The sequence below is a fragment of the Mauremys mutica genome, chromosome 7, assembly GCF_020497125.1.
Source record: "Mauremys mutica isolate MM-2020 ecotype Southern chromosome 7, ASM2049712v1, whole genome shotgun sequence".
Lineage (NCBI taxonomy): Eukaryota > Metazoa > Chordata > Testudines > Geoemydidae > Mauremys > Mauremys mutica.
This window is the reverse complement of record NC_059078.1, coordinates 111,556,297-111,700,475: the sequence shown is the minus strand read 5'-3', so window position 1 is coordinate 111,700,475 and position 144,179 is coordinate 111,556,297. Positions and strand designations below refer to the sequence as shown.

At 40.0% G+C, this 144,179-nt stretch overlaps 1 protein-coding gene across 11 annotated transcripts; it reads right to left on the bottom strand.

The window, feature by feature from the left end:
• Positions 1-26,543: 26,543 nt before the first annotated feature.
• Positions 26,544-120,591, bottom strand: FGFR2 (fibroblast growth factor receptor 2). Of its 11 annotated transcripts, none has more exons than XM_045023894.1 (18): positions 120,153-120,591; positions 114,977-115,234; positions 100,523-100,783; positions 99,731-99,805; positions 91,721-91,890; positions 82,514-82,637; positions 64,367-64,557; positions 63,365-63,503; positions 58,851-59,053; positions 43,891-44,042; positions 40,090-40,211; positions 39,325-39,435; positions 38,327-38,517; positions 37,188-37,310; positions 35,571-35,641; positions 32,966-33,103; positions 31,000-31,105; positions 26,544-28,307 (listed from the first exon to the last, which is right to left on the bottom strand). In XM_045023894.1, exons 2-18 carry the CDS (start codon positions 115,149-115,151, stop codon positions 28,143-28,145), a joined length of 2,517 nt encoding a protein of 838 aa, XP_044879829.1. In that variant the 5' UTR covers positions 115,152-115,234; positions 120,153-120,591; the 3' UTR covers positions 26,544-28,142. The 11 variants fall into 11 exon arrangements, with proteins under 11 accessions (XP_044879829.1, XP_044879830.1, XP_044879827.1 ...); XM_045023895.1 differs by having other exon boundaries at positions 58,857-59,053; XM_045023892.1 differs by lacking the exon at positions 63,365-63,503 and adding an exon at positions 61,641-61,785.
• Between the last annotated feature and the right edge of the window lie 23,588 nt (positions 120,592-144,179).

Sequence of the window (144,179 nt, the reverse complement as noted above, 5' to 3'; positions counted from 1 at the left end):
AGGGGCTAAGCTGTCTCAGTGCACCGTCGAAATGAGAGTGCAAAAGAGAGTGATTTAAGCTCTTAGGCACCGATCCTGCAATAAGCTCTGTATGAGCATTGATTTCAGTGGAGTTCTCCACAGGAACAAGGACGTGGTTGGCCATGTAGAATTCATTGCAGGTTCTGGCCTTAGTTACTGGGCAGCATTTAGGGAAGAGAAAACCTAATCATAAGGAGCTAAAATTTTGACACAGAAAATGTATAGATTGGGCCTGGATTATTTAAAGCAGGAGTTGGGAAAAAGCAACATGTGTTGAGATGCAACTCAGATCGGACTAAGGGCTTGTTTACACAGAAATTCAGCATGCAGCAAGCCAGATTGTCAACGTACAGTGCTAAGACTGATGTGCACTAAGTAATGACACGATATCGTGCACTAACAGTTCTATAGTACGTGTTGACGTACTGCTGTTTCAAATCCATTAGGGAACTTTTAGCGCATGGTAGCAGGGTCCACACAGCAAGCTAGTGGACTTTAGATTTACACCTTGCAAGCCCCAAGATCTGTAGGTGGCCAAGAAAAAGGAATTGGTAAGAGATTTGTGATATCCAGGGTACAGTTGAGACTAGAGGGCTGTGTCACCCCTGTCCTGCTACCTTGGGTGCCTTACAATGCCTTTCTGAAATAGGTCCCAGGTGGGCCACTCACAAACAGCATTCCAGCATGCAAGCCACACCCTCAGTATCTGTGTATAACTGCAGCCTGCCAGTCATTCTGGGTTACACTCTGGCTCTCATTAGCCTTGGTTATACTGCAGGGTGACCCCAACACACCCCCAGCCTCCCATTGTGTTTAAGAGGAATCTTAAAACTTCATATACAATGTTGCCACACATTTTACCAGAATACTGACCCGCAAATTATGCGTTTTCAGATGACATTTTACAAGGTATACTGTGCACAAAGATTATTACAATAGCATGTAGGGTATGAATACTGGTGCGTATTCTGTCACAAGAGTATTAGTGTGTATTCCTGTCTCCAGCCTCCTTGCTTTTAGGGAATACCATACCATCAATCTGAAAAAAATATAGGCAAGCATTTATTGCAGTATTTTATATTGGAATCACATTCACTTTGGTGGATTTGAAACAATACCATGAAAATCAGAGGTACTCAGGATTTACACTGGTGTCAATGAAATCAGACTCCAACCCACTATCTTTCTAGGCTGGGTTTTCAAAGGAGTCTCCATGGAATTCGGTGACCCTATCCCAACATACTTGTGTATTAACCGTAAAATATGGCTGTGATGAGTTATATCACAGAAACCCCCTTGGGAACTGCCAATGATGTGCCAAGACTACTTCTGCCCCTGCTTTCCCTGCCAGCTTGGGACCCCAGCACCCTGTCTTGCTGAGCCAGACATGCCTGTCTGATCCAACACAGACCCAGGGTCTGAATTACTTGCAGACTTGACTGAAAGCAGCTAACAGAAGTGTTCTTATCTTTAACACTCAGATGCCCAACTCCCAATGGGGTCTAAACCCAAATAAATCCGGATTTATAAAGCTTATACAGAGTAAACTCATAAATTGTTCACCCTCTATAACACTGATAGAGAGATATGCACAGCTGTTTGCCCCTCCCCAGGTATTAATACATATTCTGGGTTAATTAATAAGTAAAAAGTAGCAAAGAATCCTGTGGCACCTTATAGACTAACAGACGTTTTGTAGCATGAGCTTTCATGGGTGAATGCCCACTTCTTCGGATGCAAGTCACCCACGAAAGCTCATGCTGCAAAACGTCTGTTAGTCTATAAGGTGCCACAGGATTCTTTGCTGCTTTTACAGAACCAGACTAACACGGCTACCCCTCTGATAAGTAAAAAGTGATTTTATTAAATACAGAAAGTAGGATTTAAGTGGTTACAAGTAGTAACAGACAGAACAAAGTGAATTACCAAGCAAAATAAAATAAAATGCGCAAATCTATGTCTAATACATTAAGAAACTAAATACAGATAAGATCCTCACCAGTTCCAGAATGCTCCTTTTTACAGACTAATCTCCTTTTAGTCTGGGTCCAGCAATCACTCACACCCCTTGCAGTCATTGTCCTTTGTTCCAGTTTCTTTCAGGTATCTTTGAGGGTGGAGAGGCCTTCTCTTTAGCCAGCTGAAGACAAAATGGAGGGGTCTCCCACGGGCTTAAATAGACTTTCTCTTGTGGGTGGAGACCCCCTCCTCTCTTCTATGCAAAGTCCAGCTACAAAATGTAGTTTTGGAGTCACCTGGGCAAGTTACATGTCCATGCATGACTGAGTTCCTTACCAGCCAAGCCACATTCCTGGGAAGGCACAGATGTAAATTAGTGTCTCCAAGTTCATTGTTGGCTAAAGTGTTTCTTGACTGGACACTTACTGAGACTAGTCTTTTCTCAGGCTTTGGCAACACTTACACTTACTTTGAAGCGCTAAGTGTAGTCAAAGCACCAGCGCTGGGAGAAAGCTCTCCCAGCGCTGTCCGTACTCCACCTCCCTGTGGGGAATAACGTACAGCGCTGGGAGCTGCGCTCCCAGCGCTGAGGCTTTGACCACACTGGCGCTTTGCAGCGCCGCAATTTGCAGCGCTGGAGAGGGTGTGTTTTCACACCCTGCTGCAGCGCTGCAAATTTGTAAGTGTAGCCAAGCCCTCAGGAAGCTGACCAACTGCTTCACTACAGCCTACTTAGAATCAAACAAGTATGCAGCCAATATTCATAGCGTTGAATACAAAAATGATACATGCATACAAATAGGATTAATAGATTCAGTAGATCATGACCTTTACAGAGACATGTTACATGGCATATGTAGCATAAAACACATTCTAGTTATGTTATATATATATATATATATATTCATAAGCATATTTCCATAAAGCCTTATGGGTGGCACCGTCACAGTGACGAGACACTGAATTTGTATGCTGTGGAATATTAATCTCAATCATCAGCCAAGCAATACCTAAAATGTCTCATTTACTCATTCTCAGGGATGATAGGATTTATTGTCATAAATGTAACTGTTCTGCCAGGTGCTGATGGCAGCAAAAAAGGGCGGGTTCAATTTTCTAAGGGTTTCCTTAAAGGTTTAGTTTACACCGGCATGACCCTCCACCCAGAAACCTGGGAAATTATATCTACCACCCTGGGCACCCCGATGAGCAATACATTCCCACTTGCAAGCAATGAACACGGGTTTAAAACAGTTAGTACTTTATGGAGGTGGGAGGGGGCCACAACAGAATAAACTGGGAAAACAATCGATTAACAATCCAATAAATTCTATGAGGCAAGTCTCCCACCCCAAGGTGCTTTAACCACAGTCCCAACTTCAGTCCTCCTGGCAATTAATAGTGACTGGTACATTCTAGTTCCTCTCCTCCCCAGCACCTCATTTAGCTAGCCATCCTAGCTTGGAGAAGTCCAAACATACTGGCAGGCCAGTACTGCCTCCTGGGCTGCTCTAATGCCTGACCCAACTGGGGTGATTTTAATTGCTGGGTAGAGAAGCCTGCATCGGAGTCCCTTAGGCAGGCTACTTCTTTCTCTGTGGCTTCAACCCAAGCTGCCTCATCTCTGCTTTGGCCACCACTGCTTTGCGCCACCTATCACCTTGAAGCTCCTGCCACTCTGTGCCAGCCTCTGTTCTCCAGCAGTCAGAGCTCAGCTTTTAGGGAGGGATCCGTAACATTTAGGGCACTTAGAGTCTCTATCAGCAATAACAGACTCACAGCAAATGGTAGAAATCTCTTTCCCATCTCTCGTCCTTCTTAAGCTCTATCAAGGCTCCCTTACCCACCTGTGCCAGACAGAAATCTCATTCATCAGGACCCCAAGCACATTTGATGTTGGTGTTTTATCCTTGCATTTCCCAACAATGTCAATAGCATTCTATTGCCCCCCAAATGTAACTATATTTTAACCAAAATACCCCAAATTGTCACCTACCTAAAACGCAAATGAGGCCTGGCCCATTCAGTGAATGACCCTTGCTCTCCAAGAGATGTTGTCACAGAGCACCTTCCCCAATGGAGTCACTCTTCTCCCATTTCACCAACAGGTGACCACTGAGAGTTCTAAGGCTTCAGGCCACAGGGTTTACATAAACAATGCTCATGTTTTAATAAAAATAATATAACTGTCTTTGAGACAAGGTGCATTCACTCCTACTGGAACAGTTCCTCGAGTGCCAGCACTCTCTCTGAACATTCACTGTAACTGAGTCTCATTCTGCGAGCACACAGACTAAAGTAAAAACAAAAAATTAACTGAATGCAGATTTGTATAAAAGAAATCATTGAAGGATACAATTCCCTGAATGCAGATGTGAGGACAGAAGGTCACACACATGCTCTTTACCCCATCCCCAGTTATATACTGTAGTGTATATTAGCCAATTACACAGTGAAAAAAACTTACTCATAGGATTGGTTTATTATGGTCAATTGCACATTTCACCAAAGCTGGTAGGTTTGCTCAAATAAAGATATGATTTTAGAGAAGCTGGGAGACTTGGCCAGGGTCTCTCTGTAGAACACATGTTGAAACGTGGGGTGGAATCTAGATAGCATAGTGAGTTCATGCATCAGCCTTACCCACGGCAGTCCACAGCTGATATTTTTGCTTAATTCTTGAGTGAAAATAAATTTATCATTCCCATTTTGATTCCCCATTTGTAATAGCAATGAATACCCAGTACTCTAATCAGCATAGTTAGAACCCCGAAGAAGTTCAGATTTGAATCAGAGAGGGGTTTCCAGGTTATGATTCAGGTTATATTAGGCTGGCTGCAGCAAGACCAATTTCGTGATCTCTACATTCAGTTGGAAATGTCAGAGTAAATACAATTTGTGACAAAGATCCACTACAAAACAAGATGTTATAAGTTACGAACCTCTTTAATGTTACTAATCTGCATTTCATAATGCAGCACTTCAGATGGGAGTAACAAAAGGCAGGATCAAAACCAGATTTGGGACCGAGCTAAATATGGGTTTGTAATGAGGACAACCCTTGCAGTCAGCTGCGGCTGAATGGAACATTTGGAGGGGATGGCTGGGGTACTCAAAAAGCTTTTTGCATAATGGATTATAATATTAAAGACACATTTTGGCTCCGCTTCAGTTGGAATCTTGGAGATCAGAGTCAGACTTTGCAGGGTTTGCTTACCCTTAATCTTCATTTCAGCAGGTTCAGTGATACTCAGCCCTAATTATATTTAACATACAAATATAAGGGGGTGGTGGAAAAGAGCTTTTAATGACCATACGTGAGCTTTCTGTTGGCAGGTTTCCCCTTTAATGTTCTGGAGCGAGGGGGCCAATCTCAGCAAAGCTTTCAAAAGTGGCAAACTGTGTTGGCTGCACTTTCACTGTTCTTGTCTAGTCTTATATGGCTCCCATCATCACAGACATCAACCTGTCCCCTAAACCTGTGCTTTCACCCCTCTGACTTCTCAGGAGATGCTGGTTTTGAAAATATTGTTACCCCTTTTTGACTTAAGTGTCTTGTCAAAGGCTGAGGTGCTGGAGATGTTCCACTTGGCACTAGCAATTGCTAATCGAGTCTGGTATTTTCTTTGATGCTGTCTGTGAATTGCTTGCAAGTAAACAAGAGTCATGCTTCTACAAACGCAGGAGGAACCAAAAACAAAGGAATAGTTTCTTAACTTACAGGCCCAAGCTGCTTTCAGCCAGCAATCGCAACCCACAATCTTTCTCTAGGCTTCTCTCAAGGTTACACCATGGTTTCAAGGCTGCTGCTTGGCTTTCTTGCCCCATCTAAGTGTCTCTGTTCATGTCCTCCCTCCCAAACTCCCCCCCAAAGCTTGTCTCTCTCTCACACACACACACACACACACACACTCACTCTCTCTCTCTCTCTCTCCTGTGCAGAACAATACCCAGTGAAACCCTCTGCCCACCCGGTGTTAATTCCTGGAGAGATTCTTTTAGCCCTTGTTTTGGGTGTGGCCCCTTAACGGTCCCTTCCAGCAATCTAAAATGAAGGGTAAATTCACACATCAGTCTCACTGAGGTTTTAACTCAACCCATAACAATGTTTAACCCTGCTCACAACAGTATCTTCAGAGTGTCAGGAGCTCATTTGGGTCCCGTATCCATCAGATAGTATTACCCATTAAGTGGTAGAAGTGTCTGCTTTGAGTACTGGAACCTGTGGGCAGTACATGTCTCTGCTGTCACCTAATATGGGGCCCAGGGCAGGTTTGTGGAAAGCCTTAATTTTAATGACTATGCGGTCATTCTTCTGAAGCCCCAGAGTATGGCATTGTACATGGCATGGAGGGAATGAGAGTTCATTTGAATTCCCTCAGCTTGGGAATACTCACTCACTCACTCTCAGTACCTCTATTGCCATTTTAGATAGAAGGCTGCAGACACCTCACACAGGAGGGAGAGGTATGATAAAAGTTGGCCACTGGTGCAAAAACTCTACCACTGTGCGTAGGAGGGATAGAGAGTATAGGGAAGGCCAGGGACAGGAAAGAGAGGAGCGTGGAAAGCAATGATGGGTGAAAAGAATCTTATATAAGCTAGGACACCCCACAACCTCATCCCCATTAAGGAGGCTCTGCCAGAGTTGGGGTGAAAGTGACCCACCTTCTGCCCTTATTGAGATAGGGAGACAAGAGGGTCATACAGGTCTGCCCTTCCTTATGGCAGTAAAGATATGAGGACTGGACCAAACTGTACTGGTGGCAGTAGTTCAGGATGCAAGGCTTGCCAGCGAGTGCCAGTTTGTCTCCTTTTCCTTTGGTTACTATATTTTCTCCTAAAGCTCAGCCCTCTCAGCTTTGCTTTACTTTACACTGGCCATTGGATTCTTTCACTTTGCTCCTTTTGTTCATTGGGAAAAAAGTTAAAATTCTTATCCATTGAAATTTATCCCTCTGGCTCAGCACCATGCTAAGCCAGTGAGGACTACTGAACCCAGCAGGGAGGCAACATCACTGAGCACTCCATAAAAGCTCGGCCAATGGAGGTGGAAGCAGACATACACTGATTCAGTGTATCCCCCAAACCAGCTTAGTCTCCATAGCTTTAGGTGGGTTTTATTTATAAAAAAAAAAAAAAAAAAAAAAAAAGCCTTTGGCTATGAACCACAGTCTGATTTATACCTTTGGCCGTTTTGAGCCCCCAGAAGCGAACAGTTACTTTTCTTGCCCAGAAAGCAAGGGCACAGTGTCAGGTATAAACTTGTGAAAACCTCCAGCCATTATGAAAAGAAAAGATGGTTTAAATTTGAGACAACAAGGCAGGGCATCCAAGTGAATTCTGTTTAATAATGAATTGGTGTTTAGTCAACATTTAATAGCTATTTTAATGAAATCTAAATTAAATCCATACTTGGAAAACCCTAACATGTACAACCTCGTCCTTTAGAAATGGAACAAATACATTAGTCTGAAAAACTGGTTGTTGTCCATGTATTCTTTGCTGATATTACTTATTCTAGAACCAAACTGCAGCTATGTTTGCTGGAGGGTTTATATTGCTTGGTTACAAAACTACAGAAGCCTCTGCTAGTGACTGCAGTTGGCTACCAGAGTTTAAATAAATAAATAAATAAATAAATTTTCCTGGGCCATCAGTGGATTTGCATAGGTGTAAACTGACAAACCTAGTAAACAAATGTGTTGATGCACAAGAAGAAGGTTCTTAAGATATATTGGTTCTGCCTCCCACCCCCACTGTTTTTTTTTGGTACTTAATTAGTCCAATACATATAGATACAACTAGCAGATCGTTTCAGACAGAGATATTTACATACTGGAAAATGAATACTCTGAAAAATGTGTATCTTACCTCTTGAAAGGGGCCATACCTTATGCATCATGATAGGTGAACTCCCTCACCTAATGCACCTAGTTATTTCTGTAATGCTAAACACGAAAGTGTGTTTGGAGAGACAAATGCTTGCTTGATACCTGTTGTCATCAACTTATATTCTGGAGCATGAGCTCTAACTACCCTCATTTTGCCATATATATTTAGAAAAGTTATTAGTCACTACATTACCAGTCCTGTTATCTATTTTCTATATAAAATGGGAGGCCATTTATTTGATTGTCCACTAGTATGTTGAATTTATACATACATATATACATATATATATACATATACATATGAAAGCTCTGTAGAATAAACCCCCAGAAAAGAATTAGGTTTGAATGCGCAGTTGACAAGGACTGAAAGTGAAAATGGTATAAACTTAACAGCACTCCTAAAAGTTTGATCAGAAGTCCCTCTAACAGTATTTAGGGCTGAGATCATCAAAATGTGAGAGACATGGTGAGAAATAAAGCATGGAGCACATAAAAATTATGCTTAAAAGGGACCTGGCATGGGGTTGTTCCCTAAGCTTAGAATATTTGCTGTGCAACAGTGTTCTAGCTATGCCCCCTTCTCTCAAGCCATGTTCCTACATGGCCCCTATGCCAGAAGCCATCAGGAGATGAGGTAGAGCATCCGCACCTGCTCTATAGCTTTCAAGGAATATTTCTTGTTGGCCAGATCTGCTGACGTTTCAGTTGTTAATCACTAGAAAGGCACAAAGAGGCCATATGTAGTAGAGAATCTGGCCCAGTTTATGTGGATCCTTCTGTTTTGGAGAGACTGAAAGATTAAAAAGTCTCAAAAGAACCACCATTGACACATCACTACTGCTGCTGTGCTACTATCTGGCCTGAATGATTCTTGCTTTAGCAGGACCCAACTGCACTGGCCCAGGGAGCCATTAGGTAAGTACAAAAGAAAAAGCTCCTCCTTCCATTTGGTTCCCAAACCCTGTTGTCCCTGATCCTAGGATAAACAATGTGAAAGGTTCCTCCCCAGCCCAACAAGAAGTGCTAATAGTCTACCTTCCCTCCTTCCCCCCTCTCCTCCAACTCCTGAAATCTGAAGCTACAGTGCCCTGCTTTCAGCAAATGCTTTTGGGATTTGCATTTCTTTATGGAGCAGCATGCAGTCCAGGTGTTTCTCATTTGCTACAAGAGTAATTAAGGTAGCAATCGCTTTTGTGAGGAAAAGATGTTCAAATGGGGAAAAAATCTAATAATAAGAGGAAATAAAAGGGTGTGGCAAGCAGTTCACAGAGTCACTTGTAACACTGTTGTGAAACTCATACGGGGAACATTATTAAACATCCCAACATGGCAACTTCAACTCCTGCATCTATAGTTTTCTTCTGAGGTCATCTGTCCCACGTTGACATATGGTCTAGAGAGCTCTGAATCCATCACTTGAAAGACATCAATATGCTGACAGTTTCTTCCAATGAGCCAGTTCCAACAAGGGTGTCTCAGGACATTATACTGTTCACAGAATCATAGATGCAAAGAGACTTATGAGGTAGTCTGGTCCTATACCTTACTGATGCAGAATTGCTCCCCAAAGTCCATGCTTTTCAAAGCTTTGTTCATGACCCTTATAAAATGATTCAAACAATGGTGAACTCAGCGCTTCCTCAGTGGTGACAGTCTCTCTAATAGATCTCAGTTAGGAAATGTTTAATTAGCAGAATGTGAACCCAATAAATCAAATTTTAAAACCCACAATGCTCAACTGGTTAAATATCCCACAAAATATATTTGTCCACCCCTAGATCTTATTATTATAAAAACTTTTCCTCCGCATGGAAATCCTGAACTGAGTATCCCATTTTGCGTTTGGAAACAACCTGTCCAGAATGTAATTAATTTTAATCAAGTAGCCACAACTAATTGCCATAATAACAGCCTAATCCTGGTCCTCCTTTACAGCATTTGGACCTCCCTACCTCATATGTCTAAAGTAGAGGAATTATGGGTCAGATCCTCAGCTGGTGTAAAATTTCCAAGGAGCGACACTGATTTACACCAGCAGAGAATTTGGTCCATTTTATTATTCCAAAATTTTGTTTTAAAATGTCCCATGCACAATCTCAGAGAGCAATCTGCACCAATCTGACAGACTCCCAAATGATTAACTGCCACATTTGTCTCTTGAAATCTTTAAACCTAAAAAAGTTCTATTTTTATCTCAGCATTGTAAATGATTACAAGGAAGGGTTACAACATTACCAATTAAACAGGTCAGCTAATATTTAAAAAAGAACTCAGATTGGTGAGGGACATAAGTGCCAAAAAAGATTCAAAAGACATACAGCAGTTTGTCCAAAATAATGATTTGTCTGTTGGTTCAGGTTCATACACTTAACTAGAAATGTAATAAACTCCCCTGGAGGGGAGACCTGGTCAGCTGATGCCTTTGTATCTGTAATTGAGCTGAGTGAATAATAAATTATTTTACAAATTTAGCCTTTTTACTGATCCTGGAACATCTATGAACAGATTGCAATCCCCTTGATTAGAAATCATTCCATGATTTGATTTGTGACATTGTTTTGTTTACATATTTGCAAGTGTTCATTTTTTGCCGTTTGAGCTGTAGTTGTGATCAGTCAGATATGTCACATGATACTGTTTCTGTTCCCCTTCTTGTAGAGGCACACAAGCACTTCAGATGAGAACCCTCGCAGTCGGTAATATAAAATTTGGTTTCTGCAAATACCGTGGCACGGGACTGTAAATTTGCCTTCCTCAGCCATAAGTGCCAGTGAAACTTGATCACTTGAATGTTCTTAGAGAGTGAACTCAAAAGCGATGGGTACATGGCCAAAGCGAATTCATTTCAAAATTCAAATAAAAACCAGTAGAACCTTTTGGGAATTATTCAGCCAGATTGAATCTATAGTACATTTCTAATCTTGACCATGTCACCCTGAAAAACCGGTGAGACATTCCTGCTGTGTACAATGCTATACACAAAGTCATGTATATGACACATAATTTGGATTATGGTTCAATATACAATTAAAAGCTCTTGAGAGTTAGAAGTCTACCAAGGTTAAAGTGTGCCATACAACTATTCCTAGGAACTAGCAAACATAATTGGTTTGCACTGGAACAGTCTTCAACAGGAGAACTTTAGTGTTAGCAGTATTTTGTCAACATGAGGGCAGGGCCAGATTAAAGCAATCTAGGATTTCTGGCACACCTCATTTATGGAATCCCCAGGCACCAACTCCTGCACTGTGGCCCATGTCCATGCTCTCCACCTTACGTGTCACAACAGCAATATAGGCACCAACAAGGGTTCTCCACGTGCAGAGGCCCCAGTGCAGGAAAGCACTTAAGCACATGCTTTAAATTCAGTTGGACTTCAATGATAATTAAGGACGTGCATACTTAGAGCATGTGTTCAGGTGCTTTCCTGAATCAGGATCAGAGTCCTCTGTAGGGGTGGTGTCAGTGGTATCCTTTAGAGGAGTGGGTTTCAGTTAACCCATTAAGATGAAGGGAGCAGTTCACACCTCATGAAGCCATTATTTCAGGCTGTTTGCAGACTCAGATGGACATTGCTCAATTTACATTTCTGAATTTTTCTTTGCAACTGAGAGGCTCAGAAACTTTTTTTTTTAAATGAAAACTAAGATTCTGACCTGATAACTTGAGTCCAGAAGTCAGGGCCATAGGCCTGTCCATAGTACCTATGCACTAACCTATGAGGAGTCTAAAGAGCAACTAACAAATGGCCGAGATGTATCTTAAAAAGCAGCTCACTTCATCAGAATCACTGAAAATACTGCTTGCAACCAGTGAAAGCATCATTACCTAATAAAGAGTAAACTAAAAGCACATATGGTGCATGCTACATTCTCTGATACTTTACAGATTGACCAGGGTGGGGTGAATTACCACAAGATAATCTTCTCCTTTGTGCATTAAAACTGGCTCTGCCTCCTATTTCATCATCGCCCTAAAAGAGATTATCTTGTGATAATCAGCTGGATGTATTTTAGTAATTAAAACAATTAAACTGAAAGCCAGTTGAACCTGACTTATACCCTTAAAACTTCAGTTTATGCTACTTTAGTCAGCTGAAATGAGTCTCTCATTTATTTTAATTGTTAATGCTCTCAGATTTTAATTTCCTTCCTTGAAGCATTTTTTTTTAAAGGTGCCAACATTTTAAATGGACTGAAATAATACCTAAATCACTTTGGATGCCTGTTTAAACTTCAAAGATTGCACTAGAGTTATTGCACTATTGCTGGCATAATTCATAATATTCTTCTCGCAGAAAAGAAATCTTGTTAATGCCATGAACATGTTGTAATAACCCAAAGCTGCTATGTCTTTAATTGATACAATTACCAAGAGCATGGGCATAGATAGGGCAAGATGGTACATGACACTTTGTCTAAGACCAACATAACAACATGCTCACACTTTTTAGATCCACAAGAGGACTAAGATTGCTGGTGATATTTCCATTGTATCTTGATTTCAGTTTTAATACTAAAATTTCTCCAATGCTGACTTCAAATTCACGACACAGGCATCCTGATACCATATCCATAATTCAAACTAACAGTCCAAGGGCCACATTTATCCCTTATGAATTCCATTCATCTCCTCTTTGGTATAGACGCACCTGCCCTACTCTTGAAATTAATGTCTTTTAAGCCTTTCTTTTTATTTGAAGCAAAAGGTGTTAGGTTGACCAAGCTGGAGTCTGAAGCCCAATTTATTTTGGATACAGCACAGGAAGCTGCTGTGCATAGTGCCAGCTACTAGAGCTGGGCGAATAATGAATTTTTCGGTTCGGTGGCAGTTCTGAAAAAAACAAGGAAAAATTGGTTTTCATCAAACCAAATCAGAATTTTTTAAGAATTTTCAGTGAAGCAAAAAATGTCCATTTTGAGTCTGTTCCAGAGCAGGGAGTTGAAACTGGTTCTCTCTCACATCCCAGATGAGTCCCCTAGCCACTGGGCTAATGGTTATTAAGGGACGGGGGGCAGGGGTGGCAGCAGCACCGTCACTGTCACCTCCTCCTAGGGCCATTTTGTGAATGGCTGAAAATATTCATGTCAAATTCACTAACACTTTTCCATTGACCCAAACTGCATTTTTCATTTTTTATCTTTTGGAAAAATTTCACTCAGCTTTACCGGCTACTCTGATACAGGTGACTGCTTCTAGAATAAAAGGATAATTTCTTCTCCATGCAGATTCCATCTCTGGTCTCTCTGCTGAGACTGCCAACAATGATACCCATTAATTTCTATTGTGATGAAGGATATTCTGATATTGGCATTTATCAAGGACGAACTTGACTGAGAACTTTATCACATTTCACATAGCCAATGACCTATCAATCATCACATGGTAATTTGTTCCATAGTAGTGACATGGAAGTAAAAGTCTCCACACTCCTCCTGACCAAGTTCCCTTTATATCATCTCCAACCAAATCTAAATAAAAATAAAACTTCCATGAGATTAGTAGATGGATCATTATTATTATTATTTAATTTGATACCTGGCTGAGAATACAGACTAAGGGTCAAATTCAGCCCGGGTGAAGGAGCAGGTGCAACACCTTGTGATCAGTGGAGCAACGTAACGTATTTTGTTCCATCAGATGGTTTTGTAAAAATCATTACAAAAAGTAAAGTGAATGTAGATTCTCTATTGAACTGCGTCCTTTTGTTCAGAGAAGAGATGAATGGAACACTTTATACATTATGTACATTATGTTCCATCGGCGCCACTGATAAAACTTTTAACAGAAGTGTTCACACAAATTTTAGAGGTCTGCAAATCTCAGTGAGAAATATAGCATCAGCATGTAAATAGGTCAGACAAAGCTGACATCAAATGGGTCCTTCCCATGCCTACTTTGTTTGCCAAAATATAGAAGCCTGGAAACCTTCCAGTATTGTCAATAACAATAATCATTTTAAGACTTGATTACTACTTTGCACTAGGGCAAAAATTCCTTAACTCTCCTAATGGACTACATGGACCTTGGGTTCTGGTGCACAGCAGTAGGAGGAACTATTCACCCACTTCCTCTCTACAAAGAAGAGAAGGAGTTGCAGGAATGGGCAATGGAATGGGCTGAGTGTTAGTTCCATCCACACTTCTTGATGGACAGTAGCTGAGCCAGTGGTATGGGCCAGCAGTAAATTATTACCTCCATAAGCAAGGATGAAGCACAGGAAGCACTGAACCTTGTGTGTCTCAATCACAATGTCTCCTAACACTACACCTAGGTTGGTGTAGTTTACACACCATCCATTACTCAGGCCTGTGCCTCAAATCACAATCCACCATTTGATATTTCTTTGTCACAAATATTTTTTAGAAAATAATGTGCTTTTCACAGAGCAACTATTAAGTGATTTCATCATGATTTGGTGTGATCCAACAATGCTTGCTGGATTAATGAAACTGGTTTAAAAGGTAGAGAGACGTATATGTATAAAGATTACAAAAACTAGCATTATTTAACATGGAAAGCAGAAGTTTTAGTGGGAACTTTAACTCAGATATTTCAAGGTAATGAAAGCTATTGTGGGCACTAATCCATTCCTCCTTTGTATGCTGTCCCTTAATAAGGAACATGAGGATCACTTAACAAAATTAATGGTTAGTAAATGTGAACAAGTCCAAGAAAATAATTCTTTTACACAGCAGGGGAAATTCACTGCTGTAGGAGGTCAGAAAGTCAAATACTGTAACTGGAGTTGGGAAAAAGCTGGATAATTTCACAGTTATAATAGCATTTGTAGTTGTGAATTCTGAGATAAAATTATTAAAAGCTCATGCTTTGGGGGTAAAATGATTGCCACTGGTCAAGAAGAAAAACTCCCCACCATCCAAGGTACAGCATTGCACACTTGATCAGTGGAAACTGGGGAGTTTTAAGGCCTTCCTCTGAAGTGAAGTGTTGACCACTGCTAGAAACAAGATGCTGGAATTGATGGAACAATGATTTGATTGACTACGGCACTTATTAAGAAGTTTCCTTTGACTCTAACATTAAGACACATGGCATGTGAACACTTAACATTCTGTACCAGTTGCCCCAAGTATCCCAAACAGATATGGACCAAAAAAAAGCATGTCTGCCTATCATGTAGCAATCAGCCAGGTAGCTGCTTTGTTATCATATGAGTGGGTGAATAGTTAAGGTTCAAAACATGGCTTTTGTCTGAAATTCAGCCAAAACTACTTTATATATCCATATGATCTAATACATGAGAGGTAAATATGTGATAATAAAGACCCTGCAGATTAATGATTTTGGCATTTGAGAGGCTTCTTGTGTTATCTAAATACGTTCAGGAGGAGAGTCTGCATTCTAACTTCTTGAGCTAATTTTGTGCTTTAGAATGTACATAGTGTAGAAACTTTCACTGTTACACATTCACAGAAATGTTATATGTAACGTTTCTGGTGTACTTGATACACATTTTAAAATTTATTTACTAAAAATATGAAATTCCATATTTAAAATGTTGTCTGCTTTTCAAAAGGAAAAAACAATAGAAAACATAGTGATAGATAGTTATTAAAATGGACTTTACAGTACTGCAATGTATACCATTACCGTGCTTTTTATGGTACTGCCTGTCATGCTGTCTGGAGCAGCTCACAACTGAGAGTGCCTATCTCAGGGCAGACTGTCCCAAGCTGGTGGTGGGTTCTGTAATTAGGTTTCACTATACCAGTAACAAATGTGAGCTCCTGGATTACTATACCAGCCTTACCATGGAGTCACAGACAGTCCCAATAGCCTCTCCAGTCTATCTTGCCACCCAGACAAACTGAACTTTGTGATAAAAGGTTATTTAAACCAAAAAATCACACATCAGATTGTTCCCAGTCCCAAGGAACCAGCCACTTACCCCAGATTAATTGGTACTCCAGATCCTACACCAAAGACAACACAGGCAGCCAACTCTGTAGTAAACTAACTATAGGTTTATTAGCTAAGGAAAGGAAATGAGAGTTATTGAGAAGTTAAATCAGCTAAAATATATGCACAGGTAAGTCACAATTTATAATTCCAAATGGTGGCAGTGATGTAATAAATTGCCAGTTTCCCAAAAGTCTTTCGGGGTACCCAGATTGTCTCTCAGGATCTCTGCTTTGCATCTTGTACAGTCGCTTGTAAGAGTCCAAATGGTTTAGAGATAAAGGATCTTTCTTTGAATCCGTATGTATAGTTTCTTGACAAAGAAGACAAGCTGAGAGTGTCTCTACCCTTGTGGGCTTTTTCTTTGATGACAGTGAGGGAGACATGCACTTAAGTCTTTTGTCCTCTGACCATCATATATATTGGCCACTTGCTTTGAAATTAGCTTGTTCTGGTAAAGTTCTTAAGTCCTTCATTAGCATTTCACAAGATTTCTTTGACGGGTGATTTACTTACAGGTTTAAACACAATGTAAATGTTTGCCACTACATTATAACAGGAACCGATAAGTGAAGACAATACAAGTAACATTCCACCAGTATTCATGCAGTTTAAATGTATGAATATACCCTTATACACGTATTCTGAGCTGTACTAATGCACAAGTGTATTGGCCTGTGGCCCTGGATTGACCTTGTCTGCTAGTATCACACTGCCTATACTTAGTATGGGAACTATTACAAATGCTATGGCAACTGTAACTATGGCAAGTGGTAAATATCTTGTTTTTAATGGGGTCCACTATATACACACCCTTTTAAGCCCATCCAGGCCCATACATCTGTGGCCTCCTGAGCTGGGCAGCTCCAAAACAGCAAAGGTTTCATATCCATGCTGACTCCTTCACTATTCAACATCTATATGAGTGATTTACCCTGACACGATTTTGTGCAAGTTCATTTATGCTGATGACATCACTCTTGCAGTTCAAGGCAAAGCCCTCACCACTATCAGCAACACCTTCTCCGTTAATCTCAAGATAATGGCAGAATCCTTCCAATACTGGAAGCTTCACCCTAAAACTTCCAAAATCTTGGTAATAGCCTTTCACCTAAACAACAAAGCCTCCAAGGAACCAAGCAATGTCACCTTCTGTGGTCAACTGCTCCAAAATGATCCCTATCTGTCCAAGGTTACACCCAAGTACTTTGGATAGGGCTCATTTCGGACCAATGCTTGACTTTTAAAACTCATCTGGAAAAGACACTTGGAAAGGTAAAAGAGAGGACTTGCCTTGTCCAAAAACTTGTGGGCACAACATGGGGTGCTAATGCGCACACACACTTCAAACAGTGACTCTAGCATTAATATACTTGACTGCTTACTACAGTGCACCTCTCTGGGTGGACTGCTCACATTCCAGATCTCTGGACAAGCAGCTTAATATTATGATGAGAATCACAGCTGGAACATTAACATCAACACCCAGCCAACGGTTGCTCCACCAGAGACATACATACATACACACAGCATATGAATACAATCAAAGAATGAGGACTTCCAGAACCTTCTGAAGACACACCTGAAATCTCACATGCCTTTTTGGGTCCAGTCTAAGGCTCTTAAAAAATCCTCATTCAATCCTGAGGCACATTGCACTGGAAAGAATTCTGGAGCAATGCTAATATCCCAAACATGCACTTCATTGCCGACCACACAAAAGAACTTCCAGGCGTTAAACAACTCTGGAAACAATGGTCCATCTTGAACTGTTTCAGAACATCACAGGGCACATGCTGTCATCTCTTACATCTCCGGAAGATGAGAGACAACACACAATGTTATTGTAGACATCACTTGCAAATGAGGGACCACATTGCAAATCAAAGCCCGCTGCGATATTTTGCCATTGGCATTTCAGACTTGCATCACTTCCAAAGCCAATTACTGCTCACTTGGTTGGACTTGGTTATTTGAACATTAATAATCACTTCTGTTTCTGTACTTGATATGTAGGAATATCTAGGATGGGAGGCGAGGTGTTTGAGCAAAGTTTATGCAAATAAGTTTTCAATTTATTCTCAAGCTCTCAGGGCTGTCTTCCCTTGCTCCTGAACACAGAATCAGGATTCATGGAGAGTTGCCACTGACCTAACCCAGGGAGCATGAGCTCCACCTTCTCTCATCAATATTAGTAGAGTAGCCAGGAGTTTTCCATTGTGTTATCAAGGACCTGGGGCATCCTCAGTCCTAATCTGTAGAGGAGTGCCTCCTTGATCTTTCCTTAGTCACTTCAATAGGTAAAGATAAGGAACACAGGATTTTTCTAGAGTAACTTCAATTTTTCCCTAACTTGTTCCATGAAGTAAAGACTCTGAATATTTGCTGTAGATATAACAGTGATAATATTGACACTGCTTTCATTATACTGTGTCACCTCAAAGAATAATGAGGATTTCTCCTCCAAAGATAAATGTGCAAGAAGGGCAAAAAATGTAGGATTTTATTCTATTATTGTAATCCTTTAAGAAATAATATAGCATTCAATAGTACTACTTGGGTAGGTTTTTTGGAAGTTGTTTATATTTCAGGATGGGGGAGGGAGAAACTCTGAAAATCAAAACAATTAAAGGTGTTTAAAAAGACCAAATTGTTTACAAATTTAGCATGTGGCTTTACAGGGTTTACATATGACCATTTCTCTGGTATGTATTAAGAAAGTAACCTACTATTCATGATTGCACTGAAAAGAGAAGGGACAGCCATTATGCCCACACAAACCACTGAGAATTTATTTCTTTTTTAATTTCAAGCTCTCCCCACCTCCCCTGGGTTGAAACAAAGTAATATACTTGAAACAGCAAAGAGATTCCATTGCCCTTTTCCTGAAGTTGTTGTGGGTTTTTTTAGATCTCTTTCTTAGTGATTGAAAACAGCATTTAAAGTTAAAGTATTTTCTTTGTTTCCCTCATTCTTTCTCAAAGCCCCACTCTAACCAAACCATAGTGATGTTTGAAACGGATTCAGTGAGCAGTATCTGGAAACTTCAGTTGAGTTGATTGATTGTGTTTAATTGCATTCTGTGTTTCATAAACGCAGTATCGTAAATCTACCAATTGTCAAACAGAACAAGGTGATTAATGGAGCAACGGCTGTCTGTCATTAGCCTTACAAAGAAATCTCGAAAAATATGAAGGTCTTTAACAGTGCATGTTTCTGAACTACTGATGTGTTGTATGCTCTGGTGGCAGATCGGGGAGTGGGAGGAGGAGAAGGGCCCCAGCCAGAAAGACAGCAACTAACCACGTTGCCTCTTCACTCTTTGTCTATCTGCAACAAGCCAGACAGAGCATGAGGGAAACAACAGCAGATTTTGTCTTTATGTATACTGCAACATTAAAAAGACAGCTCAGTACGTATTCACAATTTGACTTCACACATATGCAGTATATATGGCAAATAAAGTTTATTGACTTTTAGAAGGTCAAGGAATTGGATGATTTCACTAGGGCTTGGTTTGGATCTGAGTGACATCCTTCACATTTAATGCAAACACTCAAAAGGAGGTTGGATATGATATTCTGGGGTGATTTTAAGACTTATCAGAACTAGCCTGGGCTATAAATGCTGTTTCCTGATCATCCAACCAGCCAAGGATAAACACAGTATCCATGAACACTGGAGCACAGAATCAAACAAGAACAACAAACAAAATGTTGCCAAATGTGACAGAAAAGCCTTTTAATTCACAAATGAAAACATTTCTATTTCTTTTTTTTCCCTCCAACCAGTTATATATATATTGAAACTTTAAAAAAAAATTGTTCATTATGTCTATTGAGTAGTTAAACTGTGTTTTATGTCTATTGTATGTCTATCAAGTATTTAGCCTCATGGTTAGCAATCAGCAGAAGGGAAAGGGGCCAATATTAATTTTGTTTTCCTTCTGAAAGCTAGTCAGAATGCACTGCTGTGCACTCAAAAAAATTAGAACCTGCTTTATGGGAAAAATCCAGAACTAGAGTAAAGCAACATAGCTCCATTCAAGACAAAGAAACCAGGCTGATTTACACCAGCTAAGGAGCTAGCCCTAACAAATGTCATAAAATAAGCACCTGAAAATTTTCACGAAAAGTAAAATCAATTTTTACAAATAAGCAAGCAACATTTTGCTAATTAGCAAACATAAATTTGCCCCCCCATGTCTATATTTTTAAATGGAAATACATTCATTTTTAATTGTTTCTAATATTTTAAAATAAAAAATGAAAGCTGGCATGAACAATAAAGAGAAAACCCTTGGAAAAGTTGCCTATAGGCAATTTTCATATTTACCAGCACTTTCACAACAGACAATCCAGACATTTATGTTGGCATCTTCACAGGGTGAGGGGAGAACGAGAACCAACCTTACACTGAGAGCTAACACCAGTTGTGCAGGTTTTCATCTATCACCTTTCTTTTCTAAAGATGTCCATTTTATGGTCAAAACTTATTCTTTAAGATGACGTCCTTGGATCTCTCTTCTTGCAGAATACCCAGGTGAGATGGATCTTCTTCACTTTTATATTCATCAGTTTCCTCTTGTAGATTCTAGTGCCAAAGCTAATAGCAGAGCTGACTCGTCTTCTAGTATAGGGGCTTTGTCATTTGTTCTCTGAAACTATTATTTTCTTTTTGTTCCAGAGCATGTCAAGAGGAACGCAGGCTGTATGTGACCATTGAGGCCGTGTCAACCAGAGTAGATTGCACTTGGGATGTTTTCCATCTCTGAACGAGTATTTACAGAGTCAATAGCAATGTGCTATGAACTTGATCTTATTGCCATTGAGCTCAAGGGAAAAACTCCTTTTAACTTGGGTGGGAGAAGGAACAAATTGTATTATGCTCTTTGTGGACGAATCCAGTGTAAATTGTTCAATGCATATTGTACCAAATTTGTGTGTGTTGGAACTTCAGTTACACCAGGGAATCATTACTCATCACAAGGGACGAGTTTCTACTATTAAGACTCATACAACCCATCTACATAGACAATATACATGCCACTGAGTGTGACATCTGTGGCACAGTACAAGTGTTATCTTGTAAAGTGAATGGATAGATGAAAAGAAGGGTGGAAGGGTATTTCCAATTCTGCAATTAACTCATTGTGTCACATTTCCTTTTACCTTCAGCATTACTACCACCGGAAACTCTCAAGTACAGTTCATGATGAAAATAATGGGTAAAAATCTTGGCTTTGTTGAAGTCAATTGCTAGACTTCAGTGGGGCCAAGACTCACCTAATATCACAGGAAGCGGAGAGATGCAATTTATAATTCTGCTGGATAGGTCAGCATAGAAAGGCATCCTTCTTCCATTGCAGTTTGATTCTTTTCCCAGTAAAGATCATCATATGCAAACCTCAAGCATGAATGGTTAGAGCTTTCTTCAGAACCATTGGCATTAACTCATTTTTCCAGAACCTCAAATGTTATGAATGTCTTATGGTTTAAAAGACAATGTGCCAAATTCAGCTGTGGTACAAGAAGGTACAACTCCATTCTTGTCAATGGCGTTGGTCCCACTTATTCCAGGATTGGATTTAACCCAGTATTGTGAACTGCCAAACAATAATTAAGATCCCTCACTGTCTTCAGTTCAGCAGTTAGCATTATGTAGTTTTGTTTGTACCACTCTGTGGCAACATAATATTGGAAGAGAAAGTACTGCATACTGCTGAATAGACCTAAAAAATCATAGCCGTGCCAGGGAAACATGTCTAGACAAAATAGTGCACCTTGGCTACCTTCTTCTCTCAAATGTCTGTAAAAATACAGTCTTTGGCACTTCAGATTTTTCCATCAATTTTCATTTTCTCTTGCTCAGATATAATATGCCATGGACTTCTCCAAATGGCAGGGGCATCGGAAGCAGACTTTGGTCTCCTTTCCTATTCCTCCATCCACTCCCTATTGCATCAGAACAGCTTCAAGGCACTGCACCACTTTAGAAGCAGCACAGAGTCTCTGCTCCAAGGAAAGCACTAGACCTCTTCCCAGACTTCCTCAGAGTATAGGCAAGTCTGTTCAATAATAGACCTTTTCAGAGGATACTGCATACTCTTTCAGCACAATCTCCTGGCTGATGAAAAGGGGGTATGGCCTTGCCTCCTCCCCACTGACTCACATATGAAGTGGTGTTCCAGGAAATGCATGGAGGAATTGAATTTACACCTTCACAACACGTTCAGGCAGCATCTGTCTTGTGTTCCTTAATGACTGGTGCATTACCACAGTCACACATCAGAAATGCCCTCTCCCTCTCCCCCCTTTTTTTTTAGGAGCTCTGTGAAATATAAAAATTATTAGAGCTGGTTGAAACTCAAATTTCAAAATGTTGGAAATTCCTGCAGAATAGAAATTCTGTTTTAATTCCCAATTGGAAAATATATATATTTTTTAATTTTCCCACACAATGAAATTAAAAAATCCAAAACAAACAAACTCATTGGGCCAAAGCATACAGTTTCAATAAAACAAAATGTGTCTTGCTTTAATTTTTACTTTTTAAAATGTTACATAAGTTATAAAATAAAATAAATTTTAAAAGGAAAAGTCATTTTGAAACAAGAATTAAAAATGCTCCATTATGATAAGGTTGAAACTCTTCATTAAAAAAAAAAATTCTAAACAAAATTTCATCAAAATCAACACTGTCCAAAGTTTCAATTTCGACTGAATTATTTTTCCAACAGAAAGTGCTGCCAGAAAATTGCCAGCCACTTCTAAACATTAGAAATGAAGCCAAACCCGAATCTCGAACTTGGAACTCCTTAGATGTATAGGGGGCTGGGAATAAGAGGTGGTGGGAGAGAATCAGATTCAAATCCCCCCCACATTCAACCATGTCCCCTGTGTTCTAGGTCAGGTCCAGTGGCCTATTTCCTGGCTCTGTTTCAGATGCATCCAAAACACCTTGAGAACAGCTCACAACATTCTGATGTCATCACATTCAAAATCTGATTCAACCTGAACTCCTAACCTTGTACAGTCAATTAAGTCTAACTTGGATCCATCAACCACCTATTTTGCCAACTGCAATAAAAATATGTTCTGGGTGATTTCAATATTTAAATTTCTTATTATGTTTGCATTTGGTGTTTTACCTTCTCCGTTTCCTTACTAGTAGCACTAGCAGGAAATTAATTTTCAGTTATTCATTTCGGTGATCAGACCTTTTTTGTTAAACCTAAAGCTTAAACTGCAATGTGTAGTGCATCCTACAGATGAATACAAGAAGGAAAAGAGTAGCTTTCCAGACTTTCTCTCCAAAACTGAGGTCATATTATGCAAGAACCATGCTAGGAGTTATATGGAAAACACAGTTAACCAAGGATTTTGCAACTGTAAAAGAAGAGGAAAGAAAGCTCACTTTCTCCACAAACAAAACCAATTGACTTCTTAACCTGCATTTCATTTCCAGATATGACTATTACGTAAACTCATAACCAATGCTCTGTATCCATATTTATAGGTGAGGCAGGGTTAACAACCAACCTTCTTAATGTGAACTGTTAGCTGTAACTGCATGTCATATTTTTAGGAGAACAAATTTATTTCATGAGGAATATTTTCCATATAAAAATTATTCATAGCAATCAGCTCATTAGAGTTATATAACTTCCATTTTATAAGAAGTTTCTTTATATTAAAAATGTTGGTTACGATTTTTTCTTCTGATACTAGTAACCTAATCAGTTTTACATTTGTGTCTAGATTTTTTTTTTAAGTTTCCATACATAGTTCATAAAACACAGCAAAAACAAAAAATAAAACAAAAAAAACCAGAAAAACCAACACCAAGAAAGTTCCTGGAACTTCTTCCTCAGAGATCTGTGTCTCAGTAAGTTTTTTCAACAGTTTCAATATGTAATGTACAAAATTTTGCAATAAAGCTGCCCATTTGATGAGATGCTTGATATTCACTTGCAATTACTTGAGCAACTGAAAAATATCTAGCTTTGCAATTTGGTTTCTTCATGACAGGGATTTTTCCTTTCATAGAAAGAGCAATTGTGATCATCTAGTCTGACCTCCTACATAACGTAGGCCTTAGAACCTCACCCAGCAGCTTATGCACCAAGCTCATAACTTCTATTTCAGCTATGACATATCCTTTAGCAATCAATCCAGTCTTGATTTAAAGACTTCAAGTGATGGCAAATCCACCACATCCCAAAGAAAATTGTTCCAAAGATTAATGACCCTCACTGTTAAAAAGGTGTGCGTTGTGTCTCATCTGAATTTGTCTAGCTTCAGCTTTCAGCCATTGATTTTGTTATGTCCTTTTCTGTTAGGTTAAAGAGCCCTTTACTCTCAGAAATTTCTTCCATGTGTAGGTAATAGTAGACCACAATCAAGTCATCTCTTAACCTTCTCTTGTATAAACTAACCATCTTGAGGTTCTTTTGCCTCTTCCATTATAGAGCATGTTCTCCAGTACTTTAATCATTCCTGTGGCTCTTTTCTGAAATATTTCCTATTTTTTCAAATTTCTTTCTGAAGTATGGATGCAAGAACCCATAAGATCTCCAGAACAAGTGCTCATATTATTTTAAAGAAGAAACCACACTTTTCCCCATCTTTGACCTTCATTCATAATTTTGAGTATTCAGTGTCTTAAATTAGGTTTTGACCAGTATGAAGTGTAACATCCTAACAAAGGATGTGAGGTAAAAACAAGACAAGAAGTAAAAATGAAAACAAGTGAAGGAAACCTCCTTATAGACTGCAGCTATATTATCCTGTGCCATAATCCTGTCTTCTCACATGCTAAGCGGGGTTGGGCTAAATCAATATTTGGATGGGAGACAATCTAAAGGTAATAATTGGAGATATACCAATCTCCTAAAACTGGAAGGGACCTTGAAAGGTCATTGAGTCCAACCCCCTGCCTTCACTAGCAGGACCAATTTTTGCCCCAGATCCCTAAGTGGCCCCCTCAAGGATTGAACTCACAACCCTGGGTTTAGCAGGCCAATGCTCAAACCACTGAGCTATCCCTCCCCCCAGAAATAATTAGATGCTACAGCAAGTGGTAATGGATATTCAGTACATGAAACTTTTCCATCTGAGTCACTTCTTGAGTCATGCTCTAGTCTATTGTGAGGACATTGTAGCGGTGGTGGCCCCATGGTTCAGGTGAGATGTAAAACCAAATTTCTGACCTGCTCATGAAAGAGCCATGGCACTTTTTTCAAGATTAAAAGGTGCTTTCCCTTGTGTCCTGGCCAAATTCTAACTTGAATATTTATATTCTACCTGCCTAAACTGCCCCTGCAATTCCAACTAAATATGCTATTCTTCACCTCTTATGTAGGAGTTGCGATTGTTTCTGTGCTGCTGCATTCTGTTTCAGAAATGTCTGCCTCCAAGGACAGTAATTACCTCCAAGGGATGGAGAAGAAATAGGGTAGCACAAAGACTGTAAATAGAAGTCATGAAATGAAATTAGGTAAAGGGAAGAATGTATTCCATACATCGGGAAAAGTCCTGCCAGTGAGATTTACGAAACTGTAGAAAATTTCACATAGTAAGAGGTGGAAGCCTAAAACCTTGGGTCATTTTAAGCAAGAATGAACAAAGCAGCAGCAAATATAGGAAACAATCCTGTACTGACCTAATAGATCTTTTCCATTCAATTTCTATGAGTCTATGAATGGTTTAATTTCAAAGATGGCCTGAAAGTGGGGAAGAGTCTTTTAAAAAAAAATAGATTCTTCTTATAGCCTCTAAGAAGAGCCTCTCCAAAACAGAACTGAGGTGCCACAACTAGATATTTACTGGACGTTTTATGAATTCTTTGGGTCTGGAGCAAGCATAGCAGTGGATGACAACAGATGCCTCATGGATCTAAATAGCTCTTTAGGGCACTGAACATCTATTGGTTATACAATACAAATGTTTGAAGCTTTATACATAAACATTAACTTGCTTTGTGATGTGTAAGATAACTTGCTTTGTGATGTGCGTAAGAGGCTATGAAAAAACAGCATCTATGGTAAACTCCCCTCCTAGCGCACAAAAACTTCTTGTTAAATTGAAGCATCAGAACTTGTTTAGCTCTTACGCTTTGTATATGAATCTAGGGTTGATAGGTAGCATATAAAAGTCTAACTAATAAAGGGGGAAAATAATTTGCCATGGAAATAATTCAAAATTCTAATTTAGACAGACCTTCTTTCCATCTGCTACGTTTGTTAGAAAGAAGCTCCGATTATTCCTAAAATTGTGTATAAGGTATCAAAGCAGGAATGTAGGGCAAAAATGAAAGACTTATGGCAATTTCCTTTCCTTTCGCAACAACCTTTGACACAAAGGATAGTACCATTCAAATATTAATATAAATGCTTACTACCAATGGATATATGCTGGCTGGAACAAACAAAGATATTTTCAGAAACCAAACATTTTCTTGGCATCAATTTGTTACCCGGGCAAATCACACAACATTTTCAGCTCAAACTAACATTCTGCAAACACCAAAACCTATATACATATATATATATATATATATCTTTACTCAGGTAAGTAAAGTGACTCATGCTTACATGTGTGAAAGACTGTGTACAAACCCCTGCACTAAAAGAATGTTTTGCTAGTATGAGATCTAATGTAAAGCCAATAAGAAGAATTACTGGATATGCCCCATCATTTTAAGTACAGGAAACCATTTTGTAAGACACACAGGATTAAAAAAATAAGCTGCATGACATTTATTTTATAATGTAACATTAATATCTGTAGAAACATTTTATTGTCAGTACAAAAGTTAACAGATGTTAATACTTTCCCCCAAAATTTTAATAAGTAAATCAGTGTAATTTGCATTTGTATTGCATGGCTGTATCAGTGTGAATGGGTGTTTTGAAAGTAAAAACACAATACTTAAAAAAATATATAAATGAAAGAAATGCGGTAATATTTTGTCTGACACCAGCAGTATGCCTGATATTAAGGAATAGTTTGGAAAAATATACTGGAGCCAGCATGAACTAATCCCTTAAAAAGATGGTAGTATTCCTATGGCAAATTGTCATTATAAAAATCTCTCTCTTTTTAACTTATGTTACAATATAGGAACAGCCTGAAAGGCTACTATCAGGCCAGAAGATCTGGAACCCATTATCAAGTCAATGAAGACAATACTAGTTAATTTGATGCATGAGCAAGGCAGAGTGGAAACTCAGCTCTCTTTAGAGCAGTACATTCTGCTATGGTTATAGACAAGTTAATGTCTTTCCTTACTTTAGGAACCCATTAAAGACTCTCCTTTTTTCTCTCCATAGAACGATTGTGTTATTTTGGCCTTAGAAAATATTGTTCAAGTGTCACACATGCTTTAGTGATAGCTACAAAACCAGACAGACAGACAGAAAACAGAATACCTTCTTATTAAAGGATTTTTTAAAAAATAGGGGAATTTTGATATTGATAAGAACAATCATCTGGCACTGAAGTTTAAAACACAAATAAATCAAAAGCGTAATTCTCCCCAAATTAGTTATATACTGTAAATATTTCTTTTTTTAAAGATCTGACAACTACTAAAGTCTGAGCAATATATCTACTAGATCTCTGTGCTGCCTGCTTAGAAATGCCATTTAAATTACAAAAAACAACCCTCTAAACGATTAATTGTTTTGTACATTACCAATTAGTTAATAAATTAATGATATACCATTTTCCCTGAAAGCAAAGTATTTTCCACCTTTGAATGGTGAAAATTAAGAAATTCTGTGTAAGAACAGCATTTAGCAAATAGCTGTTAAAAAAAAAAGAACTAATTTGCTAGGTGGATTGGAACATCCATTTTTAAATCAATACAAAAAATAATTCATTGTAAATATATAATATATATTTATACATATTTTGAATATATTTACATACATCCAGCACCTATATACTGCATTTGTGCTCTGTAAGTGTGTGCCAACATATATTTTCTCCAAATATTACAAAATAAACAAAAAAGGCAGACCCAGAGTTTGCCTTAAGTCCAACTGGTCCATGGTACAAAGTCCATTGCAGCTTACAGTGAGCCAGAAAATTGACGTGGTGAGGTACGTCCATACGTGGCCCATAAACATTCTCCTTCTTTTGGAATTGCTTAAGAGTTCCAAACTATATAATTCTTTACACATGTTCTGACCATCTTCCTCCAAGATATTTTTTCTTCTTCTTATATTTCATATGTACAAACAGAAACATTAGGGTCCTGGAGAAAAGAGCTCTTTACTTGTGGTAGGTGGGTTGGCATTCTTGTTTCTTTATTCCTCTGAGGAATAAGAATGCTTTCCTTTCATGTTTTAACACTACCATTTATGTGCTGGTACTTGGGAAGACAGGGTTCATAAGGCATTGGATCAGGAGAAAACACAGAGTCATCACCTGAAGAACACGAACTCCTAGTGTCAGGATAACTGGGTGAATACTGTTCAAGAGGTCCACTGAGGTCCAGGTATTCCTGAAATGGAAGAGAGAAATAATATTATTTATAAAAAGGACAAAAGCACATAGCCACATGATTTGGCTTTGTCATGCAGTACGTATATTTCACAGACAAAAAAATGTTCAGGCAATTCTATGCTAAGAAAGATCAGCTACATTCAAAATTGACTGGTGCCTATACATCAGAGAGAGAGAGAGAGAGAGAGAGAGAGAGAAAAGAGTCCGTCAGTCTAAGGCAGACGTGTCATTTCCAACAACACGAGCATTAACCGCATCAGTAGAAATAAACACACTCACCACATCAAAAGAGGACTTTTTGCTTATAATGATAAAAATGAAATTTTCATCCTAAATAGAACCATTTTTCTCTAGCATATGGTAATGATTTGGAGAAAAAGATACTTCCATTTTTATATTCCTTTGGTCAGTTTGACTATCTGGTTTTAAATTTAGACTTAAACATGTACTGCACTAGCATACTTATGAGAACTGAAATGAAAAATAACAAAACCAGATTCATTGAAATTGGGTTCTCTACACTAAATATTCTGCCACTTTTTTTTTCTTTTCTTTGTTGTTGCCTCCTAGAGCAGAGGTTCTGTGTACCATTGGGGGTATGAAGAGGTCTTCCAGGGGGTACATCAAATCATCTAGATATTTGCCTAGTTTTACAACGGGCTACATAAAAGCACAAGCAAAGTCAGTACAAACTAAAATTTCATACACACAAAATTAGTGTGCTGTGACATTTTTGTAAGCAAGTAGTTTTTAAGTGAGGTGAAACTTGGGGATACGCAAGACAAATGCGACTCCTGAAAGGGGTACAGCAGTCTGGAAAGGTTCATAACCACTGTCCTAGAGTAGCCATGACCAAATCAGTATAACAAAAAGGAAATAATTTCAGTTTAATCCAAGGTTTGGGTTAAGCAACTTTTGCTAGAAACGACAATTTTGGCAGGAGAATAAAGTTATTTTTTCCCTTGAAACGTTCCTTCTCTTTCAACTTCTGAAAGGCAGCTGTATTCATTTAATGCTATCTCTTCATTTGCTAAACCACAAGTTATGATCATGCTGATGAGACAAATCTTATCAGTCAGTATTTTATACTGCAGTGGATACTTTCATTTAATTATTTGATTAAAATTATTTTTCAAAATCATATCTTAAAGTGTCAGGACTTTATGGTTATAGCTTTAAAATGAGAGCAACAATGGAGGTTTTAAAACACACACACACATAGCAGGCAACAAAATGGTTCCTAGACTGCTGTTTTGATCTAATATAACTTCATATTTCACAAGCAATTTTTTTTTAAACTGGCCTCTGTGGCTGTCTGAAGACAGGATACACATGTATGTTAGGGAAACAGCTCTAGGGCACCAGAATGATCTGGAAATTTCTGACACAAATGGAAGCAGGAAGTACTAGAACATGAGAGAGAGAGAGAGAGAGAGAGAAACTCATTCTCATGAGATTTCTAGCCCAATTTCGCAGATCCAAGAGTTTCACATAATTCAATTAATCATCTGGGCTGAGATCTTCACCCCCTAGTCCAGCCTCTTTACACCACATATCAGAGTCAAAGTGGTGTAAACGGACCTAAAAGCCTCATATCAAGCTGGAGGAAGATTACTGGTGCTGGCCTGGTGGAATACAGTGATAAGATTGCTCCCAAAGACCCCTTGGCAAGCCCCAGTGCAGGTGGTGTGCAGGGGAGGGAGGGGAGAGGGACATGGCCGTAGCATTGTGGAGATTATGGGCAGCTCAGCAGCCCATAGGTTAGCAGGCAAATAGGCCTCTGTAGGCTCTGTGGCCCCTAGAGCAGCATAGAATCGGGAAGGTGCAAAGATGGCTTTAAGCCCCCTCTCTTCCTCTTAGGGATGCAGCATTTATCCAAACCAAACCACCAAACTTTTTGGTAGCTTTACAGTGGTAAAAGAACTGAAATGATCCCTATCTGTATATCTTAATGCATTGCTTGCTACAACTAATAGATTTTCAGACCTCTGAAAATAAGGTTTAAGAATAAAATAGCATCATGTATATTGCTAACAGGAACGGTGCTCGATGTTGCCCTTGTAGAATTGGATGGTTTCTCCATATTCCCCTCTGGGTTCTTGTTTTCCCAGCAGAACTATTTCAATGATCCAAATTAACTCCTAGACAGATCATTTGAAATCTGCCATTTACCTCGGCTGCTTTTTCTGACCTAACTACTATAACTGAGAATCAAACTAAGTTGATAAATTCAGAATAGCATAAACTCTAAATCTCTCCCGCACAGAAAACTGTAACGTTGAAATATAAATATCCTCCCCGACACACACACATTTTCCTGGATGATATGCTGAAAATATTATGAGATATGCAGAGGGACAAGTGAAAACGCTTGTGTGTGTGTGTGTGTGTGTGTGTGTGTGTGTGTGTGTGTGTGTGTGTGTGTGTGTGTGTGTGTGTGTGTGTGTGTGTGTGTGTGTGTGTGTGTGTGTGTGTGTGTGTGTGTGTGTTGCTACATAAATCAAATCCTCTAGAAGAAAAAACATGATTTCATTAAGCCATATAGTTTAACTATGTGAGACCCCAGTGGAAAACTGATAAATAGAATAATAATAAACTATGAAACTCTGCTCTATTTCTAATACATTACATTTATCTCGTGAACCTTATGTTCTGATCTGCTGGTTAGGAAGTGAATACATTTTACTTACCTCATTAGTTGTGAGAGTGAGAATTCGATCCAAGTCTTCTACCAACTGCTTAAAAGTTGGTCTCTGAGAAGGCACTGCATGCCAGCAATCTCTCATCATCATATAGCTGTATAAATATTTCACTGGGTTAATTAACCTTATATATCCTTGTTGCCTGTCCATTTAATCCACAATTATTATTATTTGTATTACTGCAGTGCCTAGGAGCACTGGTGATGGACCTCAGTGTGGTCATTGTACAACACTTCACTTCTGTTAAATTAGGGCTTAGCAATGAGCTTGCATTTCTAGTTTTATACCACTGCACATAACTGAGAAAACCCAACATCTAGATCACAGCATTTAGGCCCAGATTCAGGGAAGCACTTAAATTCCATCAGTTTCAATGGAGCCAAATCAGATGCTTAAAGTTAAGCACATGGTTAAGTACGATGCTGAATTAGGGAGTTTAGTCTTTGTGAATAGTAATTATTGCTCTCCCCTACTAGAAGTACAATTTAATGCAGTGGTGCCCCAACTTTTTACCTTGTGCCCCCTCCCTTAGCCCTTTCTGTGCCCCTCCCCCTCCCCCGCTCTGAGTTGAGGCCAGGAACAGGGCCACGGCTCTGGGCGGGGGACTCAGACAAGGGTAAGGGGGCTGAGGCTGGGGCCACAGCTGTGGGGGGGACCGGGAGCAGAGCTCCAGGCGCGGGATCAGCAGCTGGGGCCAGCAGGTGGGGCCTTGGGCCGGCAGTCAATGCCAGGAGCGGAGCCAGGTGGTGCTCCCCCTCCCGTTGGGGTTGGCCCAGGCCCCAGCCGTGGCCCCCGAATTTTCCGCCATGTCCCCCTGCACGGGGGACGCCCCACAGTTTGTGGACCTCTGATTTAATGCCTACCTTTGGACATTCGCCGGGGTATAGCTTGGAGGGCAGATCTACTCATTTCAACAAAACAGCATGCAAGCAGAGCATGACATTTGCCATGACACGTACGGATTCTGGTCATAAGCCTGACAATTCATTTGACATATACAGCCCCACTTTCACAGGTGAGGAGCACCCACATCGCCAGTTGAAGCCAATGGAATTGCAGGTGCTCAGCACTTCTGAAAACCTGGTCTATTTCATATCCAGACTGGACCAATCATGTTAAATTATTATAGAACTATATACTTAACAAACGGCTCTGCACTTTGTACTGCACCCTATCAGATATAGGACATTTGTACAGCATTCTGCAGATACACAAAAACACAGCCAGAACTAGTTAATTCAATGCTTGGCTTTGCTTAGACTGGGGAGCTAAAGTTCTATGGTGCAGGTATGTACCATTAACTTTGCATTCTGATATCTTTCATCTGAATAAAATATTTTGAGGGGCCACAGGGTGACCTTGTGTCTATGCTGTGCACTCCCACAAGTCTCTGGCTTCCTAGGAGGCCAAAGGGTAGGTGTACCTCCTAGTGACCCACTGGGCTCTTGACAACAGGAAAGTGGCTTGTAGAATTCTATCCTGCTGGGTGATTAATAAGTGGTGCAAACAGACTCTTGCACCTCCTCCTCTTTGGCTGGAGGAATGATGGATACTACAAAGGATCTTGAGGGTGGAGAGAACAAAATAGGGGGAAATGTGTAGCAAAGACAGTCAAGGGTCTATTCATACCTCTGTCACCAAATGCAGAGAATGGTTTGCCAATAGATTTTAATATGCTAGGACTGAGTATACCAAACAAATATACCAAAGATTGACTCGCTGAGATTTTTTTTTTTAATTGTTTTTCAACAGTACCAAAGTTAAGTGAGTCAATGTCTATCCTGTGTCAGACATTTCCTGGAAACATGTTGAAACAATTTCTTTTTTATATGCAATGCTACCATTTATAGAGTTAAGTAGGTTAGAAAATGTTGGATTCTGAATGGGATTCAAATCAGTATTAGTTGTGCGACTATGCTAGTGTTGTATTACTTTGGTAAATAATGGTCCTTACAGTTCATTGGTGCAGTTGGCAGGCTTATCCATTCTGTGCCCTTCTTTAAGCAGCTTAAAAAGTTCCTCCACTGGAATTCCTGGATAGGGTGAACCTCCCAAAGTGAAGATCTCCCACATCAACACACCAAATGACCAACTACAGAATAAAAGGGATCATAATTAAAAGGGAGCATAATTAAATTAATCTTACCTATAAAAGCATAGGCATATCCCTGAAAGAGACAGAGAACAGTGATTCCTTGTTACTTTCTACAGTAGTTCTGTGTTTAAGGGCCAGATTCCACCAGCCTTACCGTGTAGAACCTGACTCCTCGAATACTTCCCATTTCACTGAGATGATTCATCAGATAAGGAACTACTCAATGTGAGAAACAATGGCAGAATCTGGTCCTAAATTTGGCCATAATTCAGCAGTCCTTCCTTATTCAGAAAAATAGCTAAGCATGAAATTAACTTTATCTATTTGCCACTTTTTGCATCTGCTGATTTGAATGAGACATAAGCACATATTTAGAGTAAATCCTGTGCATAAGGGCTTTGCTGAATAGGGATTTTCTTAAGCACATTCTTAAATGTTTCCCTGAATTGAGGCCTCTGTTCGATGTTCTCCAAACTCCCAAGTTGTCAGTTTCCAGGGCTATTGTAAATAAAACTGAAATTGTAATTTACAGTATAATTATTTATAAAATACATATATGGTAGAGCGGGTTGGAAATGTTATGACAGAACATTTCTCAGTCAGAAAATGCCAATTCATTAAAAACAAAATGTTCCACAAGAATGTGTCACTTTTGGCCAATCTTTGTAGGAAACCAGGCAGGAAACCCCGAGGAGCTATGGAGCTGGGCTTTTAGGGTCCCAGAACCTTGGCAAACTTGAAGACTACTAAAAATATACACAGATAAAATATATTTGTCAAGGTAAGGACTATATGTAGACATATGGCAACTTTTATTGCAAGTTTGCTCAAAAAAGTTGATAAAATTTAATTCTATTTTAAATACGAACTCTCTCTCAAAAAAATTAAATCAGCGACACCTCTACCCCGATATAATGTGACCCAATTCAACACGAATTCAGATATAACGCAGTAAAGCAGCGCTCCGGGGGGACAGGGCTGCACACTCCGGCAGATCAAAGCAAGTTTGATATAATGCGGTTTCACCTATAATGCGGTAAGATTTTTTGGCTCCCGAGGACAGCCTTATATCGGGGTAGAGGTGTACCATGAACTTGTGTTAATGGTGTTGTTTACAAATAATGAAAAAAACCTGCCTGAAAAGCAAACGTACATAATACATTATTAACATTTTTAAAATGAGTACACATTGACTAGGTTATTCAAAATTGACAAGCGATTTTGGGAGCCCAGCCTGCCACACATTAAAGGTGGCCCAATTTTCACAGGGCGAGTGCTCAGCACTCTCTGCAGATCAGATGCCTCAAAAGTCAAGGCACCCAAAAATCACTACCTATGTTTGAAAATCTTGGCTCTTGGTCTTAATCCTTCAGTTCCTCATAGGTGCATATGGTTGTTGCACTTCTGTGTAAGTGCAAGTGGAGGTTATCTACAGATGCAAGTGCTCTGACTAGTGCAGGATCAGACTCCTCCCATCCTGCCTTTTTTTTTTTTTTAAACTTTGTGCTTATATGCTCAATTCCTCATGTCTGTGCTGTGCAGCATGAAGCCCTTTGGGGGTTAATAGCTCTTCATATAAAAATAAAGAAATGTGCAATTTCCATCAGCACTGTATAAAGACTATGCAACAAAAGCAATGCTTAAATCTTTATGAGTAGTGTCAATTAGTGCTGTGATTCTGAGACCCAAAGTGACAGAAAAAGAGTTCTTCTGCTTAAATCAAACGAAAGTATAGGAACCAAAGAAACTGGAAAACAGTAAACATGTACACCATAAAAGAGTTAATTTTGTTTCAAATTGTAATCCCAGAATTATAAGGAGTGCTACAATTATCCTAGAAAACTTCCACAGAAAGTAGAGCAAACCCCAAGAGGTTATGCCAGCTAGATACAGTGGGGAAACTTAAAAAGTTTGTTCCAGTTTTAGCGGTATTAGTGATTCCAGTTATTCCCCATACTTAAAATAGGGAATGCTTCTGGAAGCAGTAATACCTCTAAAGCAGAATGAACTTTTCAACTAAGCCCACTGTATGTTTTACCTAAATCAAAGCCATTTTTAGCACAAATTTCAAAAAGTGAAAATTTCAGGATTATTTCCTTTTTTTTAAAAAAAAACTGAAGGAAGTTCCAAATATTCCCAAAGCCAAGCAAATTAGATACATGCTTTGTAGCTGTAGATCCGTAAGTAAGTTCAAGGGGGGGGAACTTCCACACTGACAGAAGGAGGTTAGCATTCTCCACCATTCATGTGCTTTGAAGCCAGGCAGATTAGTAACAGAGCATTGGTTAGCAGTCTACCATAAAATCCTCACTTTCTAAGGGCGGCTCCTGCTCCTTCTATTAATGTGTGCAACAGAGAAAGCAAGCAGTTAAGATTTAAGGAAAGCAGGAAAAGATATCAAGATTCCCAAAACTGTAACTAAAAAATAAAATAAAAAAAGGCTACAGAAAATGAAGTTACTTACACATCACTTTGATGTGTGTAAACTCTGTCAAACAGGGCTTCTGGAGCCATCCACTTTACCGGCAGCCGGCCCTGGAAACATGAGGGGGAAGTGGGTGAGAAATAAGAAACACTGAATTAAAATTGTAGTTATTCACAAGGCAAATTCAGCAATGGGATTTCTAAAATATTCAATACTGCACTATAAAAAAAACAGAGGTTAATGGCATGAAAAAAACAAAACAACACACTGTTTACCTCGGTATTCTCAGAGAAAACAAAGACCGATATTCTCCAGACCCCGGGCTCATATAAATAGATGTAAAATTTTCAGACAAAATTAGCTAAGACACAGAGGATCCACAGAAAGAACCCTTACATGCCACGTATCCCCCAGATTGCCTGTCAGTGGGAGGAAGAGGTGAAGAGAGTCAATAGCCTCATATGGGAGGGCCTTGCCCCTGGGACCCTCTGCAAACAGATGAATTTCAGCAAATCATAGAATCTCAGGGTTGGAAGGGACCTCAGGAGGTCATCTAGTCCAACCCCCTGCTCAAAGCAGGACCAATCCCCAGACAGATTTTTGCCCCAGATCCCTACATGGCCTCCTCAAGGATTGAACTCACAGCCCTGGGTTTAGCAGGCCAATGCTCAAACCATTGAGCTTTGGGACTAGTTGGCAGGTGAAGTTAGGGCTACTGGATTCACATTTATCCTGCTCCAGTGGCCCAAACCCAAGCATGGTGGGCACAGTGGAGCTGCAGAGGAGTAGAGACTGGGCATTTCCAATGACGACTCTGCAGAGGGGCTATGTCTTGCCCCAAGATTGATGATGGATTCTATTCCCTCCATGATAAAGAGCATGGAGTTGCCCACACAAAGCCCTTAAAAGTGCAATGGATGGTAGCTTAGAAACTCATTTTTATGAATTAACAATTTAACATAATACATTATATTAATATTTTGCACTAATATAGCAACTTGAATCAGAGGATCTCAAAGCACTTTGCAAAGCTCCCATTGACTTCAAATGGAATTGTGGTTGCTCAGGGCCTCTGAAAACTAGGCACAAGGCATCTCAAATTAGGTATCCCAAACCAGTGACCACTGTTTTGACCTAACTGCCTTGCTCAAGATCACACTGCAGATCTCCCATTCTCCTGACTCCAGTCCCACTTTGCTACCACCAAAGTAAAGTGTTTACAAACCTAAATACAATGCAAGTATAACCCAAAATATGTACAGTAATGTACATTATTCAGGTACCAGAAAAGGAAACATTTTACTGTTTACTAAAAGTTTTCAGATGCCCCAGGGTCTGAGCTAATGCCCATTGAGGACAATGGGATTCTTTCCATTGATTCCATGGACTTTGGATCAGGCCCTATAAAAAGCAATACTGAATTTTATCAATCATAATTAATCATGTAATATATATTCTCTCAGGTTGTGTAAACAGATAACATTCATCGCTTAGTAAAAGTGGTTAGAGATGCTTTATGCCTTTGATTACTATTTTATTTTCTGTGATTAAAAGTTAGGCTGGTGTACAAGAAGTCCATTAGGATTATAATCGCACTACTTTAATGACCCACTGAAAGAAATACTGGTTCCAGAGATAAGACTGCAATCCACTTACATTAGTAGTCTTTTTATAATAATCTATATTGTTGATGTCTCTGGCCAAACCAAAGTCTGCTATTTTCATTACATTATTTTCAGTTACCAAAACATTTCTTGCTGCTAAATCCCGATGAATGCACTGAAAAAGAAAAAAGAAAAATTAAATTGCTTCAATATATGACTTCATTTTCCCTTAAGATTTTCTTGAAGCAGAAGGTGCATTCAGCATATGATAATTACTCTACTATAATAAAAAACGACACAGAGTACAATTTTAATGTCTATTTTTTCAGTGTATCCAGTTTGAAGAATTGCTCCAGAAATCTTTTTGAAAAGCCATTTTTTTTAATAAGATTTTCAGCTCAATTTTGCCATATCCAAAGACTTGGATGCTTACCTTAACTGAACCAAACCTTCTGTGATTCACCCATCACATTATATCAGAGCCAGTTACAGGTATAGGTCTTCCAGCTTTTTAAATATAAATTCTGATAATGAGTGTTTAATTATTTTGGCTCTTTCATATTACACTGGATTGACAAAGCTTCAACCTGACACATTGGATCAGTGTGTTAGCCTATGCATTTATGTCAGGCATAGTGCACACCACACTAATGGGTATTATATGCACGTGTTGTGAGGTTACGTTAACTGAATATATTGAGCTCTCCCCATAATTCTCTTCACCCATGTCAACTATCCCCAACACTTTGCAAGGCTGAAGTCAGCTTTGGCATTAGAAAATAGAAAGCCTGTCAAAGCCAAGACATGTGAATGGTGTGACCTAGCACAGGTTGGGATGTACCTCTCTTACAATCAGGTGAATGCCTGTGCTTATGAATTCAATAGTTCATTTCAGGGAAATATTCTCCAGTATTTACTTAAAATGGAATGTTCCCCAGCCCTGATTTAGCCAGGTACTTAAACATGAGCATAACTTTAAGCATGAGTCGAGTACCATTGACATCAATGGGACTTACCATGTGCATAAAGTCATGCACCTGCTGGAACAAGGCCTCCATTAACATTTCTGCTGGTAAATACATTCTCTAGCTAACACAAAAGGGGTCAGACTAAAACTTAAGTGAATTAGTTTAAAGCACCAGACAAATATTCCCAGAAAGGTTTGTGCAGCATTTGCCTATTTCTACCTACTTTCTGTGAAGCCAAGTACTCCATGCCCCTTGCCAGTTGGTATGTGCATGATACTAAGTCTTTGAATGTCATCTGCTCTTCTGGTACTCTGTTGATATCAAATGAATATTCCATTCCAGGGGGTCGCCGTGCTCGCAGATACTCCCGCAGATTCCCTTTAGAAGCATATTCAACTATCACATACAACGGACCTTTAGATAAACAGAACAGGCAGCATGAGAGTTGAAACAGGGACAAAGTGTAAAATGATTTTTAACAGAATCTTATATAGTGCTTTCCATCTTCACAGCACTGTACACACATACATTCACCAACTAAGCTTCACAGCAGCCCTGCAAAATTGGCAAATACCATTTTAAAGATAGGGAAAAAGAGGCAGTAACATTGTTAGGTGATTTGCCCAAGGCCACACCACAAGTCAGTGGCGGAGCCAGCATTAGCACTCCAGAGTTCCTAAATCCCAACCTTGAGTTTATTCCTTTCAGACCATGCTGTCTCCTGCACTTTAAACATTTGAAAAACAAAAATTGCACGAAACCCCCAAAAGATAACACTGCTTTAAAAAAAAGTTAGTTTTCCTGTCAACTTTACACAGTTCTGGACTCCCTTATACCTCAAAATTAGCTTGTAATAACAAAGTGGTAAAACATTCACAGAGTAAAGTGATCCCTTCCAAATTACATTAAAAGTTTCACTAAAACAGGACTGACAGTGTCAGAATAAAGTGTGTAAAACTGCTGTAAAAAACACTTTTCCCTATAGCAGAAATAAGTTATGAAGGTTTCACACTATATATTATCCCTCTTAACATTACAGCTGCAAAGCCTGTTTATAATCAGATATGGAAGTTAAAATATTGCTGCTAAGCTAAAGAAATATCTGCAAATCCCATCACAGCATGACTGTTTCCTTAAAAACTATTGAAAAATGATGACAAATGAGACACTTCAAGACCTGTTTGAATGAGAGCAGTGGCTAGCTTTCTGCTTTTTACTCACCATCCTGTGTACAGGCTCCAAGAAGATTGATGATATTTTTGTGCTTCCCAATCATTTTCATCATCTCCATCTCTGACACCAGGTCAGATAGGTCTTTTTCTGTAGCATCATCTGCACAAGAGAAAACAAGTTCATCTCACATTTTCTGGCATGCCAGCTTAACTTGGGTTGTCAGCCATTTGTCAGCTCATGTGACATCATCTAAAGGACACAGGTTTAGATGTGAGCTGCTAGGATTCATGTCATGTGACAAAGCCATGTGACCTGAAAAGCAGTAGTTTCAGTCTCTTGAAACAGGCTGGCCAGTCGCCTCCTCCCCCACCTCCCTTCAATAATATTCTATGTTTAGAGGAAAAAGCAAAAAATATGGGGAGATTGCCAAGACACTGCAAAACCTGAACTGGACTCTCAAGCAATTAACAGTTAAATCTTTTCTGAGAGCTAATCTTATAGCTCAGTTTATAACAAACATGTACCTGTCTACTTGGAAATGGAAAATGATGGGTATATCTAAATATATATCGTCTCTCCTGTGAATGAAACCAACAGACAAGAAAACTGAACCGTTCTAACAAGACTTTGATTTGCTTGTAAATACACATTGCTGAAGATAAATAGGCTGTCAAAGGCACGGATTTATACTGAAAACTGCTGACGGCTGAGGTCAACTATGTGAACTCTGACCCCCAATAATGCTAGAGTTCAGATGCCACAAAAGAACTTTCTTGATAAAAATTACTACCTTCCCCTCCCCCCACCCTTTACCTTTCAGCATCTTCACTGCCACAGTAACCGCCTCTTTGGGTCTGTCCTTGTCGATTCCCATTGCTTCTGCCATGACAACTTGCCCAAAGCAACCTTCTCCCAGGGGTTTACCCAGTGTCAGCCTAGAGGTATAAACAGAGGATTAGCACACAGCATCTGGTTAAGGGATGTAGCCAGTGAAATTCCAGAGCAAAATATAAAAAGCTTGCAACAACTTGCTATGGCATGAATCATTTATCAAAAAGAACAAATGAGACTCCTGGTGCATACCAGTTTTCATGCACACTGTAGCATGTTTTTTTTTAGTGACACCACGGTGAGCATCCAAGACTACCCGAACAGTTACTAAACCAGTTTTTGAAATCTCCCTTTACGTAGAACAACAAACTATATCTGATGGCTAGCTGGTCAGATCTACAGGGCTCGCAAGCTGTAGTCCTTAAAAATTGCTCAACTAAAATGCAATGTTTCAGATTGGCCAACAGCGGCTGAACTTTTCACATCACTCTAATATGGTCGTTTTCTTCTTTTCCAGCCAGAGTGCCGGGTGATGAGAAAGGGTTTATTTGTGTTTGTGGCTCTGTGTTTGGTTTCAGCTCTACTTGTTAACTTGGAGTTGGAATGATTCTTGTGCTAATGGGTGATATCAACACTTTGGGGATCTTTTAAATATCAGTGACTCATGTGGTATAAACCCACCGTCTGGAGACAATAGAAACAAGTTTCTCTCTAATGACATCTTGAGCTGAAGGGAGTAGGCAGCACAGAGACAGTGCCCCACAGGCACCATACTGGGTCACAACCCCCATTTCTCCCACTAAAGGGTCCAGGGTTGGGGACAATGAGGTGGCCAGACAACTTTCTGCTTATAGGAAAAGAGAAGGAAGACATAGGCAAGAGGGTATGGAAAGGGGAAATTGCCAGTGACGACCAAGCAGCTAGTCCAGAGAGAGTGGGGGTTGGGAGGAGCTGCTTCTGTAAAGCAGCTGTGAGAGCATACAGAAAGCTTCTCTCTAAATGCCTCCAAGTCTTGAACCACTGCCAGGAGCTGCCAGTGCTGATGGCTCTCCCTGATCTGCTCTTCCCTTATGAGTGCTGGCACCACTTACACAGAAGCAGCCTCTGTCGTTGGCTGGCCGGTTACTGGTGTAAGTGCTCTCAGGAGCAGCACCTCCTCTTCCCAAAGTGCTCCCCTGCAATCTGCCCTCTCCAATCAGCAGTAGGATGCCTGCTCCCACTCCTTCAGCCCCTCTCACTAGGGGAAGAGATCGGGATGTTACCTAGAGCTGTGTCCCAATATGGTCTCTGTGGGGACAATTTCCGTGCTGTATGCTCTCTCCTGCCCCAGATGTCATATGAGGGGGCTGGGGAAAGGAATGTTTGATCATAATACTTTGACCACAAAAGATTTTACCAAGAACATTCAGTACCCAGGTCACCAGCATGTGTAAAATGCAGTGTGGGTAGGACACCCGGGAGGCAGTACCCACTAAACTGTAACAGAGAAATTTCATTCTCAAATTGGGGGGGTGGGGGAGAGAGATAAATAAATAAATAAAAACAATTGCAAAACTAGGAGATTTGAGAGAGTTCGCTGCCAATATCAGTGTTTACCCAAAGCTGCAGAACTACAAAACCAGTGCTTAAGAGCCATGTTCTGCTCTCTTTACTCACATGGAGCAGTATTTTATTCCACAAGTAGCCCCACTGGCAACAATGAGACGACTTGAGGAGTTTGCTGCTGCTATTCAGTGTGAATAAAGGGATCCAAATCACAGCTGCCAACTTTCACGCGGTAAATAAGCAGCCCGACTTTCACAATAAGCCAAAAATCAAGCTAATCCCATTTCAGAACAAGGCCAAAACAAGCCAGTCCCTAAGAACTCCAACACTCTACGTGACTAGATCCCCCCCGGGTGTAGTCTGGGACTGTAGTGGGCCCGCTGTGCACCCCTGACTCTCTCCCCCACTTGCCTCTGCTTGCCTCTTGCCCCTGCTTGCTGGGAGCCGATCAAAAAAAAAAAAAAAAAAAAAAAGAAGCAACAAGCTACAAGCCAAAAACTAGCCAACAAGCAACTCACAGGCCAATTAAGCCAAAAACAAGCCCAATGTCTGCGTTTTTTTCATGGCTTTGGCATGTCTGACCCAAATATGGCCCTCGACATACAGGGCCATAAAACCTGCTATTGAAGCTGCGTGTGTCCACTTTTGGAAGCAACATCTATTTCATATTAATAGATATATAGGATGGGCTATTCAGAAGAAAGCACTGATCATTGGTTTCTATCTGTTACCACTGAAGTAAAAGGGGTTTTTAGCACAGTGGTGAACAGGAATACATTAGACCAGTGCTAAATGATTTTAAAATCTCACCTATTTCCTTGGATATAACAGGGAAAGCAATAGAAAGATATTTCCAGCTGGGGCAATTTGATGGACTTTCTTCAAATATTGTTTTTTAATTGAACCTTAATACTAGCGAAAATTTATCAACCTGCTTTGGATCTGTTTTTAGTGTGCACGCTAGCTTGAAAAGGTACAAAGACTGAAAGGCAAGGTATGCTACGCTGAGGTCATTCTGCGTTTTATCCAGAACTATAATTGAATTTAAGGTCTTGGCAGAGAACAAACATTTGCATTGGAAAATGGTTAATTTATGTGTTATTGCACTGCTAGCACCAGCATAACAATCCTGTTATTGTGTGCTTGCTGCCCCCCAACCTAATAAAATGCCTCTAAATAGCCTCCTTTCATTGCAAACCAGCTCCACCTCTATTTGTGCTGAAAACTGTTTTTAAATGTTTAGCACTCTAAAATGTTCCACATTTAGTGAATTCCCCCAGGGTGAGGGCTGACAAAATTATGCATACAGACCCTCACTGTTGACCAGAACATTGCAGGTGGCAATTACAGTGTATTGCACCAGGTTTTGGCTACATAATTCAAATAATTTCCATAACTGTTCTCAAAACATACATGATTACAACTCCTCTATCCAACAGTTATTAGCCTGATCTTACGAAGAAAACTGTTCATGGTAAAAACAAGTAGTTTTCTCAAACAAACCTAATGATTTTTTTTAATTAATACTAACTTTACTCTATGTTTTTGGTTTTACCTGTGTTAATATTTCATCGTTCTCACACATACAAATTAAACCCTGGATGATATTTATGGTAAAGATTATGCTCCAGCTCATCTTGCAGATACTCAGCTTTATTGCACTCTTAAGAATAGATTTTTCAGAATAGCTTTATTCAAAAAAAGAAAAAGTTCCAGATAGGCCAAAACTGATTATCTCCATTAGCGCTGTACTACATTTTCTATTTATTAATTACCCAAATTGATTAGGAGACATGGTTTAATGGAAAGGATTTCCATGGGTCTGATTGCCCATTAACTTTAACTACTGCTAACAAGATATTACCTATTACTGATCCAGATTGTATAAACTCTTGGCTCATTGCTAACTCACAATTAAGATTTACTCCTTTGCTACTAACAAGTCATAGTTATATGGATTTACTAAAGTTTTCTACAGAGTGGACTACCGTTATCTAAATGTCTCTGAGGGACATCTGAAAATTTTAGAATAAATCAGAACTATAAATATGGGATTCATAAAACAGAACTGACATTTAGAAAGGGTTCAGATATTTGGGATTTTTATTTAACCATATTAGGGAAAATACATACAACTAAAGTAATCCTTGAAGAGATTTGGAAAGAAAACTGCTTCAAAGTACCATGTTGTGATTTTCAGATGTCTGTAAGTGGTGTTAATGGAAATAGCCTACTTACTTATCTCTGGGGAACTCCCATTTTGGATCCTCTGGCAGTTCATACTCTGAGACACCTGCCAGCATTGGGGCATCAGCATTTGACGAGAGACGAGTGGTTATCCTCACCAGAGGTGTGTTGGAGTTCATGGAGGAGCTAGAATCTGCAGACACCTGTTATTGGAATACAAGATGCAAAAGGAGGAGATGTAATATTGGCCCGACTATTGGACAATGGCAATACATTGTAACCAAACCAGCTGATATTCAAGAAAATGAAGAGTGGATGAAACCACACACTTCATTTGGACATATTTATCTTCCCTTCTAACTAAAGCACTGACTCTAATTCAATTGCCAATAAAGTTGGCATCAGTTTTCCTCTTCCATTTCCTAGATGATGAATTATTGAACCATTGACATTCATTTTAGTTGTCCTTTTTATTATTTTTACTCTTTGTACACCTGACTACATTTTTATTTTCTAAGAATTTCTATTTACTTGGTGCTCAACTGGATCACTAAGCAAGTGTAGTTTGGGAGCTCAACAGAATAGAGAGAAATCCTATTGTGAGGACAGAGCCATACCCCAGCTGATTAAATTAATAATTATATTTATAACACATCCCACATAAGATCGCATAGGGATGCATGCAACAAAATAAAAAATAAATAAATGTGAAGTTAAAAAATACCAATCCCCTTCCATACAAACACAACCAAAAGAGAGGTGAATTTCTGACCTCACAGAAGTCAATGGAATTACTGCCATTGATTTCAGTGGGCCTTTTCACAAAAACCAACTTGTCAGCATTGATTAAATGTTTCATTTTGGGGGACAATGGAAAATGTAATGAGTTTTATTGTTAGGGCTTTTTTTGTTTTTGTTTTTTTCCCTAAACTATCATCAAAAATATCAAAGAGGATATCAATATTTTTGGTTTACTAAAAAACAAGTTTTTGGATAATGAAAAATTTCAATATGCATATTGATAATATTTTTATTTTAAAAATATTGAAAACAATTCATTAAACTTTTTTGGGGGGGGAATGAAAAATGACTCAATTTCAAACACTGCAAAATTAAAGGAACTCTGGCATTTTGATTTTTTTTTTTTAATGAAAACAGGTTTTAATTCACCCCCCTCCCCAGCTCTATGGCTAGATTCACAGCTCCTCAGTTGGTGCATACAAACATCCATGACAGACATTCAGGAATTCACAACATAATGTTAGAGGCCTTTAATGCTAAACTCTAAGCAAAAATAGCACCAGCAATGCCACAGGTTACATTTGTGAGATAAAAATAGTTTCTGCACAAAATAAAGAGAAGATGCCACCTTACATATGGCGTTTCCCTTGCATGCATCCCACTGCTGTTCAATCTCACTGTTGCAAGATAATTTAAAAACAAAATAGCGATTTTTCTCCCCCAGACCTCCTCACGTCTCAGGCATCTCTAGTGTTGTTGCCACCCTGTCTGTCTTTAGTTTTGAGTCCACCTTTTTCCTCCAGGTATTGACAGTCTTTCTGGAAACCGAGTATCTTGCTGGTAGGGTTAGATGGAGGATTCTCTTTCAATGCTGCCATCAATACCGATCCTCACAAATCAGCTGGCAGGAGGTCCTCGAGGATGGCATGGCTTGCTCCCATCCCAAGCCAGAGATTGAACACATCAGTATGACTAACACACCTGATCTTTATCATAGTAGGGAGCAGGAGTCTTGAGATCAATCCTCAGCCCACGGTTCACATGTGGCTGAATGACATGTGGCAGGCGTACAGTATTAGCAGGCCACATATTTCACATTTGTTCCAGATATTCAGCAACACAGTTAAATGAAAACATTATTATAAATAAAGCAGCTCCCAACCATAATGACTGATCCAGAGCGAGAAAAACATTCTCCTGTGAATGCCACTGAAAAACACACAGCATCCTTGCTGCCTCTGTGACATCAGGCTACAGCACTTTGGTTCCCACCTATATTAAACCCCAGTATAGTTACAATGCCACAGCTCACTAAATTGCTCAGTGCCCAGGAATAGAGTTCTAAGATGGGTGGAGGATATGGTGGGGGTAATGATGCTCTCAACATGGTATATTTTGATATGACTAAGAGTCTCAGAAATACATTTCTAATCATGACTTTGGGTCTCCTAAGGGGGACATTCTCTTTTGTTTTATTTTTCAGAGGAAGATCCCCAAGATTGTGATGTGACATCAGGTGGATTTGGCCTCTTGGTGCAGCTCCCTGGGGGCTGCCTATGTCTAGAAACGGAGTGAGAGGTGCTGTGGTTTGCTTTCAACAAATTAACATATTAGGAAACCATTCCATTTTACAGCTGATTGACAAACTTGCCTTCAAAAGAAATCTGGTTGCCATGGATCAACTCCAACTTCTGCATCTGTGGCATGTGTATATGGGTACAGGTGACTCTGACAACTCAAATTAAAAAGTCGTCTTTTTTTGTGAAGTTGCGGAACTATTAACTAAGGTTTGTAACCTTGTCCTTTAAATCGGCTTCGGTACCCAATGACTGGAAGTTAGCTAATGTAACGCCAATATTTAAAAAGGGCTCTAGGGGTGATCCCGGCAATTACAGACCGGTAAGTCTAACGTCGGTACCGGGCAAATTAGTTGAAACAATAGTAAAGAATAAAATTGTCAGACACATAGAAAAACAAACTCTTGAGCAATAGTCAACATGGTTTCTGTAAAGGGAAATCGTGTCTCACTAATCTATTAGAGTTCTTTGAAGGGGTCAACAAACATGTGGACAAGGGGGATCCGGTGGACTTAGTGTACTTAGATTTCCAGAAAGCCTTTGACAAGGTCCCTCACCAAAGGCTCTTACGTAAATTAAGCTGTCATGGGATAAAAGGAACGGTCCTTTCATGGATTGAGAACTGGTTAAAGGACAGGGAACAAAGGGTAGGAATTAATGGTAAATTCTCAGAATGGAGAGGGGTAACTAGTGGTGTTCCCCAAGGGTCAGTCCTCGGACCAATCCTATTCAATTTATTCATAAAAGATCTGGAGAAAGGGGTAAACAGTGAGGTGGCAAAGTTTGCAGATGATACTAAACTACTCAAGATAGTTAAGACCAAAGTAGATTGTGAAGAACTTCAAAAAGATCTCACAAAACTAAGTGATTGGGCAACAAAATGGCAAATGAAATTTAATGTGGATAAATGTAAAGTAATGCACATTGGAAGAAATAACCCCAACTATACATACAACATGATGGGGGCTAATTTAGCTACAACGAGTCAGGAAAAAGATCTTGGCGTCATCGTGGATAGTTCTCTGAAGATGTCCACGCAGTGTGCAGAGGCAGTCAAAAAAGCAAACAGGATGTTAGGAATCATTAAAAAGGGGATAGAGAATAAGACTGAGAATATATTATTGCCCTTATATAAATCCATGGTACGCCCACATCTCGAATACTGTGTACAGATGTGGTCTCCTCACCTCAAAAAAGATATTCTAGCACTAGAAAAGGTTCAGAAAAGAGCAACTAAAATGATTAGGGGTTTAGAGAGGGTCCCCTACGAGGAAAGATTAAAGAGGCTAGGACTCTTCAGCTTGGAAAAGAGAAGACTAAGGGGGGGACATGATAGAGGTATATAAAATCATGAGTGATGTTGAGAAAGTGGATAAGGAAAAGTTATTTACTTATTCCCATAATACAAGAACTAGTGGTCATCAAATGAAATTAACAGGCAGCAGGTTTAAAACAAATAAAAGGAAGTTCTTCTTCACGCAGCGCACAGTCAACTTGTGGAACTCCTTACCTGAGGAGGTTGTGAAGGCTAGGACTATAACAATGTTTAAAAGGGGACTGGATAATTTCATGGTGGCTAAGTCCATAAATGGCTATTAGCCAGGATGGGTAAGAATGGTGTCCCTAGCCTCTGTTCGTCAGAGGATGGAGATGGATGGCAGGAGAGAGATCACTTGATCATTGCCTGTTAGGTTCACTCCCTCTGGGGAACCTGGCATTGGCCACTGTCGGTAGACAGATACTGGGCTAGATGGACCTTGGTCTGACCCGGTACGGCCTTTCTTATGTTCTTATGTCTTTTTACACACAAATGAGTCTCTCTTCCTCAACATCATTAAAGTCACTATCCATTTACAGAAGATATAAATACATGGCACAGAGGACTCTGCACTAAGGAATAATAAATACCTTGCCCACTTGCTTTATGAATAGGCCATTATTAATACTGCTTACACAGCTATACTAAACAGTGAATGCACTTTAACCAAAGAGTCCCCACAACACTACAGTGAGCTAAGGATAATTATCCCCATTTTGCAGATGGAAACAAGCACAGTGAGGTTAAAGAACTTGCCCAGAGCCACAAAGCAAGTCAGTATAAGACCCAGGATTAGAATTTGAGTTCCACTTTTCCTTATCTATTTCCCTTCACAAGTGCCTTTTAAAAATTATACTTCATAAAATGAACTGATAGCACAACTAGAAATATACAGAGCAATCTGAGAAAACAGCAACTCCGCTATCCCATATGTCCTTCAGGCTCATAACTTCAGTGTTATCCTTGATTCCCCTTTTTCCTTCTTCTCTCACACTTCTGTCAGTATTTCCATATATCTCCAGAATCCACCCACGTCTCTACATCCCTACTGCCAAGACCCTTGCCCAGGCCACTATTATTTTCCATTTCATCCCTTCCTGTTATGCTTTCCATACTCTCAGCTCGGGCTTCTTCAACCTGCCCAAAATGTTCTCTCTCAAGGCATCTACCTTGCCTGCCACATCCAGTCCCTCTTCAAATCACGTTTACAGGCTTCCCACATCAAAGGCAAACCTCCTTGTGCTCACCTTCAATCACCTGCGCAATCTAGCTCTTGGCCCCTCTGTTCTCAACTCCTTTCATTCCTCCCTTGCCTAGCCCTTTAATTTCCTTCATTCTGGCTTCTAGACCTCCTGAAAATTCCTCCCTGATCCAATCTATCATCCTCTATGCCTTTCCCTCTTTAAAGCACACTTCTTCCTAGGCCCTATAAACCCTAGTCCTTTCAGCAGAAGTGCCTGATTCACTGAGGATACAATTCTGTATACAACTCCCAGATCAGAAAATTAGACCTTTAACTCAAGTTGTAGAGGCTGATGCTTTTAGCTCTAGAAGTCTCCTGTTCAATCCCTGGTCATAACCAAAATGCCAAATCATCAAGCTAACGAAAGATAAACACCAAACATAAATTGAAAGAAACAAAAACTGTGAAACTCACAAGACACTAGTCCCTCTTCATCATTTAGTCACACTGCTCTTTGTTCCTCTTACTTTGTTTAGACATTGTTTATTTTAGACTGAAAGATCTTTGGGGCAGGTATTCTGTCTTTATACTTGTCTAGCACTCTATCAGTGCAACAGAAATTAATTTTTTTCTATACTTCTACAACAAGGAGTAGATGCCTTAGGTGAGATCCTTGCCCCACTGAAGTCTATGGCAAAACTATCATTGACTTTAATGGTGTCAGGATTTCACCCTTTATATCCATACCCTATATCACTTACTATTTACAAATGCCTGTCTGCCCTTCTGTGTTAACTGAGACACTCTTAACTGATACAAAGCAATGAAATGACATGCAAGTGAACAGCATACTTCACAAAATCAGGCATAATTTTCCACAACCACAAATAGGTAGAACTCAGGGTGGCAAGCAGTTACTGAGAGAAGTAGTTTAAAAGCATAAATGGAATTTGGAATATTCCATTCAAATTTGCTTGGGCACCAGTAAGTCCTCAGTGTTTTGGTAAATGCAGCAAGAGTGACGTTCTTGATGCATGGCAGGTAGAATTATTCATAGGCGATGATCAGGCTCACCTTTAGTAGCAACTTAACAATCAAAAACAGTCCACATTAAAAACACCAATTTGCAGAACTCTGAGTAAAGGCTATTGTGATCTGACAGATATTTTACTTAATCATCATAGCCACTGCTGTTTTCAATGGACACTGCACCATGAAGGTGTGAATAAAATGGTGCGTTACTTAGTTAATACCTCATGCACATCAAAGAATGATCTGAAATGGGTTTTCAGAACTTTATTTCATTGATAGGATGCCATTAGTACAAACAACTGTCTCTTAACTTTGATCATTTGCTTGTCAACTTAAAAGAGGATTGTAGTCAGTGGTTTTACTCGGTTAAAAACATGTTTACATTTAAACTTGGAAGAAACTGTAAACCTGTAAGTGTATTTTGAATCAGAAAACTGCAATAATGTTGCAGAAAAACAGATGAAATTATTTGCCAATTTCCATTTCGATATAACTGAACCTGTTTAATTCATACTGTAACTATGTAATTGACTAACCTCTATATGATGGATGAGTGAAATCTAGAGGGATTCCCCAGTATTAGTCATAAGGAAAGGAATAGACCAGGCTCGCAGGGAATATAATTTTGATTGATTAATTGGAGCCCTGCAAGAAGTTATGGGAGCTGAAGGGCTATAAAAGTCTTGCTTGAGAAAAGAGGAAGGCAGAGTGAGTTGGCCCTTGGTCAGAGGAGGCCCTTTGAGGTTAGACAACTATTTTAAAATGGTCTTTCCTTCCTTCTGTAATAGCAAAAATAAGCCTTTGAAATCTACATCAAGTGTTTTTTGTTTATCAGGCACTATATAACAGTGAAGAATATTCCACCTAGGGGAAGGTCAATGACATATTACTGCAGCTTTAACCTACTTGAATATTTTTAAGGAGTAGTATGTAGGAAACACACATTTTCTTGCATATTATATACCCCTTTTTAAGTAGATCACTGCTACCCCATGCTTCTGGGGACATGGGCAACCTCATCCCAGAGCTTGCTGCTTTGCTGAGATATGCCCCAAAGTTCAGAATGGAGAATTCATTTCAGCAATGGGAGACAGCAGGTTTTGGTTTCAACTGTGTAATGATCTGAGAGATTTATGGTGTAAATATTAAAGGCTAGACTGTGCCTTTAAGGCAAAGCCCAGTGTTAAGGAGATGTAGAGAAACTGCACTGTAGTGAAAACCCAAGGCAGAATTTTGGCTTACTCAGTCACAATTCATGATGCAATAGATCCATCTGCACCAACCTTTAAATGGGCTAGTGTGGTGCACATTCTCCCCACTCCTTCTTGAGCAGGTTCACTGAATACTACACAGGGGATTGCAGTTATGACCCTGCTCTTACTCCATCTCTTCTCTTTGCAGGATCATTCTAGAACCATATCTAGAACTATATCAAACTTGTATAGTCCCTTAACTCCCTAGACTCTGTGGATAGCCCCCCTGAGCAAGCTTAAAATGGGGAGCAAGGAGTCTTCCACTCATTCTACCCCTTATGCATCTACCCAAGTGAGTCTTTATAATGAAGTAATTGTCCTTGGGTTGAATGCACTGAATTTAACCAGTTCAGAAAAAAAATAATTTATATACTGTATGTGGTATCAAAATATAAATCAATCTTGGATGGTAATTCAAGTTTAATGTGATGAAATTAGCTGTGGAAGAGCATGTAATTTTCAGTAATTGATTATGAAGGGATGTTTTCCTGCATTTATGATTTATGCAGCTCTAAAGCCTAGATCTGTCAGTTCTGCAATGCAGGCTGTGAGGGTATAGCAGTGAATGTCTACTTTCTGTCTCTTTGAAGGCTTCATTCTAAAAGCTAATCTGAAGTCACACGCATAATTAGTAAGTAAGCAATGCAATCAGCTATTGACAGAAATCCTGATAATACTTCCCATCTGAATGACTGCACCTAAGAAAATACAAAGCAAATTCATTAAGTGAGGAGTCTTACTGTAGTTATAAGCATTCAAGCCATTTACAAAAACTGAACGGCCATACAACTTTCAGAAAGAGTTTCTGCTCAATGAAATAACAAAGAAGAACCTGAACAGCATTACCAGGCAAGGCAGCTTTCACTGCAGAGAGCCAATGATATAAAAGAAAGACCAAAATAATATATACTTTTACGATAAAAGTATATATTAAGACAACCCCGTGGGTCCGGAGACAGAATAGACCCACTGCACCTCCTGCATGCCGTAAGAGGCGACTAAAAGGGGGCTGCATGGAAAGGGATGGGCTCCGCCAGGTTAGAAATTTGCCCAAGACACACCATATGATGAGCAAGTCAATGTTGTCTATACCGGATTGATCGCAGCCTGGGTTAATAATGACCACGCCATCCGTCTCCCACCAGGGCATACGTGACAAATACACTACTGCTGCAACCCAACAAAGAGGATCTGTGGAAGAAATAACATCACCATAGTCACATGGAATGTAAGGATATTGAGACAAATAGGGAGATTGGAAGAACTCGCATACGAAAGGGAACAATACACCTGGTACCTCCTAGGAATCTCTGAGGTCAGATGGAAGAACTTTGGAGAGGCAGTAACAGGAAAAGGCCATGTACACTATTACAGTGGAGAGAACAAACATGTCAATGGCGTAGGATTTCTTGTGCATAAAAATATCAAGAATTCAGTATTAGAATGCCACCCAATGTCCACCAGGCTTATTTCCATCCATCTATAGGTAGTACTGTTTAATATCACAGTGGTACAAGTCTACGCCCCTAAAAAAGACTATGATGATGAGCAAATTGAAGATTTTTACAATAAGCTCCAAGACATCATTGATAAGGTACACAAGAAAGATATCCTGATTGTACAAGGAGATTGGAATCCTGAAGTGGGTAGTGACACACAGGCAGATTGATGAGATTATTGTGGCCCTTTCTGTAATGCGGTAACCAATGAGAAAGGATTGAGACTTTTGGAGTTTGCCAGCTATTACAATCTGATTCTTGAAAACACATTAGAAGCACATAAAGCATCCAGATGATCAACATGGCATGTACCTAATGGTCTACATCACAGCCAGGTTGATTACATCATAGTGCAAAACCGATTTCGTTCTGGGATTAACAGCTAAAACAAGGAGCTTCCACAGGGCTGATATTGGAAGTGATCACGACCTTGTGATGCTAAATTTTTGGCTGCCAAAGTTCACCAGAACCAAATTTGGTTTAGAAATTCTCAGAGACTGAAACATTGCAGAGTCATTCCAAGCAATGATCGGCGGAAAATCTGCCCCGCTGCTTGCTCTAGAGGAAAATGTAGAAACAATGATCAACAATTTCAATGAATGTAATGTATATAATGTGCTGTAATGAATGAGGCAGCAATGGACATCCTTGGGAAACATCGTAAGAAGACAGAACCATGGGTCACAAATGAAATACTGCCAATGTGTGACATTAGAAGAGAACTTAAGAGAGACAAGAATGGCACTGAGGGAGTTAATAAATACAGAGCAATTGGCACAAAGATCAAGAAAGGAATGAAGGTGGCCAAGGAGATATGGATTGAAAAACAATGCTCTAAAATTGAAGTGTGTATCAATAATAAAAATAGCAAATGAGCCTTCCAGGTTGTAAAAGATCTGACGAAGGAAAGATGGACCAAAGCTAACACAATTCAAGACAAAGGAGGGAACCGTCTTACAGAAGAAAGGAGCATCATCAATAAGTAGATAAACTACGGCACTGATCTGTACAACCACCAGACAAATGGAGATCCCAGTGTCTTAGACAGCCCAGATTCAACAGAGGAGGATGACTTTCCAATACTACGTGAAGAAGTGGAGACAGCTGTGAAATCACTCAAGAACAGAAAGGCTACAGGTATTGACAACATCCCAGCCGAACTGATGAATTTGGAGGAGAAATAGTAATAGTTGTACTCACCAAGATCTGCAACAAGATCTAGCAGACCGGTGAGTGGCCCTCCACGTGGACACAGACACTAATCATCACTCTGCCAAAGAAGGCAACCTGCAATTGTATCAAAATTACCGGACCATAAGCTTATTTATCCATCCCAGCAAAGTGATGTTGAAAGTCAAATTGAACAGATTGAAGTCACAAGTGGAGAATATCATTGCTGAAGAACAGGCTGGCTTTCATGCTGGAAGAAGTACCACAGAACAGATTTTCAACCTTCATGTGAGAAGTAAAGATGGACCAACACCAGCAGGACATCTACCATCTCTTTGTTGACTTCAAGAAGGTGTTTGACAGAGTATGGCACGAAGCAATCTGGGCAACCATGAAGAAGCACAATGTTGGTTGTAAGCTTATTCTGACCATTAAACAACTGTATGCCAAGGACAGCAGTGCAGTTCTTGTCAATGACACAATAGGAGAGTGGTTTCACGCCACTTTGGAGTCCGGCAAGGCTGCCTTCTTTCGCCCACACTGTTCAACATCTACTTGGAGTGCATAATGACTGAAGCCCTAGAAGATCACATATGCACAGTCTGCATTGTGGGGCGAACTATCTCAAATCTTTGGTTCGCTGATGACTTTGATGGCCTGGCAGGCAGCGAAGATGAACTTGCCAACCTTGTGAAACGACTGGATGAAACCTCCAAAAATATGGCATGGAAATCAGTGCAGAGAAAACCAAGCTAATGACAAACAAACGTGATGGGATCAGCTCACATATCACTGTCAGTGGACAAGAGCTGGAGACAGTGAAACAGTTCAAGTATTTGGGAGCAATCATCACTGATGAAGGATCCAAGACCGAAATTTGGGCAAGAACTGTGCAAACAGCAGCAGCAGTGCCAAAGCGAAGAGGTAGACAGAAGAAGAGATGGATTGACAACATAAAAGAGTGGACAGGAATGGACTTCGCGAAGACTCAAGCACTGACACACAATCATCAGGAGTGGAGACAATTGGCTGATTGCTCATCAGTGATGGTGCCCCAGTGACCAATGCCGTTATGGGAATGATGATGATGACTGATGATATATTAAGACAAACATTTTGGGCCATATCCTATCCAGAACTGTTTGTGTGCGTATTTGTGGGCTGAAGACCAAACTCATAAATCAATACTACATGAAATATTATAGATTCATAGAAACGTAGGGCTGGAAGAGACCTTGAGAGTACAGGACCCTGTGCTGAGTCAGGACCAAGTCAACCTACACCATCTCTGACAGATGTTTGTCCAACCTGTTCTTAAAAACCTCCAAGGATGGGGGCATTCCACAACCTCCCTTGGAAGCCTATTCCAGAGCTTAACTAACCTTAGCGTTAGAAAGGTTTTTCTTAATATCCAACCTAAATCTTCCCTGCTGCAGATTAAGCCCATTACTTCTTGTCCTACCTTCAGTGGACATGGAGAAGAATTGATCACCACCCTCTTTATAACAGCCTTTCACATATTTGAAGATTGTTATGAAGTTCCCCCAGAGTCTTATTTTCTCAGGACTAAACGTGCCCAGTTTTTTTAACCTTTCCTCATAGGTCAGGTTTTCTAAACCTTTTATCATTTTGATTGCTTGCCTCTGGACTCTCTTCAGTTTATCCTCATCTTTCCTAAAGGGTAGTACCCAGAATTGGACACAGTTCTCCTGCTGAGGCTTCACCAGTGTCAAGCAGAATTACCTCCGTATCTTACATATGACACTTCTGTTATAAACCCCAGAATGATATTAGCCTTTTTTGCAACTGCATCACATTGCTGACTCATATTCACTTTGTGATCACCATAACTCCCAGATCCTTTTCAGCAGTACCACTACCTAGCCAGTTAGTCCCCATTTTGTAGTCATGCCTTTGATCTTTCCTCCCTAAGTGCAGTACTTTGCACTTGTCTTCATTGAATTTCATCTTCTTGATTTTAGACCCAGTTCCCCAATTTGTCAAGTTTATTTTGAATTCTAAACCTGTCCTATGAGGTTCTTGTTCTAGTGTCTTTCCAGGTATTGCAGTTAGGCTGACTGATCTATAATTCTCCAGGTTTTCTTTGGTACCCTTTTCAAAAACAGATACTATGTTTGACCTTCTCTACTCCTCAGCTATTCTCCATTATGCTTAATCTTAACTTCCTAAATCTGAACTATTTCTTTCTCTCTCTTCTTTTTTAATCCTATCAAATGGCATTGTTCTGAATGATGTTATTTCATTTGGTGAACTCAGTCTTTAGACCGGTAAGTCTAACGTCTAGTGAATATGGAAGCCATGCAGGCCAAGGAACTTACTAGCTGCCGCTTCCAGCAGCTCCCATTGGCCTGCAGCAGCGAACTGCGGCCAGTGGGAACCGCAATCGGCTGGACCTGATTTAAAATATGTCTCTCTGTAAAATACCTTCCTTTCTCACAACACACAAAGGAGAAGGGATTGAAAATATTTCCTTCTGATGCATTACTGTAGTCAATACTTGGAAAATTTGCTAGGCATGAGAGCGTTCCTACTTATCCATTAGTATGTTTGTAACCCTGGCAAGTCACAAGCTATGGGACCCGAACGTCCAGAACATTAAAGTACAGAGTCATCTATTTTATTAAAAAGGCATAAAATTGTTCCACAAAACAAGTGAAAGTTCTTACTGATGTTCAACCTTCCACTTTGGTTCTTCTGCCCAACAAAGTGACTATTTGAGATCTATGCTCTGACTGGTGTCATAATACCCAATCCCATAGGCAGTTCACCTCCCAAACTAGTGAGTAGTTACTCCCACACAGAATGCCAAAGACACACACCAGTGTAGGCCCAATTTGCTGTAACTAATTAACAGCATTGGGCTCATAGGCAGTTCCTGTTCAAAAAGAAGGTACCAGAGCACAGTGAGGTCAGGGCAAAGAGTGGGGAAAAGATTTTTTTCTGATTAACTTCATTGTGACCCTATAACTTCTCTGGAATGTGGAAACAACTGAATTTTGGTAGGAAAAAAAATCTTACATGTTAGAAGGATAAAATGTAGTGGAAATTCACTAAATAATACCGAGCAGTATGGTACTCAGCAGTACAGCTCTTCCCACCTAGAGAAGATGCGATTCACTAATTCCTCCTCTTTGCCAGTTTCATTCCCATGCTTAAATCAGCCCCTTGGGAATTTGACCCATCAGCAGAGAATGTATAACACATGAAGAATTAATGACAAATGATTAAACTGAGGGCAATTATTGGCACAGGATGTCACACACATACCAAAAGGACACCTAACAAACCACCAGTCCAAAAGTATTTTCCATCAGAAAAAAATGAGTTCACAATGAGCCTTAAGCCTGGCTGGTGACCGTGAAGGCACGCAGAGGATTCTATGGCATTTTCTCTGTCATCAACATTTTAGTACAATTCTTGTCATTCAGGCCACAGTCCAATACATGTCTTTTATTGTAGGAGCTGATACACATCTCCTTCTCTGGATAAGGGGCTACATTTAAAAGGCCTTCTTTGTGAAGAACAATTGACATAGAATTTTTAATATATATCTGTGTGGTGAAGAGAGATATGTCGTGACTCTTTCTGATCAATCAATCACGTTCCACAGGCTTAATTGGCAGTGCTTTAGGGGGTCACACCAAACTTTCTCTCTCCTCATTTGCAATCAAATGCAAATGCAAGCAAGTTTAGAAACAGAATTACAATGATTAGGGATGAGCAAAGAGATTCAAACAAAATCAGAACTGACACACATCTTTGACCATAAGAGGAAACCAAAAATATTTAAGGTTTAAAAAAGTTTGGGCATTTTCCCTCCCTATTCAAATTCTATGAACCTCTGAACTTCCTGTATTCAAGATCGGAGGACTAAAATATTGCAATAAAGGTTCCTCTCACAGTGTTTGTAACCCAGAAGAACTAGAAATCCAGCGAAAACTAAACAAAACAGAAAAGCGTAGCTTACTAAATTAAGACTCATTCCCACAATAAGAATCTAAACTTCTATATGCTTATCCACATTGAAAAACCAAACTTTCTGAGGGACACACATTATTACAAATGATATAATATTCTGAACAGGCTGCAAAAACAATGGGAATTTTGTACAAACTATTAATCTTATAGCTGGGCCAGATCCAAACACCTTTGAACATTAGAAAGCAGAATCTGAATCTAAATTTTGCTGATGGCCCCTATGTTTTTTATAATGAAGCAAACCCCCAAATCCAGACACCTCTGAACCCTGAGGCATTGGAAATCTGGGAGTGAATTTTTGTAGCTTAGGCCCATTTCTTCTGAAGACTTATAGCAAGAAAATCAAAACTTATTAAACTACAACCTCAAAAGAAACAAGTCTTTTAAAAGCGTGTGGGAATCTTGCTAGTTTGGCAAGTGATGGGCTTATGACAAAGCTAAAAAGCCTATTACTTGCTCGACTGGTTTGTAGTTCCTGGTAGTGCTCTCTCCAGAGTCTTTTATTGCCAATGATGAGTCAAAGTTGCTTTAATAGATTCAATGAATGTTTCACGTGACTTTTTTTTTGTGATGTATGTTTCAAATTTGGTATTAGTTTTTCCCTACGGCCAGGCTCCAAATGCATCCGCAGCTTAATCAAATTGCCTTTGAGGATTTGTTTAATCTCTCCCCTACTATTTGATTATGCTCTTGTGTATTTCTGAAGCTGTTTCTGGGTCTTTGGTTAGCATTATGATGTACTGAAATTCCTTCCCGCTCAGTCTCTGGAAATGCTTCCTAAAAATGTCCTCTTTCTGTCTGGTATGCACTTACTACAATGATAGGTACCTTAGAAACAAAATTATAAATAAAATTAAATAAGGATCTGTTGTGACGCCCATTTTTGAAGCCAGCTGGAAATCTTCAACGAGCATTGGATCAGGCCGTAATTGCATCAAGTGCATTTTCCCCTGTGGATTGCTAATATAGAACATGCTTCATTTTTAATGTCCCTTCCCCTGCCACCCACCCTGCTTTCTTCTTCCCTTGAGGCATATACTCTACATTTAGGATGAGGCTCTCCATATTCTGGCTTCCTAGGGTTTTAGGCACTGAAACCAACTCTTTTATGGCAATTTTGCGTACAACTGATTTGAATCTACATCAAAACTCTGATCTTACAAATCGATTTCATGGCTATCTCGCTCTCTTTTCTTTTGGGGAGGGGGTAAAAGTTTTTTAAACTCTTTATCTACTTTCTGTTACCTGTCTGCGCAGTGGAATGCGCTTAGTCAGCTTGTGCACGGCAGGCTGGCTGCTGAAGTCCGGCTTCTTGGTAGTGTTCTTCATGCGACACAGGATGACTGTCAGCACCATGCAGGCAATTAAGAAGACCCCTATGCAGTAAATGGCTATCTCCAGGTAGTCTGGGGATGACGGATACTCTTTTTTTTCATCAGGAGCTAGGTTGCAAGTTTGGAGGAGGAACAATCATGCCACAGAGTTAGCACACGGCACAAACATGTATCAGTACAGTAATTGGAACAACATAAAATTACATGGGGACTTCATGCAGTGACTTCATGAAATACAGAATACTGTCAATCTCCAAAGAATCTGTTTAAAACATCTCATAACCAGTACACTGGTCTCTCTCTCCAGATTGCTGGTTCAAGACAATTTTGAAGTGTGTGTGTGTCTGTCTGTCGGTCTGTGTGTGTCTACACATATATATAGTTGCTGGGATTACTCATTTTGCTTCATTGTGAATTTAGTGCTAAAAATTAAAACTACACCTAGGTTTGTTTTCCAGTTCTGACTTTTAAGCCAAGCTCTCGAGGAGGCACATAATTCACTCCAGATGAATAAATAGTTAAGCCAATTTTCTGATAGCAACAAATGACAGATTTAAGTCAAAATAATTCACAGGAGCACTGTATTTAAAACTTTGCTAACCAGCTGAATGCACATTTGCAGACAAACATATTCATTTAGCTAGGCTAAAAGAAAGGCTTATAAACAGGGGCGGCTCCAGGCACCAGCACGCCAAGCCATGCAGCAGGCAGCAGGCAGGTTGCCTTCAGCGGCATGCCTGCGGAGGGTCCGCTGGTCCCGTGGCTTTGGTGGACCTCCCGCAGGCATGCCGCCGAATCCGCGGGACCGGGGACCTCCCCCGTGCAAGCCGCCGAAGGCAGCCTGCCTGCCGTGCTTGGGGCGGCAAAATACCTGGAGCCGCCCCTGCTTATAAACTCCTAAACAGAACGTACTTTGGGCATGAGCCTGCGTTGCTTGTGTATCCAAGATTTCCACCTGGAAAGAAGTGCACAAGGAATGCAGAGTCCATCAGCCCCTTACAATAAGTGTGCTTCTTAACTCAAGCTGGGATGCTTAAATGAATTGAAGGAAATTAGCTGCCCAACTGCTTAATTTCTATTTCAGTTGGGTGCCTGATTCCCTTAGGCTCTTTTGAAGAGCCCAGCCTCAGACTAAAAAGAATAAATAAACAAACATGGTGACTGAATTGCTTTCTATACACTTTAATGATTCTCCTTCAGTCAGAGCTACATAATAGTTTTCATACTAACACAGCACTTTTTCTTTTAACCTCATCAATGGTTACAGGTCAATAAGATTAGTCCTTATTTTGGTGGGTGGGTGGGTGGGTGTGTGTGTGGGGGGGTCTTTTTGTAAGCAATTCTTACTGAAACCATTTTGAAGTTATCCTCAAGACTGTTATATATGCAAATACTCTAAGTTCATCTTTACCTAAGCCTTTATCTGGAATATGCCTCCAAAAAGGCGGCATTCCATAGCAATCAGTGGTCACTCTGCAAGCAGTGCACATCCAAGTTTTCATTTTCTTGTACCTCGTCTTCAGTTAACGTCATATTTCATTCAAGCAAATTGGTTAAAAGATGCTAATCAGTCACTTGCAAAATGCAAACACTGCTAGCAGAAGCAAGCTAAGCATAAGCACTGTCTGACTGCTTAGTGATGAATGAACCATGCAGGAGTCAGTTCACTAGGCAAGAGGCGAGTGAGATATAATGGAACTGTTTTGTCCAGTACATTTTAATAATAAAGACAAAATGGCCAGTAGATATTAAGAACATTTCACTTGTGTAGCACAAACCATAACTACACAATTATGCAAGACACACATGCAGATAACTGCACCTTTTTCTTAGGATTAAGAATTAATTAATGCTCAAGTACATAATGGCCCAGCAAACCTCAGATAGTTCAAGTTATCTCAAAGGTAACATCAAGGCAGTTACATTATAGCTAACAGTTATACATAAGAAAGTTTGACTAGCATAGAAATAAACTAAAAGGTTACATTTTCGGACAGCTAACAATTGTCGAGCAATAAAGCGCATTGATGTTTGTTTCTCCTAAGAAAAAACATCAATCCCCGCATTCCAGGACATGCTTTGCAGTAAAAAGCAAATTAACTATTCATTCTCTTAAAACATGCAATGTTGAAAGATGCACAGAACCGATTCCCAAGGTATATAATACACTGCTTCTGTATACATTCTGCTGGCTTTAAAATTAGACCCAATGATTCTCACAAGAGACTTAGGTTATACGTAAAAGTGAACCCAATCATATTAAATGGCTTAGAGATTTTGCTGAATCATACTTTATAATGGCCAAATTTGTTTCAAAATTACCAACGTAATTTTGAATTTCATCTCATGGGAAAAGTTTGTGGTGATCAATGTGTTGATTCTCAGTATATCATTAAGCACTAAGAAGATGTATTTCCTTCAAATTTCTGATTAATGTTTGATGAATGCAAAGATGTTTAAATTAAGCCTGATAGTGGTTCAATTTGTCCTTTACATTTTTTTTATAGCTGCAGACTAAGTGCAGGTCTGTAAGACATTCACAGACTTATCAAGGAAACTTTCTTTAAAAATAACAATAATTAAGAACTTTGAGGATAATAAAAGCCCCAGTTCTGAGACAGAAGCTGTGCTAATTCTGCAGCAATCAACAAAGAAAATAAAAGAGGAAAAACCACTGAAAGAGAGAAGGGTATACCTGGCAGAACTGTCAACCATGCAGTGTGAAAGGATATCCCAATAGAATTACCCGCCAAGCATGTATACTCCCCAGCATCCTCAAAAGTTACATTCCGTATATAGAGAACCTCAATCTCTTTGTCCGTGGTGTTAACACCGGCGGCCTAGAAAAAAAAAGGGAAGCAAGAGAAAAGCTAGACATTGTGGGAATTCTTGTGGACAGGGCTACGGAACTACAGGGCTTTGCACTTTGTGAAGTCAGTGGTGTGCAGATCCAAAGTTCCTTCCCCATCCACAAATCCCTCATCCAAAAGGCATTTACCGACAGGTCCCAGCTCACCTCAGAGAGTAATCAACACCCTTCACCAGACCTAAACTCACCACCTAAACATGCATGCAATCAAATGACATGGAAAAATTAACCCACAACACTTAGTTTTCTTTCCTCTTTTTTTAGAATAAAAGTAGATTGAAAGAAAAACACAGAGAAAACAAAGTAGGACAGTATCTGGTACCACTCAGCTACCAGAGAGAACAATGCCAAACAAAAATATACACTGAACAGATGAAACCTAAGAGGCAAATTCTGACCTCAGCTACACAAACAACTTGTTCGCTAACTTGAGCGGAATATGGCCCTAAGAATTCCTTTTCCATTGTATTGTATTTAAATATGGCACATTATGCTGTGCTGCCAAGTCTCACCATTTTCAATTATCTAGCCTCATGATGTGCTTTTCTTAAAACCCCATCTCCTAGAATCATTTATGTGAGAATCTCAGCTGCTGCTTCTTCTTTTCCCCTCATGTTACCAGCCCATGATTGTGGAGAAAAGCTAGAAAGCCCTAAAGGTTAAAAAAAAATCAAACAAAATAGAACCCAAGTATATATATAAAAATCTCAGCACATGTAAACAAATCTCATGATCTTTGATGCCTGAACAATGTTGTTTGAAAGTTTCGTGTTGATAACACTGATCACGTCACATGTCATTTTTTGTATAATTGATTATCCAAATGTTTACAGCTAGAATTAATTCAGGAAGAGACTTTTAGCCCTTGATCCTGCAAACTGTTCAACAGGGGTAAAGCGCTGCACTGACTTCTAGGAGGAACTAGGCCAGACATATAGAGAACACAATTTTAAAACAAAAATAGAAACTAAATTGAAGTAAATGAAGGAGAGACTGAGCAAAATTTTATCCATCATTTTTTCCAGTCATTTCAGGTATAAATTGTCAATATGATGCTGCAAGCCTTTGTGTTTTAAATTATAGTTATTTTGTAACAAAGTAATGGGGGGGGGAAATCAATCACATGCAATTTATATGCATGTAATGTAGAAATGTCCGAAATGACTAAATATTGTGCTAACTTATGTCTTAAGTTAAATATTATATATTTGCTGCAGCAAAAATTAGACCTTAATATTATGTAATACCACCCTGTATTTTTTCTGATGAAATATACAGCATTAACAACAAACCTGAATGCAGAGACAGACATCAAATACAAGAGAGAATAAAATTGTTTAAGACAGATCAACTTCAGAAAACACAGAGCACAGACAGAGACTATTGTGAGAATTTTTCCATGGCTGCTGGTGTAATACCAGTTGCATCACCAAAGGAGGATTATAAATATACCAAGGCCAAAGAGTTATCCTACAAGCTGCCTGCAGTCTCCCAAAGCACCATTTTTTTCAGCTTCTACACATCCAGCTTTCTTTAAAAAACATTGTTACCTTTTGTAACAGTGAGCCAGGCAGACTGGTTGGCCTCCCCTATATAATTGGAGACCTTACAAATATATTCTCCAGCGTCCGCCTCTGTCACATTGTACAGCGTCAGCACTTCAGCATTGGAACTATTTATCCCCGAATGCTAGAATAGACCAATAACATAGGAGAACAATGTAACTGCTGCCCAATATGGACATTACTCTGTTTATGGTCCCACCACCAACACTTCATGAGAACATACCTTCCATTTAGTGTAAACACCAGTGTCAAAACATTTTTTTGTTGTTCTTTGGGTTTTTTAATTAGAAGTAACTAAGAGGAGTTGTTAATAGAAGCAGGGGAGGGGAAAAGGAAGAGCACCAGAGCTGGTATACTAGTTCAATGGAATAACATGGTATATAGCTGACCAGTCTGCACGCCAACTGGTTGGATTCTTGGCATCGCCAACCAGTTTGGAAAACTTCACAACAGAGAATTTCCTTAAACGAACTTCCTTAGAATGCCTGCCAAGAAGAATAACCTTGTGCCATTGATATGCCCCATCAAGTTGGTGAAAAATGGACATCTCTGCAGGCTCCACATCCAGAGAACCCAGCACTGCCAACAGTCATTGGCAGCAGATCTCACCATTACTAAGGGGCCTTTGAAAGGAAGAGGCTCAAGAAATGTGAGAGACAGAGTAGATTCTCTTTGGTTTGCTTTGGATGCTCTCTACAAATAAATAGCATTGAAGTTCTTTTAGTGGCTTTTCACTTCTTTGAATAAAACATGCATAAATTATTTTAGAGATGGATTTAAGAAACCATGGAAGAACAATAGACTTTCCATAAGCTAGCGCAATTAGCATTTAAACTGCAAATTTCAGCATAATATTGCATTTGTAAGATATGTTCTTTTTTTAAGCTTATCAGCTTGAAAACAGAAGACCTGATCTCAAAACTCTTGGGTTCACACAACATATATTCCATGCGCCAAATAGCTACTTCATGTGCCGAAAAGCCTCACCTTTAAAACTTGAAGATACGGTAATCCATCTGGCCCGTATTTACTGCCATTCTTCTCTACATGTTTTATCCACTGAATATGAGGCTGAGCATCACTGTACACTTTACAGACAAACTCCACATCACCCCCGACCACTGCAGAGGCATTTGCTGGAAGGCCAGCTTGGAGAATAGGCCTGTGTGGTGATCGTTCTGTTGGGATGGGGAGTGGGAGCGAGAGAGAGAAAAAATAAAGATGCATAAATAAATAAGCGGTGCTGCCAAGAACACTGTTATGAACTCAAGCCAAAAAGCCCTGTAAGCCTGTTGGCTGACTCCTCTGAAATAACATTGCAGCCAAAATGTATAACAACAATTACACTTCAAAGGAGATCACTTGAGTACTACACTTGTAGTACAAAGAATACTCATTTAGAAGGGTGGGAGGGGAAGGGGGACGGGAAAGAGGCCACATAACAAAATTTAAATTTTTTCAAGGTTGGGCCACCATAGAATAAGGAAAATCAATTTTACTTTACAGTTCAGCAAAACAAATGCTTTTGAATTTTTAATTTATTCTACTTAATATAAAACCAGGAAAAAAACCCAAAGTTTTATCACTTTTTAAAATTAAATAATCATTGCTCTAAAATGACTGAAGTTATTATAGGCATCGCTAAAAGAGCTGCATAGGCATCAAACTCTTGGTATAAGATGAACAAAAATTAAGTAGGCTTTTGAAACACAGTGAACAAAAGTCAGCTTTTATCAACTACAGCATCAGAAATACCAAAGTTGCTTCCTATTTTAAGTATAGCTATGGGCAGTGGCGGCTCCAGGCACCAGCGCTCTAAGCACATGCCTGGAGTGGCAAGCCGCGGGGGGCAGCCCGCCGGTCCCTGCGAGGGAGGCAGTCAGGCTGCCTTCAGCGACTTGCCTGTGTGAGGTCCACCGGTCCCGCGGATTCGACAGCAATTCGGCGGGGGGTACGCCGAATCCATGGGACCAGGGACCTCCCGCAGGCGCCATGCTTGGGGCAGCAAAAAAGCTAGAGCCACCCCTGGCTATGGGGAATATGGAATTATCTTCAATACCACGATGGGTTTACTGTCAGTTAACTATTACTTCTACAGTCTGTGAACCTACAAGAGGAGTCAATATACTACTGTCACTAGCAGAAAGTTGTTAAAGTATGTAAAGATTTGGGATGAAATCCTCGTTCCATTGATGTCAATGGATGTTTTGCCATTGAGTGCCACAAAGGCAGGATTTCACTCTTGGAGCCTGCTTCTACATTCTTTGTGTGCACAGAGCCTGATCTTGTACTTACTGGAGTCAATGACAAACTTCTCATTGACTTCTGTGACAGGAACAGCCTCCCAAAGCTTCCATTGGCTACACTGGGTGGACAAGGAACTCTGGCAAAGCTTAAAACCATTCCACCTGAATATGGTGTCTATTAGAGTGACCAGATGTCCCAATCTTATAGGGACAGTCCCGATTTTTGGGTCTTTCTTATATAGGCTTCTATTACCCCCCATCCCCTCTCCTGATTTTTCACATTTGCTGTCTGGTCACCCTAGTGTCAATTAAAGTTTTCTTAATGACAGCCCTGCACATTCAAATCTCCTAATTATCCACACATCATAATTGACAGGAGCAGTGAAAACTTCCTCAACTCTGAGCAGTCTAGAAGTGAATGCAGTATACGCTCCATACCCATCCACCCTTTGCCCTTTCTTCTGAGATGAACAGGGGTTCCAAGTGGTACTAATTGTGAGGGACATTTCTTGCAACCTGGATACCTATTAGAAATGAGACTAAGACCAGTAACTCACTTCATTTAAGTCATTAAATAGCTGTTGGATGGTAAATATTTACAGCTAATACTGATCTAGATCAAATTTGAACTCATGAATTAGAAGAGAAAGTCACATTGCCAAATCTCCTGAGCCATCCAGAGCCCCTTCCAAACATTTTATTTAAAAGATAAGAAAAGAGTAATGGACCTAAATATTTATAGAGGGAATGCATTATAAGAGCTTAAATGTTATAAGTCAAATCAACTGAATTTCAAATCAAGTGTTCTTTCTTAAACATACTAGTTTCCAATAAATTGTTTCACAAGCAAACATTGTGAGTGTAATAGCAAATAATGATGCCCATTGAACAATGGGATCTTTCATACAGTCCAATATATTTGGCATGCTGCAAGCATCTACTGGGAATTTATTCACTGACGCAACACTGGCAGTGTACTACAAAGCAGCAGTCTTGTTTTACTTTTGGAAAAAGTGCATTTGTGTTGCAGTTATTAAATTATTCCATGGCTATCTGTGTTATTTTCTAAGGCCTAGGAACATCTTAATATTTAATTTGTAAATTACAGTAGAATGTATAAATTACTATTTTATAGTCCAGGAGAGAACTTATAAAGTTTCTCACCTTATGCTAAATAGAGTCTAATTCCATGTTGCCCTGCTCCTTCTTCTGGGTACAGAAACAGCAAGCATGGTCTCCCTTTAATAGAAACCTTACACCATCTTCCAAAACTTATTACAGCTGCCTTCAGTATAAAATGAAACCTTAGAGAATGTTATTTAAAATGTTTTTTAAAAGTCAGTAGGCCTCATGTTTCATTTCTCCACATCAGGGTTTGATTTCCTTTGTGACCTTACTCTCTGCCCTTAAACAAACCAGAGAATGAGGCCTGAAACATCTTGGAAAAGTTCCTACTACGCCAGCATCAACACACAAAACACGTTTGGTTTATCTCAATAGCCATCAACAATTTAATTTTTTATTGATGACTGTCAACCCCCCACCCCTCCAAAAAAAGGCCAAGTAAAGAAGTAAAAGCAATGTTTATATTCCTGCTCCTAAATTACTAAAAGAGGTCAAATGGGGGTAAGGATTTGTGAAATTTCCTCTTGCTATGTCCTTAAATGCATTTCAGTTAAATGAATTAGAAGCAAATTAAAGTTTGCACACTGGGATATAAACTGCTGATGAGTGTTTGTTCAACTCCTATTCATCTACTTCCACTGGACAGGCAGACTACACAGATTTAGAACTGATCTCTATGATTCAGACCTTTTGCAGTTTATGCTTAATCCCTGATCCTGCCACTTGTTTCACACTATGCATGGAGCCTCGCTGAAGTCAAGCTACATGATATGAAGTCACGGGGGCTCTGTGTAAATCCTAGAGTCTGTGTTCATTAAATAAGGTGCAAGATCAGGGAATTAGATAATTACTTCATGTGAAACAGTATTTATTAATGTAGGGAAAAAGAAAACTATGGAAAAATTAGTAAAATTGTGACATGTTGCTGACTATATTTCTGTGTAAGATATTTTTGGGAAAGTCTCCATCAGAGCGCTAAAATTTCATATGCTGTTTCTGTGCAATGTGCAAAAACTAATCAAAGAGACTGTGCATCTTTATATGCTATCTCAGATCTTGTTTATGAATTCCAGGTCAATATGTGCATTTAAAACATAAGCCTTACATTAGTACGCAGCTATCCCCATGTTGACACTTGGCTGCTCAAATATCACGAGGCTATGAAATCTGCTCAATACAGATAGACAAAAGAGTTGACAGTTCTCTCTCAAAAATATCCCTCAAAGTTAACAGGAACTAATTATGAAATAAAGAGCTTGTCTGATGGATACTTAAAAATGTAGATTTATTTTTATCATTAACAATTGTAACTAAGCATTGTAGATAAACTAAATTATGGAGAATATATACGGTTTTGATCATTTCACTCAAAATAGTAAATATTTTGATAACAACTTGGTCCCAACTGTCCTCTCAATTATATCAGCTTTACACTGCTGTAATTCCATTGATTTCAGTATACTTCCTCCTTTTACACCAATGTGATAGAGAGGTGAATCAGGCCTTTGGGAAATAAATCTTTGCTAATTAACCATTTAAATTTTATAGCATTCCATTCCCAGTGCTAACATAACATGTTTGCAAAAAAATCAGTCAACATCATCTGCTATAACATGGGGGAAAGCCCTAGAGAGTAGAAAGATGTCCTAATGTTTTCAGGCATACTAAACACTGCATTTCTAGCACCATAAAAATTACTAGGCACTTGTTTTATTCCAACACATTAACTCAAACCCTCAGATATTTAATTACTGAACAAAATTCAGGTCTACGGGGTATTTCAAAGATCAATTCTGCTTTCTTAAAGTGTTTTTTACTAACTCACATTACATCGCTTTGAAATAATAAAATATATTTTTCTCTAAAATGATCTGGAACTAGCGAAGTCCAATGCTAGAAAAATATAAATTTGAGCAAGAGCATGTTAAATTTTACTTTCCTTCTAATTCCTCTTGAAGTCAAACACTGTAATATTTTACAAACAGAAAACATGGCTCATTCTCAGTAACTAAAGAGAATGTGGCAATAAGTAACTCAGAGTTTAAAAAAAAAAAAAAAGAAAGAAAGAAAGAACAGCCTATTCCCCCTTCCAAAGAAGTAGGTTTCTGGTCAACATCTAAAGAGTCAATCATTCACTAGAGTTCAATCGCTTCCTTTACAAGAGGCAGAGCCACAATGATCATCAGTGTAGGTAATGCCTTATTTCAAAGTTAAGATATCTAAATTACATACCAATATATAAATATGTTCAGGGTTTGTTTTCCCCTGTCCAGTTTTTTGGATTGTCTAAATAGAAGTGAATAATAGAATTGACATCTGAAATGACGGAGGTTGTAAACAATTTGCAAACAAACAAAAATACCCACCAATTTATAAGAAAGAGTCATATTTTAACAGATGCATTACTGAACCTATTCACATTAAAGCATCAGACCAGATGGCCTTCCTCCAGCAGAGAAATCTGCAGAAGGGAGCCAGGAAGTTCAGAAAAGTCCATGAGATTTACCTCATGGAGTTTCCTGCAGAGCATCACTTTGGAAGGTAGTTGGTTAGGAAATGAGACCTCCCAGACCCAGGAGAACCTGAGGCTCTGGGTGTGGGGTTGGAGGTGGGTGGAAGGACACGGGACCTCTTCCCTCTACAGAGCAACAGATACAGGATCTGTCCCGCAGATAGTTGCCCCTTCAGATGACTGTGCTTAGGGTGACCAGATATCTTGATTTTATAGGGACAGTCCCAATTTTGGGGTCTTTTTCTTGTATAGGCTCCTATTACCCCCCATCCCAATTTTTCACATTTGCTGTCTGGTCACCCTAACTGTGCTGGAGCCTCTTCCTTTCCTGGACATGCAATCGAGTGAGTGCCTCTGCAGCTTCTCAGCAGCAGCTATTGAGATGACTCTGCAAGAGTGAGTGACACTCAAAGCTCCCGCCATTATCAGCACTATTATGTAAGCACCTTTATTTTCAGTAAGATCAGTCACCTGCTAAATGTGCCTTGCTAATTACAAGTTGCAGAAGAGCATTAGTTCATTGCCTTTTCAAGGATCTCACTAAACTCATGTTTGGTCTTGAATTCATTAGTCGTCTTTCATTTTCCAACCTTGTAACAAACATGCTATTTATTGCCAACTTTGACAGAGTTTTTGTGATGTGGACACTTGTTTCGTCTGATCGTTTTAATTCTCTATTGCTATAGTTTATAATATTAATTCTGATTAACAGTTCATTTTCAGAAGCTAGTTGCCTATCTTCTGCACTCAAAACTGACATTAGAAAGCTTCATTTAAAGAGTCCCTAAGATACATGACTACAATTCACTCGGTCTGATGAATTTTCAGAAGAGTTTCTAAAGGCCAGGAGGAAGGTTGGAAATCCACCAGGGACAGATTTGCTGGTTGGTGCATGTGAAGTGTGATATCTTCATCCTAATTTCCACACCTCTATGCCCCTCACTCTGGATGCTGTAGAGGGCCCCAGGGACCACTGTGAAGGAAAGGGATGAAAAAGAAAGGCCATGGGAGACATCCATTGTCCATCGCCAAACACCTCAGCTACCAATGGTAAATCTATCCAAAAATTAATGAAGCCTCAGGCTGCATTAATTGTTGCGGGAGCCTTCTCTGCACTGGGGAATCTTTTTTCAAGTAGGGCTCTGAGGGAAGCTATGGCCATGGGAGTTCCAGCCAGAGTGGAGAGTTCAGATGGCCCTGTGTCCCCAGCTGCTCTCAAGTTGATCTGCAGGATCATGGGCTGTACATTCCTAGGTAGAGTGACATAGGAGGGATCAAACTAGGCCACACTAACCCTAATCCGAAATGGCAATACCGATTTGAGCGCTACTCCCCTCGTCGGGGAGGTGTACAGATATTGATATTAAGAGCCCTTTATATCGAAATAAAGGGCTTCGTTGTGTGGACGGGTGCAGGGTTAATTCGGTTTAATGCTGCTAAATTCGGTATAAACGCGAAGTGTAGACCAGGCCAGAGTGTCCACAGAGATTTCCTCCCTCAGTGTATGCTCATACGGTGGCAATCCATGCCTAAATTTCCTTACTCCAGAACTAAGCAATGCTTTATGTGGGCCTGTGTCATTGAAATGCTAGAAGGAAAACGCTATTCATTCCATTGCACTTGCTCAGTGATGTGCAGAAGTAAAGCTGAGGGATGGCTGCTGCTTCAGGAGACTAGCGACAACTAAGCAGGTGTAGGCAAGTACTTCTACTAATTAATGTCATATATTATATACATATACTGAACCAGAGATTGAGTAGCTTCGACCAGCAGTGTGTCAGTTTGGTTTCCTCTTGTTTCACAAAGCACTGCATTCTGTTTATACCCAATTCAGAAGCTCTGGTGAACTGTGATGCTCTATTTTTATATATAAAATAATTATTCACTCTGTAATTTAAACTGGAGATAACCACATGGTAAACTAGAGAAAATATTACCTTCCAACACTGGAAAGAATATCTCTGCCATAGAGCTGTTTACTAACAGGTAACTCATAAGCAAAATGGACTATGGATTTTGCAGAATGGATTATAGTTTGGACCAATTTAGTTCATCAGAGCTGGTCATATAATTTGTTACCAGTGTTGGCATCTTTGATAAAATAATGGTTCCTCAATACATTTTTACTAATTTTTCAAACAGCTTAACTGTTTAGCAACAGTTTCTTATGAGTTACAAGAAGTATGGACTTGTTAGAAGTTTTTTTTTATTACATAATTATTGTTTTGCTAAGTTTTTAGAGAAACATGTGCCTTCTATCTTTTGATCATATTCTTCTCTTTTCTCTGTATACAATATTTCTGATCAGCTCAACACTCCTTGAAGAGGTAATACCTAAGACCCCAATCCCACAACTGTTTCCATGTGGGTGGACCCCTGTGCTTTGAGAAGCCCTAATGAAGTCAGAGGCTTCATGCAGGCACAGAGGTCTACCCATGTAGGTGCTGACAGAGACTAAAGTCTTTATCCTACGTTTTCTTCAGCATCTTCTTTGTTCCTCCGACCTAGCAAAAGTTTAGTGGTTCCAGTTTTATAAGACAGGGGTGTTTCTTTCTGCTGCTGTATCACTGCTTTGACATTTCTAATTTCAGGGCCTGACCGTCCACTGAAGTACTCTGGTTTGACACTAGCTAATGGGGCTAACACTGGCATAAGACTGGAATACCACACTGGAGAGTTAGGGGCAATACTGTTCCCCTAAAGTTGATTACTGAATAAGAGTTCTTAGGTAACATTATGAGACTCACAACTTTAAGAAAAGCTTGAACGGCTTCACTGGGGTTATCTGTGATTTTTAAACAATTACAGTTTTAAAATATAGAACGTCATTCCAAAAACTTGGAGCAGTTGATATACAGTATGCAGTAAAGCATTTATCACTGTGTTTCTTTGTGCCATCTGAAAACTGTCTTCCTGGTTTAAAAGTAATCACATCTAGGTCAGTTGAGAAAATGACAATACCTTTCTACCCTTTACAAAAATGACTCGTGTTCAACTCTTTTGTTCTTCCTTTTACTTTTCGCCTCAGACTTGAAATATTGATCCCTCTTTGGCACTCCCTATGTGGACAAAACGCCCACTGATGTCACCCTGGCTGTTTAGATTTAATTGTGGTGGCTCAGTGTAAATAGCAACAGCTACCAAGCAGTCGGTGAAGCATTATTTTTTTTAAACGTAAGACTCTGGTCAGTGCTTGCAACTCTCAAGATTTATTCCAGGTGGGAGCCCTGACACGTAAGGGCATGAAGGGGAATTAAAACTAAGGCCTCAGTTGTGCAAACCCTTATGCATGTGCTTAGCTGTATGCACCTGAGTACTCCCATTGACTCCTAAAGGACTGCTCAGGTGCATACAATTAACCACGTGCCTAAACTTTTTCAGGATTAAGGACTAAAACTTCACTAGCTCCCTGCAGGGTGGGGATAAGACAGCTGTAGCAAAATAAAGTGGAACATGACACTACAAGGAAAAATGCCGCTTTTAAAAGGGCTGAGTGAAGTCAGTGGAAAGATTCTCACTGATTTCAACAGGCTTTGGATCAGGGCCTTATAAAAGTCATATCAAAATTAAATAAAATCTGTTCTTTAAAATCATGAGTGTATCAAAGGGTTCTAAAAAAAAAAGACAGGTCAAGACATAGTCAAGAACTGAAGCATGCAACATGAACGTTCTTGTTTTAAAATGCTAAGTTGTCAACACAAGGTAGTACTTAATACTAGACTATCCTTAGTGCAACACCCTATTGTTAGCCTGCCACAGTATGCATTTCATCAGCCTCGCCAGAGTGAAAAAGTGTCTTAGCTGGATAAAGACTCATGTCTGCCTTACTACGCCTAGGAGTTCACATGTGGTATCCCTGATATGCTACACGTATAAGCAACAGCTTTATGCACATCTGAGCAAAGGAGAAATGCCTCATTTTGGTCTGAAAAAAACATGGGAAGCAGAACAATGAAAAGCTTTCCACTGAAATTACTTCTGATTTGCTTCTTCTAAAAAACTTCAAGAGAATGTGAAAAGCAGCATGTAACTTCTCATGGACAAGGCTGGAAAGTGGGGGAAATGTTACTGTCCAGACCATTTCCAGATGTTTCATTAAGCTCCTTGGGGGAGCTCCTTGTGTTCTGTGTTGTGGGTAGCAGTGAGCACCCAGTCAGCACGCAACCACTTAATAATGGCAATGATAGTGGAGATGAAGGGAGTGTCTTGTGGAGAAAGCACAGGGCTGGGTTCTGTATCTGACTCTGCCAAAGGTTTGCTGTAGAACTCTGGCAAATCACCACCTTTCTGTGACTCAGTTTCCCCATCAGAAAAATGATGATAATAGTATTTTCCTAACTCACACGGGTATTGTGAGATTTAATTAGATAGTTAGATGATATAAAATGCAAAGTATTAATTATTATTAGTGTGGCTCCACCATGTTTTCTATCTCCACACTCTCCCTTCCCTGAAATGTGACTGCCTTCAAAGTAGACAGGAAAATACCACTGAAACCCTTTGAGTTCTTTTACATTTCCACATTTCTCCCTCTTCTTACTGTACTGCACTATGGAATCTATAGTCTGTTCCAAATATTGGATCAGATCCCAAAAAGTGCGAAATATCCCCAGTTCCTAGTGGCTTATCAGGGAAGGCCCAGCAGCTCTTAGACGGGCCAACTGCAAACATATATTTTTTTCATCACCTTTAACTTAACTCCACTGCTTCAACAAACAAAGCTGAAGCAGCTTTAATAGAAAACATTTAAGCTGGCCATGCCTGGGCCCAAACATGCTTTGTCTTTGGTACATCTATAGTATGTACCAAAGAAATACAAAGTCTTTGTTATATACTATAGATGTACCAAAGACAAATCTCCCATGTAATTTTCTTCAGCTATTAATCTCCCTTCTAGATTTGTCTGACTTTTAACATAAGCATTCTAATGGGCAGGACAGCATAACTTTCACATGTAACCAGATGCATGAAAAAGCACTAGAGCTATTTCCAGTCACCTGAACATCTATCAATTGTTTACGAGTTTACTAAAAAACAACCCAAACAAACTACATTCCTCATGCTAGAGGTGCTCATTAATTGACAGATGTACATGTTCCTCCCCTGAGGTTCAGAAGCATCATCTCCATCCTCCTGGCCAAGTGTATTTGATGGAAATGCCATCTCAGTAGAGATGAGTGAAGAGCGGAAAAAAGTTGTTTGTTTGAATTTGAAAGTGAATGCGGACATGGAAGCATTCTGCATATATTCAAACCCAAGTACCTGTATTAGCACAAATACCCAGCCAAAAAAAAAGTTAAGATCAAATGCTCAAATAGTCACTGAAAACAAATTTATACTTGAAACTGACATTTGAAATATAAGTTGTGTTGGTTCCTAATGTGTCTCATCCAACCAGGGTTGTGAGTTCAATCCTTGAGGGGGCCACTTAGGGATCTGGGGCAAAAATTGGTCCTGCTAGTGAAGGCAGGGGGGTAGACTCAATGACTTTTCAAGGTCCCTTCCAATTCTAGGACATTGGTATATCTCCAATTATTACCTTTTAAGCTGTTCATCAGCTATAATTATGACAAAATAATTTGTGAAGGTGAGAAATAATTTCCAATAACTAATACATTTGAGAACTTTGCAATCTGCTTGCCAAAAAGAAAAACATAAAAGTAGTTAGTCATTATGAGTTTTCCATTCAGCTCTACTTCTAACACTATCAATGTTGTTCTTTAGTAGACCTGAATGGATGAAATATTTCAAAGAGCAATCTGGGGGAAAAAATCAATTTTTATTTATAGAGCATTTCTCCTCCTAAAATATCCCAAAATTCTTCACAAACTATGGTTTTTAATAGGGCTATTAAAATAGAGCTTTAAAAGTTTAATTAAACCAGCCTTAACTGTACTTCCATGCTTAAAATGCAGCAACTGTTACTGAAGCACCTTGGGAATGGTAGCAATCCAAGGATGGTCTAATCTAATGACTTAAAATCCTCAACACTTTTGAAATGCAGCCACATCTGGAGTAAAAGGCACATGTCCCCTCTACTCCCTGTTGTGCAGAGTGCTATTTGCATGAAGGCTGCCAGGGAAAACCTCTTCTTTTATATCTTTAATGTCTTTGCAGTGCCCACAGAATTCCACATCTCATCCAAGAGATCTCACCCATTAAACTGCATGGTACTTAACTTGCCTTAGAAAGATAGAGCACCAACTCTTTTTCCTGATAGCTTTAATTATTAAGGCATGGGTAAACTACAATATAATAATGTACTCATGTAATCAAATGCACATGGACCAAAAGAAGGAGTTGAATGGTGGGACCTTCAGCACTAATAGCAGGCTCATTGCTGGACACAGAAGCAAACTCATACACCTCTTATGTGGATAAGTCTGTGGAGTGGAGGGTCACAAAGACACTGATTACACAAAAGTACTTCAGCAAGTGCCAAACGCACATCTAGGGATACAACATGCTTACTGGTATTTTCAGACAACTCTTGCAAACTTCTACTTGAAGTTCTGTGAGTGTGAAGCTGGATGAATTAAAAGGCAAGATTAAAGATAATATTGCACAAGAGCTGCAATAATGTCCCGTTCATCGTTCCTCAAACCAAAAAGAAATACCTGTCTTGAGATGGTAAGAAAACAGGAAGTGGGACAGGGAGGCCAAGCCTCTCACAAAAGATTCGGCAGAAAGCATTTCAAACGTGACAAATTCAGCATTCACCCAATGGATGAAGTAATGATGCTAGTATATGTTCATCAAGTATCATTTAGCCAGACTACTCCAATGAAATCAGAAGCTTCAATGCTATAAAACTACAGTTTTGGAATATTTTGACTTTATTAACAGGAGCTGAGAAGGGAAGGATGAAGATCAATTCACTTTCCCTTTGCTGAACCATCACACACCAGTCTTTATTCTCAACAGTGAAGCACACAGCCTCAAGCACTGAACAATCTGTGTAATTTCTTCTCAGAGTTGTACATGTGTTGCCAAAAGCCCAATGCTGGGTGTAAAGTCCACAGTCAGGCTTATCAGTACGTTGAATAAAACCTTCTTTCCTTCTCATTTTAACCAAATACCTGAGGGCAGTATGTATTCCTTCATTCTTTCAGTCTCTGTCCCATCACGTCCCAGGCTGCATGCACTCAGGTGAATGTGTCAAGCTAAAGCATGCTCATGTAAAGATCTAGTCAACAACTTTCATTCATGTCTGCCAGAAATGCAAGTTTGGGCTTGGGTTGTAATACCTTTACCTTGGGTTGTAATGCATTTAACTCCTGCCAGACATGGATGATACAGAGGGGAAGCTACAAATTTAGGCAATTTAAGTCATTATTGCTCCTACATATAAACTGAATACTATATTTAAAAAAAAAAATTGAAGAGATACAGGCCCTTAGGTTCTGAAAAGTAGGTGTCTACAAAATCTAAGATCAATGGATAGGTTTCCCTGAATTTAGAAACAACAAAATGGAAATATGCCTCTTTAAAAAGGAACAAAAAACAAACAAACAAAAAAGCCTTCCAGTGTTTTTTGCAACATTACAGCACACTAGAACCTGAAAGTTCTATAAACAACAGTGAAGTTCATTCTGATTCCCAAAGAGAAATACAAAAAAGAAAATAATCAACAGTGAAAAGTAGATTGGCTGTTTAGAATCTTTGATGGTCTAATAATGTAACATAGTTAAGAAAATTTGCTTCAAAAAATAAGAGGTCTAATCCTGCAAAGACTTCAGTATGTAACTTTACACACATCAGTCAATGGGACTACTCATATGCATAAGTCTTTGCAGGATCAGGGAAAAGGGTTTTAAACAGAACAGTGTTTAACAGAACCCTTTAAATGGCTCTTCATGGAGAAATTATTCTGCCACCATTTTAATCTGAAAATAGTAATTACGGTAATAGAGTAGAGCTAAAAGTACTCAACTGCATTTATATTTATATTCTACTAAACAAAAACTGAACCACAAGTATGAGCCAACTGGATAATTTAGAACTGATTAATAACCAGCTAAACAGGTTGCAATAGTACCTTTAAAAAAAGACAAAAAAGTGTTTTTGACAAATTCTATTAATTTTATAGTAAACGGCATAGTCTTCCTACACATTCTTTGAGGATGTTGAGCAGTTGTTAGCTGCTTATAACACCCGGTAGATGAGGTAATATGAAGCACTTAAACTGAAACCTAACCAATCTTTAGTTCCCTAGATAATTACATTACATAGGACAAATTGCAACCTACAGCCTGAATGTTCAGTGAATATCTCTGCTTTTCTGTTAAAATATAAATTCAATTAGTTGTAAAATTGTTTCCATGCTTAAAGAGAGCAACTGCTACCCAAGCTGCACCCTGGTGATAATGACAATCTAATTATATAAAAGCCCCAGCTCTGCTGTGTTCCCATGTTGCTTTCTATAGGCTGAATTTGCTACATACAACTGGTACGTGATAACTGTAATTTCCAATCATTTTCCCTTTAGACTGAATGACTTTATACATGGAAGGCATCTGTTTTGTGAGTTTCCTATAAATAAAAGTTTCTACCTGCAATTAAAAACAGCAGAATAAAAAGGTACTTCACCTGAACTGCTGATGAGCTAAAACAGCTGATAAGCTAAAATTTACAAGAATGAAGGATGGTCTTATAATTGAAGGCACTGGACTAGGAGACTTGGAACTGGATTCAATTCCTGGCTTCCCACAGGCTTCCTGTGAGACCTAGGGTAAATTAATTTCTCTCTGTGCCTCAGTTCTCAATCTATAAAACAGGGATGATAATACTTCCTTTCTTCCATCCTTTACGTATTTCAATTGTCAGCTCTTACTATTTGTACATACAATGCCTAGCACAGGGAGTCTTTGATCTTGTTTGGGGCTCTAGGCACTACCATAATAAATAAGAATATAATTATTCTCCTCTGGACAAGGCTCAACATAGTGATTTATACAGGGAGTTTTGCGAGATCTCTAGAGGAATGGAATCCTTCCCACAGGCTATGGAGTCCCAGAGATACAGCTCTGTGTCCACTATCAAACCTCAGGACTCAACTTTTTGTTGCCATCAACAAAAATAAGCACAGTCACTTATTACATGATGTTAATGCCTTCTCCCACCTCTGTGGTAACATTAAGTACCGTGTAGGGTTTTATTTAATGCTTGAAGATCATAAAAGATGATAGCCCTTTGACAATACAACTAACTCTTTCACTCATGTTTTCCTGGTGCTCTGGTGAAAAGAATAGAGTGGGAGACACAGAGATGAGAAAAAGACTATTGGTTTCCAGAAAACACACTTCCCAGTTTACAGGGTGAGATGGATGGTTGAAAAGGTGTGTGTGTAAAACAACTGAGCTATATTAGAACTTTTAAAAAATGTGTCAGGCCTGTAATAAATCCTCATCATCTGCTGATACTGCCATCTAATTTTCTCAGGGTGAAATTCACCCACTGACAAGAGACCAACCCAAAGCCCAGGGACCACTTAAGTCCCATTGTGAAAGCTAATGTGGTGTGAATTGCATTAGAACTGGTCAAAAATTTGGGGAGGTGGGGCATCACTAAACATTTCAAGAATCACATTGTCCATCAAAGTTTCCTGACCAGCTCTATTGTACAGTTAGAAGTTATCATTGTAAATATGGCCAAGTCTTTTGTGATATATATATATACGGATGGCTAATAATTTGCTACTTTTATTTCTATTCCCACTTGCTGTAAGAAATTCAGTCTGACTGTGTGCCAGGTTTGTAAATTTGAATGAGAATGTCTGAGCCAACTGAGTCCTTATTTTATAAGGTTCTTCCAAGTAATTACAAGTAAAAATGACTATACTTCACACCTACATTTTGACTGAAAACCTCTCATGCTCTGCTGGCTCTGAGCTTCTATGTGTGAAAAGGGTTCAGGGTTTGGAAAGTTATTTGAGTCGAGTAATAATGGATATTCCCAATTAGCATTGTGTCATTATTTGGCATGAATTTTGCTGGGATACCTCCCAAAACTGTGACATAATCAGAGGTTTCTCTACAGTACACCGTATAGTCAGCTGCTCATTTTATTATAATAGAGTGCCATGTTTAATACTATTCCTTATGACTTACACCAAAAATCAACTCTGGAACCAGTTCAACCATCTAGGAAAATCTATTTCAAAGAGTTTCAGCTGACAATTTTCAAACATTCTGAGTATACAACTTGGCCGAAAATGATGGCCTGAAGTTTGTGAGAGGTGATCACCAATGGCTAAACATACCAAGGAGTATGACTGACTCTCAACACACATCCACAACCCTCCTTAACCTTATGAGAGCTGAAAATGTATAGAGCAGAATAGAACAAACCAAACTTCTGTAGAAATACACCAATACAATAGAGAAGGGCTGACAGAGGTCTCCTTCTATGCTTGGCTTAATTCAGTCCTCCACTCTGCCTCCTGCCCAACCACCACACTCAGTGGTGGCTTTCAGTACCTCAGCAGCCACAGAAATCTGCCTGACCCCCTTCCAACAATCCCATCCACATGCATTCAACCGAGGGTCCTAATCCAATGTCCTAATCAATACAAAGACTCATAGTGGCTTCAGCAGACACTGAATCAAATGTCTGTCTGTACATGTACATATAGGACTTCAAGTCAAACTAGAAATGTGGCAGTTACATACATCCCCCAAAAAACATTTTACACACACACACACACACACACACACACAGAGTTATTGGGCACTAACATGATTATGCACACTTTAAATTCTAAAATGTCTAGCTTCCAAAAAACATGAACTGCCACTTTCAAAAGTAACTACTGATTTTGGGTGTCCAATCTGAGTCACATGAAAGGGGCTTGGTGTTCAGAAAGTGCTGCGCACCCACCATCTGAAATGAGGTGTCTCAAGTGAATATCTAAACATGGAGGCACCAAAAAATCACTAATCACTTTTTGAAATCTTGGCTTCATTATTTACTTTTCTGCTTCTCTATAGGAAAGGAATAGACATTTATATAAATGACATAATCCTTGTTACCATTCCATTCATTCATGCAGGCCACTGTGATTTATTGCCAGGAAAAATAAACTTCTGCATAATATTCCTGAATGCATGACATTCAGAAAAGGCTTAAAGGGGAGAGGAGGTAAGGGGTTTCTGGCAAATATTTACTCAAGTGACAGCATTATCCATGGTGAACACATTTGCTAGAGAACTGGGTGAAAGGGTTCACAGTCAATGTGAAACTGGCCAGTTTTGGCGCCTTTTAATCAGTTTCACTTCAGCTAAGAAAATTCCAGGCATTTTAAAAGGATCCTTTTTTCCCCCCCTTGACTTGCTACAAACATTTTGTAACCTCAAGCAAAATGGAACAAAGCCAGGACTTGAAGGGAAAAGAAAATCACTACAGAAATCAGTACCACTCTGTTCTTACTTTGCTAGCATTCCCTGGTGAGCTAATGTGGTTCGACTGCACCCTTCCACCAGCTGGTCTGCAAAGGATGGAGCCATGTGTAATACAATTTACTACAATTCCTGGCAGCCGTTGGTGCTGCACCCTCAATAAACTTTGTTTAAACAAGTGTTCAAACAAAAATGGCTTTGTCCCTAAGTTAGTTCACCTCAACTGTATGAATGTGTTCTCTATGCAGACTACGAAGTGTTGCTAGTGCTGTAAAAGGGCCGACATTTGTTTGGGTCTTAGCTCCATAAGAAACTGCATCTCTCTTCATGAACCAAAGCTACAGCAGTGATCTGCTAAACAGCTCAGAGTAACTAATTTTTTAAATTTAAATGTCTGGGAGAAGGACATCTTCATTCGAGGGCATTCTCTGTCTCTACTGGTCAGATAGGGCCAACTTTCTTGAAGAGGTGTGAAGCTCCTCTCTTCTCTCAGGGTGGGAAATTCAAAAGTCCCCAAGTCAACAGGATATGTTCCTAAACCCCCGGGGTGCTTTAGAAAATCTCACCCTCAAAGTATTCTTGGGAAGCATTTGTATTCACAGCTGAATGCAGGGTTGAATTTTTTGCAGATTTGGACAGTTGTAATCTAAACGCAGCATTGCTTTTTATTAATTCACTTACAGGTATCCAGAGACAATGTGATGGGTGCACTATTATTTGTATAAATACAATGAATGAATATAGAAATGACAAAAATGGGTCACTGCTGGCCTGACCCCTATCCAAAGTCAATGCTAAGACTCCTGTTGATTTAACAGGAGATGGAATGGACCACCTGTCTCTAGTCAGAACTGGCCTGCAATTGCCCAAAGTTACTTTTCAGTGCTGAATGATCAGTGGTTTTATTCACTAAGCTTCCAATGCCCACATCAGTTTCACCATCTGGTGTGAGCATGAGCTACTTTCACATATGTTAGAAACTAAGGACCCAGCTCTATCACCATAGTCATGTTGAGTACCACTACTTACTTAAGTATGTACTACTCAGAATAAGTATGTGTGGCGGAATTGGGTCTTGAGATTCTAGGCCCTAATTAAACAAAGCACTTAGCATGTGCTTCGATCCTATTGAAGTCAGTAAGCCGTAAGCACATGATTAAAGTGAAGCATGTGCTTAAGTGCTCTCCTAAATGAAGGCCTTAGTATTGATAAGAATTATCCAAAAAAAAGATTCTCCATCAGCTAAATGATTTCACAACATTTATCCTTTATGTTTCAATAAATGATATCAGCACTTCACAGACCAAATTCTGATCTCATTACACAAGTGTAAATCCAGATTAATTGTACTGACTTCAGGGCCAACACTCCAGAGTTACACAGGGTGTAACGGAGATTAGGATCTGACCCTTTACAGGAAGATTTTTTTTCAGCTATAAGTACAGTAGTTCAGAGAACCATGTGACAATTCTGACAACTGCAGTGAGATTTGAATTATTTACACTTCATAATGCACTTGTAAGTGTACTGTAGCATATTGTATAACAATAATGAATTCATAATATAAGACCTCATACACTTGGGTACCACATCTTTGCTGAGATGCAAGGAAACTGTTGTGCGAGTGTAAGTTTGTGAGAAAGAATTTATGTATAAGGTGTGTGATCAGTGAGGTTTTGCTGTAGTTGCAAACAGCTGAAATAGCCTCAAAGAACAGAAGTTACATTCTTATATCCAACCCTGAAACCATCCTTAAAATTAATAAAAAATATCCATTGCATTTAGTTTTAAATAAAGAAATAAAATTAAGCCATTAATTTAAAAAAATTCTTGTAGCTGATAGAATTTTACTCACCAACAACATCTAGGTGGTATGTGTGATTGATGGATCCATATTCATTTTCCACTATACAAGTATAATTTCCTTTGTCAGATGGGACTACACTCTCCATAATGAGACTCCAGTGCTGGTTTCGCACCTGATAGGATTTCAATAAGAGTGTTTTAAAAAGTTGATAGCACAATTTTGTACGTGTCTTTCCCACATAAAAGGAAGATATTTCTTTCCATTACACAAATGTTTTTAAAAGCCATGGCAATGCTGGATTGACAGTTCTGGAGACCAAAATCCTTTATTTAAACACAGAGCAGCTTCAGCATAGGCAGTAGCAGTGAATGCTGCCACATCCTCCTTTACCAAGGTACTTCACCCTTAAGTTGGAAAAATAGTCTTCAATGCACATTCAGTCCTCAGCCATTCTATTTCAACTGACAACAAGGGTGCCACAATTAGTACCAGTTCGGATTATGGTTTTATGACGTAGACACCAGTCCACAAGAAACTGAATTTAGATTACCAAGACATTTCACATCTGCCTCCAAAAGTTATCTGATGGTATTGGCTGTCTCACTCTAGCAGCCAGGGCTGGATTTTTCCAGCGATATCCAAGGCTCTAACCCACTGATCATAGCATTACATATACAGAGTTGTTATAGAGCAAAACAAAAAACAAAAGTGCAACATTCATACTCAAGCAGATCTATTATTCTAGGAATCTAATTTATATCAACAGAGAATCTTTTCAAGAAAACAGTTCTAAAAATTCCTGTCTGATATGATATATAAGGCCATCTGAATGTTGCAATGACAACCTTTGGAAGGTAAAAAAGGAAATTACGCCGGCATTAAAAAAAACCCTCAAAGTGGTATTGTGAAATTAACATATAGTTAGATAAACTCAAAAACTTTCTAACTTTTAGATTGAGTGATTAAATTTCTGATCAATTCTATGAACTATAAATATATCATGAAAATTATATCCAAGGTCTGTCCTTCACTACCCCGGACCCCCAACAATCTCCACCTGCCTCACCAATTAACATGAATTTGAGTAATTTTAATCATGCAAAATGGAAAACAGTGAATTCTCCCTTCCACAATTTTGTGTTCTAGAATAACTGGTAGACACAGATTTTCATTTGAGTCCTTACTAAGCTTCTTTTCTGCTGTATAGTATCTGACAGTATCGCTGTAACCCCTAAAAGTTATTCTAGAAATATGAATGAAATCCTACTTATAGTATGAAATCCTACTTTCCTTTTGGTTATTATACTGGTCTTTATCTGTCAGGAAGAAACTAGTGTTGTCAATACTGTACCCATGGTGCCATACAGTTTAACTCTGCACTTTAAAGCACATGAAAAGGTATTTTCTTTTCTTTATATCTTTCTGCTCTTTCAAGTTGGTGACAACACCAATGGCCTCCAGGGTTCAGGCATTTTATATAAGTGAACTATCAGCTCAGTCAAGGACTCTCTGTCTTGCCTTGTACCTTCACAGCTACTTATTATCTGCCAGGAAATAGTCACTTTGGTTATGTGCTTTAAAAAGGCCAAATCCTGGAAGAAAGTCCAAGGCCATGTGAATGGCCTGGACACTAACCAAACCACTCAGAAACGCCACAGAGTATGAGACCAGAATCTTCAGCCCTTGCTTACAATGACCAGCATGCATCTGGACAGCTGTTGCTGCTCCCAAATAGGTGGGGGTTGAGGGCTCTGGATTCGTAAAACGTATAGATATAGTGATCACATGCTGGGCCTGCCCACACTTCCCCCTACAACCTGTGCTGTGCACAGAACTACCTTGGAGCTCTGCTCCACAGGGTTCAGGGAACATGGAGTGCCCACGCATTGGTTCTCCGCTGGCTTAATCTGCCAGTGCAGTGGAAAAGTACTTGGAGCCTACTACCATGGGCAATGATGCCTGCTCAGTATTTGCCCCTACAGGTGAAATTCAAACCTTTGCAGACACGCTGCTATACCTACACCAGTTACTTTGCTATAAGTGGTTTGGAGGTTCTGTGCTGGCTCTATGCAAAATTGTTAATTTGTTCTATATTCTCCTAAGTATTTACAAATTTTTCATAGTATCAAGAGTTTATAATAAATAACTATTATATTCTATTTTTATGCTGCTAAGCAGCTTGCACATTACGTGTTTGGGGTCGGAAGAATATTACTGTCATATTGCCAATAAATAATGGTGGCAATTGCCATTTATTTTGGAGGCTTTACTGCTTCATGGCCTCTATTGGGAGGAAGAAAGATGAAACGTTTTCTATGCTTTTTGCCTTTCCAAGTTATATTTTTAGGATTATTTCCCAGAATAGACCAAGAATTTTTAGCCTCGATGATATCAAAACAGGACAAACAGATTGTGGATCCACAAAACAAACACCTATTCAAATAATTAATTTGGGAAGAAAATACAATCAATTATGTAACTTTTGATAGGAAAATCAGGCTTATAGCTACAACGTGAATGTAACTGATGTCAGTATAAAAAAGCAACAGTGGAAATATCCTCTCATATCCCAGAGGGGAGAGATATTGTATCTCCAGATTAGACACACAATTTAAGCCTCTCTAAATTAAACTAATCAGTTGCTGTAGAGGCCCAAAGCATTTATGACATCTTGTCACGGAATCAGATTTTTGGCTGCTAACTTGATTTATCTTGTTGGCTCACTGCCTCCATGTTGTAAATGGAATGGGGAAAGCTATTATCCTGCATTGATGGACGTTTCTCCTGATGAAGATTACTGACCTGAATGGTTAACTATAACCATCCCTAGAATCTAACAGGTCAGCCATGATTCTGAGGTGGTCCCACTTTGTTACTGAATGCTGTACACTGTTACACTAGAAGGTGAGAAGATTTGACACACTCTTAGGTAACCTGTCTTAACCTGAGAGCTAAGGGGACCAGGGAATGAAACTGGCCCCTGTGGAGGAGGCCAGGTCAAGATCTAAACAGCACTTAATTTCCACTTAAAATCGGGCCTATGTGGGTCTTATGTAGGACACAGGCCTTGTGCTGGCCTTCACAGGGGTGAATTGTACCACTGAATATGAATAACTCCAGTGACAAAGATTCAGTAACTCTTTTTGGAAGAACATTCCATACACCATTTATTAATCTTTAGCTAGAGAAACTTCTTTTTTTTTTTTTTTTACACACACTGTCCACCCTCAATATTTCCTTGTCCATTATCACCCTACTATTTCTAGTGATACCAACATAAAGCTCTCTTTAAGGTTGAGTCTCTTCAAGTTATTTCAGCATATGCACACCTCACCAAGACTAACCAGCTTTACTGTCCTTCACTTTATCCAGTTTGTCAAGGCCTTTTCTTGACCTGGGGTACCCCAATATTCCAAACACTCTGGAATTGCAGCTGTACACAGAAGGATTATCACATCCTGGCCTGTAATGTTTTGCAACCAGACCTCACTGCGAGCCGATGTCTATAATTTATAATCCATCCCTCAGTTTAGTTTTATCTTGGTATTTTTGCTTTCCAAGCATCATCTATTCATTTTATAGCCATGCTTTGCAGTATTTTCCCCCGAAATACACCACCGTGCATTTTTCCAGGTTTCATTTATTTTCTTTCTATGCTCAGGTGTTTACAGCTCCCCTTACCTTAACATCAATTTTTTTCTATTTTCTCTGCAATACCATTAATGAAAATAGGATACAACAGTGACCCTTGCATGACCCCTAATAGCACTCTAACCAAATCAGTGAAGTACTATTTTTGCTTAGTTTGTCAGCAAGTTTTTGATTCATGTCCTAGTCCTATTACAGGCCAATTCAATTTTTTTAAATAGAATCTCACAAGGCACCATATCAAAACCATACAAATTCACCTTTACGCTAATTGGAAATCTAAACTGCTTCAATGCTGATAATATTACTTTTGGTTCTAAGTAGAGCTGGTCAGAAAATGGGATTTCCCCACCACCACCACCACTCACCCACAGAAAATATTGAGTTTTCAGCAAAAAAAATTAAAATCAAAAACTTCTATTCAGCCATGCTTCTAAGGTGCCTCATGGGAGGTCCTAGCCATGGTGCATCATAAGGGATGTAGTCTGGCTGATGAATCCAGCCCATAAAACAAAATAGGAGGCATGAGCCAACTGAACTACAACTCCCATGAGGCACTGCGGCAGCATTTCTGAATCAAAAGCTTTTCAGTTTTGGGGTGTTTAGTTTATTGAACAAAAGTCAAAATCACCTGCAAAATGCAGTCATTGTACAGAAAAAAAAATGGTTAGTCAAAAATCCAATTTTCCACTGAAAAACAAAATTGAGAGAAAATTTTAACATTAAGAGGATGTTTGCTGTAACATGGTGAAAATGAGAGCAGACAGCTGTGTGTCGGAGTGAAACAGAGGGGAGGAAAAATGAGCACTGAGCCCTAAAATAATGAAAGCATCATTTAAGTTGCTTATCTTCCCCTGAAAGTATTGGGCAGAGAAACTAAATAGAGGAGAGAAAAGACAATAGTGGTGACTACACAATTAAATTGTTCACAAAGACAAGCCCTATATTCTTCATTACACTTGCACTATGCTTGCCAGACTGCGAAAACAGGCAAATGTTGTTTTATTTTTTTTAGAGTAAACTTGCTCCCTCAATAGGTTTTTGCCAAGTTCTAATAACAAGCCCTTCCATGACTAGAGCTGACACATAACTGAGATGACTCATTAGCATAAAATTTTTTTAGTCCCTCAATGAGTTCCAGGGATCAGCTAAATTGCTGAAACATATTGTGTTTCTTTACCTCCCCATACAGGATGTGAATTCAGACTAGTACCAAAGCCACAAAATTCAGATCCAGATTTCAAAGCACTTTACCCCTCCCCAGTGTTCAGATCTGGGGATTTGGTTTGCCCCCATTATAAAGATGATGTCCAGTCAGCAACTTAGGTTTTGGACTGGGATTCTAAACCCTTCCAAAATTTATGGAGTTTCAGATACACAGATTAAAAATAAAATACAATGTAAATATTAAAGGGGAGTCTGAACCAAACCCCCTGAAACTAGCATGGCTCGGTATCAGAAACAGATCGACTAGTCATGCATCAATAGTATAGCATGAAAGTATTTTACAATTTCCCTGCTACTGATAGTTCCACAGAGCTAGTGCAAAAAGATACATGCAAAAACTATATACTCTTTCAGTTCTTACAGTTCTAAAACTATTTGTTTATCCAATATTTACCCAAGCTGAACTTAAATGTGTGAAAAGGGCTGTGGTGATGTAGTTTATCAAAACGCAGATGTGGAAACAAACACCTGTTAATACTTAAACAGTAACAACAGATAGAAGTAAATTTGCTTTCTGGGTGGTGTAGAGAAAAGTAAAGGGTCTTGTGATCTCACACAGAGTATATTTTCTTTTTAAAGTACGCACTGAGAAATTACAAAATCTCTTCAAATGACCTAGCAAATACCATAGTCATTTCAGGGGGGGGCAGAGGGGATCAAAAAGGCTTGGAAAAGTAAGGGGCCATTTTTCTTTGATATATGAACTCTGAGTACATCATGAAAACCATAAAAGGTTATATTTCCAGGTGTTAAAAAGCAAAGTTACTCACTGTGGAGGAATTCCCTTCTGGAGCCTACCTCCCTTCACACAGATACCCATTCTGCTATCAGGCTTGAGTGAAAATTGACTCACCACACACCTCAAATGAACAAAGTACTGGGTACTGCTATCTGATTGTGATAACGAGAACAAAAAGAAGAGAGAATAGTTTCCTTAGCTCAAGAGGGGAGGAAAAAGAAGCGTGTGGGGAGGAATGGAGGATCAGTAAACAATTTTAAATTTTCCTTCCTCTTGCCTGCTCTTTATATCTGTGTAGATGATTATTGGCTCTGCCAGAAGAAGAAAAGCACAGGCTGTCATGTCAAGTAGCAATGGTGGATGCGGAAGTTCTCGTCTAACCATTCTAGATCAGTTAAGTCTTTCTGGATACCTTGGCGTATGAAATTCTACAGCAGAAAGCTTTTACATACTTTAGCCCCCGAAAAACTTTACATACAATCCAGTTTACTAAAGTCAGCATAAGATGCTGCCATGCCTGGTTAAATATGGAGCAATATATATTTTAAAAAAAAAAAAAGTCATGTCTTAAATGTCTCCCTGCCCTACTTAATTATTCATACTGAAGTTGCAAAGTGCATACCAAGCCTTATTTGTTGGTAGGACACAAAGTTTTTCTGATTCAAGGAATTATTTTGAATAAATGTGTAATACCTCCCAAAAATCTGCTTTGGCTTCATTCTGTAACACGATCTTGGAGCACAATTTACTCCGCTTACTAGGACCACTGTCATAATCTAGGCTAAAGGTAATTATGGCAAGTAGGAAGACTGCTTATTGAAGAACAATGATGAATATGAAATGATCTGGAGGCATGTATTTGATATATGCTTGCTATGAGAAATCATAATACCGCACTCTTTTTCCATCTGTTAATCTTAAAATGGGTAGGATATTTTATGATTTAGGCTTATAGGAATATACTTTATTTTGTCTTACATCAGCTTCAAAAATACGTGTTTGTGATTTGTGGGTGAGTGGTATATATGCATTTTTTACATATATTTTTATACACATGATCAAAATTTAATTAACCCCACTTAATATTTTTAGGCTAGATATCTGTTTTCCCCCCTCACATGGTGCAAAGTGTTCAAACAATGTCGATGTTAGTACTAAAAAACGGCTACTGTTATGCTCCAAGACAGGATTAATTGTTTCTTAGTTGGCTTCAGTTTTCTAACAACTCTAAGAAAGGTGTAAACCACCGAATTGTAGCCAATTCATTAACACACTATAGTACTATGAAAGACAGAAGGTGTTGCCAAGTGTACACTAATAAGGAACAGTAATTTATGGAGTAAGCAAATCAGATTGAAAACTCTTGAAGAAATAATGTTTGTTTAGGGAAATTTTCTGGGAGTTAACTCTGTGGAAATGCAAATATTGGAAAAACTGACACCTTCTACAGTAAATCTTGGTAGAACAGAAAAAGGGGAGCCTAGAATCTGACTTCCTTAGCCCTGGGAAACAATTTTTTGCAATAGGGATGATCTGACTCAACAGCACGTGAGGCAATATGCGTGCTTGCTACAGCAGGGCATTTCAAGACAAAGCACCTTAATCTTTTAGCCTGTAAAGCAGTAATATGATTACATCAATCTGAGTAGGGAAGAAGTGCATCGTGGTTAGAGCAGGGAGCTCGGCATCTGGGCTCTTGTTGTCTAGTCTGGGCTCTGCCTCTAATGTCTGGTCTACATGGAGGGGGGGAATCGATCTAAGTTACGCAACTTCAGCTACGTGAATAACAGAGATGAAGTCGAAGTACTTAGATCTACTTACCACAGTGTCTTCACTGCAGAGTTGACAGCTGACGCTCCCCCATCGACTCCGCCCACGCCTCTCACTCCGGTGGAGTACCAGAGTCGAGAGGAGAGCGCTCGGCGGTTAATTTATCGTGTCTAGAATACCCGATCCTGCGGGTAATGTAGACGAGCCCTATCTCAGTGTATCACCTTGAGCAAGTAACTTAATTTCTCTCAGCTATTTCATGTGTGTGAAAGTGCTTTGGGATCCTCAAATAAAAAGTGCTACAGTGTCATGTACAAAGTAGGAGAAGGATGAAATGCCAGGACAAAAGACTAAGCTAATCTCTCTCAATTCTTAGGAAAAAATACCTTAAATGATTAATCCAGAGGAAAAAGGAGGAAAAAACCTGCGAAAGTTAAACAAGTATTTGCCACATTCCTTGGCATTGTTATGCTGTACGCTTACTTACACTAAATTTCATAAATCAAACTGAATTCAGAAGTTTTACGACTCGAAATCACTATATTCACTTCTCAACTCAAGAAATATGAAACAATCTAATTAGATGCTGAAGAAAGTCTTTGCATCCATGAAGACATTTCTTTATCAAAGCAATTTTCAGAAGCTTTTCTGGAGATGCTGACATGAATTGGATACAGACTGTGCTAAGGATGAGTAAACTCCTTACATAAGTCTACCTGTAAATACACCCATAATGAAGGTTTCCTCTATGCTCCCATCTGCTTATGTGCGCAGATCACAACTTTTTTTCTTTGCTTTTTTTTTTTTTTTGGAAGGCGGGGGAGAAGAGACGAGCTAAAGGCCTATGCCATGATCCCCCCATTCGTTAAAGACCCTGCTGTGCAGTCCCAGTATATAGATTTGGTGGGAGTGGGAGGAGACAAGGATTCTGCCATAATGTATACTACTGCCTCCTGCGCATGTCTGGAAACTCTTCTCCCGTGGTGGGATTTCTAGAAGTGTCTGAGGAAGTCAGTGGCAGCATGGCTGTGGCAGATGCCATGCTGGATTAGAGCTGGCCTGGAGCTGTGGGGCAAGGTGGAAATTATGATTCTTGCGCAGACACTTCCCCTCAAACATGTTCAATCCGGTGTATGAACAAATTCATGTTCAACAAAAGCTAGGATACACTGACGACCAAATTCTGACTTCTGATCTGACCTGCTCCAGAGGTTAAAGGTTAGTGCACTATACCAGTGCACTACCTGGCCCCCCTAAACCTCCCATTTAATCAGTAACTACTAGTTGAGACTGAAACTTCTTATCTTAAACTATTTAAAATTCAAACAAAGCCTTGTAAGTAAGTAAGTAATTGCTGTTACTTTCCCTCAAACTCTGCTTCCCATTTCAGTTTCACAGACCATAAACTCCACAGAAAACAACAACTTTTGACTTCCGACCCTTTGTTCATTAAACTCTCTGTAATCACCAATGTAGCTTGTTGTATTTAACAATGCAGCTGAATGTTCCATGATACTAGAGCTGAAAGCTTGGGCTGCTAATATCTGATCTGTAAAAAATATGTTCTGCAAAGTTATTTTTCTCTTAGTTTTCCAAATAAGCCCTCAAAAGTATCTTCAAATATGTTTATATTCTCTGAGACTGAATCTGTTTATAAAAAAAAAAAAAAGTTTTAAAACTGAGCTTGCAAGCTCAATAATGGCCAAAATAGACAGAAGAAAAGCAAGATGAACTAATTTTCTTTAGAGGACTTTTTGTGATTCAAAGCCTGATCTAAAGTCCTTTGAGAGATTTTCTATTGACTTTAATAGGCTTTGGATCAGACCCATACTGCAGATGAGAAATGGCAATATAATAAAATGCAATCTTACCTTGTATCCACCAATGCGATGCTCTTGTTTAAATTCTTTTCCATTCTTTAACCATCGCATGGTTGGTGTTGGGTTTCCCATAGCCGGGCAACGAAATTTGACAGTGTTAGCTGCTGGGACTGCATGTAATCTTTTCTCCATTTTGTCAGTGTGTGTCCAGTAGGGCGCTCCTGTTTCCAAAAATTAAATATTCAACAATAAGTATCTACAAACTGTTCTGAGCTCCCTTCCCACTGCCAGAAGGTTTCGCTCTTGGCTTTGCAAGAATTGTCCGTGGGAGACAGTGTCGTTTAGAATTAGCACATGAGCGGGGAGGTCTCATGCTTCTGAGGTCTAATCACAGTTCTGCTGCTAACTCACTATGGTTAAGAGAACTATACCTCTAATTTACTTCACCGAGTCTCAGAAGTTACAAGGATCTAAAAGTGGGAGACATTACATGCCAAAGGGCAAATTTAGACTCAATTCATTTTTGTATATGTATTTTGACTGGCCACAGCTCAGTTAACAGAACTTCCCATGTCAGGAATATGAATTATCTGAGAAGATGCGGGTGGCCAAATCAGTCAAGTACACCAACAGCAAGAGGCAGACCCTGTCCAAGAACACTCTGCTGTGTAGGGTTTGCAGAGTGGTGGTCTCAGCATGGATTTGGAGGAGAGCCAGACTCAAGTCAGCAAAATTGCTCTCTCATCAGGACATGGTCTTTTGGGGGGGGGGGGAAGAGGGGGGAGGATGGGAAGAAGAGTGCGCAGCATTCAGCCACAATTTGGCAACATCTGTATGAAAGGTTACCGGATTTTAAAAAAATGGATGATACAAGGACAAAGTTGCAACCTTTGGATTTCTTCACTGTCATGAGTTTGTCAAGATCCTTCAAACCAAAACTTCAGTGGATAGAAAAGCCCAATGTGGTTGTACAAAAATGCTCACATATCTGCGAGCCTACATTTACATGGACGACTATCATTACTGCACTCAAATGGATGTTTAGACCTCCAGATACTTGTTTCCATCTGTAGTTACAGTCAGTGCTCACACACATAAATAAATGTGATATGTGCGTGTGTGCAAGAGGGCTTCTGGTGTCTAAAAAGTGGGCCCTTAATATATCATGTACCAAAATCATAAACGTGATAAAAAAAATTGAAACCAGTCTGTTTTTACCCTGTGAACACAGAGTTTGGAAAAAAATTACTTGTTTATATATATATATATATATATATATATATACACACACACACACACACACATACACACACACATATATATATATATACACACACATACATATATATATATACACACACACGCATAGATAAATAGATAATAGCTGATGCCCATGAGTCATGGAAGTCTATTAGCACTGTCTATATAAGCCATGCACAGTACCAGTTTCCCACACACTGTCAGTTCAACTCAATTTTGAACTGCCCTAACATCCCTATTACACTAGATCTAGCCGTCTCAAGCAGTGTGTGTACTACTTGGGCTAAACTGCATAGTGGTTTCATAACACAGTTTTAATTAAGCCACCTTACCTGTTTAAAAAAAAAACCGTAGGAAATATTAATTTATTTTACAATGGCTTCTTCCTGAAATCAATCAGATTAGCATGGAATTTTTAGGACTAAAGGGGTCTAGAAAAATAATTCCACTTCTCTCAGCCCTGTTTCATTTCCTTCATTAACAGTCTAGCACTCCACTATAAATAAACTCTTCCGTTCTTCAAATATTTATAGCACTTTTTACAATTGGTAAAAGCTCAGAAATCCTGTGACCGGCCCCCCCTCAAAATAAAAATACAGCTGGACAGAAATACAGGAATAATTTATTTAACAACCTCTCCTCCATAAAGAAAAACATTCCAAAAGCAAGTCTTAAAATGATGCTAGATATGATAAGTGGGTTTTTTTTAGCCTGAAGAAGCAATTAGTGTTAAAATTAATGAACTAGAAAAGCAAAGTAAATTTGCACATGTAGTTGAAACATAAGATCAGGTAACTTGTAAGTATTTGGAATTAAACTGCAGGACCAAGAAATTGCTAAATGATCCAAAGTGAATAAAGATGCAGAGGAAAACACCATTAAAATTATCCGCTAAAAACAGTATTACCCTTACACACCAAAGGCTCCTTCAACAAATTGAAGTAGTAAGACTAAAGGAATTTACTTCATTTAGCAAAAAGTGAATTACATTAAAACTACATCAAGCAAAGAGAGAATTACATTAAAGTACTAATACATAAAAAGAATATTTTCTCCACACCATTAAACATATTCAACAAGGTAGTGCAATGTGATCAAACAGATATGTTCACTGGGCCAAATCCATGATTCCTGAAGTCAGATTAAACTTGATTTTCACAAGCAATCCACTAACCTACCTGGCCATTTATTTATTCTGGGCTCCTCACTGAGATATCTGAGTACCTACAGAGAGCTGAGTGCATGCAATCCTTCCTGCCATGTGTGTAGCACCAACCCAGCAGCTTCACAGCCAATACTATAACTAGACTTGGAAGGATTCAATTTTTATTGGTAAATGTCAGGAAACATTGATTTCACACACACAAACCAATGAAAAAATATTTCTATCGAAAATAATCAACTTTTAAAAATAAGCATATGCTTGAGAGTTTATCAGAGTTTGTTTTATGGATATTTACTTTGTATTTTTTGACGTGATGTTCAAAATTTGTGTTTTAACAGTTGTAAAGCTTTGGAGTGTTTGAACCACAGCATCTACCATCATTAAATAATTATTGTCTAACCTCCCCATAATTTCTGCAACTGTGAAAATTTTAAAATCAATAAAAAGGAAAAAGCTTCAAAATAAACATTAATATGATCCATCGAAATTATCAACAAATAAAAATCAAATTCTGCCAAGCCTAACGATAACACACGGACTGTAGTCAAGTCCACGGCATGCACTGACTCGAGCATACAACATGAGAGAGTGTGTGCATGTTTGTGTGCGCACGAGGTTTGCAGCTACCCAGTGGAACCCCATAATTGCAGACTCTCCTCCCCCTTCCATATTGTCATGAAGGAAACTGCTCCACAATTTACTGGGCTGGACCGAGTCCTCCTGGGAGGCTTGTCGGCCGAATATTCCTCCCAGCACAGTGGAACCAAGGCAATCAGGATCCAGACCTTAGTTGGAAGAAGGGTCCCAAAACCAATGCCAGTTTGGGCAATTAGATTTCTAGTTAATTAGTATATTTCTACTGCACTAAGACATATCTTTTCGTGTTAATAATCAATCCTTCAAAGGGCTTTATGGTATTTCCTTAGATAATCATTGAGAGATATTTTAGCAACATACCAATTTTTTTTTAAAACAGAAATAAAAAGAGACAGAAGCATTTACAGACCTGTAATATCCATCTTCATTTTGTTTTGCTTTATTAACGAGAAGAAATCATCAAAGAAAAACGAGGCAGCTTTTCTTCCTTTCTAGATTAACTTCTGACCAATTGTGCTTTTTACTGGCTTACGGAAAAATAACTTTTACCAGATTGTAGCAGGGTGGTTACCCGCTCCTGCCCTTCTGGGCTTAAAACAGTCCAGGGAAGGGCTGGGGCTGGGACAAGAAGCCTGGGCTGATTGGGGAAAGCAGGCTCAGCTGGGGCCATGCCCCAATCAGGCCCAGCTGGCCCCTATAAAAGGCTGTGAGCCAGGGGCCCAGGCAATCTCCCTCTGCCTGTAGAAGGAGAAGGGCCTGGCTGCAGGGAGCTAGACCGGGTACCTGAGTGGAGCAGGGCTGGGGAAAGGCAGAGGAGCTGGGGAGCTCCTGCCTGGAAAGCCCCAGGCTGCGGCCTAGCATAAGGCCAACAGGTACTGGGGGTTGCAGAGGGCAGCTCAGGGGTAGGCAAAGTCAGCAGGTCCAAACCCGACCTTGCCAGTGATGAATAGGCTGATACTGCAGTCTGCCCCAGGGCGCGGGGGCTAGACAATGACTGGCAGTAGCTATATAGTGAGGTGGGGATAGTGGGTGGGGGTTTCCCAGGGAGGGGAGACCCTGGGAGAAAGGGGTTACTGCCAGCGGGCAGCACCCCAGCTAGCAGGGCACCCCAGCTAGCAGAGTCCAGAGAGGGACGGGGGGGCCAAGCAGTAGTGGATCACTGGCCTGCAGCGGGTGCTCCAGGCTGGAAATACAGCTAATTCCTGGAAGTCACCAGCAAGAGGCGCAGCAAGGGTGAGTCCGCACATCTACACAGCTCTTCTAAAAACAAGACTCAATACATGTCAATACTTCTGCAGGATCTTTTTATGAGTGATACTGATCACATATGATCTTTGCTAACTAGACACTTAAATGTATACAGGTAGTTACAGTACATCAGTTTAAAGTTCACAGATGAACTGGTGAGAATTACTGATTATTTTTAGAAGTCACAGTAGCTAAGAAAATATTCTGCTGACCTGCTCTGCCCTTGACTACAGACGTATTAAAGCTAATCAGGCAAATCCTGTACATGTAAACTTGAAATTAGACAATGCAGAGGACCCTTTTGCTTCAGGATTTACAAAGTCCTACAAAAAGTATCCAATAAACACAAATATAAAAGACGTCAACTGCACTGAAGCTTCACTAAAAACCACCTCCAGCAGGCAACACCCCGCTTTAACTGACCACCTCAAAGTATCCCGAAGGTTTCCAGCACAATTGAATTTGACGTTTACTTAAAGACCACTTCCACTAGACATCCAATTTTTGCTGCTCCCTTGAGAGGGTTTCCATTCTCTGCAGTTTGATTGTTTGCACGTTTTTATCACTTATCACCCTATAGACAGACATAGCTTATAACTATATGGCTTATCCTTCTGGATATTCTTCAAGTTTCAAAAGGAAGACTTCAGGTTTAAATACAGGTTGTTTTAAAACAAATGCTCATAATGCCAATATATTATTATTTAACTGAAAGGAAATGGTTTCAAAGGAGATGGAGAGGAAGGAACTGGATGTTCACAGGACTAAGTTGGGATATGATGCCTTTCATATATTAGAATTCAGTCCAAGTCAGAAGTGACCTGCCTGATGGTCGTTCAGTGGCCCATGTGAAATGACAGTTGGGGGGCTCAGTCCAGTTATTCGTGGACAAGCATCCATATCACACAAATCATCCCAACTGATACTCATGTCAGCATTCTCGGCAATGAGCACAAGAGCTAAAACGATCCGTCAAATTGCTGACCGCCCGTCAACTCCCATTGATGTCAGCGGTGTATTAAATATGATGTGACCAGGCAGCAAATGGTGGCAATGCACTCCCATTGAGGCCAAGAGAAGCTGGGGATGCTCGGCACCACGTAGCAGGCATTCTGTGACTTGCAAGACTGGGCCCGGAATCAGCATTTGTGACCAATAGCCTTGTCGCCCCTAGAGGTGGCCCTCAAAACCAGGATGGAGGCAGACTGTCAGGTCAGTGATGGGGAAGCTTGAACTGGCACCAAAGCTATTCCGTGGAGAGAGGATTTTATTTTCTAGTACATTCAGCCCAGCGCCACTAATCACTTAAACAAAAGCTGGAAGCAATAGAAACCCATTCAGGAGACTATCTGGGACAAATCTACCCCACTGTTTTCTGACAGTTCAAGTATCTGTCAACATGTAAGGCTACCAAACACAGAATGATATATTCTGTGCACGCCCTTCACTTAAAAAAATGCACATAGGCCAAAATGATCAAACGTCGTTGCCTACATTTATGCTCCTAAATCCATGTTTAGTCACCTACATAAAAGCAGCCTGGTTTCAAAGCTGCTGAGCACTTGCAGCACCCATGAACGGCAAGGGGAGTTGTGTGTTCTTGGCACCTTTGAAATAAGACTGCATTTATCTACAGATTTAGAATCATAGATTAGGGTTGGAAGGGACCTCAGAAGGTCATCTAGTCCAACCCCCTGCTCAAAATAGGACCAATCCCCAGACAGATTTTTACCCCAGTTCCCTAAATGGCCCCCTCAAGGATTGAACTCACAACCCTTGGTTTAGCAGACCAATGCTCAAACCACTGAGCTATCAAGATTTAGGTGCCTTCATTTGAAAACTTCAGCCATACAAAATATATTTGTAACCAAATAAATGTATAAATAGTATTTTAAAAGACATTTTTTAAAAGTAGTGAATAAAACCACATAAAATGTTTGTTTTATTTCTAAGCATCCAGGATTGAGAATGCCAAGGTTTGGTTTCCTGAGAAGGCACTGCAGCCATTTCCTTCCCCACCCTTGCAAGAACCAGGAAGACGACCTAGGAAAAGTGTCTTTCTAGGGCTTCCATTTGCAGGCATGCAGAGCAGTTTGGGAAAGCCTTATTAAAGAGAACTCTAACAGTTGTCTTTCCTATCACAGTTTCTGTTTCTTTGTGTTTACGCCTAAAAATTAAACAAACTTTTATTTTGCTACACAAAATGAGTTTTTAATATGCAAAGTCTAAGGTTACATCATCAGTGTCATTTTGAGTAGCAAGAATGCAAATGAACCTTGCTAATCTGGACATCCTAAAATCATTGGTCTTTCTCCCTCTTCTCAGCAAAGAGTTAGCAATGGCCTACAATGAAGACTCATATTACAAGAATGTCACTACTGTGGCAAAATACACTACAGAACATATAAATAATAGTAGTAAATTAAACTTGTTAAATAAGCAAACAAAGCACTTTTGTGAGGCAGCAGTCTGGACTTTGCCTCTTTGCTCACTTTAGTCATTCACAACATTCATTCCATCAAATGTCTCTCCCACAGTTATTAGTGTGGTTCAGAAGCTCCACTGTATTGACTAACTTGTTAAAAAATGCCACAAAAATCTTTTCAGCAAGTGTAAAACAAACTTGAAGATGGTAATTTAAATATGGACATTATCCTTGCCACCACATTCCTTTGTCAATGCAGCCTAGAGCTGCTTAATCTCGGCCACTTTAAGATGCACCTGTGAATCAGACTGGGTTAATCGCACTGACAGATGGCAGGGGCCAAACAGTCAGCTAAGAAATTATATAATTTAAATAGCATCTAACGTTTCACAGCATATTATATGCCAAAGGAGAGCTAATTACAAAGCAGCCTGAAGAATGAATGTACTGCTTGACTGCTACATACTGTAACGATATGACACCTCTAATGCATGATCTTTAAGTAAGTTAATGTGAAATGTAACAGTCTATGTTCTTTAAGTCAGTGATACTACAAAAGTGTGCACAATGACACACTACCAGTAATCCACAAGGCTTTGATAATAATTCCGTGAAGCCACATAAGAAATCAGTATGAATATATTTTTGCTCCTAGTGATTGATCCATTTATGCCATATTAATAACTCTCTAAATAACCAAAAGGGAAGGAAGTTTAATGTCCACATAGGTTTCAGATTCTTTTAATCCACTTTCACATTAACTGAGTATCATAAATGTTCAAGTTTAGTTGGACTAATTAGAGAAAGTGCTTTCCATGGGATCAAATCCTGCAGTCCTCACTCCAGGAATAAATCCCATTGTCTCCAAGTCCATTAATTATCTCCAGTAGAACTTCTGCCTGAGTAAAGGCTGCAGGATTTGGTCCATTAAGGTTCAGTTAAAAATAGTTCCAAACCACCTTTTAATTAACTCATTCTCAAACAGATTATTTTTCTTTAAACTTCAAATCAGACACAAGAGCAGAAAGTGAAAGGGGATGATAGTTTATAAATTGGACTCCATAACACAAAAATGGTTAACTTTAATTTAGGAAGAAGGAAAACTACTAAAAAGTTAATGATAAGCTAAGATAGAAAGAACAGACCAGTAAAACAAACTGGGTATGCAACAATGTTAGTTTATTTTTATGTTCCAGTGTCATGAAATATGTTATACAGAGAAAACAGTTGGGAAAAGTTATTGCTATTTGATATCACATGCATTTAAGAGCCAAGAAGCCAAGTAGTTGACAGTGCAAAAGGTTAGAAAGCAACTACTTTCCACATGGATCCTGCCAGTCACCTCCAGCAGTCAGCTGTTACTTACTCATATGGTTGTTGTCATTCACAAAATCCTCTGAGCCATCATTGTCATCTTCATCATCTCCAGATGAAAGAGCATCTGCATATTAAAGATGATCATATCTTTTATATGATGCATTTTGTAGCACACACAATTTCCTACACTTTAGAACACCTAAATAAGGTACATCTGGATTAGATTTTCTTTAAATGTGCCGAAGTTAAATGAGCAGCAAACCCAATCATAAAATGTGTATTATTCTTGCAAAACCTATTAAAACTGGGTAATAATCCTGAAATTGCTGTAAAGATTTCAAAGCAAGGTTGCTAATTACAGAAAATCTATTTCTTTCCAATTATGATTCTTTTCTTCTTAAAATCTCTAATTGTCTCAGGAATGATTTGTCACTAGACAGATTATAGGATGCAGGTAACACAGCAACATGCAGAACTGTGTGGTTGGTTCTAGGATATGCTTATACTTCTCATAAATACATTACACAGGCTGTTTTATCATTGTGGTCACTCCGTATAATCTAATCCAGTAATTTACACATAAAGCAAAGGGTCACATCTTCAGGTGGTGTAAATCAGCATAGGTCCATTGAAGTAAATGAAGTATTATGCCAATTTATACCTTTTCAGGATCTGGCTCAAGGGGAAAATATTAGAAACTTCACTATATGAAAGGCTATTCTGTGTATCCTATTTTATGTCTCACTGGACTTCTTCGAATTAGAACAGAATGTAGTTTCATATAGCACTTTTAATACTGAAAATTGCTACTACATGCAAGATCTGTGTTCAGCTCACTCACCTGTAATATTTACAATGAAGTATAGAGTATCACTTTCTGTAGTCCTAACAGCAGTGCAAGCATAGAGGCCCGAATCTCTGGGTGCAGCATCTTTAATTTGCAAGTATTCCCCACTAATCACTGTTCTATTATTAGGCCCCAACTGGACCCCATCTTTAGTCCAAATGATGGCATCTTTCAACTGACAACGTAACTTAAGTGGATCGCCTGGAAGTGCTGAGTACACATCTGGCTGAGAAATTTGGTATTTGGTTGGTGGCTCTGCAAAAGTGGAAGGAAGGAGGAAAAAGAAAAAGGGAAAGGAGAGAATTGCCAACAAAAGTCAGTAAAGGCCCCTTTCATCCACAGAAATTAAGTTATGTTAAGAAAATGTTTAATTATCAGATTCTCCCAGCAACCTGTTTCATAAAATTGAAAGGCATGCAGTTATGGAGCACATTTTGCTTGTGAAAAGTAAACCACAAAGAAAGTCCCTGCCAAAGCATCAGTGGTCCTTCCTCTCTTCATTGGGACAGCTTTGCGTGTGATTATAAAGAGGCACATCACACAACTGTTTCTTATTGTATGTTAATCCTGTAACATTCTTATTGTGTGTTAACCAAAAGCTGCCTACAAAATATTCTAATTCTGGACAGGTGAATGTCTCAGAGTCTGAGATTCTGAAGATCTCAAGGCAATTTTGGGGAGGGGGGTGACTCACAAAACTAATTCAAAATTGAGGACATTTACTTCATCCCTGTACTTAAATGAATCAATATTTTCCCCAAGAGAAATTAGAAATAGAAACAAAACATTTTTCTACCTGAGAGGTTCTGAATAGGGATAAGGTGATACAAGAACAAAATCTAAGCTTGCATAAATCCGTTGCTTATACACAGCATACATGACTAATTTATCCCCTCTCTCTGGCACCTCTCTGCTCCTTTTTCAAACTTTCTATATTTGTTTTCCATACTGCCCACTCTCTGCTCCAGCTTACAGTCATATTTTTCAATTGAATTAGTTCTCTTCAGTACTTCAGTACTTCACGCTCTCTCCTGAGTAGAATGTGAACACCTAGTGACATGTGAGTGAAGCTTTCAAACTCAAGATCAGACAGTTCACCCTTCTGTTCCCTTACTGTACCAGGATATTCACAAGAACTTCAGCAGCTGTTTTCTTAAAACAAATCTGATATGCAAATTAAGTTTTTCTATATTTATTATGAGAGAAATCATCTTCTCCCAAAATAAAACCCAAAAGAACACTGAAAATTCACTTCACAGTTACCTCAGTATTTCCCCTTCAAGAGGGACAGATTCCTGTCCTTGTGAGACATGGAGCATGAGAATTAGAAACCCCACAAAGCCCAAGGCTTCATTGTACGGAGGAATTTGCATAGGGAGTTGGTCCCTCTGTACCCATGGGCTCCTCCCAGAACCAGTTATGTAGTCACAGTCTACTCTCCTCCACACTTGAACTCCTCCTCCCTTTCTCCAGAGCGGAATCGCAAGCAAAGAAGGGGAGCATGATGGACACTGAGGAGGGTGTGTCATGTGGAGCAGCTGCTCTCCAGCTCCTAAGAACCCCAACAAATATCCTTCAACATGCCGACACCAACTGTACAGTATGCCCACATGTATAAATAAAATATACATATTTTGAAGTTGGGAGCCAAGCATCATCTTAAAATAGGTGATGTCAACTCTTACTTCTGGGAACAACAGTCTTTAGCCAAAGTCTTCAAAGAGCTATAATACAGCTTGACACTTTTTACAAACTCATTTTATCTCACCCACCTTAGTCTTGCTGGCATATTAAGAATTCCATGGATCCATTATACGGGTTAAACATAGTGCACCAAATGGTGCTATTACAAAAGTGATTTCCAGATGGAGGACAAGTGGTTTCTACATATATTTCATATCAGTAAAGATTAAACCCAAGAAAACTAGAAAAAACTCACACCCTAGTGCCAAAGATTTTTTTTAAGTTACCTGAAATTGCAAAACAAACAAGATGACAAATTTACTCTGCAGTACAAGAGTTGACAGACTTCTCTGTAGCTTCTGTAGTGGGCTCTATCTTCACAGTAAATTTCTTTTACCGAATTACTCTATGCCAACAATTTACAGGCATCTTTAAAAATGACTTTGTTTAAATTTTTAAAATGCCAATATAGGTGTTGATAACATTATTCAGCCTTCCCTTTCTCTGTTACAAGGGTTTTGTACTGAACAGTTCAAGAAAGCTAGCAGTCCGGGCTCTCTGGATCCCTTTGCAATGTCTCCCCATACAGATTACTCCAACTGTGACTACATGCTGTGAAAGATAAACCATATTCAAACTCCATCCCTAAATTAATTCTTTTTAAATGGCTATCCTACTTAATCTTTCAGCACAAGTCAAAAGTCATATTTAACCACAGCTCTAAAAGAAAAATTACTAGTAAGCCAACAAAGAATGGACAGCTCATATACTGAGCTGTACAAATTAGTAATCCTTGACCTAGTGCATTATTCTCTATTAATATCATCTGCAGGAAGGTAAAGCACCAGGAGTTGTCATGAAATAAGCAGTGTTTGGAAGGAGTGAGCTATTTCAGGTAAGGCTTTGTGTTTATAGAGGCACTTAAGACTGCCACTTTTTATAATGTTTGCCTATAAAACTTTTCCAGTGTGGGTGTTGAATTGGTGCCCAAATGCAAACAGGGAACAGGTGGGACACTGAAGCACTATCCTGTCCAATAGTTTCATAGTGAAAGGTCAACAGGTTTCAACTGTTAACTGTTCCCGCCAACTACAGTACTCTACAAAATTACCCTCCTCTCCAAGTACTCTGCGCCCAGTTAATAAATATTTTTACACTCAGATGAGATTTAGAGCGAGGAATACAGGGCCAATTTCTGCACTCACACACTGTGTAACCCAATTAATGCTGGCCCTTAGGCCCACACTGGGGCTGTTCCTGCAACCCAACCTCATATGGGTGCACAAGGACACAAGGATCTTTGGCTTCTCTTGTGCCTGCATCCTGGAGTTTGCCTCAGCTGCAGCCTTTATAGTTCCCTCAAGCACAAGGCCAGCTCAATACTACCAGACATTTGGCACCCCAAAAGGAAAAGGGGAAAGCTATGACTCCCCACCATCAAGGAAATCTTCACAATTGCAGAGGTTGGCACCTCCCTCCGACACAGCTCCATAGCATATAGGTCCAATTTGGCCCCTAAGGCCAAGTTTGTAAATTGACAATTTACTCAATCGGGTGTGGAAGACGGATGCAGCCAAACACTCTTTGTATCTTATAGTACTCGGGTTCTTATATCGCCCCTATTACCATGGTATCTGAGTGCCTCCAGTGGTGCATTAAACAATGTAACTCTCTTTCCTTCCACCCTCAAAAAAAAAAAATTTTTTTAATGATTTCAAACTGCAGTTCAATTCTTAATTCTTGAAAAAAAGACTCCTTTTCTTTTACATTCATGTCACTTATCTGCTGACAGTTACATCATTATTTTAAGGTCAGACGTGAAAAGCAGGGCCTGTGCATGAACATACCCATGACAACATAGGTGGAGAAAAAGCAAGAGAGAGTTCCTTGCGAAACTGGGCACCTCTGGGATAAATGTTTGACAAACAGGCTTGGGTGTCTTTCCCCTCAACCCCGCCCTCCCCACGTCTCTCAGCATGGTTTATGCCAACCGACCATCCTGAACAAATGGTGTAAATGCTGTTTGCTTAAGAGCCAAGTGGCCAGAAGAGAGACTGTGGAAATTCCCACAGCTCATTTTCATATTACTATGAATTCAGTTATATTCCAGACAGCATTTCCATTTAGGGCATGACCAATCTAAACAAGAGACTTATATATGTATTTTATTATGTTTTCTAAATTTATTAAAATATTAACAACAAGCTAAGAATGTGGATATCATACTTAGAGTCAAACAAGCTAACCATCAGCTAACAACAGATCCCACCCCAAAAATAAATAAATAAATAAGCCCCAGCAAAGATTCCCCAAAAGCTCTCCACCTTCACAAAAGCCTTATCCCCTCCCCCCAGTCAAGCCTCTTCCACTTCAAAAGCCTTAAAATAACCAAACACCCTCTGCAGCACAAAGACCCAGCCTGTAGTGATGAATCAGAGAGGCTGGTTGCAAAGTTGACAGCCCCTCACAGAGAAGACTCAACTGCCAGCCCCCTCTCTTTTCAACTGGGGAGGGGAGGGGATTGTGTCATTATGGGATGGGAAGAGTGGCTATCCTAAGGCTAATCTAACAGAGAAAGGTATAACAAGCCAACTTGGCTGGAAGTTGAAGCTAGGCGGGTTCAGACTGGAAATAACATGCACATTTTTAACAGAGTAAGTAACCATTGGGAGAACTTAACCAAGGGTCATGATGGATTCGCCAACACTGGCAATTTTAAAATCAAGATTAGATGTTTTTCTAAAAGATACGCTCTAGGAATTGTCTAGGGTCTATGGAGGTCAGTCTAGATGACCACAGTAATCCCTTCTGGCCTTGGAATCTATGTCACTAATAAAGCACTGAAAGTCCCAAACCATTTGGGCTTCGTAGGTCAAAAACAAAACCTTTAGCACTATCCAGAAACCAACAGGCAGCAGGTGAAGTTCAAGGAGCACAGTTCACAAAGGGTGGGCACTACCACCACCACCCCTCATTTAATAGTGCGGGGATCATTCTTGCCACATCTTCCACTTGCCACCCCCAAACTACTAGAATCTCTTCATAGAATATCAGGATTGGAAGGGACCTCAGGAGGTCATCTAGTCCAACCCCCTGCTCAAAGCAGGACCAATCCCCAGACAGATTTTTGCCCCAAATCCCTAAATGGCCCCCTCAAGGACTGAACTCACAACCTTGGGTTTAGCAGGCCAATGCTCAAAACACAGAACACGCTCTCTCTCTCCCCCCCCGCCAAGACTAATTTTTTCCTCAAAAAGAAATTTTTAAAATGTCAGTACAATCAGAAGCAAAAGTCTTTATAAAATAAATAGCACCAAAGAATGAGAACTGGACATCATTCTGACTGTTACAGACAGAAGAAAAGTGAGACAAATTCCAGTTCTCTTTCAAAGAAACTACTGAACAAAATTACTTATACTACTGTATTTCAAATCGTAGCCTCATTTACAAAATATGTTAAGAAACAGATTCCCATAAATTGAGGGATTTTTTTTTCTGGCATCCTTTAACCCTTTGATCTTTAGTCTATAAAGAAGTGGGCTTCTCAGCTAGTCTGAGGTATGCAGGGCTCTACCACCAATGAGATAAGATGAAAAAAGGTGTAGCTCTGAGATGAAAAATATACATTAGAAAGCCATTTCAAAAGGGAAAGTGACTCTGCCCTGGTGGAGGAAACTTGCAAAACAAGTTAAGTTATGATGTCATGTTCTGTACGCCTCATTCTCCAATGAGTGTATACTTTACAGCAACAGTGAGTAATTACAGTGTGAGCCTACGGGACCATAATAATGTCTCTCCCATGCTACACACACTAGGACAGGGAGGGAAAAAAAAATGAATCTCCTCCAGTAGAAATATTTCCCAACATCATCATGGGAAGGGGAAAATATTACCCGGCGCTGACTTGTTTTCCTAAGCACTGAGGACTTTAAAAAAAAAATAATGATGGAGAAATAGCAAAGTGTTCCAACATTTGAAGATCCTACTAGCAAAGAGGAAAGCCTCAGAAACATACCTAAAATGAATCCCTGTGTGATTACTTCCATTTCAAGTAATACTGGTTGGAAATTGGTTGGTTATCAATATGAGAGAAGTAATGCTGCATACTCCTGCAGAGAGCTACTTTCAGCTCTATTTAGTCGTGGCAGTGAATACCAGGATGTAGATCGTGCATGGCAGAATAGAGCATTTAAAATAAATAACTGCAATTTCTGTAAAAGAGCTGATTACCCAGGATTCTTATTCACCATGTGTGAAAGTCACATTTCCCCCGACGCGGCTAAGGAGGGGACAGAATACAACAGAAATGACACCATTCCACTGCTCGAGACAACATGAAGTGTATTGCAAAGGAACTCCAGAGTGCTCTGCAGGTGATAGCATTACGGTCCAGGGTGGCCCACTGCACAGGATGCCCCAGCAGGCTCTTGGGGAGGCAATGAAGTAAGGCCAAACTACACAGTCTCTAGCTACAAACCCTACATAAGGACGAGGGAGGGCATAGTGGGACACAGAAACTATTTCAGGCACTGGATTGGTGGTTGCAAAGTGGCTGCCTCAGTGTCACATGTCCTGCCTCCAGGTTAGCGAGTGATGGTTGCATCTCAAGAACCTCTGCGTTGGTCCCCTATTTGTTCAGGCTTTGCACAGGAAGTGAGAATTTCACCCAGCATTCACAGTCCACCTTACTGCAGTAGAAAGAACCTTACCACAGAAGTGACCCTGGAGTTATGGCTGCAAGAGTACACAATACACATGGGAAATACCAAGTCTTACATGTTCCTGGGTTTAGCTACACACTGTGTGCTCTTGGGAGTCACACCAGTTACTTTATTAAGTATCCTTTAATTATACTGCAGTTATGGTGACCAAACCACATGTCATCAGCAGGACTTGAACCTATGACCGTCAGCTCCAAAGTACAGACCCCTATCATTGGAGCTAAAGTAATAACTCCATTAGCTGGACACATTAGTAGATTGTTATCCTAATATAAGAATGGCCATACTGGGTCAGACCAAAGGCCCATCAAGCCTAATATCTTGCCCTCTGACAGTGGCCAATGGCAGGTGCCCCCAAGGGAATGACCTGACAGATTCTCATCAAGTGATCCATGCCCTGTCAACCAATCCCAGCTTCTGGCAAACAGAGGCTAGTTACACCATTCCCGCCCATCCTGGCTAATAGCTGTTGATGGACCTATCTTCCATGAATCTATCTAGCTCCCTTTTGAACCTCGTTATAGTATTGGCCTTCACAACACCCTCTGGCAAGGAGTTCCAGAGGTTGACAGTGCGTTGCATGAAAAAATACTTTCTTCTGTTTGTTTTAAACCTGCTACCTATTAATTTCATTTGGTGGCACCTTGTTCTTGTATTATGAGAAGGAGTAAATAACACTCTCTTATTTACTTTCTCTATTCCACTCATGATTTTATAGACTTCTATCATATCCCCCCCTTAGGCACCTCTTTTCCAAGCTGAAAAGTCCCAGTCTTATTAATCTCTCCTCATATGGAAGCCGTTCTATATCCCTAATAATTTTTGTTGCCCTTTTCTGAACCTTTTCCAATTCCAGCCCTCCTTCCTGGCCCCAGCTCTGTGGCTGCTGTGGCAGGGCAGAGACCCTCCTCCTTCCCAGCTCCAGCTCGGGGGCTGCTGCGGTGGGGGAGAGAGGGCACATCGATCGCATTAGAAAGGTAACACTACTGATATTAAAATATGAGTTGTGTGCTATTTATTTGTAGAACAAAAAAAATTTAACTATTAATTTTTTTATATAACACTTTTATCCAAAGTGTTTTAAAATAGTTAGCTAATAGTACAAACAACATTTGGAAAGATCATTAAGTGGTCCGTCGAGACCCTCAGCAATTTTCAAGTGGTCCGCGAAAAAAAAAGTTTGGGAACCACTGCTTTAAGTATTTTAAACTGCAGAATCTGTAAACTAGTCTTTACTACCTCCCACTTTACTCCCAGATGGGCTGTTTTTTCAGAGCATTCCCTTTCCTGACATGCTACCTAAGGCTGTCAGCACAGGCCTTTTAATCAAATATAACCACTTTGGTTAATCAGCATTAAAGCCTGGTATCATATATCTGTATTCATATTGCTGTAGTACCTATAGGACCCAGTCAGGATCAGGGTCCCAATGCGCTAGAACTGTATTAGCACACAGGAAGATAGTTCCTTATCCAGAGAACTTATAGTCCACCATTCTGATCCTGCAATGTACTGCATGTGATCAGACACCTCCACCTGTGCAAAGCCCCACTGGCTTCAATGGGGCTCTGAGCATAGGGCTCTGCCTTTGCAGCTCTCAAAGCAGGGTCAGGACCGAATTTAAAACAAGATGCAACCAGTGAGAGTAACAAACAATAGCACTTGGGGGAAGGGAGGATGAGGTAACAGGAGGAGGCAGTTACACAGTCTAGATATCTGCACAGCTTGATGGCCCCAGAGCTATTTTAAAAGGCATGGATATTTTTAATACAATATAAATAAATATCAAAGTGATTCCCTGTCCCAGAACTCTCTCCTTGGCAGTAGGTAATATTAGTGAATTGGGTCAATTTTTTTTTAATTGCTAACTTAAGATGCTGTATCTACCACCTAGCAGTGATGTGCTATAGATTTACAACAAGAGCTGCATGTTAATCCTGAACGAATTACAGAAGTATCTGCATTTCAGTGGTGAGTGAAGACTTGCAGATGTATTTGAAGAAGCCTAGAGAACTAAGGGAGGTAGGCAGGAGCTATGGGCACAGCAGGAGAATTGCTGAGGATTGATTCTGCCTGCCTTGTTTAAGGGCCCTGAGCTGCAGACAGTGCAGTGGATGGCCCTGGGTTCCCTTAACTCCCCTTTAACAGGAAGTTAGGATCAGAGGGGGCCTCCAAGAGCCTTGAAGACAAGGACCAGCCAGCGTGCCCCCCTCTATATATAAGAGGAGGCCCTTGCACAGAGGGATAGAAGTTAATATCCTTACCCCAAGGATGTGCTACTATATAGATTCAAACCAAAAGGGTCGACTAAACACCCAGCTGGGCTGAGGGGACACAGTGCAAGGCTCAGCCTGACCAGAAGGCAGTGGTGATTCACTAAGGCACTAGAATACAGTTAAGTATTTTCTTTATATTTCCGTCTGTTTCCAAACTAAACATTTATTTTAAGCAAATATTAATCTTTGTGTATTTGTATATAGAAGGAAGGGGATTCAACTACTTCTACTGAAGTTGGAAACCTAGGTGTAGAAAATATTCATTACGAGTCATGCCACATTTATTATTGCAGTGCTATAATAGCCCATTGTCTCATATATATTACAACCTCACATAGTTACAATAAAAATCCTGACACAACTGCAGACTCTGTCTTAATGAGTTTGTATCTTGCCTGTACAAATTTAAGTATGGGCTAAAATGTAGTTATAAGTTCTCTACTGAGGAGTAACTATTTTAAAATTAGAAAAATGCACATCCATTGAATTGTTTTAGTTTTTTAGTCATATGTTAGAGAAAAAAAAGAACGCAACCAGTCTGAAATGTTTTTGGCCCAGAAAAAACTAAAAACCAAAAAGTAAACCCCAAGATTATAAAAAGGGACAGGATTTAAAATGTAGCAAATTAGCCTACAATGTGCAATTGTTTCTGATACTTTGAAAAAAATGCAAATATAGCTGATGTGCTGAAGTTTTAACACATGCTTGTGTGTGATCAATACAGCAGTTTAATACGCACATGCCTGTAGATTTAGGCCTTGTCCATGCTAAAGGTTCATAGATTTAAGTCCAAAATGGATGTTCATGATCATCTAGTGTGACTTCTTGTATAACATAGGCCATAGAACTTCACTCAGCAATTCTTGCTTCAAAACTTGCTGTTGAACAAGAGCATAGCTAAATCGTGCTGTAAAGAATACTTCTGATAGAGAATTTACCACGTCCCTTGATAAATCTTTTCCAGTGGTTCATTACCACAGTTACAAATTTGTATCTTAATTTCAATTCAAATTTTTCTGAACTCAGCTTCCAACCATTGGATTTTCTTGGAGCCATGCTAAAAAGAACCAGGGGCAGTTACTACCACCGTTTAATCCTTTAATGGGGACAAGGCCTCAATGTCCATGACTTTCACTATAAATGGCTCGAAGTTTTATCAAGTCAAAATTATTTGTGTTCACATATCTATAGTGCCTTGCCTTTTACAAAGCATGCAGACCAAACTGAAGTATTTTTTATTGTCCTATCACCTACCGACCACCAATTTGAAGTCACTGGCAGAGGAGAAAATCTTTGTAGCTATGCTGAAGTGTAATTTTAACTATCCTTCTTTGAGTTCAGAGAAGCAGATTAAAACTAAAACTAAGTCGGTCTTTTTAAAAGTCCAAAGTTTGCAGTGAAATAAGATAACCTTTAGTGAAGATGCTAGGCGTCCCATAATCCCTAGCACAGGGACCTAAAGGAATCCCCCAGTACTATTCACAAACAGGGCACATCTCTGTACATCATGTAGCTGGTCTCCTTTCTCTGTGTTGAGGAGTAGGAAGGAGGATTCTGATGCGTCATGCCATTCCACAATGCCTTTAGATTGGGAGCACGAACCATGTAACCACAACCAACCAAAAAATACAATACTTTAGGAGCGGCAACCTGGCACACATGCACATGGAGTCTGAGGAACATCTTACTAGATCCCAGTGTATGAATCAAGACTCAGGGTGCCCGGGGTTCCTAGAGCAATAGAACCCATGGTGATTAGAGAATATGTGTGAGACTTTCATAGAGTTCGAGTGTAAGAGCCCAGTGGAAGTGGCCATCAGACCATTTTCTAAACTGCTTTAGTATTGTTTAACAGAAGTCAAAGCTAATGGCTTATATTTAAAAATTAAACCTGTTCTTTAAATATTGGAGCTCTTTTTTATGACTGAGTGTTTCAAAAGGTGTCACATAAACACAACATGGCCACTTCCACACTCGTCTCAGAAATACCAATTGCCTTTTTTTCCTCTTAATTATAGTTTATTCATGCTGACAAGTGCTTCTTACCCGGTGAGCTGCCATACCACTGGGGCTGAGTGAAATGGATGCAGTTTTGCTCTAACATGCTATAGTTACACCATGCACGACTCAAGTGAAAACTGAGTTTAAAACAGAGATTTATTTGCCCCTATCACGCATATAATTTAAAAGGGAAAATTGGAACTTATTTTCTTCCCTCTGAAATTCTCTTATTTCTTTAGATAAGAAGACATCCCAAAATGCATCATTCTGTGACTTGACTCATACCAAAAGTGTCAGTGCTACCAATAGTATTTGTAGTGTCACAAAAATATGCATTCTGGAATATCTCCTGCAATCCTGCACAAAAGAAGAGGTTTTCACACAGGGAAAAAAATAAAAGCTATGTTAAAATGTGTTCTTCTGCTGGATTCCCCTCACAACCTGCATAATAGGGGATTTTAACTCATTTTTTATTTTTATTTGCTCTTCTTTTCATTTCCGATGTCTGTCCCTCCACTGGCGAATCAAGGCTGGGTAGCAATGATGAAAAGAATTCTGACTTAGATTGGATTGTGCTACTTGATTTAATTGTGATTGGACTGTATTAATCAAGTGACTTTTACATTAAGCACAGTTATTTGCCGGTGGATTATGAAACACTTTACAGATATTAATGAACAGCTTTAGGTATTTAATTGCACCAGCTGGTATTTACATTCATTTACTATTAGTGAATACCTGTTACTGAGTTAAATATCAAATGACAAATTATTAGTCACTTGTGTGTCTAACATAAGCATAACCACCCCGGGTGATACCCATCTGAAGAGATTGTTGTATACCCTGCTACTCCCTTGACTCTCTTGAGTACACTTTAAGACTAATTTTAAACTATTGTGTTTTTCACAGGGCTTGGAATTGGGCTGTGCCTTATGGAGAGTTTAAACTAGGGCTTTAAAAACAGAGCGAAATTAAAAACAATTGTTCCTGAATTTGTGAGGAAAAGGTGGAAGTAGACAGTCTGGGTATACAGAGCGCAGTGTCAAAGTCCTGCATGGAGGGGACTAAATTAGCTAGCCAGCAGGCTTCAGAACAGACAACTTGGGTGAAGGAAGGTCAAGGGTTAGCTTGCCCTTTATCAAATGTGTGTCTAAACTAATTATTCAGTTCACAAAGTAACCCTGTGTGTGCGGTCAACTTCCCCCCACACCCCACCCCAGCATTTTAAGGGCTGGCTACAATCAAAAGACTGCATAGTGTGAGTGTGCAATAACAGAAGAACTCCATTATATGCTGTTGAATATACTTCTTTCTAAATATCACAATCATTCAAAAGTGGAGATTGTGTTACTCCCCCTGCTCAGAACTACTCGCCCCCGTAACGTTTAGTGCTGGGTATAATTCTATAGACACACAAGCGGGCTTAAAATGAGTCCTTAACATTCTGCTGCTGCAAACACTGCTAATGTTAGTTCTTACTAGGACTTGCGGTAGGACGCACTCCAATCAGCAGTAAGTGTTGGCAGGCAGAGGTGCTGGAACTAGGGCTGCTGGGAGTACGGCCGCATCCTCTACCCTGATGTGGCTTCCCTCATATACAGAGTTTACAGTTTGGTTCAATAGCTCTCAGCACCCCCACTACACAAATTGTTCCAGCACTCTGCTGGCAGGATCGGGCCCTTAGTGAGTATACATGACACTGCAAGATAAAATGGCTTGCTTTTGATAGATGTAGTCTACTGTGTAAATATTATTTATTACGGTACTGCCTAGAGGCCACAGTCAGAATCAAGCCCCACTGAGCCAGTTGCTCTATAAACAGACCGAGATGAGCTCCCAAAGTGCCAAGATATATTGGAAATAAGCAAAAAGGAGTTTTTGTTTCCCACATCTCCAATATAATCTCACAGAGTTCCCTCTATTCTGCAACACGAAAGCTATTATGCCATTAATTCAAAAGCCTATTTTCGCTTTGCTGGTAGTAATTCAGTGTTCTCACATCTGACATTGTTTTATGTAAGTGACATTCTTTTCAATAATTTACACTCTGATAAGATCCAGATTTCATCCCATGGATACTCATTTTGTAGGCATCATATTTTAGAATTGTAAGTTTAAAATAAAAATAATGGTTATTTCTTCCCTAGAAAACTGAAAAATGATGACGACCATAAGATGAAAACATTTGTCTTCTTCCTATACTGCCCTGCAATGAAATCACATTCCTGTTGCATTAACCCTAAAGCCATAAGGCCTTGCCATAAACAGCAGACGTGAAAGCAGAATCATTCATGATTTTGTCATGCTCTCAAAAAATCAAGAAAGCACCTAGTGGGCTATTAAACAAGCAGGTCCATTAAGCAGTGATGAGAGTCTGGCCCTTTTTTTTTTTTTAATTTTCATATTACCGTGAGCAAAATTACTTTGCTACCAATAATCTCTATTGATGACAGACTTCAATATTACAATACTTTGCTAATATTTTATGAATGTATATGAGGGCAGAGCACTCATATCTAAATAATTCAACCTCACTTTTCTATAAGAATGTACTAGGAATTTATTTTTAAAATTCACTAACTGGTGAAACCTATTTTTAGACATAATGGGTTGAAACAAATAAGTTCAGCATTAAAATACATTGAAGAAAACCAAAGCTGTATTCTTGTATGTGAACAATATAACAGAGAGACGGCCAAATTATTTAAACAATGCTTTTGGGAGAGGAAGTGGCCAATACACAATTATTTTGAGAAGACTGGTTTGACAGCCCAATTATTAGAAATGTATCAGTGCGTTGTATTACAAGATAACTTTATTAAGAAAGAACCATCCCTACTGAGGTGCTTAGGGGGCCACTGAGGGTGCTGTACAGCATAACAAAAAATATACTTAAAATACAATAAACATGTTATAATAAAAACACCTTCTTAAAATTCAACAAATAAAGCAGTTTGGCGCAAGGATATCCCTAAAGAAACAGTATCTGACACATTTAGACTCAAAATATTAGATTTTATAAGAACTTGTTTGTATAAAACATACTATCAATAGAAATGTTCCCATTACTCTTTGTTTTCACTGGAATTAATATATTAACACAAACTAAATATGTTAGCACAAACTCTGGAGTGTGTGGTTTCCAAATCACACTCTCTCTCTTTCTCGATTTAAGCATTCCCCCGTAGAATTTGCAAACCAGACACTCCAGAGTTAGTGCTGGGGCATTAGAAACAATAACGGAAACTGACCGTAAACAAAAATAAAACTGAGTAACCCATTTTCATTCTCCTAGCAGAGTGAACTGCAAAATTACATAATCAGCACAAAGGATGAAAAATAAATGGGATTTTTTAAAAACAGTTTATGCTTCTTTTTTATATACACATATAAATAAAAGCTCAGAATGTGTAACAGATGTGTACAAACACAGTGGCTCCATTCAGCTAGGAGATGAATTCTCTTCAAGGAAACCACAGACCCATTCCTGCAATCATATACTCACGTGCTTAACACTACACATGAGCGAAGGTCCCAGTGAAGTCACTGACACAACTCACCTGCATAAAGTTTAGTATATGCATGTTTGCCGGATCAGAGCCCATATTTGGAAGGGAGAGAATTAGAATACATTAAACTATTTCTGGACTAACCTGACACTTTCTCTATGTTTATCTGGGCAAATAAAGTAATTTAGTTATATTTCAGGCACCATTTCAAATTACCGGTAACTTATTTTGAAGCTGAAGTATTCTAGAGTGCCTTACCTTCAGGTTCCAAAGTGGTGTCTTGAACAACTGAATTGTATGATGGCCGAGCCACAGACAGTCCGGCCATGGCGACCACCACCAGGCATATAAGGCAACCCGAATTGCAGCTGACCATCTTTTTAGTGCCAGTTCCTGGTCCTTTTCCATATATCCATGTGGACTTTAATCCCATCTGAACACTTCTACACAAGCATGGACTGAAAGCAGTGCCTTCAGCCTTGATAAAAAGCTTCTCACTGGGAACTGTTGCTGCTGCTGTAGGGAAGAGAGAGATTTAGTAGTGTCAGTGAAATCATCTTGAATGCCAGTTGAAAATCTTCACAAAAACCCAAGGGGTGTGGGGGGTTGGGGGGGGAGGGGAGAAATAGTTTTACAGCTTTGAAAGCATGAGAAAAGTGAGTGATTTTTCATTTTCTGTTAACAGTTTCCATCATCACCTCGGGCATAACCAAGCCCTTCTTGATTTCACAAAATTGTTTCTCAGCACATATTTAAAGAACTATTTTAATCACAGAAAAATATACAGCTTGCTAAGAAATACAAAGGCACACATGTGCAGACGCATAACCCTTAATGCTACAAAATTACCACAATTATACAAATTCTATTCTTGCTATTGTTTGAACATATGTTTGAGTTTGCATGGCCTTTTGGTCCCTCACCTATATAGCTATAGGGTCAGCTAAGTTTTAAAACAAACCAATAATGGCAAAAAGTTTAAAAATGCTGTATTTCTACTTAGATCTTCCTTGAGATTTTATTTTATATTTGGGATTCCAACTCTCCTGTATATTTACATTCTTCTGCATTAACTTCACTGTCAGTGCAAATGTCTGCATGACTGGGACAATTAAAATGGTCCAGTTTTTGCAGCTGCACTTGCTAACTTCACTGTGTTTTGGAAAATGAAAATCTGAATAATGTTTGCCACAAAAATACATTTCTGGTAGAGATCACACAAGATCTACCATTTCTATTTGTTTACATGCAAAGTATACATATAAATACACATATATACACAGACTGTACATATACACGCAGGTATCTAGAAAGACTTCATTGAGACAGAATATAGATGTGTATTAGTAGACGTTATACAGGCAAGAAAAATAAGCTTATTTCAATCTTTTTAAAACAAGCCACTTAAAAGGATGAAGAGCACCCTTTATGAAACACCAATGTACTGGAAAAAATGGAGTGCCAAGGAAACCTGCAGCTCCCACAATGGACCTGGTAATCACCACAATGACGTGTCAGGCATGGATCAAAATGCCGGCACCAACACAGAGTGGCTTAACAACTGGACCAGACACAAACTTTTCTCTTCTCCCTCCATCCCCTGCCCCCAAACACACAAAGACTACTCCTCAGGGAATGAATAAATCAAGTAACTGCATCATTAATTCTGATCTGTGTGACCCGGCTAATGACTAATCTTAGTTGTATTAAGTCCTAACTGAAATTTTCAGTGGTGGTAGTTGTGAAGAAAAAAAAAGGGAAAAAAAAATCTAAAATTCCTTTTTCATTGTCCCTCTCTCTCTTCTCCCCATTCCCATCCTCCAATATTTTTTTTTTAACTGGAACTTTCTCCAAAACATCTATCCATAACAAATTCAGCACCCTGGTTCCTCAGCATTTAAACAGTTTGACACATGGATTCATCCTTTAATAAGTATTACTGGGTTCATTCAGAGTCTGTCAGTCTTCAGATATCCTGTTTAAGCTATATAATGCATAAAACCAACCCTCCTGCCTTAAATGGGGAAAATGTTGATATCATATTTTCTGCCCCTTCAGATACTACACAGAGTAACTTTCAGATGCAGAAATGTATTAAACGTTTTTAAAATGTAATTGCAGGATACTTTTTGCTAATTAACACATGATGTTTCAAGCCACAGCTTTTTTTCTCCTTATCTCATGCACATCCATACTCTGTGAAATGAAATGTAAACATTGCATGAGTTTTCATAATGTATATTGAAACAGCTCTCATTAAACCTTCAATGAAACAAACACTAGATCACTGCAAGGAATGATTGTAAAGAGGATCTGAAAAAAAATGTTTAAATAAGTACTAACTAAGCAGGAGTGAATTTGCTACCAGCTTAAGTAACTTTTGTCTCTGACTGCCTAGCAATTAGAGCACAGGAACCAGAATACTGTACCTGGGCTCTCTTCCTAACTCTGCCAATTGAGTCACTTCTTTGTGAGTTTACCCATGTGTAAAATGGGTACAATACTTAATGACTTAGGACGGTTGTGAGGCTAATTTACTAAATTTCTATAAAGCCTTCTTTGAACTTGATTAAAGGGTATATAGAAATGTAAACTATAATCACAGGCAAGTAAACTATCATTGCAAGAAAGAAAACATATCACATTAAAATGTTAAATGTATTTAAAACAGGTCTGGAATATAATTTAACTCTGGTCACATTTTAATCATTACAGATTTTTAGGCTACATTAAACCCCTGAAAAGGTTTTAAAGTATATAAATTATTCCTGCTCTCATCATAAACATTCTTGGGTCCAGTAACACTAGGCTTCTGTCAAGACTCCTTCACACCTGAGTATTAGCACGGTCTCTGCATCTGAACATTTGCCAGGAGAGAATAGGCTCTCTTAATCCGTGGTGCAAAGGCAGGTTTAAAATGCAGCAGATCTCTCTTACAATTTAACAGCAAAGCTGAAATCAGAGATTTGCATCCAGGCATTAAGCAATTTGCATTGCAACATGTCAGGTACCAAAAAATGTTAAAGCAGTTCAAGAATCCCCCATTTCAAAGCAGTCCTCCCCGCCCCCAAAAAATGAAATGAAACCAAATTCTTTTCATATTATAATTGCCACTGTTGCTGGTGGACAATTCTTTGGAATTTGGAAAGACCTCCTACTCTGGATAATTATGTACCTCTATCTCAATGTTTGGAACACAGCCCCAGCATGCTTTTGGCCTCTACAATTCTGGCTTCCTGACTACAATACCATAATCCCTCCTGGAGTCTCAGACTCAGTGAAAGCCACACGTAGTGTTTATTTTTCTCCTTGAAAGGGAACTCTGTCTCTCTTCTCAGCCTACACTTTGGGGAGGAGCTGTCAGCCTCCAATGATTGATCGCTCTCCTTGCCACCCGCTCATCAAGTCAATTTTCACCTCGTCACATACCTGCCCAAATTTCTTTGCCAAACTGACAAGCATGGGAAAACAACCTGGGTTGGAAGCACAACCAAATTCCTCCAAGCTGTAGTTCAACTTTACACACACACACAGTACTTGTTCAGGAGTGGCTTTAATTAAATTCAATCGCCAGAGCTCTTTTTAATCTCGTCCCATTGTTGTGTATATGATGTTTATCACTCCCCAGAGAGGTTGCAATTTGTACACAGCATGTTATCCAAATCAATACATTGCACACTGTATAACAGTTAGGCATCAGGGGATACCAAAATCTGAATCAAGTATGGATCTCTCCTAGAAATCATATGACTATCAGCTGGGAATGAGCTGTATAGCAGTTAAAAAGTGACAGTATAATTGAGCTAATGTCATATACCTTATATAGAAAAAAGACTCATCTCAATTCAATCTCTAACTAGATCTGAGTATCACAGCTATTAAACATGAATCCTAGAGGACTAATGGGAACTGGCTAGCAGTTTCGGTGGTACTTCATTGTTTGAACTTTTCATTTACTTTCCTGGACTATCCCGTTTTTCTCTCGTTTTGCCACCAAGAGATCAGGGGGAAAAAATCTGCATTTTAATTGACATTCCAGAGAGGGAGAGAGGTACAGAGGCTACTGATTGCTGTCTATTCAGCTCAAACAGGCTTTTCAGATGAAAATGAGTAAAGGCTAGTGGAAGATTTACAGGGATTTGGTACAAAGGAGACAATGAGGTTTTAAATGTTGATAGCGTTTCACACCAAACTCATAATAGGGCACTGTTTGAAAGGGCAGTTTTACATTTAAATATATATTTCATTAAGAAGGGGAAATTATGTATTGCTTTAAAAAAAACCGAACAAGTATCTAAATCATGCCTGGCTAGATGAGGAACCTCTTGTACTTTTGATTTTAATAACTTTTGCTCCACGTTTTCACTAAGCTCCATGCAAAATTCTTCTCTCCATTGACACAGATTGTTGCAACTATTGCTAAAAGATTCCATGTGTTGATTTTATACTGTGGCCTTCTACAGCCAGATAGGTTTAAAAAACTGCCACACAAGCTTTAACTTGTTAGGGGTTTGGAAGACTTAGCCCCACTTTTACTGCAAGCGAGTACTCTACTTTTGCCCCCAAAGATTAGCTCCCCTTTAATTAACAGTATGATAATGATTTACTGATAGGCCTGCCAATTTAGTTCCTGTTGTAACCGCTGAATATTAATAAGAGGATTTCTATGAATTGGGTTAGAAAAATGGCATTCAATTGCTAGGAATAAACCCTGGATAGGAAAAATAAGGGAATGTTAACGTTTGTCAGGCTTCACTGTAATTAACAGCAAAGATGACCAAGTCCGCATGCAATAAAGACAAAAAAAGGCAGCCTTGGAGTGGATGAGGTAATCTCTTTTATTTTACTTGTAGTAGCAGAAATGATACATGAGGGATGCGCATTTTCACTGACGCTCTACCGGGCGCTCATAGCCAAAGGCCACGGTATGAAAATGATCAAACATTCAAAATCAAGCCTCTTCTTTAGGCTTGGGGGGGGGTCCCCCCACTGGACTTTTTTTCTAGGTGTTTGGCCTCAGTTCCCTCAATCCAAAACAAAAGACACCCTCATTAAATAAACCCGCAGGGCTGAGATCAGGCTGCCTAAGCTGGGGCGGGGGGGTCTGCAGATACCCACAGAACTCCACGTTCCTGCGAGTCTAGGGCAGAGCCAGATTCGCCGCTGCCCGGCTTGTCACCAGCGCAGAGCTATTGTCAGTGGGAACGGCGCAGCGGTTTGCGCTGGTGTGGACGGGACTGCACAGGGTGCAAGGCAGGAGTGGATGGGGCCCACGGACCGTTTGTAAGTAAAAATAAAAGGGGAGGGGGGCGCGCTAGAGATGGGAAAGGGATCCGGAGCCACGGAGTCCTTCCTTGCTGCGTTTCGGGTCCTTGCGACCCCAATCCCTCTACGTTAAGGCGCTATTTCCTCCACCCACCGCTGGTGCAATTACCTTGAATGAAAAGGCTCCGAGTAAGCGATCTGCTTTCCCCCTGCAGCAGGCGTGTGCGCAGGATGAATCAAAGTGACGAAGACAGGCTCCCTTGGGGGGGAAACTTCTCCAAAGAAAAACAATCGTGCCTTGGTTAGTCCACATTCAGGCGCTCGGACCCTCGGTGGCAAACCCGGGCTGTGGGACAGGCGCGCCTGAGCCGCGCAATTCGCACGCAAGTTGCCGGGAGAATATAGATTTTAAAAAAAAGATTAAAACGAAATAAGCCTCGATTTAATCATCAGCAAAACTTTTCTTCCCTCCACTTCTCCAGTTAGGGGCTCAGAGAGGAGATCCAGCCTTGGGGAAAGGGAAGAGTAACTTCCATCCAACAAAACGGCATAGCTGGGATTTAAAAAAAAGTCCTAGGTCCAGGTCCACTCCATTCAGAATTCCGGTTGTAATCTCTAAAGCTTTGTCAAGTCTACAAACCTTTTTTTCCTCCCCCTACACACTCCTCTCTCTCCCCTTCCTCCCTCCCCTGGTCACTCCCCCCTCGTTGAAACTCGAGCCATTTCCTGGACAGTTCTACTTTCCTCTGCCAATCACAGCCGTCCCAGGCAATGTTTAACTCTGCAGACTCTTCCCCCTTCGATGCACAGGGACTCGGAGCGGGGATTTCTCTGCCTCCCTCTCTCTTTTAGAGCATTCTCTCTGAAAACGCCTCCAAGTGGCACAAATAAATGAGCAGGGAGAAAATCCCCCTTAAAAATCCGCACTGAAAGAAACTTACAGGCTCGTGTGCTGCTGCTCACCGTCTGCGAGGCGAGTCCTCCCCCAGCTCATGCTGGAAACCGATCGCGTTTAAAATATCAGGATATTTTTTTAAAACTACCTAACCTCTTCTAATTGTTTCATACAGGGACTGATCCTGACCCAGTGAAGTCCACAGAAAGTTGACAATTAGATCAAGCTCTAAATAGTAGTGAATTGTACCGGGACTATCCATCATAATGTATAATATTACTGAGAGACTTTATCCACTTGGGAAGAAGAGAGTGAAAAAGACACAGGTGAAAGCTTATGGGTAAAAGCTGATTTTTAAAAAAAATTATCCAGCTAGGTCCCGATTCAGCAACGCAGTTTATCACGTGCTCAGCTTCTCTCATTGAAGGCGATGGGCAGTGACACCTGTTTCAAGCTAAGCATGTGCTGAAGGGTTTTGCTGAACTTCGGACCCTAATTTTTCATGGGAAAACAATCTTGCACAAAATCAGCCATACTAAATGTCAAGGATTCAAGCTTTGAGAGGTATTCTAAATAAGCAGTAAAATAGGTAGCTTGCATAGGACAGTCAACCCTTGAAATTTCAGCACTTTTTAGCATCACCCATTAAAACAACACTGAAAAAATATCATTACATATGTTTTCAAGAACTCTTCCGATGGTTAGAACTGAAAATTGTAAAAAAAAAAAAAAAAAAAAAAAGCCCAATTTTTCCACCATCGGTGCTGTTTGTTTATGAACTTCATTCACTCTCAGTCTGGCCAAGGAAAACAGACTCCTTAATTTCAGTCCTACTTTTTGTCACTTTCACTTTCCGGCTGTCATGCACTGGCACAGTGTGAAAAGACTGGGTTGCTAACACTGCAGAGGAACATTTAAATTCAAACAAAAAAAGAATTAGGAAAATAAATGGAAAACTTTATATTGAGAAAGTTTGGGGGACCGGAACTGCACCTACCTGTGTGTGTGTATAGCCTCTCCCATAATGGGCCCCGAAATCCTGACTGGAGCCTTTGGGAGCTACCACAATAAAATAAATAAATAATCAACCTTAGCTTTTGCAAAGCCTTGTTGTATGAAACATAACATTAGCATCGGATTTTCACTGACCGTGCCCCTTTAAGAAATGCACTCCTGATTTCTAAAAAGAAGAGTCTGATCAAATAGTTCAGCAGAAGTTATTTGCCTGGACACACAGATTTAACAACAATGCATAATTCAAACATCTTAAACTGCTACTAAAATAAATACTAATAACAAAAAGGTTATTCAGATGGATTCTATGTAATGCCTGTTCTGTGGAATCAGCTTGACAACAAGATCAATATGCAGTAGTTGCCTCAAATTAAATTAGAGTGTTGATCAATTTAATATTAGCTTATTTAAGCACAGCGCTACTGCACATTTTCTAATCTGCATGCAATGTTGACAAATGGGCTCTTTGGAGACTGTGAACACACAACACAGTATCTCTCTGTTCACATACTTTGAGACATCAGAAACTCATTTTCAGATGTTCACAACTATATGTACTTGTCTCCCAGGAAGTATTTTTACCTTGTCACCATCATTAAGACAAGCTATGGAAGGGATGGGGACAAGTTTGTAATTGATTGGAATTCTTAATTTTCTCCCTAAAGTAATGGACATTGGAATGATCTAATTGAGAAGCCGAGATGTCACAGTCAAGATCCAATTTCTCCAGCTCCAAGCATGTCCATTGCCCATTGAAAACACTCAACGCATTCTCACATAAATTATTGGGCAACACAGGAAACGGCAGTTTCGCCATTCATCAATACCTTTGCATATTCTGAAAGAACGAAAAGGAAGCATTCCACTGAAAATGACAGATAAGGAAACAGTTCTCAGAATTTATTTTTGGGAGGGATGAAAAGACGGCAGCTATCTATCAACAGCACCCTATTCTCTTAAATGAGTCAATTTGCAAGCTGGCCCACAATAGCAAAACTTTTCAACCTGAGAAAAGCAAAAGCATGTTTAAAATTAAAAAAAAAATTAATTCTGTCATATTTAGGCTTCAAGTGATTTCAGTGAGCCCAGGGAGCCTTTCACACCAGTTAGGCTGCTGAATGGAAGCATAATCTCCTTACAATTCTCCCCCCCCACACACACACACCCCTTTCTCGCTCTCTCTCTCTCTCTCTCTCAAAGTGGCTGGAATCTTTTTTGTCAACCCTGTGGCAGGAGAATGATGTGGCTAATAAGCATATTAACGAGGTTCCTCAGTGGAGTGTGAATAGGTAAATAAGCCCCAATCTATTGAGGTTCAGGAGCAAGGGCAGTAAAGCCATCAACAACTAAAAGACAGTTTGAGCTGAAATAGGAACAACAGCTCCAGGTTTCCAGCAAAAGAAAAGTCAGAAGAAGCACACATTCAGAATCTTTCTACCCCCTGCCGAGTTCTATTTTCTTTCCTTTTCTTCCCCCTTTAGAAAGTGTCTTGAGTAGTCACCCGGTTTTTCAAAAGCTCTTACATCCTGGTAATGATACCTCAATAGGGAAGGAGGAAAATGAGGACATCAATACTTCTTTCCACCATAAGTTTCAAAAGCATGAACTGTACTGTCTCCTAGCATATGGACTGAAGGAAGTTGCAGAGTGGGGGAGAGGGAGGAAGGAGGGAGGAGGAGAAAGTTAAATTGAATCTTTCATTGTTCTGAAATCTTTGTCACTTCAGTCATCCGGCCTCCCTGTTTCTCCACTTCATAAATAGACATTGATATAATTAACATTCAGACTCAAATTCCAGATGAAAGCACAACTGTAATTAGAGACGAGTTCAGTCCAAGCTCTAGATCTGCACACCACTCAGACTTTGGGGAAACTAGGATCTGAACTTAAACTTGTACCTGGTCCTGGTTTCCACCCTTCATAACAGGATGAGCCAAAACTCAGGTTCCATACACCTTCACATTCAAAGGCCAAAAGGCAGTTGGGTGCCCAACTTCCAATGAAGACTAATGTGAATTGGGCTCCTAACTCCCTCAGGCCCTTTGAAAATCTCACCCTAACTGTGAAATGTAATGCAGTTACACTCTACAAGCTATCTGTCATCAAATGTGGTCTAACTACAGCCCTTAGGACCTAAAAATGGACCACTTTAATCCTAAAAGTTCCTGTGGCATTTTTCAAATGAGTAGGATTGTTAGTTCCAGTTATGTGAGCATCCTGGGCCACCTCCAGTTATTACAATCTGCCCACGTACCATTTCTCCCACTTCGGGTAAGTTGTTCACGTCTTGTCTTAAAATGTTGTCTAATAATGCTGTGCACTATTAGACATTTGGGCCAAGATTTGTTTTAAATATAACCTAAAATTAGGCTTCGAAATCCATATTTAAGCACCTAAATAACATGCCTGTCTTTCAAAGCACCTACAACTTCCATCAACTTCAGTGGGAGTTGCATCTTCCACTGACATCAATGGACACGTTTGGTGCTCAGCACCTTTGCAAATATAGCAGCTTCTTTAGATGCCTAAGTTTGGATTTAAGAACCCAACCTCAGGCATCCATTTTTTTAACATCGTGGCCTCAGCATTCTTCACCCTTCTTTTTCCAATGGTAAGTGAAGTGATTGCTATATACATTTTCTAAGATACTTTGGGATGGAAGTCACTTCAAATGATTATTATTAAAGCTGTTCTTTAAATGAGAGCGCCCATCATAAGGCTTAAATTATTAGACTGCAACATCAATAAAGATGCTGCACAGCTGAAAAACTGTGGTAAGAATTTCTTTATTTTAATGCCAGTAGAACCAGTCATTACACATCAAAGCACGAAATGGACTGGGTATCAAATTATTGTGCAACAGCAGGTTATGCCAAGAGCATAGTCAGAGTTTTCCAGCTTGCCATCCACAAGAAGATAAAGCTATACTAAGCATCCAGCAACAGTAAGACCCTTTTTTCTTTAAACTACGGTTTGTGGCAATGTAATTGCTTATACCTTTCCATTTTTGGTCTACCCCATTTTCATTATGCCACAGCAGAGTCTACTAAGAGAAATACAATTATTTTAGCTAATGCATTAAGACAGTTTGGACAAAAACAAATGATCATCTCTTATCTGCATTCACTATAATGCCAACTGACCTCAGCCAAGGATCAGAGCTCCATTGTGCTAGATGCTGTCTGGCTATACATTCTTTAGATTGTAAATCATGTAACCTTCCTTGACAACTGCAGAATATTGTCTATTTATTTTACCTAAAGGATTCCAGAATTATTTTAAAAAATTATTTGTATAACTTTGTTGCATGACAAATTTAAAGAGGAAGAAGGGTGTAGTGATTTACACTAAAAATTTAGGTCAATATAGCTGTGCTCCTGGGTATGAAAGTGCCATAGCTATGCCAGCCTAACTCCTGGTATAGACACCGCTAGGCTGATGAAATGATGCTTCCATTAATCTAGCTGCTGTCATTTGGGAATGTGGTTTGCCTACTCTTATGGAAAAGCCCCTTCTGTTGCTGTAGTCTAGATCTACATTAAGGAACTAGAGGTCTCAGGTGTCTTGTGCGACCTTGGACTTAGGCCTAGTCTAGAATTAAAAATTAGCTTGACCTACCTATGTTGCTCAGGGCTGTGAAAAATGTTGTGCCCTGAGCATAGACACAGCTAGGTGAGTGGAAGAATTCATCCATCGACCTAGCTACTGCCTCTTGAAATAGGTGGATTACCTACATCAATGGAAAACCCCCTTCCATCAATGTAGGAAGCGTCTACGCTATGGCGCTACTGTAGCGGTGCTGCTTTAGACATGGCTTGAATCTCTCTGTGACTCAGGTCCTCACCTCGCTAATGGGGATAATAGAGAATAGAGCCTTGTTTTCTCCCATCCTTTGTCTGTCTAGTCTGTTTAGATTGTAAACACTTCAACTTTTACTATGTGTTTATACACTACCGAGCACAATGGAGCTTCTAAGCACTACCCATAGTACAAATATTCAATAAAAGAAAATCCTCACTTTATTATGGAATCTTGTGTAAACAATTATACACAGTCTCCTCTCATAGGGCACATGCACTACTTTCCTTCAGTACTGACTACAAAGTCATTGTGGTTTATATTTTAAAGTTGCACCAAAACTCAGTGTAAACAACAATAAATATTCCGTTACTGATGCAATACCCTGAGGAGACCACTTATGAGACAGCAGGTAACTTTAGGACCTAACCATCTTCTCAATCTTTTAATGAATAATAATGGCACATTCAGTGATTCTGGGAGGTTAAAATTTAATAACAGTTGTGAGGTGCTAAAACTCTGGCTATGAGGGCCCGATAGACAGACGAATAGTTCAACAGATTCCATGACTGCAAAGTAAAATAGACCAGGAAATGTTTCACATAGTAGATACAAGTAAGCAGGCTAGAAGCTTGATTTCAGGGGAATGTAATTAGATATTCATTGGAATGACAGCTACGCAAAAAAAAAAAAATTAGAGGTGTATGTGTTGCTGCAGGAAGGGCTGGATTCTTTTACCACTGCTTCTGTAGTAAAAGGTATGGATGTTGGTAGGTGTGTAACACCGCCCTCTAGTGGAAGGAATATTTCAGACTGGCTCACATAGACATTCCTTTGAGATACAAACGTTTCTTTTTTAGCTCACCAAGTTCAGGCCTGTGTTTTTGGAGCCAAAGATTCTACATCCAACACTGCAAGTATGTAGTTATCTGATGACCACAGTGCGCAACACTAGATTAACAAGGGCAGGGCTGTCAGAGTGTACTTTGGGCTTAATCCTCAATTAAGGGAATTTTATAAATTCAGTTCAATATGGCAAGCTTTTCCTTCCCTAAGGGCTGCACTTTGTCATGGCAGGAAGGCTAATATGTTCTAATGACCCTGAGAGCTATACTGGTGGGAGTTTTAACTGCTGGAAGTGCCACCCAGGCTGGCCAGGTCAAAGAGAAGGGACCAAATGCAAGTGGCCCGCTGGTCCTCCAGATCAGAGTGGGTCAGCGATCCACCAACTACCTATCCTCTTAGAAAGTAAAGTTACAGAAACAGATCAAGGTATGCATTCCAGCAAAAAGCATGATAGACAGAGATGGCAGAGCCTTGTGTGTGCCCATGCCTTCCATCCTATGCCTGGGAAGGATTCAGGTGGCAAGCCTCAGACCTGGCAATCATTAGATCTGAAATAATCATCAATGCTAAGAGCAACAGTAAGTAGCACACAAGCTGTTGACTTTGGGAAAGCTATTAAGAGTATGTGGAAACCCTAAGGAATTCTGATTGGAATCCTCTAGCAGAAGGTTGTCAGAAGGATCCAGTCAGTACCAACTTTAGCATGAAGTTGTGGAGCGTAGCAATGGCTTATCCCAACTTGCACTCCTCTCTTTCCCATTGAGTATTTTTGTCTTCAGCCATCAATCACAGATCACACCAAGAGTTGTCAACAGATAACATCAATCTAATTAAGATGAAGAAGCACATGCTGAGACATGTAAGGTGGGCCTGGACAAATTAGACACTCAACACAAAGTGCTTCTCAGACTAGATCCAAGGACAACCCTCAGACTCCTGGTAACTTGCCAGCATGGCACTCAGTTGGGAGTTCAGCAGTATCGTGTGTCAAGAGTTCTCCAGTTGTTTCAGTCATTGGACCACTGTGTAAGAGGGAAATCATCTCATGAACCAGCTCCCCTCCCAACATCCCAGCTCCTCACTCTATGCTTCTCAAAATATTTTATGCTGCAGACCAGTAGTCTGAAGAGCCCATCCAACTGCTAGCCCACAGACAGACAGTAAATCTACTGAAGAAAGTAAATGTTTTAAATGATCCTGCCAATATTTAATGGGATATTTATTCCAATTAAATCTAAATAAGGGAAACAAAAAAAAATAGAGTGGTTAATTTGTGTTTTTAGCCATCCAGGAAAGTGAAGGACTAGAGATCCATAAAAATAAACAGATGTTAAGTCAAGAACTAGAGAAGCAGAGAGAAATAACAAACTTTGGACTGCAGAGACTATTTCAGCTAATAAGAGTTCTTCACGGTGCACAGAGGGTCAAAACATGATGGCCTAACTAAGCATTTATACAGGAGTAGGAAGTGAAGCAAGGAAAAGGGCCGGTAAATTATATTCCCTGAAGCCTTACATGCAGCAAGCTATTCCCTGAAAAATCAGCTCTCCCACCCATTCAGTATGCAGAAACCCGTTACCAATTAAATTCTGGAGAACAGAGAAGCTGACACCTCTTCATCAAAAACTGCTGCAATCTCCAGAAAGACAAACTCTCTATACAACAGAAGAGAAAACTAGGGGGGAGGGGGGAAATTGTAGAAGAAAATACAGATTAAAGCAGGGTAGCTGTATTGGTGATTCTAAGCCTCTGGAGGAAAAATATAATTTACTGGTAAGAAGTGACACTATCCTAGCCTATGTCCCCAAATCAAATAGAGAATAGTAACTGCAAGCACCAGTCAGCAACAACCAATTCATTTGCACTTAGAAATTGTATTTACATAGACATAAAGCCCCGATGTCAGTCACTGTGGTGGTGGTGTCCCTTTGCTTTGCAATTTAGCTGTCATTGTGTACAAATTGCCTTGAGATCTCAGAAGTGAGATTCTCAGGGTGGGAGAGAAGGAGGGGTTGGCAGGAAGGAATGACAGGTTTGGCTCCTCTTGTTTGGAGGCTACAAGGGACAGTATTTGACCCTTCACATCAAGGATCAGATAAAATGTCTGCTAGAGGATTCATTGTAAAATGGAAAAATGCTTCCTTCAACTCCAGGACAGGACAGGTTCCCTATTATTCTTTACTATTCTGAAACAGGAAAAATAGTAACACAGGGTCCAAAATCCACAGAGAGAGAGGACCCTCAACACATGGAACTCCTCACCCCCAGGCAGGAAGGAGTCTCAGCAACCACACACTTCCCAAGCAGGGGTGCTGGTCTGAGCATGGGTCACAGAAAAAGTGGGCAGTCTGGGAAGGAGCAGGTGGGCTGGGGTGAATGGTAACGAATAACAAAAGGACACACCTGTAGGTGCTTGCATCAAAGCGGTAATGAAGCCAGCATCTTGCATTGAAACATGGGCTTCTGCAACAATAATTCAGGTCTCCTGAGGGCCTCCTGGGGGATCCATTGGATTTGGAGTCAGGCCAGCCCAGCAGCTTGTTCTGCAGAGGAAGCGAGGGAACGGGGCAAACCTCATCTTCCCAATGAAGCAATTAGGAAAAATTCCCAAAGGAAAATCTTGCTGTGACTTCCATCTCTTTTGAGCTCTCTGACAGGTTTTACTGGAGAATGAGAAAATAGGGCCCACTGATATTTTATACCTAGGATGTAGGCAAAAAAACTTCTCCATTTCTTGGATACCAAGAAGAACAGAGATAATTCCAGAGAAAAATCCCCATGATCTTTCACATCTAAAAAACTGACAGATCCACCTACCTGTCTGAGATCCTCCTTTAAGAGAAGTGGGGTTGGGATGGGAACAAAACTGCCAAAGGAAAACATTTGTAGATCTCTTCCAAAATCCAGGTGTCTAGTCCCAAGTAACACCATTGCTAATTCATTCATTGAGGAATCTTTTCAGTACATTGAATGGTAGCTCCCACTATGTTCTATTCAGTGTAGCACATGACCAGATTTCCTGCTACTGCTTACTTATTACTGTGACAGGTGCTGCAGAAAAGCCTGATGGCCAGATCCTCAGCTGGTGTAAATCAACATAGCTCCACTGATTTGTTCACCAATTCACAGCAGCTGAGCATCTGGTCTCAGTCAGTCATTCTTAGGAAGCTTCTTACTACTGCATGGCTACAGGTACTTACTTCCCCTGTTGCTTTATAGAACTAATAAGCATAGCAATATGATTCTTGCTAGACAGCAGTCAGCACAAAAAGCCATTATAACTGGTACTGTCTTCTCAATATAAACCAGTAAACAAACCTGCAAAGAGACTCCACTACCACTTAGCCACAGATAGGGTGGTCCCTTGAGGTCAAAGTTGTACACATTAGCAGAGTGGTGAGGGGAAGCCATTTGCAGCTGTTTGTATGATACATATCTTGTGAATAAATAAACTTAATTTTCCAGTGCTGCCAATCTCTAAATATCCAGAGACACACATTCACTCAAACATTTTACAAATAAACACAAGGAGTGCTGCTTGACTGAATCCTCCCCCTAGAACTCAACTTCAGTGTCACAAGCCACAAGCTTTTCAGCAGATTAAAAAAAATCTTGCTTCTCCCTCTCCCCCCAGACATTTCAGTTCCTGAAGAACAATTGTGACTAACTGTCTCATTTTTGGATTAAGAGATGTCTAGAGAAAAAGCAGATTAAGGTTTCTAACACTGACACTAATTTTTACAAATTTAGTTGGGGTGGAAGAGTTAAGTGCAGCAAATCTTAAAATTAGCCTAAAATGCTTCGAGTTCCAACTTCAAAATAAAGTGACTTCAGTAACTTCAAGAATGGAACCAGAGTAGTCTTAAATCTATACAAAGTCCCCTTTTCAAAAGAATGGATTGAGGTCACATTTTCTCTCGCTCTCTCTTCTTTTTTTTTTAAACTGTGACAGCTCCCCTTCCAGCTTGTTAAAAAGCACCTCTGATTTCCAGTAAATAGGGACACTCTCTGCAGCATAGTGGCTGTGACATGGAGACTTGAGGGTAGAAGGGAGAAAGCAACATATTTATCCTCCCAACACGCTTGTGAAGTATGAGTTGGAACCCAATAGGATCCCTGTGAGGTAGGGAAGCATTATTAAGCCCATTTTACAGATTGGGAACTGAAGCACAAAGAGGCTAAGTGATTTGCCCAGGGAAAGACACTCTGGCTGGTCTACACTACAGATTTAGATCGACATAAGGCAGCTAATGTCCACTGGTTTATGTCCGTGTACACACTACAGCCTTGCTCCTGCTGATGCTGTGAAATTGACAAGAAAGCCAGGCTATCACTGGGGCAGGTCGGGGGCTCCAGCTAAAGCCCGGCTACCCCTTGGCTCCCCATCCCCAGCCGGGCTGTGCCTGCCCTCCTCCCCACTCAGACCCTGGCAGCCCCCTAGCTTCCCATTCCTGGCTCCCAGCCCAGCTGCTCCCAGCCCAGCTGCTGCCCAGAGGCTCCCGACTCCCTGCTGCAGCTGGCTCCTGGCAGAAAGCTCCGCGTCCAGAGTCCAGGCAGCTCCTGGGCTCCCATCAGGGAGCCTCAGTGCAGCCACCAGGCTCCCTGCGGTGAGTGAGCGCCTCGATGCAGCCAGTCGGCTCCCTGTGGGGAGCGGGGAGCCAGGCGGGCGCAGCCCAGCTCAGAGCTGGGCGTGGGAAGCTGAGCAGGTGCAGTCTGGAGGCTGCTCGGAGGCTCCCAGACTCCAGGTATAGAGCTCACAGCCGGGAGCCCGGCTGCGGCGGGGAGCAGGGAGTCGACAGCTCAGGGGGACAGCTGGGCTCCCGGCAGCAGGGAGCTGAGAGTCTGGGGGGCAGCCAGGCTCCTGGTGGGGAGTTGTGTGTGGAGCTCAGAGCCCAGGTTTCAGCCCCCCCACACTACTCCTCTTTAGTCAGTGGAAGAGCTCCTGTAGGGGGTAGCCTGGACATGGGCCAACTTACGTTTCTAGTGCAGACATGCCCTCTGACATCTTCAGTGGGGACGGAGAGGGTCCGAGTGGAGGGAGGCTTTCTGTTGCGAGGGTGTCTGCAGAGGGTCCCCCCCAAATCATCCATTCTCAGACTATAGCCTGTGGACTGGCCGGCAAAGTGCTTGCTGATGCTCTGTGGAGAACTGGCTGGCCACATGGTGCTGCCTCTCCTTGTTTCTAGCTGCTAAATTGCATTTAAAGACAGCTACAAATCCATTCAGTACTTTCCTAGTGTCCTTTTTCCACATAAGCCATTGCTGTGTCATCGCCAGTGCTGGGGTTATAAAAGGGAATGCACTGGAACACCAGAAATTCTGGGAGTAATTCTGAGACCCCAACACTCCAGAACTCCACTGGGTTGTGCTGGCAACCCAGATAATCTCACCTTCTTTCTACAGCTAGATTCCCATGCTCCCCTATTAAATGAGGTACACAAGGTGCCCCAATGTGAGTGAGGCAATAAGAGCTGCTCCCCTCTGTGATGCTCATGAGTGGGAGTGGAGGCAGGTCCACAAGACACAATATATTAAGATGTGGTCCATGCAATGAAAAACCTTGAGAACCCCTATTTTAAAGATTTGGGTCCAGATTATGCTACTGTTGCTGACACTGAGTAGTGTCTTAATACTCAAGAATTAAAAAGGCAAAATACAAGCAAAAGCTCCAGAATCTTGGCCTTCATTTGCAGGCTTTTGCAACAATATTCTGGAAATCTCACTAGCTGTACGATGTCTCAGAATTCAGATAGAACGGTGAGGCACCTGCGGCCCCCTGACAAATTCCCACCTACCTATGCTCTGCTGTCACATGAAGTTTGCCGAGGACACACCCTGCTTGCTGGAGTGAACACAGGTAGAAATCCCTTTGAAGTCCCAGGGAGGTTAAAAGAATCTGAAATTAATTTCTGCAGAAGAGTAATGTACAGCATGTTTAGGCGCGGGTGGCAGAGAGGAGGGGAGGGAAGGTGCTGGAGGTTTAGATTAGATGAAATAGACGCACTTGCCTTTTTGGGGCCCAAGACAGTCCAAGGTCGTCAAGTATAATTAACTGCGGTTCAAATTGTAACATTTGACTTTGGTTCACCCACAGATCTGAAGGGCCTGGTTGTGCAGTAAATAATGCCAGTCATGTACGTGTTCGAAGAGGGATAGTTAGAATTCAATTCTCTCTAGATACGGGATGTAGTATCAGAGCAATCAACAATCTTTAAAACTCTCCCTGTTCGGTTGGGAAGTGCTGTTACCTCACTGTACGGGTGGGGAACTGAGACACTCAGGGTATGTCTACACAGGGATAAAAGACCTGCGGCTGACTGAGGTCAGCTGACTCAGGCTAACGGGGCTCAGACTGGAACATTGCTGTGTAGATTTCAGGCTCAGGCTGGAGCCTGAGCTCTGAGACCCTGCAAGCAGGGACAGCTCCAGGCCCCAGCACGCCAAGCGCGTGCTTGGGGCGGCATGCCGCAGGGGGCGCTCTGCCGGTCGCCGAGAGAGCGGCAGGTGGCTCCGGCGGACCTCCCGCAGGGTCCTCTGGTCCCGCGGGTTTGGAGCATCCGCAGGCACACCTGCGGGAGGTCCACCAGAGCCGTGGGACCGGCGACCGGCAGAGCACCCCCCGCGGCGTGCCACCGTGCTTGGGGCATCGAAATGGCTAGAGCCGCCCCTGCCTGCAAGGACTGTACTATGCAAGGGTTGCCCTGTTGTACTCTGTAGTATACCTACATCTGCACAGATTCTCCAATGAGCTAAAGGTCTAGTCCTACCAATATTTAAGCATGGGACTAAGGTTATTCCTGTGTGTTTTTCATTGCAGGATCCAGACTTTAGTTAGTTCTTCCCCTGCTGAAACCATCCCTTCCCCCATAAACATTAAGAAGGGAGCAGGAAAAATATTTAAAAGAATATCATTTAACAAAAAATCAGGATATACCACTATTTATCGAGCACTCCCAGAAAGTTTTTTTGTTTGTTTTGTTTTTTAATTAGTCAATTTCAAACCATTCAAGTCGGTATTGTCCCTGCAAGGGAAGATTTACGTTTGTAAGGCAGTCAGCTATCAATATATTACATTGGACTGTCATTTTTTTTATATGTAAAAAGTTACAGTGCTGACCTACAAAAAAAAGTAATGAGGAAACTGCAGTGCTCAGGAATTGTTGTACTGTTTGTCAGCAGAAATGGAAGAGACTGCTCACTTTGCAAACTCATTTTGCAGTGAGTACAAGCTTGAAAAATGGAGGAGGGACAGTGGGTATAATAATAACAAAATAAAGGCTTGTTTTATTAAATAATTTACTGGGTATACTCAGTGAAGTAAGTTAGCAAAACAACAATTTTGAAAATGGCCTATACTTGTATAAGACAAATATAATATCTGCTCTAGCAAAACAAAAAAGCTGTACATTCCTAAATGTACATTTTGAGATTCCTCATGTTCCTCAATGCCCATCTGCTCCAATAGCTATCCTCCCTGCTCAATATGTAGCTCTTTCCTAACAACGCCATCATGGGCTTCCATATCAAATGTGCTTTGTTGACAAAATAGAAAGATGCCTTGTTCCAGTTGCCAACTCTGAACATCGACCTGTGATTAGAGTCAAGCCTTTCTGGCTTGCACATCCTCAAGAAAGATACTTCAAGGTAAATTCTTCTCTCACACCTGTGCAACTCATTCCTTTGGGAGGTAGAGGTAGAGCTGGAGAAAAAAAAATCCCTCAAACATTTTTCAGCAGAAAATGGCCTTTCTTTCCCAAAATGATTTTTTTTTGGTAGAAAATTTTAATTTATTTCAAACTTTGTCAGTTTTTGAAGTCTGTTGACTTCTTCAGTGGGGTTTGGCTCATGACTTCATAATATAGGATGCATTTCTGAGGTTCTTCTCTATGCAGTGAGGAACAATCCAGCATTGGATTAGATAACCTTCTAAGACCTTGGCTTTAAGCCTGATTCTAAGTCAGCGACTCATTTTCATATATTCACTACCAGTGTGCTAGTTCATTATCTGTGAGAACTTGCTTTTGACTTGAACAAATTGATCCCTCCCTTTTCTCCCTCCCCCCCAAGTTTAAGTCGAAATACTTAAGACAAAATACTTGTTTGACATTTACAGTTAGCAAATAGCAATGTCCCCTATAATATGTTCAATAATATGTTTTAAGCATAGCAAGAGTAAGTCTGACTAGTCTAGTTAGAGGGGAAAAGTGTTTAAGGATTACTCAGTCCCAGTTGGGAGAAGAAATAAACGTAAGAATCTGCATCCTGGGAAATGCAAGAACCACCATATAGATTTCCAGAAAGCAATTTCTTATCTGCCAGAGTATTAAAACAGGGATCATTCATTTACAACCCAATTAAGTGTGACAATTCACAGCTCATGTATACATTCACTCACTGCTGTCATTAATAACAGAGAAAAATGACCCATTTTAAATAGCATTTTCTTTTTTGGGGGGTTTCCTATAGGAAAACCAAAAATATAGATCAAGGCTCATCAAGGTGGTAGTCACCACTAGAAGAGGGAAACCAACAGCAGTAACAGTGATTATATCAAAGGTTAGTATAATAGCTAGATTTCTATAATGAACAAGTCACGATTTTCAGTCAACGATCTACAGAATGATACTTCTAGACATTTTCAATCCTGCTCAGAGCTACCTTAACCAATCCTTAAGCTGTTTGCACCTCCAGAAAGCCATTCTGGTAGCTAGTGATTGCTGGAGAATGAGGTGGTAAGCAGTGGAGGAGCTCCTGTGCCACCTGGAGAATTCCCTCATGCTAAGGGAAACCTGTACGGGCCAGTGAAGCATACATTATAGCAGCCATGGTGGAGGCCAAGATCTGGCCTTTAGAAGAATTGTATATGACATGGCACTACATAGACAGTTGGGGAAATAAAACACTTGCCCCCTAAAGAACCAGCAGTAGCAATCATTAAATCATTTTGCTTTCTTCAAATACTTAAACACATGGACAATTTTTGTCATTTTCATCATAAAACTCCACTTTCTGTGACTGCAAAGACTATTTTAAGTGAGCAGAAAGTGAGTAGAATGAAGTTCTGGAGTATATTACACTATACAATTTCATCTATGGTATTCCCTGGCAAACTACCACCTGGCATGATACCATAAAGACACCCAACCTGACATGTAAAAGATGGAACCAAAGGATTGCAAAAAACTCTAGAAAAGCTTGTATTTAATGCCTTCTAAATTGAGGCAATTTAATTTCACAGCAAGTTTGTTGGGGGAAATGGGTAGGGAAGGAAGATCACCACAGATAATTTGAAAAGTTTATTTTATTTTTCACCCTAAACAGTGATGTACACATTTTCTACATGTAGGGGGATTTAATTAGACCCCCCCAAAATAATCAAACCACTATGGTAGATGGTATTTCAGTATAACATCTAAAACATACTATTCCATCAATTTTCATAGTCCAGTCCCCTGCACTCATGGGAGGACTAAGTATTATCTAGACCATCCCTGACAGGTGTTTGTCCAATCTGCTCTTAAAAATCTCCAATGATGGAGATTCCAATGATGGAGATGGACAACCTCCCTAGGTAATTTATTCCAATGCTTAACCGCCCTGATGGTAGGAAGTTTTTCCTAAGGTCCAACCTGAACTGCCTTCCTACAATTTAAGTCCATTCCTTCTTGTCCTATCATCAGAGGTTAAGGAGAACAATATTTCTCCCTCCTCCTTGTAACAACCTTTTATGTACTTGAAAACTGTTATGTCCCCTCTCAGTCTTCTCTTCTCCAGACTAAACAAACCCAGTTTTTTCAATCTTCTCTCATAGGTCTTGTTTTCTAGACCTTTAATCATTTTTGTTGCTCTTATCTGGACTTTCTCCAATTTGGCCACATCTTTCCTGAAATGTGGTGCCAACAACTGGACACAATACTCCAGTTGAGGCCTAATCAGCGTGGAGTAGAGTGGAAGAATTACTTCTCGTGTCTTGCTTACATTACTCCTGCTAATACATCCCAGAATGATATTTGCTTTTTTTTTTTGCAACAGTGTTACACTGTTCACTCATATTTAACTTGTGATCCACTGTGACCCCCAGTTCCCTTTCTGCAGTACTCCTTCCTAGGAAGTCATTTCCCATTTTGTGTGTGTTCAATTTATTGTTCCTTCCCAAAGTGGAGCACTTTGCATTTGTCCTTATTTAATTTCATCCTATTTACTTCAGATCATTTCTCCACTTTGTCCAGATCATTTTGAATTGTAATCCTATCCTTCAAAGCACTCACAATCCCTCCCAGTTTGGTATCATCCACAAACTTTATAAGTGTACTCTCTATGCCATTATCTAAACCATTGAAGTCAGAAGGGCCATTTTGATCATGTAGTGCGTCCTCCAGCATAACCCGAGCCACAGATTTTCACATTAACTACTGCATTCAGCCCATAACTTCTGAGACCTAGCTATGGCAATGCAAAATTCCAGCATAGACCAGCCCTTATTTCTATTTGACAGATCAGGAAACAGACACTGGGGTTGTGATTTTTCTGAGGCTATCCAGCAAATTGGTGACAGTGTCAGAACTAGAACTTGGTCGTTCCTAGCTCCCAGTACTGTGCTCAAACCAGCCTTTGCTATAAGATCCTTCCATCTGGAACTTACATTGAAAACCACTGCCACAGCACTAACAAACCCACATCTTCCTTGCATCTTCCACTGCTCAGCAAATAAAACGAAGCATAGTATAAGTAAAGAAACATTAAATCAAAACACTTGGGCAAAACACAAATGCTGCAAGAAGCTCAGCATAGCATATAACAGCTGTTTTCACCAGAAGCCTAGTGTGCAGAATGATGTATTGTACTCAGTTAGGAACCTGCAGGAACATGTGCTACAAAAATGCTCTTTCCATGACAGTCCATGCATTGCAATTCACAGAAGTCTATGGTGTTTCACAAATAAAATTTGAAAACAAACTATACAATACCTGTTTGCTTTTTTCCACTGAATATGCAAAGGCTAAATGAATGTCAAACACTAGATCAGGCAAAGCATTGCTTCAATAGGTGTGTCTAGGTGTCTTATACATGTTGCTGCCTGCCAGTTCTCCCTTTTTGTGTGGGTGGCATTCACAAAGAGGCAGACTTGTAGCTCAGAAATGATATCACAATGCAAAGTTAACTCACTGAGTGCCTTGAGACTGCACGCTACCAAGTAATGCTCAGCAAAACAACACATTTCCTTCCTTTTGTATGTCATAGCAATCAAATTTACAACAAAGTTATTCAGTCATTAACATATGAAAACATGGGTGAATGGCGAGAAGTGCAAAATATTATTGGGATGGCTTTTGGAAGGGCCGACCTCGGGGTTTCTGTGCAGAAAGAGGTAGAATCTGGAGGGTTATGTCTCGACTACAGTGAAGTATTTGCTTCAATTCCAGCCAGCCATGCAGATGTACTAGCGCAAAATCCTAATGCGGACAAAGAGAGATGAGATTTGTACCCGCAGAGCTAATTTCTTGCTGAAGCTGTCATAAGCACAAATTGCATCTTTCCTTGTCTGCACTATTATATATACCAATTACGCGACAATGATGGCAGGCTGCTGATTGCTGGAACTGGGAATTAGCCCAATGTGGCCAGGGTCTTAAAACACAGGAAAGGGGGACAAGGTTGTAAGCACACCTGTTGCATGGAAGCTGCCTTTCATTTCCATGCTCTGCTCTTTATCATCAAACAATATAACACATAAACATGTTTTGGGTCTGCCTGAGGCAGCTACAACATCAAGATTTCCACAATTTCTGGTCGATGTTACTTTAAACATTAAAAAAGATGTATTTCTTGGCCTGGTGTCGGAGAGAGTGAAGACAGCCATTTGTGGGGGTAATGAGACACAATTCAAGAGACCAAATGGTTGTAGGGATTGGTAGAGATACTAGATGAGATGATGTGTTGTACCTCTAAGTGGTGCAGCACAGAAGTCACAGCACCTGGGGAGAGGGGCACATCTTTATGTTCTCCTGTTCCTGGGCTTCCCCAGGGGGAGAAGAGGCCTGTGGCATACTTTAGCAGCCTCCCAAGACTGCCCTATGGGCCTTAGAGCTGCCCGAAATCTGGACACCACTGTGTATTGCTATTTTTAGGTGCTCTCTCAAGCGGAGCTAGCACTTGTATGTTGTACCCACAGAGGGAATGACACCTCCCAGCTACTGCATAGACATACCCTTTGAATCCAGTTCAGGTCAATAGTCAAACGATGTTACATTCCAGGTCATGCCTACATCATTCAATAAGTTTGCAGTCTCATTGCAGTTTCTAGTGGACAGATATCAACATCGTGGGGCAGCAAAATTGGTACAAATTGACACCCTTGATGATCTTTCTCGAGGGCGGCCAGGGAATGAATAGGTATGGAAACTGAACTGCTGCACTCTCCTATATGATGGATCTCCAGTCCCAGGTGAAACACATTGCTGCAGAAGTGCAGGGCAGTTTAACCTGCAGCTGCCTGTGCTGTACCTGTTCCACAAATAAACAAAGGCTTTCAATTGTCAGACTGCCAATCCAGCACTTTACATGATCTCTCACTTCACTATACATTTGAATGATGCATTTAAAAGGATTCCACTTTATTTAATAAGCAACGTCTTCAGCAGTTGTGCTTGATTTCTTTAAAATACTTGAAGAGTGTGATTCAAAATGAACTTTGATCCAAAACGTATCTGAAAGCAAAGAGCTTTTTTAATTCTCAGTGGCTGACTGAAAGCACTTTCCTCTGCAGACACTATACTATAACTGCCATCCTAGATGCCACCCTGTGGTGAGATCATCATTCTCTTTCATAAAAGAACCAGTGATGTGGCAATGCTCTACATTAGGTTAACGGGGCATATATCCCCTATTCCAGTACAGCACTTAATTAAGCACATGTGTCACTTTAAACACAGGAGTATCCCATTGGTGGCCACAGCTCACATGGTTTAAATATAAACACAGAGAATGCAGAAACATTTCCAGCTTGTGAGGAAACAACATACTAGACTTCAGACACTTCAGGATGAAAAGGCCAGGTAAAGAATGTGTCTAGTTCCAAAGAGTTCTATAACACAGTTAAAGAAAAGGAAAAGCACCGCTTTGAGGAAAGGGGCGTACAGTGAAAAACAAACCCAGGAACCCAAGAACTTAAACAATGGTGCAGGTAAAGACAGAATCCTGATTTAGAACTCACTCATTTCCGAGCAAAGGAATAAATATTCTTGTCCATTATTTCTCCTTATCTGGTAAGATGTTTCTAACAAAACCTGCATTTGGAATAAAGATGTGTGATGTTTTTATTGCCACTGTCGTCCATCCAAGATGATGGGTCTGGTTTGAGAGTCACAAAAATGTTCTTGTTAAAAATGCTGCCAAAAAACTAAATGAAAACAGCACACCCATTTTGCAGCACTATCAGCGTTTATTTTTTTTCCAGGGGGTGTTTATATGGACTAAGATTCATTTAACAAGGCAAAAGTTGGAGCTCTCACATTCTACATTATGTCTCCGCAGGTTCTCCTGACGAGGGTTAAATCTTTACATCACTTCCAAGTGAGGCAGCCAAGAAAAAGAAGAAACAAATGCTGCTGCTGCTACTACTACTGAGCACAGAGGCCTCCTTTTCAAGAAATGTGATTTATGGAATGAAGTTCCTGGCATGTCTGCCACAGAGTGTCACAATGTGTGTCTAAAATCCAAGGCTGAAATATGATCCCTGTTCCTTCCAAAACACATTGTGGCTTCTAGCAAGTTCTTTTGAAAATTGTAAGCAATCAGTTTCTCAGGAGGCTGTATTCTCTATGCCTTTTGCATTATGAAGGGCATATTAATCATCCCTTTTCTTTTTCAATGCTACTCATAATGTTTCTGGGGGATTTGGAGGGGTTTCCTTATAATTTCACAAGAGTTTAGTGCTTGTGAAAGCTGCTTTTTTTGAAAGCCCTAGAAACTGTTGTTTTTTCTTTCTTGTTATCCAGAGATCTGATACAACTTGGACAGCAGCAGAGCAAACCTCTCCACATTGCCATACCAACCTCTCTCAACACAGACTGAGACACCACTCCTTGTAAGAGGGTAGCTAACCCTCCATGTTCAGTCAGTCTTTAGCCTTTCAGCAGCCCACTGTTGAGTATTAGACCTTTGCCTACTGGGAACTGGAGGGAGGTCATCAAAGTCAGTTCACACGAGCTACCAAATGGCCATCAGGTAGAAACAAACGAAAAGCCATTTCTAACCTTGGACTGGATTTGAACCATTCACATAAAGGGCTTTTGTGCTCCAACACCTAATGCTCAGGCCCTCCATTCTCTTTCATTTGGGGCAAATGTTTTTATAAATAGTCACCTTTTCCTCCATTACATTTCATATCCACAACATATTTTATCAGTTAAAGAATTCCCTCTCGCTCTGCTACTGGCCGTAAAAGCACAGATCTGAATTTCTGAAAGGATCAAAGAACCGGTAAAGTTATACATCACCAATACTATTTTCTTTGTAGAGCAGTAACACCCAGATATCCTCTTCAGGCTCAGGGCTCTGTTATGCTTGATTCTGTACAAGCCACAGAAAGACAGTCCTGGCCCTGACGTGCTTTCATAATTTGTTGGCTATTTATTGTGGACAACATGGCAGCAGTGTCTGAAGGCCAAGAGGGGTAGTAGCCGTATGAATTAGTTCAGAGAGGGTGTTGTGGAAGAAAATACAGACACATTAGTGGGACATGAATAAAAGTTTTCCTAGTTGCTATGTGCTCTCAGTATATTAGTAACAAAGAGCAGAATACATGAGAGATAGTGCTAAATTATAGCACCAGTATTGCCTTTGGCTGAAAACGCATTCCAAGGCCACTAATTAATGAACTGGCATAAAAACTGCTAAAAAATTAAATATATACAAATTTTAGACAAACCAAGGAAAAGCTGAACATGTGCTTCCCATTGACTTTAGTGGGGTTTTGAGCAGGCCCCATTTGAACCACAAAGCATTTTTAAAACTCACGCTATTCATCATTCTTGTCTTTTTTTTTTTTTTTTTTTTTTTTTACAAAGAAGACAAATGTCTCCCAGGATGATACAGGACACAGTCCAGCCCCCCAGTGAAGTCAAAGGGAGTTTTGCCACTGACTTCACTGAGGGTCTGATCCTGTTCGCATTGTGTTGGCTTTTCCCAAACAGCAACTGAAGAGAGATGCTTTTTTATTTCTCATAGTGCCCACAAAGGCGAGGCATTTTCCAGACATAAAAAGAAATCCTATGCCATCTGCCCAAATGCCCTAAAGATACTGGAAAAAATACTTAAAACTGAACACATTTGAAGGGCAAGGACCCACCACTGCTGCTCTATATTAAAAACCAACCCCCATGTAGCATTTCTGTACTGTTGAAATGCTGTGGATGAAATCCTGGCTCTGTTGAAGTCAGTAGGAGTTTTGCAATTGACTTCAATAGGACCACGATTTCACACCATTTCTTCACTCTTAAACTCATTGGACACTTATTAAAGAGAGCCCCGGCAGTGAATCAATGCTATAGTGAAGCTCAGTTTGGCACTCTATTCCAAGCATTTATCTTGGAAATCTCTGACTCAAAATCAAGCAGACAAGCCATTCTAAAGGAATGACTACAGATGAACTGCAATGCCTTATAGTTAGATTGTAAGCTCTTTGGGGCAGAGATCTTCTTTTTTTGTTCTGTATTTGTACAGCTCCTAGCACAATGGGGTACTGGTCCATGACCAGAACTACTAGGCACTACAGGATTACAAATAATAAATAATATCTCAAGAGAACCAGATGGGCTCTGCAAAGCTTCCTGCACTTGAGGAAAATTGAACACAGACTAAAACTTGCAAATTGAAAATGAGTAGATAGTATTGAAATGGAGAGTGAAAGTGACATACAAGCTAAAATTTCTGAAGCCCTTAGGTGAAGGATTCAGTCATTTAGAAAACCCATAAAAAGGAATAAAGAAAAGCAAGGCAAAGAAAAGGCAGGAATACTCTTGAAGTAGCAACTCGAAACATAATTCTGTTTATGGAAGATTGAATCCCCAAATTACCTGGGCTGCATATTCCGGATGGTCTGGTTTCCCTCCAGACAGCAAACCAATAAATAAATAGTAAAATATTGGTCATCCCGTCTGAAGTTCAGGACCAAGAAAAAGTACAGCTAGCAGCATGTACTAAGAATGAGGTATTATACGAAAACCCAAATACTTCCAGCCTCTCTTGGCATTGAGATAAGAGTGACAGCAGGTACCTTAAAAATACCAGACAGACTTGACTGTGTGGACTTAGGTGAAGGAATGCAAGCAGGAATTTACAGTGATTGTGCAAGGGAGTATTCGGTCCTTTTTCCATCAAAATTGTGTGGCTATAGAAAGTAGGAATACTTTTGGGATTCTCCAGTCAGCTAGGAAACTTAAACTGATAATTATTTTTCTGTTGTTTAGTAACTAACAGTGCTTAAGAACCCTAATTTACTGGATGTGCTACAAAAATTCAGATAAATCTTGCTATTTGTGTTCTGAAGTCAGACCAGTTCGCTTAAATTTCATATTCAAAATTCAGACTTTAATACAACACTGTGGCCACTTTATAAATGTTCTCAGCTTACCAGCTTCGTCCATTGTCCTATGGGAAAGCATGTTTCAACTTCTCATTCTTCAACATATACACAGGTGGCACATATACTTTTCTTCTTCGGTGGCACTTCAGCGAGAGCTCAATTGGGTTTGTTTGGTTTGGGTTTTTTTCCCCCGCCGCTTGGGGCGGCAAAAAAGCTGGAGCCAGCCCTGATCACAATCATAGAAATGTAGGGCTGGAAGGGACCCCAAGAGGTCATTTAGTCTAGGCTGAGACAGGACCAAGTAAATCTAGACCATTCCTGACAGGTGTTTGTCCAATCTGTTCTTAAAAATCTCCAGTGATGGGGATTCTACAACCTCCCTAGGAAGTCCATTCCAGTGCTTAGTTAAAAGTTTTTCCTGCTATCTACCTAAACCTCCTTTGCTGCACGTTAAGCCCATTATTTTTTGTCCTACCTTCAGTGGACATGGGGCTCAATTGAACACATTTCTCTTTATAACAGCCCTTAATATACCTGGAGACTCTTATCCGGTCCCCCGTCAGGCTTCTTTTCTCAAGACTAAACATGCCAAGGCCTTTTTTTAAACCTTTTCTCATAGGTCAGGTTTTTAAAACCTTTTATCATGTTTGTTGCTCTCCTCCTTCCAATTGTCCAAATCTGTCCTAACATGGGGTGCCCATTACTTGAATACCCAGGTGCAAGTGTGATCTTCTAGCATGGAGCCCCTGAAGGAGCTCTAATACCACTCCTGCTGTCAGCACAGCAAGGGAAAAGGGAGTGGACAAGACACCCCCTGCCACACTCATCCTTGGCTGAGTTTTCAGTCCCTTGTGGCTGTTTGCAGCCCGTGTAAGTTAGAGAAGGCTGAGGGCTACTTTAAACACAGCATGGGGATAGAGCTGTAGCAGGACCAGAAGTTTGCATAGGTGAGCGAGCTTCAGGCCATCTTTGGGGACATCTCTCTGCAATTCAGCCATGCCTTAAGATTCAGCCTAATATCTAGTTTGCTCAGCTATATGCCCTAAGCACCTTGTAGC

Bases quoted from the DNA above. Each gene is read 5' to 3' on its own strand.
- FGFR2 (XM_045023892.1), bottom strand. From the start codon at position 115,151: ATGGGATTAAAGTCCACATGGATATATGGAAAAGGACCAGGAACTGGC. The intron at 91,891-99,730 runs GTAAGTAACAGC...TTTTGGAAACAG, and splicing joins GAATGACAACAACCATATGA to GAGCGCCCTACTGGACACAC. The intron at 39,436-40,089 runs GTAAAGGGTGGG...TCTCTTGTGCAG, and splicing joins GGCAGTGAAGATGCTGAAAG to ATGATGCTACAGAAAAAGAC.